The sequence below is a fragment of the Hevea brasiliensis genome, chromosome 4 (genome assembly GCF_030052815.1).
Source record: "Hevea brasiliensis isolate MT/VB/25A 57/8 chromosome 4, ASM3005281v1, whole genome shotgun sequence".
NCBI lineage: Eukaryota > Viridiplantae > Streptophyta > Magnoliopsida > Malpighiales > Euphorbiaceae > Hevea > Hevea brasiliensis.
This window is the reverse complement of record NC_079496.1, coordinates 115,631,806-115,753,642: the sequence shown is the minus strand read 5'-3', so window position 1 is coordinate 115,753,642 and position 121,837 is coordinate 115,631,806. Positions and strand designations below refer to the sequence as shown.

The following is a 121,837-nucleotide window of genomic DNA, read 5'->3' as shown; positions in this document are numbered from 1 at the left end:
AATATAAAAATTAATTTGCCACTTTCATCAAATTTCTAATTTTATTTGTAATAAAGTATAATCCATTTATTATAAAATTAGTATTGTTGTCATTTTATCATGTTTCATTATTTATTAAGTGTATTTATTTTTCTTGAAAATTTATTTTACTACTAAAAGTGTAGAATTTTTTTTTTCAATCTTATTTAAATATTTTAATATTTTATCTTACTTTTTTTTTTCTTTTTAATTAGTTGAATTTTTTGAAACTAAAAGAAATACTTGAGTCCTTTTGAAATTTTTATTTTAGGTGTTTTATTTTATTAATTGAATTTTAAAATTCTATTTATTTATTTTAGTTTTATAACCACTTTGTTTTCATATATGAATTCAAATTTTTTTTACTATTTTTATTTTTTGTTATTGTAATTTTAATTATTTTGAACTATTTAATTATTAAATTTGCCTTTATTGTTATTTTCTTTTTTAAATCAATTTTAAAATGATTTTATTTTATGATAAAATAAATTTTTAATTCATACATAATATTATATTAATGAAGTATCACATGTTTATTTCACTATAAGAGGAAGTATAATTAAAAAAATTATTCATCTATTTTAGCAATATATATATTTTTTTGCTATAAACGCTACTTTAAAATAGTAATATTTTGATTCATATTATTTTTTATTTTTTTATAATATTGTAACTATCAATATTATAATCAAAAAGTTTTTAAACAAATAATATTTATGGACTTTTTTTAGAATTATTAGTCTATTGAATGTGTAAATTTAATTTATAAGTAATAAATAATTAAATTTATTTTGCTTTTAAATTTTGTTGCAAATTTACAATATATTTAATAATTAAAAATATTTTAAAATAATGTGTGTATATATTATTTTTATATACTAAATCTATTAGTATAAAAATAGAGTTAGGTTTTTATTTTAGATTGATTAATTAATTTACTTTTTTTTTATTTGTTTTACTAATATCTTATTATTTTATAACTACACTCTACAATTAAATATTTTTCATTATCAAACTATATTTTACTCAATGTATTATAATAAACAAATAATAAATATTATATTATTAATATTAGTTTATTTTATTAAATGATTTTAATAATTATTGATAAGTAATAAGTTTAGTTATAAGATATAATTATAATAGTTTATATTAATATAAAACATAATTGAAAATATTTTTAATATAATTATTTATTTATTAATTATATTAATATGATAAATATAAGAAAAAACAATCGAGTACAAATATTTAATATCTTACAATCCGTAAGACGATTTAATATTATTTTACTAAAAATAATTGGTAAATCTTTTAAATATTTTAATTAATTTAAATTTTGATATACAGCACACATATAATATTTTTAAGAATAATTTACATAATAATTTTATTTATATTTTGTCTCTCAATTTTGTCTTATATTTTTATTGTAAAAAAATTCAATATTTAATATAAAAATCAAATTAATCATGCATCGTAGTACACGAGAGAGCATACTTTATTAGGAAATTGAAAAAAAAAATTAAAAAAAAATTAGCTTTCAACAAATTACACAAAATGCATAAATGGACATTCTCTCATAAATAGTACCAAATCATATGACCATTTTATTAAGATAATGTGTATAAATTATTACTTATTTAAAAAAAATGTATAAATTATTACTATATATAAAATTCTAATATAAATAAATTGAAATTGTAATTTTAGACAAAATTTAAATTATTAAAGAATATTTTAATGTCTAAGAATGATAAAAGGTCCTTTCTACTCTCTCATTTTAATTTATATTTTTAATAAATTCCTTTGACAATATTTATCAAAATAAATTATATATTTATAATTATTGTTAATTAGCAATATATACTTTAATGGAACAATTTAATAAATTGTATTTTATGATACTCAAATTATGATTTACTCATCCAATATGCATTTTAATTTTTTTTTTCATATTTAAAATCACTGATAAAAGAGAAAAAAAATAATATTGTGTTTTTATCGTTCAGAACCTATATTTTTTTTATTATATATATAAAAAAATTATTTTTTTATTTTAATTTTAAATGCTTTAAATTATTTTATTTATTATTTTATTTATAATCATGAGTTTTAATTTTATTATTAGACAATGTGAGATATTGGTTTAGAAATTATAAATGGTTTTATAATAGCTTAATTAATTTTCTGGAAAATAAATATTTACCATGTTCAACATAATATAATTAATGTTAAAGAAGAAAGCTTATATTGTTTATTAGTGGATAATAATTTAATGATTATGATGAAATTAGATAACATTAAAATTTAAAAATGAAAATGTATGAAAGAAAGGGGAAAAATTATAAATAAAAATTGAAAAATGGAGAAAAAAATATAAAAATAAATATTTAAAATGAAGTGAATAAAGAAAGGAAAAAAAAAAGGAATTTTAATTTAGTGTAAAATTTTAAAATTAAATAAATAAAATGAAATAAAATAGAAAAAGAGAGAAAAAAAAAAATTGCAGTCGAAATTAGATTGGGAGAAGGAAAAAGAAATAAAAGGAAAGAAAACCGGAAACAGAGATAAAGCGCGAAGAATCGAAGCAGCGAAGAATCGAAAACCCAAAGTGAGTTGGAGCCTGTAGATTTCTCTGCAATTGGTGAAGTTGGTGAAGGTCAGAGCTACATAAATCTCTAAACCTTAATCCCACACTCTTAAGAGTTTTGTTTTCACTCTTGAATTGCGCTTCTTTTCTCTAAAATTCCAATTTCACCTGCAATTGGTGTTCTGTTCTTTAACTCAATCTTCCAGCTCCACTGATCTCTTTTTTCTCAAACTTCAAATTTTCTAAATTTGAAGTTTCCACCTTTTAAGTTCCGTCTCAATATTTACAAGCCGGGTGGGGGGGGGGGGGGGGGGTAGGAGGGCGGGTTCAATCGTTCAAGTGCTATACTTTTTACGGTTCGTGCAGTTACGAGCCATCAACTTTGTTGATTCGAACTTAGGGTTTTGATTTATTATGTGTTTGAATCAATTTGGCTTGATTTCGGGGTTTTGGGTAAGCTTAACCACTGAGTTTGATCTCTAGGGTTTTGGCTTTTTTTCACGAAGATGAGATTTAGGTTTGCATTGTATGGTTTCTGGGCGGGTGAATTTTGGGTCGTTTGGAAACAGAAATGACCCTATTCTTGTAGGCAATTGAGGTTTTCATCACTCTGTGCATACTGTTTTGAGTCTGCTTGTTTTGAGATATACAGAGCTTGAGAATTTATCTGCATTGAAATGATATGCGGGTACGTGAATTTGTAGTTGTTTGGAAGCCACTATAACAGTATTTTGGGGGTGGGTCTTGTGATTCTGTTGGATGGTGTATAAATCTGTTTGTTGAGAAATGCAACCTCAACAGAGCTCCAGAATTGATTTGGTTGAATTGAAAACTCAGATAGTGAAGAAGGTTGGGGCTGAGAGGTTCAAGAAGTATTTTCACTACTTGAATAGGTTTTTAAGTCAGAAGCTGAGCAAGAGTGACTTTGATAGGTCATGTTTTCGCCTACTTGGAAGGGAGAATCTTCCCCTGCACAATCAGCTTATCCGTTCCATCTTGAAGAATGCATGTCAGGCCAAGATTCCACCACCAGTTTATGAAGCAGGTCCCACAAAATCGGCAATACAAATAGGAAAAGGTTCTCCTGGAAGAGAAGATGGGCATGACCAAAGTGGATCCCTTCTTCCAAATCAAAATGTTTCCATTTGGTCGAATGGGGTTTTGCAGCCAATGTCCCCACGGAAGATTAGGTCAGTGATGCGTGATCGTAAGCCCAGAGATAGACCTAGCCCACTTGGGCCAACTGGGAAAGTTGAATGTGGCTCACATCAACCAACTGGTGCAGATGATGTTGGCAGTAAAATTGTTTTGGATAATGGGGAATTGACTCCATTTGATTATCAAAGACCAGTAGGGCATCTTCAAGCAGTTGCTGAGCAACCTGCGAATGAAAGGGAAGGGTTGGTTCAATGGTCCTCTGAAAAACCAACTGCACATAGCAAAGATCAGACTGCTTTTGTGGAAGATGGGGAAGAGGTGGAGCAAGCAAACCACTCGAGTTTCTCTAGAAGTCCATTACTTGCGCCTCTTGGAATTCCATTTTGTTCGGCTAGTGTGGGTGGGGCTCGCAAAGCTATGCCAGCAGCAAGCTGTGGTGATTTTATCAACTGTAGTGACGGTGGTGTATTGTCAAGTACAGAGATGCTAAGGAAACGCATGGAGCATATCGCAGCTGTGCAGGGTGTTGGAGGGGTTTCAACGGAATGTGCAAATATGCTGAATAATATGTTGGATGTGTACCTGAAGAAGTTGATCAAATCTTCTGTTGAGTTGGTAGGAGCAAGGTCTCCACATAAGTCAAGAAAGCAAACCATCCATAAGCAGCAGGTTCAAGGCAAATTGATCAATGGACTGTGGCCGAGTAATCACTTACATTTGCAGAGCAATAGTGGACCGGTGGAAGTTATGCATGAACAGAGGCCTCGGTGTTCAATATCTTTGCTTGATTTCAAAGTTGCAATGGAGTTAAATCCACAGCAGCTTGGTGAAGATTGGCCATTGCTGCTGGAGAAAATCTGTATGCAAGCATTTGAGGGCTGAAACATCCCCATGAAGATTTTTTTGTGCTAAAGATGTAATTGGGTGTGGCTGTTCTGGTTCAAAGGCCTCAATAACTGTTGTTGGAAGTGTTGATGATCGTGTTCTGTTCTGATTGCCATGATGAACCAGTTGGCTCCCCCTTTATATGGAACTTGGCCCCTGCATGATGAAATTGTGGGTTTGAGCATCCAGATTTCTGTTTTTCCTCCTGCAGACCCTGTATGAATCAGGAAATTATTTAACAGCAACGAAGCAAGGGTAATTTTTAAATAGAATGCCCATGATTGGTTGCTCTGTTGTATGATAAGCATCAGTGTTGGCTGACTTGTGCCGTTGCTACAGATCTGAAGTTGTTCTGTGCAATGTACAGCCAATGAAGAGGAAATCTAAGACAGTTTTGCGGGGATGCTCTTATGTAGCTTGGGGAAAGGTAAAATCACTGGTGTAAGAGCTGTAGTGTTGCTCTTTATGTATTTTTAAATCCAAGAATTGATTGGAATTCCAATATTAATAACACATTAATATCCACTTACTTGTCGTTATGCTCTTAATTTGCATTTGCAACTAAATGACACCTAAATAATCCATCTGCTGAGGTGTTACTGTATCACTCTGTTGTTACGGAAACTTATCATTTAGCTCCTAATTATCATTTAAAAAGTTATAGTTGCAATTCCTTATCATTGGGTGTAGTAAAGATAATTGATCTAAAATCTTACTTATTAAAAGGAGATGTACAATTTTCACCTGGCCTGGAAGCATGAGTTGACCATAGATGTATTTGAATTGTGAATTCTGGCTAATCTTAAACAGGTTCTAGGCATAACTTAACATATTGGACTCATAGAGGGGTTTCGGAGAAACTTGAAGAATATTTTGAAATACATATTAAAAGGGAAAGTGTTAAAGATTGAAAGTAATTTGTGAAGAATTTAAATGGGACAAGCAATCAATAGTCTGGACAATACTGAATTTATGTTGTTACTGAGTCTACTGTTGATTTCTATCTTCTGTGATTCAGTTTATTTATGAGATATGTTTGGATACTCATAAATGCTCATGCAGATTATAGAGACCAGCTGCAATTCAGTATATTTATGGAAGATATTCTAGTATTCATGTCTGATTTAGCATCAGACTACTGGTTAATCCATCCGATTTCCTCCTTGGTGGCTGAAAATTAACTATCTGAACATCATGGGACGTGGGTCAACCCACAGACTGAGAGTTAAAAAAGACTGGCACACAAATTTCTCTTGCAGTCAAGACTAAATTAGAGTAGCTTTGCCAAAGATTGGGCAGTGTTGTTAAAACCTACCAATTGAGTTTAGTGGGAACATCTATTAGATTTCTGAACTTAAGTGGAGTTTGTAATCTTTATAGTGTGCCTATATGGAGAATTTATGGAGCGGATTGACCAGCACCGTTGAGGGGATATATAGCAGATGATGGTTGTTGTGCCTTTCTGGATTTTGATAAAATGGGCTAAAGATTAGATATGTAGTAAAGTTGCTTGATCAGATTAAACATCAACATGGTGGAGCAAATTTGCATGTGGGCCCAAAATGTAAGCAGTAAAGTCATGCAAACTTCTTAAATCTGAAAAACTAGTCAATTCATATGCATGTAGTAGTTGAAGATGTTATCATTGTTTGACTTAATTACCTTGGGATTTAATATCTCATAAATTGGAGCGAACTGGTCATACCATATTGTCCATATGCTAGGGGAATGAAAAAATTAGGGCATTCTTATAGAGAGTGAATAAAGATTTTAGCATTTATGCTTTCTTCTTTCTTTGTACTATTTTCACAGATCTTGAATATGTCATGTTATGTAAGAGGGATTAATGAAGAAACTAAAGAAAACATGGCAGGTAATTATGTAGCTTGTTACGTGTAATATTACTTTCTACATCTCATGCATTGTAAGTGCTCCATCCAGCAGATCATACAGCTAGAATGCATTGTGCCATTATTTCTTTTACTCTTTTGAAAGAATGCAGAATAAATTTTCTCTATTTTATACTGGTATATTCTGTCTTGTTGTTGCAATGAATATGCTGGAACTGCTGTTCTTTGCTGTGTGTTTTTGGTGCATCTGTGCCATTATTTTGTTACCTCTGAAAACCCCATAGGAGATAATTCTTTGATATGAGGCTGAACTTTAGGGGTTGGAGTGAATTTAGTTATTCTTAGTTATTAGGATATTTGCGTTGTTGGAATTAAAGGCAAAAATATGATATGTAAGAGATTTGTGAATAAATCTGGAAGGAAAAACCTGTCAGAATGGCTATTGGAGGAGGGGTCTTAATGATAGTGCCAATGGAACCCAAAAAGAAAGGAGGGTTATTACCCCAAAAGGAAAGGGGGTTTTGTATGTATAATGATTGAGAAAAATCACACCTCGTCTTTAGGAGATGGTGCAATATTATCTTGTTTCTTGATTTTATTTTTAAGCATAGATAAGATAGCTCAATGTTTGGCAAGTCATGAGGCTCCAATTTTATTACGTAGCAAATATTTTGAAATTAGCTTTTCTTGAAGACATATGAGAAGTAGTTCAGCCCAATAGATTTGAGGTTCATTGCTCTTGGCATTGGATTTTGCGCAAGTTTTTCCTGATGCATGCAGTAGTGAATTGAAGGAGTCATTTTACAGGTGAGGAATTGTTTTCCAGAAAACTGTTTGTAGCTTAGTGATGGGTGAAATAATTTTTTTGTTATCACTTGTACATTCACTGTGTTTTCCATAATCAGATGTTTCAGAAGATCCATTGGCTCAATTGATTGATAGCTGATTGCTCTTGTATACACACAAGGATTGGACATCTATTACTATTTTGTTTTGTTGCAGGTTATTATATTCACTTGCTACTTTCTTGGAATTTCACTTTAATTGGTGTTTACACTTTGTCCTTTGTATTTTAACTGTTCATCATGCCAAAAAAACTGGCTCTCTACTTTCTTGGATTGATGTTCTTGTTTCAGAAACTATTTTTCGTTGTTATTTAAGCATGTCTCTATAGCTAATAACCTTGGACAAAAAATGAAAATTTCCAGCTCCCACATCTCCAACATTTTGAATATGTAGAGATATGTATTTTACTTGCATGCTGAATGTGAATTTGAGAGTTTCATGCCTGATATAAGACTGAACAATCGACTGTTTCTGAAGGGAGCTATGGATTACCAGGAGCATTGTCATAGATGCTGAGGAATTCATTCTGTTAATAATTTCATTTATTTTTGCTCATACAGGTGTTAATGGGCTAATAAATTAATAAATAGTTATCAGCCTTGCTTTGCACCACTTTTCTTTATTTATTTACATTAAATTCCTTATCCAACTCTTCCTTCCTATGCTACATGTATATCCTTTCAAGGATACCTTCATATTTCATTAGGAAATATGCTGTAGCACGGACTGGATATATATTGGGTATATTTATTTAGTATACTCATTTTGGATATAGAACTGGAAAGACTAACTTGTGAGTTGCTTGATGGGAATGGATGTTACAATTTGGACCATCAAAAACGCGTCTATTTCTACAATATCCTTCTGTGGCTGGTCCATTTGAACCATTTATCTTGTTCTGACCCTCAACGCCTCTTTATCAGAGAAAAAGAATTTTCTTTTGCATCATTGTGTAATAACATGCCAGGGAGGAAGCACGGGAAAATCAATGAGAATGGTAGCTGAAGCTTTTGAACTTATTTTTACAGTCATGATTACATTTTTTACCATTTTCTTCAGTTAGAGACCTAAAATCTTTTGTATCACAGTACAAGGTGAGGTATTTCTGCAGTTTCCTTGGATTTCCCATCTGCAAATGGCAGGAAATGATCAGAGAGTGATTTCATTCTAATTGTTTTGATAATATGTTTCTTTCGCTGATGTGCACACAAAGTGGCAGGTTTGGATGTGCAAGTAGAAGTCTTGGGTTTCGGCTGCCCTCATTTATAGCAATTGGGAGGGCAGATCATTGTCCTATTGACCCAATGCTATTGCATCACAAGAAATCTAAGCAAGTTTTGCATGGACTTTTTCTTGGGGCTAATTAAAGTGAAGTTTTTTTTTATGTAAGAGTTACAATAATGAATGACTTACTGGCTACTGCCTTTTATTTATCTAGAGCCTTGAACTGATTTAAATGCATGATTTCGATGTTGCATCATCTTATATCTTACTCTCTTCAGAAAGTAACATTCTTGGATTGAGGCCTTTGCAAGTCGGTCAAGAATGTAATGTTTTAAAAATTCATATTTGCAGGAAAATAGCGGTTGTATTCGTTTTTTTCATTAGTCTTTGTATTATCTTGCTAAACGTCTTTAGCTGGCTGATGGTGTTGTGAAGTCTCTAATATACGTAGGTGAAATTGACTGCAAACTAGAAAAACAGACATAATTTCTTAGATAAAGATTAGAAAAACTGCGAGAATGATCTTTTATAATATAAGCAGATGGGCCTCTCGTGTCTCCCTTTCTGTCTACTTAGCCTTTCAGGGGCAAGGGAAAGGTGGTTCAGGGGCAGAATGTTAGTTTATTGAATCAGGACGTCTCTCTCTGCTGTCTACTTGTATTAGATGCGAGAGTAAAACATATTTTAAGGAATGAGGATTCCTCCTATCCATCCAGAGAATTCTGCACTAGGTAGCTGCTTTGTAAAGGTAGCTTTATTAGTGGCAACTCTTATTTCTTTCTATGGCCTACACCTGCCTTGTCGTGGGACATCATATTCCTTCCCAAATTGGGCTATGTTTTCATTTGCGCCCAACTGTATTATTATCATTACGGCTACCTTCTTGTCGGTTTAAGTACAGCACCTTGGTTTCATAGCTTTTTTTTTTTTTTTGTCTAAATTCAGTTCAAGACAAAAACATGTAAAAGTTTCAAAAAAATTATAATTTAAATTTCATAATGAACTAAAATTATGCAAAAATTTTGCTGATTTCATAAGCGGAAAAGTAGCAATTCCTACCTATCAGAGATTTAAGTCAAGTTGAACTTGCTTCACGCAAGCGAGTTCTTTTGCCGAGAGATTATCCCTTATCTCCCCAAGAAGGCTTCCAAAACGGCATGACCAAGAAGTAAATTGCATAATCCCAACCAATAGTGATGAAATAAGTTCAGAAAGAGTACATGCATAAAAAAAGGCGGCAGTAACATGCGAAGCAATTTCATTCACAGTTTCTGTTTTATAGATGAAAAGGAGTTATCATTGTAATGGCAATGTTGCCGAGTTTATTACTCTATTGACATGAAAGAGAATTGGTATGTACATTAAAGAAAATGATCTCCAATTTTCTTAAAAAAATATATGAAAAATAAAAAATGGATGCAGAAGACAGACTCGATTTGTACAAAATGAAAAATACTCAAACATCCAATTTATTCATTGACTGATGATGGTGATGGTAATGTTGGTGATGATGAGGGTGCCGCCGATGCCTTGCAAATGGGGCACCAGTTCTTCAGCCTCAACCATTGATGTATGCAGGCCACATGATACCTATGCTCGCATTGCAATCTCCCCACTTCATCTCCAACAGCATAATCTTCCTGCAATGAGAAAAATAAGGTACAAAATGGGTTAGTTCAGTGACGTTCACAACTCAAATGCAATCTGGGTAAGTTGCAGAATGAAATCTAATGAATAAAACCAACTCTTTCCTTCGGCTTTTCGCAAAAGCCATTTACAAATATCTGTCTACATTGAACCCAAACTTAATCGGACGTTAAACTAGTTCAAGTTAATCTGCGCAAATTTTGGTTAGAACCAGATTGGCTTTGGTTCAGCTAGAGATTTTGCTTCTACGTCTACATGATTTTATTTGCTTTGGCTAGATTGCTTCTGCATATACATAAATTCAACATTTTAATGCTTTTGAGTTTTAACTGTAAATAGACTTCGGCAAAACCTAATAAATAAAACAATTTATATATAAAAAAAATAAATAAATAACCTGGCAGATACTGCATTTGACATCAGCCTTTTCACCACAAAGGTCCATAGTAGCATCCTCCAGATATGCCGACTGATAGATGCTAGTCTTAAGGCATTCTGACAATGCTTCCTCCGTTAGTGCTGTGCTCACAGAGCCCATCCTTTCTTCCAGAGCTAATAATTCCTGTCAAAACAACAGTAAAATGCGGAAAGATTAGAACACCTAAGCAGAATTGAGTTCTTATGTAGCTTAGTTACTAGAATTTTGTTATTGGAGTATGCCGAGAATAGCTCGTGAACAAGAAATCATAATGAAATAGAAGGTTCTTTGGAAAAATTACGAGAACACAAAACAGTAAAAAAAAAAAATCTAAATATATTAACACAATCAGAACACAGTAACAGACCTCATATGACATATTATCAATATCCAATCTCATGTCTCTATGCTGATCATAGAAATTCAGCCCATTAAGGAACAAACTAGTCTCCAGAACAAGCAATTGCTGCCAGATAAGGAAGAAGAGTCAAATATAAATGTACAATCTGCTCAAAGTCTAAATGCCAAAAGATGGCCTACCTCATATGTCAGCTCTTCATCTTGTTCAATCCTTTCAAGTGCCAATAACACCTGTCCAAATATTATTTAATGACAATGTTACAATGAAGCACATTAATCCCCCACTCTCTCCCACCTCACTCTCTAAGTTTGGAAACAAAATTGAATTCATATTATCATGGAGAAGGGAAAAAAATGGTACAATACCACAAGGACTAAATACCTCAGCAATTCCATCCATATTGTGGCGCCAGAAGCTCTCCTGACTCATGGAAGAACGGATGTCACCAACTTCTGCAGGAGTAGATGGCCTAATGCCCCGAAAACTCTCATGGCTACTACCAGATAGACCATAAGAACGTGAGTGACTTAGGGAGGATTCCATAGAGAATTGATGTGAAGACGTAGGTGAATTTGAATCATTTCGTAAAATAGGCTGAGAAATTTGTGGGATTACATGGGGCCCATTTGGTGATAAATTATTCCCACTTCCGTGATTAGCAACCCTTGTCCTAGTGTAATTGAGTGATCTTCGAGTCCTAACTGACACAGGACCACTGTCCTGGCTGGGAGTCCCATTTCTGGTTCTTGAATTGGAAATAGAGACACCAGAGCTGGAACTAGAATTCTGCCCTTCCAATGATGAACCACTTATTTTCTTCCCTCTGGCAGAGGAACTACTTTCTCTATCACAAATTTTCTTCTTGACCCCGTCTTTTCGTCTAAGGAAATTTGGTTTTGATGTTGAAGATCCTGTAGGGACAACATCTGATAATGAACTGCATCTAAGGTTTCTTAAACCATACCTGTTCGCACTAGCATGCATCCCTTGGCTTGTGCTTTTAGATGTCAACAAAATGGGTGGGCCTATTATGGTATCTGGTTTTCCTACTCCTGATTTCTGCTGAAAACTCCTACGAGATCTTGTGCTTGGTATACTAGTGCTACCAACTTCCATTGAGTTGTTCTCACTAGGCCCAGCATCATCAGATTCGGAGCCAAGACCTTTTTGGACCTTTCTGAGAGTTACAAGGTCCGGCAGTTCAGGATCATCCTGCGAACTACCAGTTTCAGATGGATCCTTTTCTGGCTGAGAAGATGGCTTTTTCCGAGGCCCTGAAAAAGATTTCCTAGGATTGCTGGTTGCAGAGCAGGTCCTAGAAGAACTTCCAATTATTTCCTTGCCATTTGAGGGAGACCGGAATGATTGCCTTGATGATTTAGCTTTCTCCGAATAACTGATTTGAGTACCTTTTGCAGAGTTTAGTCTCCCACTACACCCAATTCGGTTGCAAAATTGAGCATTTCGATCTTTATTATTAGCAGTATCTCTCAAAACAAGGGCAGATCCCTTTCTAGAAACAACCACCCCATCAACAGCTTTTTTACCAGAATGCTCATCCATGAATAGTGATGTACAATCCCCTAAATCAGTGACAATAAAAGCAGTAGTTCAGAAATTTTTATTTAAAAAAAACCTTCTTGTGTGAATCTCTAAATTCTTTAAAATAGTAGAAGAAAGTTTCAAAGCTTAGTAGCCATGAAAACTAGCATACAAGCAAAGGCCAAACTTAGTGTTGAAATTTGCATAAAAAAAGACACCCAAATACCTTAGACCAAATTACAAATCATTAAAGTATCAAAAACTAAAATCTCTAACAAAACATCTAACAATTCCAAGTATATAATTAGAAAACCATATAAGCCATCCAAGCATTAGGAAAACATACAAACAACATCATTGGATCATTTTTCATGCAGTTCACCAAAGCATATAAACTATTAATCAAAGCAAATAAATTATTAACTGGAGAATACTGTCTCTCCCAAACTACTTTTAAATAACAACTTCTCAACCCCAGGACATACTTCCACAGTTACCATGTTCATCAAATTTCCTTCTAATCATTTTTATAGATATGTATTCCTACAACTTTCTGCATGAAGCATGGTGGATAGTACTATTTGCACAATTAAGTTATTCTGCATCTACATGTTGCAGAATTCTCCCAAGAAATCATTCAGCACTAACGGAAACATTATTTCTAAAAAAACAAGTAGTATCCAGGACATCAATATGGATCAAAGCCAGAAATGTATGATCAAGCAGTGGGTATCACAGATCAGTTTTAAAGGGAATCATTCTTACGTCAAGGCTCAAGTTATCAAAAGCCCAAGCAATCCTCCACACACTTGAATAAATCCAATGTTTTGAATGCTTTGGTTTATGGAAAGAAAATCATTATTTCAACAATAATTTTGAATTGTCCAGCAAATCTTAAACACAGACATAGAAGACAAGCGCCTAAAACTCGTCAGCAACCAAACAAATAAAAAAAAAATGTAGTAACTGAGGAAATCCTCTACCTAGCATTAAAAAATGGATGAAAACCAATCATGAGAAATTGAAATTGACTTCATGAATTATCAGAATGGGGAAAATCTTGATCAGCCAATTCAAACTCAGTTTCAGTTTGATGATGAGAAAGGAAAGGAACAAATCCAATTAAAAAGTGGGTCTCATCTTTTTATAGGAATCAAAGCTATCCTTGAATTATTATCCACACAATATTTTCCTTTTTTTTTTTTCTAAAAATAAGGACTCTTCCTCCGTGATTTCAGGGGTTCTAAAAGCTAAAGTCCTATAACAGAGAGTAATAATATTTTTTTTTTCAAAAAAATAAGAGAGCAAAATCCTCTACATCCACCAAGATAAAAAGCATCTCAACCTCTACAAATACAAAAGCAATCCACAAAACAAATTCGATTACCATCAAAATCAAAGTGAAAGAAAAAGGAAAGCAAAAGCAACAGCAGCAGAAACCATTGATTTTCCAAAGAAACAAACAGAAAATTCAAGGAACCAATGAAATGATTCATTAGAACAACGAATAACCAAAAAAACCCACCATCTAAACAAGCGAATTCAATCAAGTAAAACAAAATTCGAACACAGTGAAGCCATCAAATCGATTTCTTTTTATTTTACTCGAGAAAACAAATCCGATTAAAAAAAAAAACAAAAAACTACCTTTGCTTCTTCGCTTTGTTGTGTTTGTATACAGATGAGAGGAGAGGAGTGGAGAGAATGGAGAAGGAGGACGAGACGAGGAGTTCAAACGAACAAGAGGAAAGAACAAAACGTGTTTTATAAAGAATAGTTTTTTTTTTTTTTTTTTTTTTGAGATAAGGTGAAATTTGGAGCGTTGGATTTGGAGCGCGTGTTATTTCTTCAAAGATCGACGGCTATCGTTCATACTGACATCACCACCTTATTTTTGCTCTTTTTGTGGACTACAACCCCACAAGCCGCCTAACCTCTTACCTCTTATATATAACACACTACGCTGCTTTTTAATTTTCCTTATTATTATTATTAAATTTTTTTTTAAGTGCGCGATTAAGGCTTAATTATTTCTTTTTAAAGAATTAACATGTGTTGATCGCTTTTCTTTTTTCGAAATCAATAAATGATTTAAGTTAAACCAAAAATATGAGTATTGAGAGATTAGGGTTTAAAATTTATTTGATTTAATTATTAGATATAAATAATAATTAATTATTAATACCGTTTAATAAAATTATGTCTGTTAACTTATAAGATAACTAATTAAGATAATTATTATATTATTTATTTAATTATTAAATTAGATATATAATTATTATTTTTGTAATATAACATATATAAGGAATCAAAATAATTCTTTTATGTATATACGTATTTTTCATAATATTAAAAGAAATATTATATATATTTTAATTATTATTTATAATTTTTTATATTTATCTATTTTTTTATACTTATAATCAATTTATTGATGTAGAAAATTAATTTTGAGAGATAAAAAAATTATAATTAATAAATTTTAAAAGGATAATAATACTTAAATAAAAAAATAAAAATCATGTCAATTATCTGAGGAGGAAAATTTATATTTCATAACTAATATAAACTACAACGGGTTAAATTGATTATTAGCTATTAACTATATTTTTATAGGTTTATCAAATACGTTGATTAATTGTTTTGACGTTTGTTGATTAAATGTAATAACTAAATCAAATATCCTAAAACTATGTTTGGTAGAGTGTAATTTAATGTAATGTAATTAATTATGTAATAAAATATATTATATTATTATATTTATTTGCAAAATAAAAATATAAAAAAATAATGTAACGATAATTTTTGTTTTGATATTTAATTTATTTAGAGTATTAATAATAAGTAATAATGATTGTAGTAATTGATGGTTTAGTATTAGTGACAACTAAGTGATGGTGGCAATAACAATAATTAAGTGGTGGTAACAAAGTGAAAGTAACGTTGATGGTGGTGACTAGGCGGTGATGACAATTACAATAACTAAGAGGTGGTAGGGTGGTCAAGTGGTAATGGTAACAATAGCAATAGTATTAATAGCATGGTGATTATAGTGGCAAAGTAAATTAGTGGTGATAATAACAGTTATAGCAGAGTAGTGGTAATGGTGATAATATTGATAATGAATAAAAAATAATAAAGTAATTATTCTATGTGATGATCATTCACTTTATTTTTAAGTATAATTATTACATTATGTGATTATCATTTTATTATATTAAATTTTTTATTATTAAACAATGTAATCAAATATATGATATAATTATGATTACGTTATAACTTTCATTACATCATACCAAACATGACTTGAGTGTTCTTCTATTAATTATTAAATCGGATCAGACTAAATTAAAATTAGTTATTCAACTCCATGATTAGATTAATTTAAAAAAAAATTATTAAATCACATTAAATACAAAACCTAAATTAAAATTGAAATTATCTTTAGATCAAACCCAGAAAAAGAATTAAAATAGCTTATTCCTTAACCATCTTTCAGTTTAAAATCTTTTCAACCACGAATTCAAACCATAGGTTTTAACCCAAAACTAAAAATCAGCTCGTGGCAGAGACTAGGGATGGCAACGGGTGGAGCACTGTCACGACTCAACATATGGGCCGGACCGGCACTAGGACCTGGGTCGGCATAAAGTCCCTGAGGCCCGTAGTAAGTCTTACTGTTCTCAAACCAATCACCATGCCCACAATTTAGGCCTAATATGCATATAAAATAATTAAAATTAAACTGTTATAGTTTTATTTGGGGCCAACTTAACCCAGTAATTATCATAAACTAAAATTATGAAAGCCTAGCTCAATCCTGTTAAATCATTTACAAACTATTTAAAACTCATGTAAAATTTTCATTTGTTAATACAAAAACTTAAATTAATGCTGTCTCTGACAGGATTAATATTACTACTAGTACATGTGGAGTTCTAAATTATAAATTTAGATAATAATAATACAATTAAGTAATTTTTTCATAACTTATAAGGAAATGAACAGGTTATTCTGAAAAATGTCTCCTCCTGTAGTCTGAAAAAATATGCTGAACATGAATGAGCGTTCGACTCAGAGAGTAAAATAATAATTTTAAGTACAATTTCTATAGCTATCTAAAGCTAATGCATCTTAAAGAGTGGAATGCAACACTATCAAAAATTTTCATACACATCACATCATAACAATAAAAAGGCAATTTGAAGCACTCACATACCTAACACTGTTCAAACAGTACATATATAGGAGCTAATTCTCTATACAGCTCTCTTAATCCAACCTCTGCCAGCGAGTGTCTCTCAAGCCGAACTTTTGCTTAATAAACCAAATGCGGGGTCCCAGCGAGTGTCTCTCAAGCCGTATCTACCCGTCCTATCCATATCTAATACCATACCACACGTACGCCAACGTACGCACACTGCTCCAAATTACTACAAACAATATCCATGTCAATTCATTAGTTAAGAATGCAATATAAAACATGCATAGTATTTAACTACATAGATATTTATTTATAAGTGATGCATAGGCATGCCTAACATATAATTATATTGAAATTATAATTAAAATTAATATTTTACTCACAGTACACCGAGGGCTATTGTGGCTGCTAGATGGAGGAAAATAGTTGACCTCAATCACCTAATAATTATATTATAAATTTATTAGTACTAAATCAACATAAAACTCTAAAGAGACAATAGACACCCTAATTTATGTCGGAAATCAGGCAGAATTTTTCTTATACCTGGGACCTACCTAACCTGCAAAAATGGTTCAAATAACACTTCTAAAATCAACCTATATCTCATCATCATTATATAGCCCCTCCTGGGCCCTCCAAATCAGGCAATACTCACAATCTTAAAAATTATATTTTAGTCCCTATAATTGATATTTGTTGAAGATCCACTCAAACAAGCTATAAAAATTCTAAAATTTTCCTCTGCGGCCCTTAATAGGGTTATAAGATTATTGCAAAAAGAATTATAATTTTATAATCACCCACAAATATTTTATGAATTTTTATTCTAAATCAGTATTAGCCGAAAATGAGCAACTTGGAGTTAGGGTTTACCTATGCCAATTCTGACACTAGGAACGCGTTCAAAACGTCTGAAAATGTTAGGATTGACTATAATATTGACCACGTTATGAGATGGACTGCCGAGCAGCCAGATCTGGCAGAAATGTGGTCCCGACGCCTGTGAGCTATCATCGATCTGATTGCACCTAAATAAAGTCTAAATTGTATTAATAATTATCATAAAATTATTTTTAAATTTTGGGAATTGAAAAAGTGTGAAAATCTCACCAAGCGATCTGGACCGTTCGATTATTGCCTTTTTTCAAACGATGCCCGATCGGAGCGGGACTGATCCTATCTCGAAGATTTTGCTGTTCTAAGTCCATCGATGGTCTCGGATTTTTGATCCGACGGTTGGATCGCAGGGAAATGGCCAGAAAGCCACTGCACAATTTTTTTCTCTCCTCTTTCTCTGTCTTCGAAACTCACCGGAAACCTCCATGGAACAGAGCACCACAGTTTGGGATGGGAAGCCTATGGTCCCAGGAGTCGAGCGCCACCCTCCACTGGCTGGAATGCCACCGGAAACCGTCTGAATCGCGCCTGAAAGGACCCGATTGCTGCGCGTGTTGAGGCCTCCCTTTGCAGCCGTTCCCTGTCCATGGGGGTTGCCGGCGCCACTGGGGAACTGCTGGAAGCTTGTTGGACCTTTGTCGACCTTCACCCTCCACTGGGTCGGCCGGAGACGCAGTGAACAGAGAGGGAGAGAGAGAGAGAGGGGAGGAAGAGAGAGAGAGACGGGAGGGGCGGAAGAGAGAGAGAGAGACGGGAGGGGGGGCCTGTTTGCAAAAACTTTTTTTTTTAAACTCTGCTCTTTTTTTTTTTAACTTTTAATTTTATTGAAATTCCTAAATTTTTCTTGTTTGTTCACATAGGTCCCTAATCTTTCTTTAATACATTTAAATTGATAATAATAACAATGTTAATAATAATAATAATTATTATAATGTGTATAAAATTAATAATAATTTAATTAAACTATATTATGATAATTGATTTAATATTAATGTATAAAACTAATCATTTCAATTAAAATTGAACTATTTAGTAATTATAAATTAGGTAAATACCATTAAATTAATATTTTAATATTATATATAAAATTTTAAAACTTATATTTTAAAATTCAGGTCATTACAGGTACCCACAAAAATCACTATACTCAAACCTGAACCCTATTTACATTATCAAAACCTGAAACCATCCGAAACTCGTTTAAAATTTATTTTCAACTACCCGAATCCGTCTTAAACCTAATTATTATTACCCAAAAAAATTTAAACCCATTTAATTTTATATATTTTAATTAATATTTTATATAAAAAATTATTTTAATTAATAATTTATATTTTAAAATTTTAATAACTTTATAAAATATTTAAATTTTATTTTATAAAAATAAAATATATAAAAATTTATAAATATTATTATAAAAATATATATTTTATATTTAATTAAATATTTATATAAATAAATTTAAATAATAAATAGCTAATATATAAAACTTATATATGACATGAACCCATTATAAATAATATTTTTCAAATCTAAATTCATTCTAAATTAGTTATATAAGATTTAATCAAATTTGGTTTCAAAAAACTTTGATCATTATCATTCCGGGAGCCATCAGCCATACCTATGTACTTTAGGTGGCTGTTCAGACAATTAAATATGAACACGGAATTAGTCCGAACTCCACGCGCTTTAAAGCAATTGGTCCACCATCACTTTCTTTCTAGCCATCCACTATTTTTATAATTATTTATTTCGTTGTCAATTTTTCATTTTTTACATAATAAATAATGAAGAATTGATGCTACTTATACCAAAATTATAGTGTTGATTTGGACGTTTCACGCTAAACTTTGCACGTCTCTTGTCTTCTCCATTTTTTAAAAATATTTTTTCTTACGTGGAAAATAATAAAAAATATATTAATAAAAAAATAAAATAAAATAAAATAAAATTTCTTTTGTGACAATGGGTGATCCAAACCTAACATGAATAAGGATCACTCATTCTAATAATGAAGTGATAAGACCATCTCCACTTTAAAAGTAGATATTGGGATAATTTTGTTATTTCTTAAGTGTTCAATTTGAGTTTGATCAAAATCAACATAATTAAAATCACATCAAAATTGATTAAACTCAAATTTAATTAAAAATTAATTAAAATTAAATTATAATTAAATTGAATCAATTTTTAGTATGTTCCATTTAATTTTGAATGAGAATCAAAATTTTCATGTAAAAAAATTAAAATTTTAATCATTGAATTTATTTACAGGACTGTAAAATATTAAATTAGATTTTAATTAAAGCTAATTATATAAAAAATTATATATATATATATATATTTATAAATTTAAGTTTTTAAAATAAATGATTTTTTTTTTTTTTTGGGATTAGTGTTATGGTTGAAAGCATTAGTAAACTATATGTGAAAAAGCAAGCCATTATCAATAATTTTTGTTCTAATTATTAAAGCGTCACTTAATCTTATATTAGTAAAAAATTCAAATCAAAACATTATGGAACCAACCCCCTAAGCTAAAGTAGGTGCCCGTGGGGCTCGCCGGCTTAGACTCACCATTGCCTTGCAATTTATTTAATTATTTATCTTTAATAATATTGCAAATAAAATGATATTGTTTATTTAATTTTTTTTTTACGTACTATCACAATAAAATAACATGAGACGGACGACCTTAAAATAATAATAATAATAATAATAATTCCCATTAAAATAAAAGCAAAGATATAAAAATTATTCAGATTTTTGTAAAGGATTTCAGTATGGGAAGTAAAAGCAAGAAGTGGCAAGGAGCCAATTGGAACACAAAGAACAACTAATGTTAGTGATATAATAATTTGTTGGCATATTCTTGTTTGGTAGGTTGATTAAAGATAAGCATAAGGTTCAATTGACTAATAAATATGTAATTTCGTACAAGAGAAAACCTATGATGTGGCATAATTATATATATATATTAATTAATTAATTAGTCTAAAGAAAGGATCATGTCACAGGTTGGCTTAAGCCACTATGGATGGATTGCCATTTATTATGATGACCTAAGGTGTAGCTCTCTCTCTCTCTCTATATATATATATAAATAATAATTTAAGTATATGTTGATTTAAGGATATATGTTTTTATCTCAATTTTGGATTTATTAATTTATACATATATGTTCATTTTATAATTTATTAAAAAAATTAATATTTTTAGAGTTAGTAATTTTCCTTTTTAATAATAATTTTATTCAATAATATTAATTATTTTAATAACTCTTATTTATTTTTATAACTATCAACTATTTTATTATCTTTTCGTGATAATTAATTTTATATTATCAACCGGTATAAATAATAAAGGTAATATTTTAATTATATTAAAATATTAAATATTAACTTAAAAATTATTGTCCAATAAAATCAATGTCTTCTTTAAAATTTTAATTTTAATTTTCTCCTTAAAAATACATTAAATTTTATCACTACATCCAATACATTTATTGATATCTCAGTTATTATCCAAACTTTGGAAAAAGAGACATTTTAAGGAATTTCGAGGAATAAATTCCTTGCAAGGCATGTTTTGTTTGTGTAAAAAAAAAAGAAAAATGAAAAAAAATGAACTTTTTTTTGGAATTAAATTAAATATATAATTAATGAATAAAAAAAACATGGACGGTTCTTAAAAATTTAATGTTTTTATAATGAATCTGTACATTTGGATGAAAGAATCATTTGTTGGAAGATTTCTTGTCAAAGAAATTCACTGTATAGACATTCTTGTCAGGCTCTAATTTAAACATAGAATTATTATTATTATTATTATTGTGTTAAATTTTATCTAAAATTATATATATATATTTCAATTTATTTTAATTTTAATTAGATAATTTTTAAAAAATATTATAATATAAATTAAATTAGACAATCAAATGCAAGCTCTGATTCAAATTTATCATCAACTTCCATTTCCACTAATAATTACATATATCCCATAGACTAGTTGACCAAGTTGAGTGGCTATCACATCATCCATTTCATCCACATTTATATCCATTTTAAGTAGACTATTTAATTTCAATACTAAATCATTATGGGTAGATTATTTTCATAGTTTTAATGATAATCAATTTTTATTATTAATGTGTATTTTATTTAAAAAAATAAAATAAAATTAAAAGTGGAAATTAATAATTAATTTAGACCCGAGAAGACAATTGCATAAGAAATTTTGGATGACAATAACTGCTTGTGAAATATAATTTGGCTTCTTAATTGGCTTGATTGAATCGACATAATGTGCATACATTAATTGGGATATGATATCACAATTATATTGACATTTGCTGAAATTAATATCATATCTTCTGTGTGCTATGATTACTTTCCATATATAATTTATATAAATTATAGGATCCATGACCCTAGATTTGTATACTATTGATAGTGACCTACAATGTATGAAAGATAAAAGAAATTATCGATAGTGGTTAATTTATTTATAAATTTAAAATTATTAAATTAAAATTACTAATTAATTAATTTAGATGTTTTTAATTAATATATTTAAAAATTTATTTTTATTTTTGGGACTTTAAAAAAAGAGGTGTTAGGTGACTACCAAAGAAAAGAAATTGATAATATATTTAAATGGTCAATAGTCTTCCACATGTGGTTGCCGGATAAATTTTGAAAATTGTCTCTAAACTTATTTAGACGTAACATTACAATCTCTCAACTTAAAAATGTAACACAAAATTCTATCAACTTTTAAATTTTGCACAGTAAAATAGTTAATATCTCTCTTTTCTCTCTTAAGTCATGTGTAAATTGCATTATTTTTTTCTCTATAAATATAATAATTTTTCACACGTAAAGAGAATAATTTTATACTTTGCATAAGAGAGGAGAGAGAAATATTGACTAAGTGCCATGCAGGAGCTATTCACATCAGTTTCTAACTGAAAAATCAGTAATTGAAAGTTAAAGAAATTTTACTGCACAAAATTTAAAAATTTATGGAGTTTTATTTTACATTTTAAAATTAAAAAATTATAGTGTTATAACTATATAAGTTCAGAGACAGTTGTTGAAATTTATCTCTTTGTTACTCGATGCACATGACCGACCATTCTTGATCCATTTAATTTTCATTTCAACAAGGTACGTTACGTATATTTCAAGACATCCATCTTTCTCTCTTTGCTTAATTCTCATGCATTTCTCTCTATTGCTTTCTGCTTCTTTTCTTACGTTGTCTTAATAAAGATGGTAAGAGATTCTTTTCTTCTTGACTTGTTATTTGTTCTATAAGCAAACGAGATATTCAAGCTGCTATATTATTATATTCTGCTTAATGAGTTTGATTAATAGATCCTAGCTATGTATGTAGACTTGCTTATTTTATATATCTCCGTATAATGAAGATTATGTTATTTAATCTTTTGATTAATCAAGAATTTCAGCCAGTTAATTTGAAACCATTAATTAATTGTTCTTGAACCAGCCTTAGAGTTTAGTCAATGATATGAGAAGGATAAGGGCATTGGCATCGATGATAGCTTTTGAAATGCATAAAGCAAGCCATTTTCCTTGTTCTTTAAACTTTAATACGACTTTCTAAGTCTATATTATATGCAAGAATCGATGTTAGTTTCAGGATCAAAAACTAAGTGCTAAATCAAAAGCTAAAAGACAGAATCCATTCTTCTTATAGCAGTAGAAGTAGAAACAGCTCATGAATCTTGAGCATGAACTTTACCAGTTACATAGACAATACAGCAGCAATTTTACCAGTCATTCCTAATCTTATACAAGCTAAAATTGAAGGCATTATTGATTAATTTTGAGAATATTTAGATTTGAACCTCCCACATAGATTCTAATTTCTATCTCTAAGTTGCATTAATTTTCTCTCTCTCTTTTTTTTATTATTATTTTTTTTAATTTTTAACAATGCGGGGTCTTTTTTAGAGAATTTATTGTCCTACCCTAAGGGCAATATATGGCAACAAAAACTAAGGATGGTAATAGCGCCTCTGAAGAAGGAGAAGAAGGTCACATCCTCTTCAAATTCTCACAACATCCACAAACAAGCAAATAATCCCAAACCAGCCACCGGAAGCTCCACTGACAAAGATAAATCAACCCCATCAAGCAAACCAGTCCCAAACTATCTAAAACCTACATTTAGTTCAAGGTCAGAGTCATTAAATCTTGTCGGGAAAACTATCAATGAAGATGCAACCCCAAAGCTTCTTAGAGGAAGATCCTTCGATAGGCCTTCATCAGCGGCTCGTGCACAAAAGTCACTCATCTCTCCTGACCATAAAGAGAGATTGGCTTCTCGGGACAGACCAATGGCAATTCAATCTTCCTCTTTTTCAGCATCATCAAGAACTCGAACTTCAACTAAACCTGCTTTGGAAAGAAGTTTCAGGTCACTTAAGCCTATAAGGTCTCAGGCATCAGGTGCAGGGGTTATAAAGAGGAGCTCAAGCTTCTCGAGGGTCTCAAATCTATCCAAGAATGGGAGTAATCCTAATGCTCCTCATTCATCAAAAGTTCCAAATAGTCGACATAGCACTGAAGCTTTGAGTCTTGAAACTGGGCAAGAAAGATACGAAGAATTTATGGTTCAAGAGCCTCGAGATGGCAAATGTTGGAAGGAAGGAAGACGCAGATGCTGCAAGATAATCCGGTTAAAGATAGTGAAGATTAGAGAGTTAAGCCTTGTGAAATTTCCACATTTCTATCCCAGGAGGCAGCACAGGTTGAGAATAATAAAAGTGAATTACATGAAGATCATGAAAACGAAAATAAACATTGAGGGAGAAGAGAATCACAGAAGCAATAATCACTCTGAAGAGGGTAATGCAGATGATGCTAAAGTTGAAAGTGATGAAGACAAAGGAGAAGAAGAGAATGCAAAAGAAAAGGCAGCTTGTTCTGAAGAACCTGTAGATGAAAAAAAGAAGGAAGATATAGACCAAGGAAATGAAAATGAAAGAAGCAAGGAGCTCAAGTCCAAGTAAGGAGAAGATGTGGTGGAGGGTGTTGAAGAAGAAGGAAATCAGGAAGTAGGTAATGCAAAGCAAAAGCTGCAAGGGGAAGAAGAGAAGAAGGAAGCTCCAGCAACATACGATGATATGATTGAGCAGAGACAAAAAATAAGCTCATTGAGAAGAGGAAGAACAAGATTGAAAGCATTGGTTGGGGCATTTGAAACAGTCATAGATTATGAAACTGCAGGTTCTAATAATTGAAGACCCTAATTTTTCAACCAAATTGAAGCCTTCCAATGATATTGATCCTTTTCTGATACGACACTCTTGTACTAATTTACTGTTTAGCAACCAATGAGTTTTTAGCTCAATGGCATATCAATGTCTTTTCTAAGACAAGTAAGTTCAGTCCCAATCTGAGCCAAATGATTTAAAAAAGCTGTTAAGCAAAGCATGGCTTTGTGCTGCTGAACTGGATAAAGTATACAAAAACACACACACAAACTTCCTTTGTCTTTTATGTTCTTTTTGTTATGATTGAATCGATAGAGATGAACTATACTCTGAAAAGAACTTGAAATATGTGTTTTCTACCATTCCTTGTTGTCTTAAAATTTATTATTTGTAATTTTTTTTAAAAATTTTTATATAACAAATTAAAGTAGCCATTTCATGACTAAAGCTCAGCTGCATCCAAATGCAAAATAGACTGTAAATTAAGGCCGAGCATAAATTTAAATTTTTTTTATTTAATTGATTTATTTTTTGTTCTAATTGATTCAATTTGACTTGATTAGTTTATCTAAAAAAATAAAGTAATTAAAATATTTATTGATTTTATGAATTTTATGTGCTATATATTTTTTTTAATTTTATGAATTTAATGGACTTTATTAAATATTATGTGGATTTTGTTGACTTTATAACATGCCTAAATAATAAAAATTTAAATATTAAAAAAGTCAAATAAAATAAAGTTAAATTAAAAAATTGAACTAAATTAAATTTTTTTTAATTTGGATTAATTTAATTCAATTATATCTTCTATTATATTTTAACTTTCATAGTTAATAAATTTACTTTTTTAATTATTACTATTTAAATCGAAATCGAATTCATTATATATATATATATATATATATATATATATATATATATATATATATATATATATGTTAATTTTATAACAAATGGAGAATAAGCAAAAATTTTACAAACAAATGAAAAAAAAAAAAAAATCATCTCTCACAAAAAGGAAAGTTATAAAGGAAGTCGACCTCGTTGCCGCACTCTTCAATAGTCCCTGGTGAAACTATTCCATCGGTAGTATCGTAGCTGCAAAGAAACCTGTCTTTCTAGCAAGAGTTGCCGACGAAAGTTCTCTATGAAAATCTCCGCTCTCTGGTCAATGTCCTCCTCATAAGCGTAACTTTTGGTCCTTTGAAGGACTCGATCCCACTTGTTTTGATCTGATTCTACATCTTCAATACACCCATGCAACCCTAATCGATCGCTAAAACTCAAACGCCGCTGCCTTTTAGAGGCATTGTTGAGAATCGAAGCTAAGCGCCATCGCCTGAGATTAAAGCTTAATAGAAACTTCAGCTTCTTCACAGCCTTCTTCAGGTGGCCTAGCACCTTCCTATTTTGTCTGCCCATTTTGACGCTCAGGTGAGAGTTTGATGCTAAAAAGTGAATGTAAATGGGAGGATATTGGGCTATTTATAAGGAAGATGAGATTCAGGGACTGAGGATTTTCAGACAAGATACCTGGTTTAACAAAGAAGCGTGTTGGGAAGTAGTGAAGTACTTCATTATTTAAAACTAAATTAGATCATTTTAATTTAATTTCAATCTAATTCATTTACGATTTGAATTAAATACGAATTTAATTAGTTTTAATCCAATTTAAATCAATCCGAATTGGGCCGTAGCAAGGTGTATTCTCATTGGTTACCATTCCTATCTCAATTAACAATTTAATTGGACCCATGGAGGCATGAAACTCATTTGTAAGAATTTGGGCTTCCATTGGGCTCGTTAGACACTGCAAAGGGAACAAGAATTTTTTCTGTTTTTTAGTTTGGCCCTCTAATAAAGAAGTTATATGTTGAATGATGTGGAAGGCTTGACAGAAAAGACCAAAAAGGCGTGAAAATATTTCAACCAGGTCCTCCTCTTGGTGGCTCTTCCTTGCTAGCTTCGCTAATTAGCTTATAAGCACACAAGGGGTAGATTTTGGATCTGAGACTGAGAGCATTTCATTTCACTACACATGTCATTGCTTCCTATAAAATGAACTCTTTTTAGATTTCATTGATTCGAATGATCTCTTGCGCTTTCCTGCACCCAGACTCTGTTTATTCATTCAATTTCACTGGAATTCACTGCCTTCTCCTCAGATCTGATTGCTATAAGGTTCGTTTTCTCTCTATCTCCTTTCTGATTGTCGGGATCTGTTTGGATGCCCAGAAAATGGTTTGAGCGTTATTTTCTCTTCTCTCTTTTATCTAATTATTATGGCACCCAAACATGTGTTCTTTCAATGGCTATTAGGCGCAGAAGTTGCTGGATTTAGGTTTTGAATTTTGATTTGCTGGTGTGATTTTGAGTGAAACCAATTGTGTGTTTAATACCATTTGTATATCAATTCATTGGTTAAAAAATAGGGGTAGAAATCTTTTTCAGGTATCGCATTATGTTTCGTGATCTGAATTGAGGGAAATCTGATTTATTTTTTGAGGAAACCAAGTGAAGGTTATGCTCCTACTCTTTAATCACTCTCTAAGCAGATCTATGATGTTTTTTTTTTTTTTTGCATGGCTGTTGAGAAATGGAAAATTTAATTAATCTGAATATTAGATCTGATTGAAGTTTGTAGTGAGATATGCAATGGTATGTGAACGTTTGCTTTTTGTTGCCAATTATTGTTGCCCATATTTCTATTAAACTCGTGGTTTGGATCATTAATATGTCAATTGAAGCGGTAAGTGCAAGGGATTCACTCGAGATCTCTGGTGCAAGTAAATTTTTTTATAGGATTTTAGGGTAAAGCATACTGCAAAATTTTGGTTGGGTTTCTGTGAACCATCAAATGGAAATGTAAGCTATTTTTCAGTCGTTTTCTATTTCAAATTGTCACATGACTTGGAAATGGGTCATAATGGAGTGACAGTCATGGTGCAAGTGCATCTGGATGAGTGGAAATAGTAGGAAGCTGTTAAGAATTTTTACCTTGCTTGGTCATTCATAGGTTGTTGGATCAATGGAGTGTGTGTGTGGGTGTTTTTTTTTTTTTTTTTAAATCTTGTATTAAATTCATTTGTATCATTTGGAAATATATAAGACGGTGACTATAATTTTCTTACCCAGCATTTGAAAGTATTTCATTGCCTTTGTATTCTTCCTGTTGGCCAAATTGTTTATTTACTCTCCCGTTACTTTAATTTTATTAAATTAAGTTAATCTTGTTAATTTATTATTGATTTCAATTAGCACGAATTTGTTGTGTTACCAGGAAACAAACAAGAGATGGAGAAATCCTGTACTCTGCTTGTTCACTTCGACAAAGGAACACCAGCTATTGCCAATGAGATTAAAGAAGCACTTGAAGGAAATGATGTACCAGCAAAGGTAGATGCCATGAAGAAGGCAATCAGTCTTTTGCTGAATGGTGAAACACTTCCCCAGCTCTTCATTACAATTGTTAGATATGTTTTGCCCTCTGAGGACCACACAATCCAAAAACTGTTGCTTCTATACTTGGAGATTATTGAAAAAACCGATGCCAAGGGTCGGGTGTTGCCTGAAATGATTTTGATATGCCAAAACTTGAGGAACAACCTTCAGCACCCAAATGAATACATTCGTGGGGTGACATTGAGGTTTTTGTGTCGCTTGAATGAAACAGAAATAATTGAGCCATTGATCCCTTCGGTTCTGCAAAATCTGGAGCATCGGCATCCGTTTATCAGGAGGAATGCTATATTAGCTGTGATGGCTATATATAAGCTTCCCCAGGGTGAGCAACTTTTGGTTGATGCTCCTGAAATGATTGAAAAGGTTCTTTCAACTGAGCAGGACCAATCTACTAAGAGGAATGCATTTCTTATGCTTTTTACATGTGCACAGGATCGAGCCATTAATTATCTTTTGACCCATGTCGATAGGGTTTCTGAATGGGGTGAATTACTTCAGATGGTTGTGTTGGAGTTGATTCGGAAGGTGTGCCGAACAAATCGAGGAGAGAAGGGCAAGTACATTAAGATCATTATATCTTTGTTAAATGCCCCTTCTACTGCAGTTATTTATGAATGTGCTGGGACACTTGTTTCACTCTCATCTGCCCCTACTGCTATTAGAAGTGCTGCTGGCACCTATTGTCAGCTTCTTTTGTCTCAGAGTGATAACAATGTGAAGCTTATTGTGCTTGATCGGCTGAATGAGCTCAAGACATCTCATAGAGATATCATGGTTGATCTAATTATGGATGTGCTTAGGGCACTCTCCAGCCCAAATCTTGACATTCGGAGGAAGACGCTTGATATTGTCCTTGAGTTGATCACACCACGGAACATCAATGAGGTTGTTCTTATGTTGAAGAAGGAGGTTGTTAAGACTCAGAATGGAGAGCTTGAGAAGAATGGGGAGTACAGACAAATGCTTATTCAAGCTATTCATTCTTGTGCTATTAAGTTCCCAGAAGTTGCAAGCACAGTGGTTCATCTGTTGATGGATTTCCTTGGAGATAGCAATGTTGCTTCAGCTATTGATGTGGTTGTTTTTGTTCGTGAGATAATAGAAACCAATCCTAAACTAAGGGTTTCCATAATAACTAGGCTGTTGGACACTTTCTACCAAATCAGAGCGGCAAGGGTCTGCTCTTGTGCTCTTTGGATTATTGGAGAGTATTGCCTGTCTCTTTCTGAAGTTGAGAATGGCATTGCTACCATCAAGCAGTGCCTCGGGGAGTTGCCTTTTTATTCAGTTTCAGAAGAAGGTGAAGCACCTGATACTTCAAAGAAGCCTCCACAGGCAAATTCCATTACTGTTTCTTCAAGGAGACCAGCTATTCTTGCTGATGGGACATATGCAACACAGAGTGCTGCCTCTGAAACCTCATTTTCTCCTCCTACCATTGTCCAGGGGACCCCATCTTCAGGTAATTTGAGGTCCCTTCTCCTCACTGGTGATTTTTTCCTTGGATCAGTTGTCATGTGCACTCTGACAAAGCTCGTTCTGAGATTGGAAGAGGTGCAGCCTTCTAGAGTTGAGGTGAACAAGGCATCCACACAGGCGTTATTGATTATGGTTTCAATGCTACAATTAGGACAATCTTCAGTTTTGCCACACCCAATTGATAACGATTCTTATGATAGGATTCTACTCTGCATAAGATTACTGTGCAATACTGGTGATGACATCAGAAAGATATGGTTGCAGTCTTGCCGTCAGAGTTTTGTAAAAATGCTTTCAGAGAAACAATTGAGGGAAACTGAGGAATTAAAAGCAAAAGCTCAGGTTTCTCATGCACAACCAGATGACCTGATTGATTTCTACCATTTGAAGAGCAGGAAGGTAAGAAGACTTTTGCAATTTGAGGCATTAATTTGTATTAATTTCTTTTACAATATGTCATTCATTGATAGGTTCTTATGAAAAAGTGGCATTCTTTTCTTAAGTATGCTATGTCAATACCCCCCTACCCCTTAAACTTGTATGTGTATACATTATATATTTTATGGAATCTGGTGTGAACTGTTCATCCAAAGATTCTTCTTTTACTCTTACTCCTTGTGAGATTCATATTTATTTGACTATTTGAGAACTCATCATTTGATTCAAGAATGGTCGATGACTTATAGGGTATCAAATGATTAACTGCATTTTTCAGATTTATTTTACTTGTTTAATAATGAAATAATGCATTACTGACTTCATTTAAACTTCAGGGTATGAGTCAGCTGGAGTTAGAAGATGAAGTTCAAGATGATTTGAAACGTGCAACTGGAGAGTTTATCAAGGATGGGGATGACGCAAACAAGCTTAACCGCATCCTTCAACTCACTGGATTTAGTGACCCTGTCTATGCTGAGGCATATGTAACGGTTCATCACTATGATATTGTACTTGATGTTACAGTAATCAACCGGACAAAGGAAACTCTTCAGAATTTGTGCTTGGAGTTAGCAACTATGGGTGATCTTAAACTTGTTGAGCGTCCACAAAATTATACACTTGCTCCCGAATCAAGCAAGCAAATAAAGGCCAATATCAAGGTGTCCTCAACTGAAACCGGTGTAATTTTTGGGAACATTGTTTATGAGACATCAAATGTGCTTGAGCGGACGGTTGTTGTCCTTAATGACATCCACATCGATATTATGGACTATATCTCTCCTGCAGTTTGTACAGATGCTGCTTTTAGAACAATGTGGGCAGAGTTTGAATGGGAAAATAAGGTATCTTTTGCATTTCCTTCTTATTTCCAACATTCATTGCACTTTTTTCTTTTAACTTATATTGTTTGCAAATTCCACTGGTGGCACCTGGCCACCATCAAACTTGTGGTATATTAGTGAGAGTCATGTTGGTGATATGTTTACTCTGTTCACTTTGATACTGACCTTTGCTTGAATGCATAATATGCATGTTGTATAGAGTATTGTATATGTTTAATCCATCTCTGTCCCTTTGCTTGAACTTTGCTGTTGAATTATTCCTTATTTTGCTCTTTTTTTTGTGTTCCTAACATCGTCTCTTCTATGTTTGGTCTTTGATTTTTGTTTAAAAATTGTGTTTCAGGTTGCTGTTAATACAATTATTCAAGATGAGAAGGAATTCCTGGACCATATTATGAAGTCAACCAACATGAAGTGTCTCACTGCACCGTAAGTGTCTTACTGTACTGTAACTAGTCTCTGTGACTCATTGCTTGTGCAGCCTTTCAATTATATTCAGAGGAATATACTTTTTAATGCTTGTTAGTGTTGAAGGACATTGGAATTTGTATTTGACAAAAGTGTCGTTTTGGCTGGTTGAGTTCCAGGTCTGCACTAGATGGTGAATGCGGATTTCTAGCCGCTAACTTGTATGCGAAAAGTGTTTTTGGGGAGGATGCTCTGGTAAATGTAAGCATTGAAAAACAGGCAGATGGGAAGCTTAGTGGATACATCAGGATAAGGAGCAAGACCCAGGGAATTGCTCTGAGTCTGGGTGATAAGATCACTCTCAAGCAGAAGGGAGGCAGTTAATGTCAGACATCATCATTATCATTTCCAATCACAATGGTATTATTGATTTCAGTTATTGGCTTGCTTCCTGCAACATCAGTCATATTTTAGCTTGGAAGCTTTGTAAGTTAATAATAATGTTTTCCTGAATCTTATGAATTAATGCAGGTACTCAAGACTGGATCCAAAAGATTCTATATTTTTGTTCTCTTTGTACCTAGTGGAGTGGTAGTGCTATGCTGGAAGTGGCATTGTTGTATTTTGGAGCCATATTTCCACAGTTAAAGGTGCTGAACGATGTCTAAATTGCGGCTTTTTCAGTTGTTGAACAGGATTTCCCCTTCATTCTATTATTTTTATAGCATTAAATTTAAGCTCACTTTGTAGGTATATTACTGAAGAACAAACTATGTAATTTTTTTAGCATCGACTCTTTTTGTGGGTGATCCCTCTCCCTCGCTTGATGTGCTTTGTTAGATAAAATTTAGGTCTTATAAAAGGCTTTCAACATAACTAGACCTCAATTTAATAGATCTTTTAAGATTGTTCAACGACTAAAATTGATGATGCTCCTGTAATAGCTGCACAATTTTTCTTCTCTTCTAGCTCCCTCCACTGAAACTAAAATTAGATTGATCTAATTCAAAATTAAGAATGAATTAAAATTAATTAAATTAGATTAATTAAAATAAATTTTAAATCGGAGTAGAGTTGATCAGTTTAATTCAAGTTAAACTTGGTTTTTTATTTAAAGAAATAAAAATTGCAAGTATTTAATTTCATTTAGTCTAGATTCAATTAAATTAATGTTTCAAAATATTGAGTTAAATTAAAGTTAGAATATAATTTCCAAATTAAAAATATTTTTAAATTATCTAATTTAAATTATTCAAATTTCATTTAAATAAAATTTTTATTAATTAAATACATTAAAATTAACTTTTAATAAAATTTTAATATCCTTTAATTAGTATTCAGTGATTGCCAAACAAACTCCTATTATCCAATAATTCAAAATTTTACTTGCATGTATATATAATTTATAAAATTACAAAAATAAAATAAAATTTGGATATAATAAGTAGCATAATTTAATCTTAGAAATCAAGAACTCGATAGTCACAGTACAAAGAGCAGAAAGCAGCCAAAGCTGAAAATTTCATCACCTCTATTCGATTTCGAGGCTCACAATCGGTTCAACTAAAGAGAAAATCACTTGCAAAGTTTCAACTTCTTGAAAAACAATGCCACAATTGATTTGGGATAAGGCTTGGTTGCAAGGCAGGTAGGAATATTTTCGGGTTGTTCAATCCACAGCTTATGAGCAATGCCTCCAGCGCTGAGCTTCTCTGACAAGTTCAACAACTGTGCTTCTCCTTTCACTTCAAGAGTAACCTTTTTCATTCACAAAATTCTGATTCATCATTTAATTATACCATTCTCATTCTAAAAACCAAATTGGTAGTTCAAATTTCACAGATAAATGATCCAAAATCGTACCTTATGCATTGAATCGATGTTTTCAGGGCTACAATATTGAAGAGTGTCAGGATCTTCTTTGTTGGCCCAAACTGCACTAACAGAGGCATGGCATCCCTGAGTCACCACGCTCCCCAGCGGCCATGTTTCAATTACGTCTCGCCGCAACACCACGTACTGCACCACCACGTCCTCCGACTTTTCGCCTTTCAAATCAGCGGCATCATTCTGAGAATTGGCCGCCTCATCCGCCGCATCAGATGTGAGATGATTCATTGAGTTCGAGCAAAGTCTAGTCAGTGACCAATTCGGGAAACGTTGGGAAAGAGAGGCGAGATTGCCGCCAACCCTAATTTTATTTCGCCAAAGAGTGAAACGAGGGAAGCAGAGAATGAAACGACCCGGGCAGAGAACAGTCGTCATTGGGGTAATATAGTAATTTGGCCTGTCCTAAGCACGAAGACTTCTCTATATCATATTTTTAAGGCTCCCTTTGGGAAGAGATTTTATAAAATAATTAAAAATTTTATAAAAATTTAAAATTATAAATTTATAATGCCACTAAAAAAATATATAAATTTACATTTAAGAAAATTTGTGATTTTCAAAAATCTTAATTTTTTTAATTCATTAAATCAATAGAAGTTTTTTCTTCAAATAATTTCAAAAATTTTTACTTTTTCCAAATAATAAAAATTATAAAAATTTAAAAACTATTAAAAATTTTATTTTAATCAGTTTCATCCCAAACAGAATTTTAAGATAATGATGATTATGATTTATTATACTATATTTTAGTCCGGACACTTGATTATTTGATGGTACTGGCACTACATCGGCATATAGCAATAAGAAAATTTGTGACTTACCTCATATAAAGCAATTGAATAATTAATTATTAAAAATAATGAACTTAATTGAATATTTAATTTAAAATTATAATAATCAAATAAAAATAGGAGAAGAATTATGAGGCACTCTATTCTACAAAAATTAGGAAAAATAGATATAATCATAAAAAGTCAAGTAAGAAAGAAAAAAAAATCATCATATTTACTGGTGTAATGAGTTATTACAATGAATGATACAATAATAATTATGCAAAAAAATAGATGAATAAATATAAAAATAAATAAATTACAATAAAATATTAAAAAGTAGATAATAAAAATATAAAATAAATAAATAACTATATAAAAATTATGTAATTTATTAAGATATTATTTACAATAATAAGTCATTCTATCTAAAAATAATAAATTTCAATAACTGTCTTTAAACTTTAGGAGTTATAATATAATCATTTTTTATCTTAAAAATATAATAAAAAACTCTTTAAATTTTAAAATTTTGAGCAGTAAAATTATTTTAATTCTCAATAATCAGTTTATAAATAACACGCTAATATAGACAATTTAAAATAGAGATAATGTGAACTATTATTATCATTTTTTTAAAGTATAATATCTCTAATAAATTGTTATACATCTAGAATTTCATTATTTTACATGGTTGAAATTTTTTTATGATTAACCTGTGAAAAAAATTATAATTGATTTTACCACTTCTACATAAAGGAGAGGGAACTATTTATATTATTATTATTCTAAATTACATAAATTATATTGTGGATTAGAATGATTTTATTGAGCAAAATTTTAAAATTTAAGAAATTTTATATTACTTTTTAAATTTAAAAATAATTCTATTATAATATTTAAGATTCAGACTCTTAAAATTTATTTACCTAAAATTATATTAAAAAAGAAAACTTAGGACCATTTCAGAATATTGATCACCAAATAAATTTCATTCCAGATAGACCTCTAATTGCCATTAATATTGAAGATTTTGAATTAATTTCACTTACATTTCTCATGGCTACTGTCCACCTGGCAGAATGAAATTGCAGCGACCGCAGGCGGCACCAAAAAGAGTCGCTAATTTGCTGCACCAAGTCTTCCTTGAAACATTCAAACTTTCATAGTGGGAGTGATTGTCACTCTACCATTGACTTTCGAATATCAATATACATATATAGGTCTTTGGGTTTCTCTCATGATCCACTTCGACCCCAACTCTCAATCTTTTCAACAGATTCTTAAATTTTCATGGCGGTTTTCCTCCCAAGTTCAAAATTTTCCATTTATGCCGCCACTCTGTTTTTGTGCTTCGGCTCCATAGTTAGAGCAGGGGATGAAAATGATCAGCTAGCATTGCTTGATATCAAGGCCAAGATCACTAATGACCCTCTTGGCGTCCTTGGCTCCTGGAATTCTTCTTCTCATTTTTGCCAGTGGTATCGTGTGACATGCGGCAAAAGGCACAAAAGGGTCACCGCGTTGGATCTTAGGTCCCTGCTCCTCCAGGGTTCCATATCACCACACTTGGGAAACCTGAGCTTTCTACGTGTCTTGCACCTTCAAAACAACTCCCTCAGTCACGACATCCCCCAAGAAATTGGCCGTCTGCGGAGGCTACAGCTTCTTGATATAGGCTATAATATGCTCACTGGAGAAATTCCTGCTAATATATCTGGTTGCTCCGATCTTGTAGGCCTGCAACTTAGTTTTAACAGGTTGATTGGAAGAATTCCTGAGGATTTCAGTTCCTTATCGAAGCTCCGTTTCTTACTTATCGACAACAACAATCTAACTGGAGGGATCCCTCCATCTCTTGGAAACCTCTCATCTCTGGAGTGGCTCCAGACAACCATAAACAATTTCGGTGGACGTATCCCTGAAACCCTTGGCCAATTAAACAACTTGAATTACATTTCTATGGGAGGAAACATGTTGTCTGGAACTGTCCCTTCCTCAATATACAATCTTTCTTACATGAGTGTATTTTGTGTTCCTGTAAATCGACTTCAAGGAACCATACCCTCAAACTTGGGCAACATTTTTCCAAACCTCGTGGAGTTTAATATTGGTGATAACAAATTTACTGGATCCATTCCTGCTTCCTTATCCAATGCTTCAAACTTGGAAAGACTTACAACTGCAATAAATGGGCTTACTGGGAACGTTCCTTCCTTGGAGAAGTTGCATAAGCTATGGTGGCTGAGTATTTCCACCAACTATCTAGGAACTGGCCAAGAAGGTGACTTGAGCTTTTTCTCCTCTGTGAGCAATTCGACTAGCTTGGTGCTGTGTTCTATAAGCGCCAACAATTTTGGGGGGTTGCTGCCTGCTTCCATCACCAACTTTACCGGCCTCTCCATAATGACCCTGGATGCAAATCAAATTTCCGGAAGCATCCCAACTGGGTTAGGAAATTTGATCAACTTGGAGATGCTAGATATGGGAAACAATCAATTGGTAGGTGTCATTCCTGAAGAAATTGGAAAACTTCAAAAGCTGAACAAGTTGAATCTGCACGGAAATAAGTTATCTGGTAACATTCCACCCTCTTTGGGAAATTTAACGTTGCTGACCTATCTCAATTTGCACCAAAATAATTTGCTCGGCAGCATACCTCCAAGTCTTGGGAAATGCCAAAATTTACTGTCTTTCACTCTTAACCAAAACAATCTTAGTGGTCCAATCCCGAGAGAAGTTGTAAGCATCTCATCCTTGGCAATCTATATGAACCTATCTCAAAACTATTTGACTGGTTCTCTTCCAACTGAAGTAGGAATTTTGAAAAATCTAGGAATATTCGATGTTTCTTATAACATGTTGTCTGGAGAAATTCCTAGTACCCTCGGCAGTTGCACAAGTTTAGAATATCTGTATATGCAGGGCAACTTTTTCCAAGGTGTCATTCCTGCGTCTTTAAGTTCGTTGAAGGGCCTCCAAGTTTTAGATTTTTCTCTCAACAATCTGACTGGAACAATTCCAGGATTTTTTGAGGGGTTTCAGTTGTTGCAGATATTGAATTTATCTTTCAATGATCTGGAGGGTATGGTGCCAAAAGGAGGAGTCTTTAAGAATGCAAGTGCAATTTCTGTCGCAGGAAACAGTAAACTATGTGGCGGCATTGCTGAATTTCAGTTACCTCAATGCAACTTTGAAGAGACAAAAAAAGTAAAAATGGCCCTTTCCATGAAACTAATAATAGCTGCTTCTGGGGCTCTTTGTGTAGCACTAGCTTTGCTTTCTCTTTTTCTATTGGTGGCTAAGAGGAAAAGAGTAGAACCCACTTTAAGGTATTCAGAGGATTCACATTTTCAAATGCCTTATCAAAATCTTTCTAAAGCTACTGAAGGATTCTCGTCATCTAATTTGCTCGGAGTGGGTAGTTTCGGTTCAGTGTATAAAGGTATTCTACAGGATGGAAAACTAGTTGCTGTCAAGGTGTTAAACCTTGTGCACCCTGGAGCCTCCAAAAGTTTCAAGGCTGAATGCAAGGTGTCACGCAACGTTAGACATCGAAATCTTGTCAAGCTCGTGACTGTATGTTCTAGTGTAGATTATCAAGGAAATGATTTCAAGGCTCTAGTTTATGAACTCATGGTTAATGGAAATCTAAATGACTGGTTATATCCAATGTCTATAACCAATGGGGCAAAAGTGTCACCCAGGAACTTGAATTTTTGTCGGAGATCAAGTATTGCCATTGACGTTGCTAGTGCATTCGAGTACCTTCACCATGGTTACCAATCGCCTATAATTCATTGTGATCTGAAGCCCAGTAATGTTCTCCTCGATGATGAAATGGTGGGACATGTAGGAGATTTTGGCTTGGCAAGATTCTTCCCAGAACCCACCGATTCCACCAGTCAGTCAAGCACCATTGGAGTAAGAGGATCCATTGGTTACACTGCTCCAGGTATGCTCTATGCACGCCTTAAAAATTTCCAACTTATTCATTGTCTGAGATGTTGCTCTTTGAATTTATTTTTTTAAAATGCAGAATATGGTATGGGAAATGAGGTGTCAACATCTGGTGATGTCTACAGTTATGGCATCCTGTTGTTAGAGATGTTCACAGGAAAAAGACCGACTAATGAAATGTTCAATGACAGCTTCAACCTTCATAACTATACAGAAGCAGCCTTACCAGATAAAGTGGAGAAAATCTTGGATCCAAGTATTGTTCAGGAAATAAAAGAAGAGATGAGCAGTAAGGATTCCCATGTAGTTCAAGAGTGCCTGATTTTAATATTTGAAATAGGGGTAGCTTGCTCTGCTGAATTACCCAGTGAACGGATGAACATTACTGATGTCACTGCTAAGCTGCAGACGATCAAAAGGAGACTCTCTTTTAAGTGAAGACAATTTATACGTATAGAACAACCACATGGATCACCAATCATCCTCATTTTTAAATGAAATCACATTTCTATATATATTTATCTTCAAAATGAAAACCCTTCCTACCTTGTGGCCGATGAATGAAGCAATGGGCTGAATAATCAAGTTCATTGATTTGAGATTATCACTACCTATTCCATATGCGCATTCATCTTGTGAATTGCTCCAACTAATATGATTTCCAATTTCTCTATTACCATTTTATTCAATTATTAATGGGATTTGGCAATGATCGGTTGATAGTTAGAATTTTTAAAAAATTTGATACTCATATGAAACTCAAGCTTTCTTTATGTAGCCTTACCATTTATTTGAAGTCCAGTTTTCAAGGTACATTGCGATTTCTTGGGCAAACATGTTCTTTTTGGTGCATCCGGATCACCTTAAGAAAGCCAGATTACTAATCACGAAATTAGAAGACAGGATTAGTTGTTTGCTCTAATCTAAAAATCAAGCAGCAGCAGATAAGGCTTTCCATATCATTTGATAAGAAACTAGAGACTTGATGCAGTCATTGGCAATGAAATAATAAAAAGTAATCTTGGCAATGATTCAGAATACCATCGGTACCAGATGTCGACATGAGATACCCTTGCAAATTCTAAAAGACGATCATTGATGAGGGAGATAAAAAAAAAAGGGTACAGGATTACAGCCCAGCAATGATTCTAACGGGAGCATTTTGCTATACTAGGGATAAGAAAAAGTTAAAGGTCCTTGTATCTGGAATGATTCAATGGTAGGCTTCATAATTCAAAAGCTCTCTCTAAAGGGCCATTCCTCTAAATCCAGCCAACCAGTCACTAAAATGAACACCACAGATATTAATGTTTGATGCCCCCTGAACAGGGCCAGGAAGAAAGCCAAAAGCTTCATCCAGTGCAAATCTAAATCAATTAAAATCCATGCCTATACAAAGAACATTATCTCCTCCCTGCATACTGATACTACTCAGAGCTATAGCATCCTATTCTACACGAACAAAATAATAGATTCATGAAAAGCATAAAAACATATGCTGTGAAATAATTAAACATTGAAGAATTCTATTACATCAAACAAAGACTACATAAATGAGCCACCACTTTACTGCCTAACATGCTTTTTGCCTTTTAGTAGTCTATTCAAGGCTGTAAAACAATTGTAACATTGGCATACGACAATCATCCAAGGAACACCCCAAACTTATGACCATCTCAGAATTTTGATCAACAAATAAAATTTTATTCCCGCTAGACCTCTAATTTCTATTAATATTGAAGAATTGTACATGAAATCTAGCATACAAAGTTTTTACAGCCACCATCTATTAACTTAATCAATGAGTAAAAAAATGAAAGTAAATTTATTACCTATACCTCCAAGTATTATCTACGTCCCTAGGTAAGGCCAAAGTAAGCTATCACCTTAATGCACCAAGCTCCTCAATATCTCATTGATTTTGCAGAACAACAGTTCCAAAGCCCTCAAGGATGTCAATATGTACAAAACAAGAATTGACATGTAACTGCAGAAGGGGATGTTTGGATATGGTTCCCTTCCAGGCTTATCATCATAAGGCGGTAACAGCTGAACTATCACACAACCGCAGATGCTGTACGACGAAGATCTGCAACCCCATTGTTGAATTTCTCACTAGGCTGCCTGCCTTTGAAACTTCCATATCTTCCTGGCTTGGGTTGAAATAGAGAGGCAAGCATTTGCTCCAAGGCCTGCACGGAGTATTTTGCATATTTACTTGAACTTCCATCCTGCTCAACCAAGGGCCCATAGTTCTGCATATAACTTCGATAAACAGGAACAACCGCTTGCACTATCAATTGGCATGTCTTCTCCCTGAGGTCTCTCTCAGGCATAACCCAGTTTGACTGCTTCCTGTACATTTCATCAAAAGCTTCATTGAAAGTCTTCAGCCTTTTCTTGACAAGATCACGAGCAGTGGCACGCCCACCTGAGAAAAGAATAAGACCTTCCCGACTTAGATGACTGGGAAGCTTCCCCCAACTGTCTCTCAAGAAGATCGTGGCATAATAGTCCTTGTACTGCTCATGTTCTCTTAACCAAGAATCTCCCAAGAGATCTCCAAGTTTTGTTCCTTTTAAGTGCTTGTACAAATGATAGTGGTTGTTCATAGCAAAAAGGTTAGATAGGATGGTGTCTTCGTAAGCCTTTGTCCAAGTCTCCACATTGAGCTCAATGGCCTTTATTACATTCAGTACCTCAGTAACAAGGAGTCTCTCCTGAAACCTCTCGTGCTTCCAACTTCGATGAATGATCAGAACCTGGGTCAGAATGGGCTTATAGTCATCCCCAAGAAGCTTATTACAGTAATCAGTGATAAAGCTTACTAGTCTCGGCACACCCCCATCTGGAGGAGGAGGAATCTGCCTCTGCAACTCCACCTGAACCAAAAGTTCCCAGAAAATCTCGGATGCCCCATCAATCACCCTCTTAATGAGGTCCCTTGTAAGGTTTTGGATCTCAATACAGGCTGCTCCACCAAAGAGCCTGTTAAAATCCAGCCTTAACTTGTTTAGAGATGCGAATATATCCAGCAACTTCAAAAGCTTGATCGGGTCTTTTTTACTTTCTGCAACAGTCTTCCCAAATTGAAGAAATGCAAGAAAACCTGCTTGAGCAGCTATACTGGAAAAGCATCCCATCCACACATCCAATCCAATCCTCTCAAACACATCATTGCAAAGCTTGTACTCCGCTTCAAACAAATGTTTCACTGCAAACTCCAAATGCTTGCCCCACTGAGCTATATAGCCCTCTATGCTCTGCACATCATTGAATTCAGCTATGGAGATCTCAAGATAATCCAAATCAAGAGCCTGCAAACTGGCTCTAACATTTGAACCACGTACTTCAACATAGATTGATATGCACCTTTCAAGCCTATTATTAACAATCAACCGCCCAAGAATTGCTTGCAACTTCTGAATGACAGTTACAGGTAACGGTGATGGTGCAATTACTGCCTGTTGGCCCAGGGATGAAGGGGAAGACATTGGAAGTGGCACACTGTGTTCTGATAACAGCCGTCGAAACTCGCCTTCCAATTTATCCAAGGCAGCATCTAAAAGTCCACCGTCAAGGCGAGCCTTTTGATCATCACTTTGCAATTCCCTAAGATTCTTCAATGACTTCTTCAAATTGGTAAGAAACCGCGCATCCGCCACAGTATTATCCTCCAAATACTCAACTATATCCTCCAACCACTGAATTGCCAATCCACAATTATCTCCCAGAAACCTCAATGCCTCTTCAAGGCGCTTCAATACAGACAAATAACCAGGAAGATCATTTTTTGGATCTGATAAAAGCGACTTTTCTAGACCATGAACAGCATCAAAAACCTTAAGCACTGCCGCAGCAGGACCAACAGCACGGTTAATGTGGCCACCAACAGTAGCAAGGGCATCCTCATCAGCTAGAATGGGGCGTACAGCCGCCTCTAGAGAAGGCAATCTCTGCTTAATCTCATCCAATCTAGGTCCTGCTTTGTCAAGAGCAAACCCTAAGGCTTTTGATTTGTCTAAGCTAAGCTTCAATGACTTCCTTGCAGCTATCAAATTCTGAATTCTACCTTTATCATCGCCATTACCGCTAACGGAATCCCCCATTCCAATCCCCAAACACTGCAACTAAAACTCTTTAATCCAAAAAAACAAAAAAAAAAAATCACAGCTTCGGGCTACGAATATCCGTCAATTCAGACTATACTAAGCTCCAAAAATCGAGATTTGATTTATTCAGCCTCTTAATGATCTTATGATGTTGCCTTTGGACTTATCGAAGAATGTTTTCAAATCAAGCTGGACTCATATAAGAACATATCTTCATTTCTACACTCTTCACAAAAAAAAAAAAAAAAAAAAAATCACCAAATCAAACCAAACCCAGTAAGAAAATACAAACTGATACTAAAATTCACAGCAAGAGAGATATAGTTTCGTTGAGGTAGGTAGGAAAATGAGAGAGAAGTGAGAGAAAACTCACTCGAAAATGACGGTCAAAGTTATAGGTTTGAACTATAGAGCTTGAAGGAGCGTGTTCGACCCGGCGAGAGCGAGCTGGAAAAGAAGAAGAATAACAGTGTAAGAATCTGAATCGGTGAGTTTTAGATTCAGAAAGATAATGAAATTACAGAAAGAAAAACCCTAAAATCTTTTAGAGAGAAAAAAGAGAGAGAGAGAATTTTACAGCTGTTTTTTTATTATTTTTATTATTATTATTATTTTTTTATTTTTATTTTTTGCAATTTTCTGACGTAGAAATGCTTAAGAGCTTAAGCTGTTTTTGTTTTCCACTAATTGTACTTAAGGCATTGTAAGAAAGAGAGATTAGAGAACGTTAAAAAGGTTTTAAGAGTTTATAATATAGGTAAGAAAATTTATTGGGTGATAAGCGTGTAGGTATAATCGGGTCTTGCTCTATACGTGGCTCTCAGGCAGAGCATTTGCTTCGCTGGTGGCTCTATACGTGGCTTCCATGCAGTGCATTTATATGGAAACGAAAAGAAGAAATACAGTTGCCCTTGCTGTCCACAGTGGTTTTAGTGTTGTTGAGACCAACCCACGCTGCCTCTCACTTTCCTTTCAAATTTCTCATCCTTCTTACTATTTTCTCCGTTCAAAGTCTGAAACCTTTATTTGACCCTTTCCAAACTCACATGCAATTGATGCAATGATTGACAAAATGGGTTTCAATGGCTAAGATTATACTGCCACAATACAAGCAGACAATGTCACTAGAAACTTCTGGAATCAACATTTCTGCACTACAAACAATAAAGGTGGTCAAAGGTGGATTGGTGCGTCAGATGGGGTGTAGCCAACATAATTGGGAATGGCTCAAGTTTACCAGTGCATATCAATCTGGTCACAAATCTTTGACCTTAAGCCCGTAGTTACTTATCTCCAGGCCCAAAAACAAGTTTTTATGGTAGCAAGCAAATCTAGATGATCCACTACAAAGCATAACCCAATAACTCTTCACAATATTTTACCCATGTATAAGAAAATAATTGCCATTTATACATATAAAAAAAATTAAAGATTAATAATGCTACTGTTAAATGTATTAAAAGTTTTTATACACTTATGATATTTTATAATTTTTCCACCCAGCGACAATGCTTGGGCCATCTAAATTAGTCTCTATTAGAGGCGTTCGGTTCCAGTTCAGTTTTTGTTTGGTTCTTCATTGTTTCGATTTCAGTTCTGTATAGTTCTTTATTCTTTAGTTCTAGCTCGATTTAGATCCTTAAAATAATTTTATGTAATTATTTATTTAAAAAGTTAAACTTTAATTAACATTTAAGTTTTGAATTGAGTTATTAATATGTAATATATCATATAATATATTTTTTAAGTATATCTAAATTATATAATCTTTAATTATAAGGTACATATATAACTTATGATTAAATATATTATATAATATAATAGTATATCATATAATATATATTTTAACTATTTATTAATCATATAATATTTAACTATAAAATACAAATATAATTAAGAATTAATATATTTTTATATATAAGATAATAGTATATTTATAATTAATAATGATAAGGTAATTTAATGTATTTATAACTAAAATTATTAAAAAAATATAAAAAAATAAAATATGATATTAAGTTATATTTAGTTCATAATTATATATACTTATACAAGTATATATAATTATATTGAAAATATATAATATATCTTAAAAAAAATATAAAAAAGCATATATATAAATTCGATTCTCAATTCGATATGATTTTGATTCGACTTCGATATGATTCTGATTCAATTTTTAATAAAAATTAAAATCGAGTTAAAATATCAAAATAAATTTGAATCAATATAATCTCTATATATTTGATATAATTCTTCGATTTGATTTGATTCTAAAAAAAACCGTGCACATAATCGGTCATCCACACTTTTGGATGTGGAGATTTTTCTTAGAAGAAGTTAGCCACGGACGCAATTACCGCCATCTCTCCATACACACTCTCATACGTGGCTGTATCTAAAGTCCACACGGCCAAACGATGCCTAACGACCAAGAAAGAAGTCGATGTTTCCATATCCATCATGGCATCTTTATTTCGAATTTTTCTTATTTAAATACATCCTATATAATTTAAGACATAAAATTTATTATAAATTTTAAATATAAAATATATATTAAATATATAAATTAAATATATTTATATTTATATTAATTAATAAAATCTAAATAAAAATTTTATTTTATTTGACTTTCATTCATGTAATAATTAATTTTTTCAATTGATTTTAGTACTAACTATTTAATGCTTTAATTATATCAAAATTTTAAATAAATCATCTAAAAAATATATCAAAGAAGACCATCAACAACAAAGTAATAAGAGACAGGCAAACTAATCCAAACAAATAACAAGGTTACAAATAATTAGAATTTATATGCATATATATCAATTTGCTTTGAGCACCGCTTTGGCAGATTGCGATTCTTGCTGGCTGCGGCCAATCAATCTCTTCCAATTACGAAAATTTACATTCTAATTCCCACCATCTCCGACTACTATTTGTATTTTTATATAAGTAACTCTGTTTAAGACTAATTTCAAAATCTCATCATTCTAAAATGCTCCAATTTAACTCACCCATAACTCATTGGTTCTACTACTATTTGTCTATTACTCCTCTCTCTCTCTCACGTTGACTCGAACACTAACCCTGTACCACCGCTCAAGATCTCCTGCAACGCGGGTTGAGCGTGACGGTGTTCCTCCTCATATGTCACGATCAGCATCTTCGGATCATCGTTGGCCCTTTCTACATGCTTCCTCGCTGGGCACCCTCTAACAGTACTACACCTGTAATATCCCCTAAACAAACAAATCAAAGAGTCAACTTTCTGCCCGATTTAGACAAATGGCAATGTCAATGGTTATAAATGATTGATCATGATAGTTACCGGGGGTATGGTGACCCCTTGATTGGCTTTTGACCATACTTTCTCCACGAGTACTCGTCCTGTGGGATGTCGGCGATTTTCGAACTAATCGCTGGGACTCTAATTGTTTTTTTCACCCGATTTTTCCTGGAAAAAAAATATAATTATTATTTTTATACTAATTATTTTTTACTATATTATTGCTATTTCACGATCATGCGCATATCTTGCTATCGTGAGCCGACTTGTCTACCAAGTAACCACAAGTAAAGAAAGGGCCTCATCTTCTCAAGTCACTATCACGCGTGCTTGACTGCTTGTCCATTCAAATAGCCACACAGTTCAACGATCCAACTCGTTGACCCGACCCCATAGTTACACTATTGCAAATCAGAGTTAACTGAATAACTCGCATCAAACTCGACCGAGCCTCTATTGAGTTAAGTCGATTTATACTAGACAATGTACGTTTGTTACCAGTACACGAGTTAGGCGAGTTAACACGCTCAAGTCAAACCAACTAGCGCCGGTCAAAAGCTAAAACACAAAAAGCACTCTTGAGGGTTCACCACATACCTTCTCTTGGAGCAATGGCACTTGCTGCTGGCGGATCCCGAGAACTTTCCAGACATTTCATCGGAATAATCATGCTCGTGGCATCTCTTCTTGTTGTACGGCCCCGATGAGAGCGGAGGCTTGCCGTCGGAGACCGCAGGCGCCAAGAAAATCGAGGATCCTTGCTTACCATTCGAAACGCTACCGTCTCCGGTTATAGCGGAGGACATGAAAGATGAGCTAGACGATACGCTAAAGCTTTCTTTTGTGAACCCAAGCTCCGCGCTTTTACCATTAGAGCTAAATATGCTAGGTTTTGTGAAGTCAAGAGTCAAACTTTGGGGCTGTGTCTGAACAAAGCTCGCCGGAGTCGCGATCGGAACCTGAGGAGCTATCACCGTATGGATAACAGCAGGCTGATGTACAGTAGCCGGAGCTGCGACGTGATTCGGAGTTTGGTTTAAAGTTTGGGAGCGAGAGGCAGAACCAAAACCAGTTGGTGGCGATGACAAGGGAAGTGAGGAAGAAGAGGAAGGTTGAACCGGTCCGCGTCTGAACCGTGCATGACCGGTCCGATTGAGAAGAGAGATGAGTTTTTTGAACTTGAAGACGGTGAGGTCAGTGAGGTCTGTGCAATCCACGTGGTGGCTAGATTGGTGAGACATGAGGCGGATCAGGTGCTCCATACTCTTCAAGCCTTGTGATGCAGTCTCTTGTATAGCCTGATCTTCCATTTCTGTAAAGCTCACAAGCTCAACTGCCATTTTTATTGAGAAGTTGAAGAATAAAACAAAAAGCAAAATCCAGAGAAATAAGCTGCAACCTCAACACTCCCTGAAAGCCCCTGAAGCAGAAGGTTAAGGCAAGCGAGGAGGAGGAAAGCGAGAGAGAAAAGAGAACAAGAGAGGGTATATAAAGGAAGAGAGTCAAAGAGCGTATATAATCCGACGGCTGAGATAAGTTTGAAAATTTAGATGGACAATAAATGAGTTAATTTCACATATAATCTATTATTCTTAGTTTTAATTTTTATCACAAAAATTTTAGTGTTTAAATTTAAATATTATTAAAATTTTTTTTATTAAAATTTTTATAATTGACTATAAATTTTCAACTTAATTTATGTCAAAATTTCATTAATAATCTCTTAATTTAAATATGTGAATTAAGTCATACTTTTATAAATAATATAATATTTTTATAAATATTTACAATTAATTATTTAATTTATCTTATAAAAAAATTATCATGTATTATTTTTTAATTTGATTTTAAATTAATATCTAAAAGATTAATATCAAATTTATCTTAATTCATATAAGAAAAAAATTAATAATATATAATTTTAATTTATTTTAATAATATTCAAATTTTAATTAAGAATGAATGATTTTTTTATATAGTTGTATTATATAGTTTTTATCTTTATTTCTTACATTAGTAAAATAATATATTCAATATTAATTATTATTTAGCATATTTTATATTATAATTATTAATATATTAAGAAAAATTATGATTTTTAAAAATAAATTTAATTTGAATGATGCATGTAATACATTTATCAAAATTGAACCACGATCAGTGAAATTTCATCTGAAAACAAGTGATGAATATTTTAATAATATTTAAATTAAAATTTATGAATTTTTAAGATAAAAATTAAATTTATTTAAATGATTTATTTTATTGTCTGATAATTATTGAATAAGTTACTGTGACTTGATTTATTATTGAATATTTTATTATGAATACTTTATTTCATATTTAATTTTAAAATAAAATGTAAATATATATTGATTAGAAAGAAAAAAATGAAAAGTCAACTCAAAAGAAAATGTTCAAAGAGGATAAAAATTTGTTTGGGGTATTATTATTGATAAAATTATCCTTTTAAATATATTAATTATAATTAAATAAAATAAAATAAAATTAAATTCATTTTGATATAAAATTTAACTTATATTAAATTCACCCTTCTATTAAATGGACCCTTCTAGAAAGTCAATTGATAGGATTTTGATATGAATTGACCAATAAAATTTGACTTTTCTTTTATTAATAAAAAGAATATCAAAGCATAGCAAAGACAACAAATATTTAATTATATTTATATTTATATAAAACAAACATTGGAGAGGTTTTTTTTGCTGATTTGATGCTCTCTCTACAATTATTTTATTACAAACTAAACAACAAATATTAAAAAAAATTATAAAAAAAATCATTGCATGGGCATATAGTGTTAGCTGTCCCATTAAAAAAATTAAATAAGATTAAAGAAACAAGATTATGAAATCTCCATTGGTTATATTTTAAAAATAATAAAAAAAAAAGTTGACATTAATCTTTGGATTATGCGAATGAAATCAGTAGCAGATCTCTATATTCTTATATAAATATTAAAATTTTATTTAAAATTTAAATTTAATTTTAAATAAATTTTTAGTATTTTTAATTAATATAATTTATAAAAATTATTTTATCATAATCTGATTTAAGATAAATTTTTTGTCAAACTGATTCAGACAGATTTCGGTTGCGGACTGGAACCGTGGCGAGGCTTAGCTGTAGCTTGATCAAGGTCAGGTCCGGGGCTAGAAATTTTGGGCTGGTCACATGCAGAGAGTGTTGTTAGTCTCTGAGCCCACATACCTAGCCTGTAGTCCACCCACTGCAAAGCCCATTTTCAATGATCACTTGGATAATGGGAGCAGCCCGAGGGGCAGTGAGGTCCATGCGTATATTTTCAGTGGTTGTGGTCCATGTGGATCCGAGGATCCATCTTGGATCCTAACCGTTAGTTGACCCATTTATGCTCCGACTAGGGGCGGGGATTTGAAATCCTGACAATAAAACGCAACCGTTTTTGTGTAATTTGTATTAAACCTATCCGTAATTTCGTATTGCTCGTACCTCATTACACTTTCACCAGCAGAGGGGGGAAAACGAAGTTTGCGTTAGATCTAAGAGAAAAACCATACACACAGAGAAAACGTTCTTTATAAACTAAGCAATTCTCACCAAACGTCTCCTAATCACCATCGAGAGTTGGAGACAACGACGAATAGATCCAAGCCCAATCAAGGTACTCTTCATTTCTTCAATCCATTTCTTTATACTGTTCCCCGAATTGATCCGTTTCGTTTGATTCCTAAATGAGTATGCTATTTCGTTTTTTTTTTTTTTTTTTTTTATTCAGTTTTAAATTAGGATTGCTTGCTTTTATTTTAGATTTAAGAAAAATTCTAATTCGGAAGTTATGGTTTGTTTGGTTGCTGAAAAAAAAGTTGGAAAATGCAAGAGTTTGATTGCCGACTGTTAATATAAATTGTCACCTATTAAGTTCTATAATAACAGTTGTATAACTTGCCAAGCTGAATGGCCATGGAATGGAAAAGACATGAATAGGTGATTTATTTTTCTTTTATTTATTTTTTTTATCTTATCAAGCTTCTTAGTAGCGGGATGGAGATTATGGAATTAGGGTTTTTTTTTGTGCCTATTTCATGCTATTTATTTTGTGTTTATCGATTTTGTTCTGCTGGGATATGGCTAGGAGGGAGGATTTAATGGTGATTGAGACTTCCAGGAGGAGGTGGTGATTGTCTGATTGACCAGGAGTCATTGTGGGATCATAAAACGGAGTGGATTGGATGGACAAGAATAAGAGCCGTACCGATCTGCTGGCTGCTGGTCGTAAAAAGGTATTCCATTCATTATTTCATTTACTATGCATATTGATTTAATAGGAGTTTACTTGTTTTAGACTTATTGGACTTTTTAGGCTCTTGATAGTTCACTGACTAAACGAGAAGCACTGGGGTCAAATTTGAAGTGAAATACTTAGGTTTTTTTTGCTCTTAGATTTTTTTTTTTGCTGCATTATTAGAATGTAATACGTGACTGGCAGTACTTTGTTTTTTTTTTTTTTTTTTCCTAGTGTTACTTTTGTGAATTTGCAAAAAAACATGGCATAATTTTAATAGTAATAGTTCCTCTTTCCTATTAGTTTCTTCTTTAACAGTTGAATAGAGTGTTGGGGTTTCTACTTGTTGACAGTCTTGTGAGGTTAGATATAGGTTGAATGATTTATGGAACCAAAGAGAAAGAAAATGAATTATTCCATTATAATTTTGTACTTTAATGGGAAATCAAGCTCGGATAAGCTAACTTTATATGCTAGGTTTGCTTCAACCACAACTTATGTTCTCTCCCTTGGATTCAGAAATGTTGCTTTTTTTGTTTTTCTTCTCCTTCACTAACTCATCAATCAAACAAAGATTGAATATGATTTGTTGGGATCTAAACTTTTTTTCTCCTGTCATCAGCTTCAACAATTTCGTCAGAAGAAGGATGGTAAAGGTAATAGCAGTCATGGAAAATCCTCCAAAAAATCTGGCAAATCTGAGCAGCAAGAATCTTGTACTGATGCAGTATTAAATACAGCCAACTCAACAGCATTGCCAGAGGTTCTTGAAGGGGAAATTGTGTCTAACATCGATTCCAATTTGGGAGTTGAAGATTCTTCATTTTCTCATTCAATAGAGAATTCTGTGGTTTCTGGTGTCGATATTGCGGCTGTTGATCCATTGTCAATTCCCATGATAACTGACACATCATCGATTGATGACACCAATATGGATAAGCAGGCAGTGGGAGTTCATGAGAATGATATCGACTCATCAAACTCTAGTAATGTGGAAAGGATTGATGTGTTGGCCCCTTCTGTTATAGTTGAGACTATGGATGATACTTCTGTCACATTTGAATTGGAGAGCAGAAGTAGGGAAAAGGAGGAGTTATTGCCATCAAAAGAAGATACTCCTGATGCAAGGGGAGATCAGGTACTGGATGTAGGTTGTGCTCTTCTTCTCTCATTACTATTTTCAATCTTTTTTTTTTCCTCTTATTGGGAAAATCAGTTGGGAAGATTGGGGCAAGTAATGTGTGGATTTGATGTATAATTAAATTCTCATTTGTTGCTGGGTAGGGGCAATGCAGGAAGCTGATGGTTTGGGTTTGAAGCAATTTGGCAGAAGCAGTGTCATAGGACTTGAAGGAAATGGGAAACTGGCTTTGTCTGAGCATGGTGATAATGCTGAAACTGGAGAAAGGGTAGCTTCTGAACAGACTGGTATGGCTGATGTGGCATATTGGTTGAACCAAAATGATGGCGCATGTGGTGAATCTGCTCCTGCCAGTGCTACAGACAAGATGGATGAGCCTCTGGCATCTACTTTGTCTCTTTCGGTGGCAGATGGAACCTTGGGTGGTGTTAACGAAGTGGCAAATCAACAAGGGGAAGTCATTCATGTGGGTCCATCAAATATAGAAGATGCTGAGATGCTGTCTGGGGCTGGTTATTGTGGAAAAAATGAGGAAGGCATTCAAGCTGATGGGATTGCAGAGGCATGTAAGCAGCAATATATGCCTGAGGATTCTTTTATATTTGTGGTTAAAAGCCATGAAGAGCCTCTGTTGACTAAATTGACGAATTCATTTGATGGCTTTCCTGCATCTCCTCCGGGTCAAGCAAGCCCAATCAATCTTTCGCAGCTCATTGATGTGATAAAAGGGCTCAGTGAAGATGACTATAGATTGCTGCTTAGGTCAAGAGGATCGATTGATATTTTGATCTCACTGGAACATGGATTTCCTTGTTTAATGGAGCGACTCAGGGAAGAATTATTCCTTACAAGCTGTACGAAGGATATACTGCAATTGCAACTTACTGAACAGTCATATATGCAAATGGAGTATGATCACCTGTTTCAACAATTGGATGATGAACTGTCTGTGCTTCGTGCTTCACTCAATGAAGCTCATGAAAGGTGTGAATCCCTTGCTGAAGAGCTTGTGGAATGCAGGTCTGAACTCATTGCTGTTGTTAGTGGGAGGGAGGAGCTCCAACTTCAATTCCATGCGGCAAAGGCAGAGGTTGAGGAAGTTTCTGCCAGAGCAAACGAGTTGCAGAACAGTCTGGAAATGTCACAATCGGATGTATCAAACTTATTGAAGGAGTCAGCTGACTCTAAGGGATTGGTGGGGGCATTACATGCTGAAAATAAGAACTTAAATCAGACTATTGCTTTACTGACTGAGGAGAGAAAGAAACTTGTGGAGGAAAAGCTTGTTTGTCTGTGTGAGAATGAGAAGTTGTTGAAGGAGTTAGCTGACTGCAGGAATTCAGTGGCAGCCTTACAGGTGGAAAGTTCCAACTTAAGTGGAACTCTTGCTTCAGTGACAGAGAAGAACAAGAAGCTTGAAGAGGACAAGGAGTGTCTTGCTAACGTGAATGAGAAGCTATCCATGGATTTGTCTAATTGTAAAGGCTTGGTGGAAGCCCTACGGGTGGAAAATGCCAACTTAAGGGGAGACCTTGTTGTGGTCTTGAAGGACAGAAAGAAACTTGAAGAGGACAAGGAGTATTCTGATCGTGAAATGGAGAGACTTACATCTGAGCTTCTTGTTCTTCATGAGAGGATATCTAAGGATCATGGGGAACGCAGACAGTTAGAGGTTGAGCTAAAAGAAGTAAGAATGCATCTTGAACAGCTATCTGAGGAAAACATATTTCTTCAAAGCAGTTTAGAACTACATAGAGCTAAGTTTAGAGAAATTGATGACAAGCAAGCCCTAAGAACTTGTCAAGGTGGGGAATTTCCAAATCAAGAAGGAGGTGTGGAAGTACAGATCACAAGCTGTGAGAAAGAAGCTGTTGATGAGCGGTCTCACCAAATGCTTGGAAATCAAAATGGTGAACTGTCTGATGGCCTTTCTGGTGGGTTGCTACCTGTGCCATTTGAGCCAGAAGTCTTCGATGATTCTTTGGGTTTTGTAGTCTTGAAAGGACACCTGGAGGAAGGAGAAAGAATTTTGCAAAAACTTGAGGAGGCAATTGAAGGTATGCATTTACAGGTGGGATCCTTGAGTGGAGCTACTGGTAAAGTAGCAGCTCCAGCTGTATCAAAACTAATTCAGGCTTTTGAGTCAAAGGTGCATCACGACGAGCAAGAGGCAGAGGAAAGGGCAATGATAGATGATCCATCAGCTGTAGGTGATCCATTTTTGTCAACAAAAGAGCATATAAGAGATTTGAAGGCAGTACTTAAGCAGTTAGCCTTGGATGCTGTGAATGCGAGGTTATTATTCGAGACAGAGAGAGATGGGAGAAGTGCTGCTAATCTCACAATCAAAGAGCTTAAGTTTCAGTCTGTATCCATTAAGGAACACACTGATGATTTAGAAGCAACCAACATTGAGCTTGTGGTTCTTTATGAAGCTGTAAAGCAACATGTTTCTGATGTTAAAGAAAAGAACCAAGAGCTAGAGGTTCTTTGTGAAACTTTGAAGAAACAAGACAGTAGTCTTAAAGCTGAAAACAGTGAGCTTGGTGAAAAATTGTCCGAGTGTGAATCAAGGATTAATGAATTGCATAGTCAATTGCATGATTTACAGCGAAGTTCAGATGAGCTGGCTTCTGTACTTCGTGGTCAATTGGAAACTTTCCAGAAGGAAGCGGCTGATAGGGCACTGACAGCTGAGCTAGAATGGAATTCTACTGTTTCTCAGATTATTGAAGCAGTTGAGAGGCTTGATGACTCTACTGGATTTCTGATCACCTCCTTCATTGCAACTGGCAGTAATGTTTACATGGATATAAGTAGCCATGCTACTGCTTCTGTTAATGCAGCTATTAAAACCATTGAGGACCTGAAGAAGAAACTTGAAGTGGCTTTCTCAGACCATGAAGCAACCTTTAATTTATTCAAAGAAGTGAATGAGAAGTGGAATGATTTATTAGCAAAGAATGAATTAGCCTGTGGTACATTGCGTAGGTTGTATTGTGAGCTTAGGAAACTTGTGGCAGATTCATGTGGCTTCCTGGGAGAATCTGATATTGACATACAAGATGAGGAGTTGCCTGGTCCTGTGGATTACAATGTGTACAAAACCCTGATGGCACAATTGGAGAATTTTCTGGCTGAGAGGCTGCATCTACAGTCTGTTAACAACCAAATTAGTTTGGACTTGATGAGTAAAACAAAAGCTGCTGAGGAACTGAACAGAAGATGTATTGATCTAAGTTCCATTGAAAAGTTAATTGAACATGTTGAGGGTCTAGTTAAACCAGAAGACAGTGAGGTGGACTTGGATGGAATTCCTATTTCGCGTTTGGAGTCATTGGTGTCTTTCCTTGTTCATAAATGCAAGGAGGCTGATAAGCAAGTTAGCTCTTGTAGGGAAGAGTTTGGATCGAAGGAGGAGGAATTGACAGAATTACAGGAAAAGATGCATCAGTTAACTGCCTTGAAAGTTCAGCATGAAACAGAAATCCTTCTCCTCAAAGAAAAATTAAACCAAGTTGAGGAAGCTCTTTCCAGTATGCAATCCGAATTACAGGAGAAAGTGCGTGAACTTGAACAGTCGGAGCATAGGGTATCTTCAATTAGAGAGAAGCTTAGCATTGCCGTTAACAAGGGGAAAGGATTGGTCGTGCAGCGTGACAGTCTCAAGCAGTCCCTGTCAGAAACATCCAATGAATTGGAAAGATGTTCACAGGAGTTACAGCTGAAAGATACCAGACTGCGTGAGTTAGAAACAAAATTGAAGACTTATTCAGAGGCGGGAGAACGTGTGGAGTCTCTTGAATCTGAGCTTTCGTACATTCGCAACTCTGCTACTGCATTAAGAGAATCATTCCTTCTCAAAGACTCGGTGCTTCAAAGGATAGAAGAGATTTTAGAAGATCTAGATCTACCGGAGAATTTTCATTCAAGAGATATAATTGAAAAGGTTGATTGGTTAGCCAGATCAGCCACTGGAAACTCTTTGCCACCAGCTGACTTGGACCAGAAGTGTTCTGCAGCTGGTTCTTATTCTGATGCTGGTTTTGTTGTGATGGATGCCTGGAAGGAGGATATACAGCCAAGTTCAAATTCAGGGGATGATTTGAGAAGAAAATATGATGACCTTCAAGGTAAGTTTTTTGGGTTGGCTGAACAAAATGAAATGCTGGAACAGTCATTAATGGAGAGGAACCAGTTGGTGCAGAGGTGGGAGGAACTTTTGGACAGGATTAATATGCCTGCACACTTACAATCTATGGAACCAGAAGATAGGATTCAGTGGTTAGGAAATGCACTTTGTGAGGCTTATAATGATAGGAACTCTCTGCTGCAGAACATTGATAAACTCCAAAACTATTGTGGATCCCTAACTGCCGATTTGGAACAGTCTCAAGAGAGAATATCGTGCCTAAATGTTGAATTGGAGGAGACACAGAGGAGATTATCTACTTGTCAGATGGATATTCAAGAAGTGATCCGTGAGAGAGACAACCTCTTTGAAAGATTGGAGATTCAGAGCTTTGATCATGAGAAACTTTCAGCAAAGGCAGTCCAGCTTGGACTTGACAATGAAAAACTGCAGACCGAAGTCACTGCTTTGCAGGAGAAATTGCTTCAGAAGCTTGGGAATGAAGAGCATATTCAGCAAATGAATGGCGAGATATGCAGACTGCAGGATTTGGTTTGTGATGCATTGAAGGATCCTGGTGCAAAAGATTTGATTTCTGGTGGGAATAGTATTGAGTGCTTGGAAGGACTACTGAGGAAGCTTATAGAAAACTACGCACCTCTTTCTTTGATGAAACCTGTGCTTAAAGATGCAGTTGAGGAGCAACATGCTAAAGAAGCTGATACAAATCTTGGTGAAGAGAGAATTAGAGATATCCTGGATAATTTGGAATCTGATGTAGCTCTTCTGAAGAGAGATGCGGAGGATAGTACTGAACCAAATGTGGGTGTTCTGAAGAAAGAGCTGGAGGAGAAGTTGAGTGAACTGGTACTTGTGAAGGAGGAAAGGGATAGATATGTGGAGAAGCAACAATCTTTGATTTGTGAGATTGAAGCACTTGAAAGACAAAAGATGGAGTTGCAAGAGCTACTTAGTCAGGAGGAGCAGAAGTCTACTTCTGTAAGAGATAAGTTGAATGTTGCAGTTAGAAAAGGAAAGTCTTTGATTCAACAACGTGATAGTCTGAAACAAAGTATTAAAGAGATGAGTACCGAGTTGGAACACTTGAAATCTGAGATCAAGCACCGGGAAAATTCTCTTGCAGAATATGAATTGAAAATGAGAGACTTAACTACTTTCTCTGATAAGGTGGAAGCCCTTGAATCTGAGAGTTTGTTCTTGAGGAATCGTTTGGCTGAAAGTGAGCGCATTTTGCAGGAGAAAGAACATAACTTAACCATGGTTTTGAATACTTTAGGAGACATTGACCTTAGTGGTGAAATTTATAACAGTGACCCCATTAAGAAGTTGGAACAAGTTGTTAACTTCTGCCGTGATCTGCATGCTGCTGTGGCTTCTTCAGAGGAAGAGTCTAGAAAATCTAGAAGAGCAGCAGAACTATTGCTTGCAGAACTGAATGAAGTTCAGGACAGGAATGATAGCCTCCAAGAGGAGCTGGCCAAAGTCAGTATTGAACTTGCACAGCTTTCCAATGATAGAGAGGTAGCAGAGGTTGCAAAATATGAAGCCCTTTCACGTCTTGAAAAGTTATCCTTGGATCACATTGAGGAGAAAAAGAAACAATATTCTGGGCTTGCTTTGTTAAAATCTGCTGCAGATCAACTCAGGAAGAGCTTCTCTGATATCAATAATTTACTAGCTGGTTTTTTCTCCAAGGACTTGGAATTTCTGCAAAATCTGGAGTCTGGTATGAAGTCATGCCTTAATAGAGCAGAAGCTGACCTTGTGGTTCGCGTACCTCTTTTTAGTGCATATGATGACATCACTGCCAGCAATTTAGGAAACAAGGTATCGTTGGGTATTACTTTATTCTGAGTGAAACTCTTTTTCTTTTCTCCTCCTTTTTCAATTTTGAAGTTACTCCTTTGTGACCAAAATGTCATGCATTTGAGCTGTGGAAACAGACTCTCTGCAAAAATTGCTGGGTAGGCTGCATATGATTGATGATCTTCCTGTAGCCCTTATAAAGCAAAGAGCCTTGCCTTGTGCATTTAGGTCACCCCTTCTATATTGGAACATGTTTCTTTATTCATGGCTTACTTGTTTTGAGTATGACTTTGATCGCAAGCATTAGATACTTGTGGGCCATGGCATTTTAATCTCTCACATTTCAAGTAAAATAACTTTTTAGTCCTTCACTGACAAAACAACATTTTAGTCGTTCACCTTATAACTTTTTAAGTGTTATGAAGTAGTTTTGTTTAAATTGAAGGACTTAAATGTTATTCGAAGTTATAACTTGGGGACTAAGATATATAATATTTTGATGGAGGAACTAAAGTACAGGGAAACTAAAAAATTGAGGATCTTTTAATTCATTTTTTGAAAAAGAAAAAATTGAAGTGCAAATTTTGTCAAATGTAAGGGGTTTTTTTAAGTTACTCTTTTTTTTTAACATTTTTGTTTTGTTGAGTATACTGGTCATTTTATCTCTCTAATCTGAGCTTTGCTTCTCAGGGGAACTTCATGTTTGTGGATTTTTCATCAGAAACCAACATGCTGGAGCATTTGGATGATGATTTTATTTCTGAAGTTTGTATTTCTTTGCAAGAATTCATTAAAGAAATTGCCGCTGTTAATAAAATGTTACATGAACACACTGCTGCATTTCACAAACAAGCTAGCAGTCTATCCAAATTAATGGGTTCCACTTGTAGAGACATGAGTTCCCAAAAAGAGTCATTTGAGGCCATGAAGCAAGACGTTAAGCTTATAGAATCAAATGGAAAAGAAAAGGACATGCAGATTGTTACATTGCGCCGGAATATTGCCTTGCTTCATGAAGCCTGCACCAGATCACTCACGGAAATTGAAAATAGAAAAGCTGAAGTTGTCGCAAATAGTTTGGCTGCTCGAAATCTGGGGATAAATTTGAAACCAGCAACTTATGGTGATGGTGGACTTCCCTTTGGTGGAGAGAGTTATTTTTCATCCGAGGAACATGTCAAGACTACGGCAGAAAAATTGTTATTGGCCGTGAAAGATCTTGCTAGCTTAAAAGGTGAGATTATAGAGGGTAACGAGAAGGAAATGAAAATTACCATATCAAATTTGCAGAAGGAGCTTCAGGAGAAGGATATTCAAAGAGAGAGAATTTGCAAGGATCTTGTCAGTCAAATCAAGCAAGCAGAAGCTGCTGCAACTAGCTACTCCCGAGATCTTCAATCTTCAAAATCTCAGGTGCATGATTTAGAGAAAAAGGTAGACATGATTGAAGTTGAGCGGAATAGCTTGGAGCAGAGAGTAAAGGAACTTCAAGATCAGCAAACCATCTCAACAGAGTTACAGGAGAAAGTTAGATCTCTGACTGATACGCTTAATGCCAAAGACCAAGGTGAGATCGTTTGACTTTGAAAATAGCTATTTTAGTTGTTATAATTTAACATTTAGGTTAGCTTTTCCAGAATAATGAATTCCATTTGTTGGTTACAGAAATTGAAGCCCTAATGCAAGCTCTTGATGAGGAGGAAATTCAGATGGACGATTTAACAAAAAAAGTAGGGGAATTGGAAAAGATTGTCCAGCAAAAGAAGTTAGATATCGAAAACCTTGAAGCCTCTCGTGGGAAGGTTGTGAAAAAGCTTTCCACTACTGTCAGCAAGTTTGATGAGCTTCATCTTTTTTCTGAAAGTCTCCTTGCTGAGGTTGAAAAGCTTCAATCACAGTTGCAAGATCGTGATGCTGAGATCTCTTTCTTAAGGCAAGAGTTAACTAGATGCACAAATGATGCTCTTGTTGCATCTCAGATAAGCAACAAGAGAAATTCAGATGAGCTTTATGAGTTATTGACATGGATAGCCACAGTGTTTTCTCTAGATGTCAATCTTGATGATAGCAGTCAGGTTCACGAGCAGAGAGAAATAATTCAGAAAAAGATTACTTCTGTTTTGTCTGAATTGGAGAGCAGGGATGCATTATTGCAAATAAAGAGAAGTAAAGTAGATGATTTAACACGCAGAGTAGAAATTCTTGAGAAATCTTTGCGTGAGAAGGAATCTCAATTAAATGTGCTTGAAGTTGGTGATATGGGGCAGCCAACCAGTACAAGCTCTGAAATTTTGGAAGTTGAACCTGTGGTAAGGTTTTTCATCTGTCAATGCATGCAATAAACATATATGCAGTTCTGTTATGCCTTTTCAAAATAGCAAAAACATGAAGATTTTGTGTTTGATGCCGAATATTATTGAGGTATTTCAAATAGTAAGTTATGAATAACAGGATCACTAGATGTTTGAATTGCAATTTTATTGCCTGATTCTGTGTCATTTTGACTTAAATGCGGTGGAATTTTGTTCTATAATTCAAATGACTTGTCTATGCATGTGCCTGCGCTAGTGCATTGAGAATCAGTCTCTCTCTCACACAAACTAAAGGAAGAAGACTACTTGAACTTTCCATTCTGTTAGGAACAATCTTAGTTTTATTTGTGTATCACCCTGTAACCAGAAATGCATATTGGTGATCACAAATGTGCATGTGAGTTGGTACTTCTGACTGGAGACTGTGTGGTCCTGGTATGTCCTGCAATATTTGCTGGTTATCTGTTTGTATTATGCGAATGCTTTGCTATGATGTTAGACATTATAGACTGTTTAAGCTTATTAACTAATTTTAATAATTGTCATTCCAAAAGAGAATTTTATTAGTTGCAGTGTCCAATTTGATGAATAGTATTATTGTTGTAAAAATTTCTTAATTTTGGTGTACTTTCATGCAGATAAATAAATGGACAGTGCCTGGGCCCTCCACTGCTTCTCAAGTTCGCAGTTTGCGTAAAGTCAATAATGATCAAGTTGCTATTGCTATAGACATGGATCCTGGTGGCACTAGTAGACTAGAAGATGAAGATGATGAAAAAGGTTAGTTCTATACGAGGAATTTTTGTTGTCCTTTTTCCCTGCTCCAGCAAGTTGGCTTATAATTTAACACGACATTTTTGTGATTCTTCCTCTCCCCCCTCCTCCACTACAGTTCATGGTTTCAAGTCACTCACTTCATCAAGAATTGTCCCAAAATTTACTCGACCTGTAACTGACATGATTGATGGTCTATGGTATGCATTTTCTATTTTTGTTCTTTGGTCTGTATTAATCCAAAGCTTACCTAGATTATTGAATTAATCTTACATGTGTGTATACCAGGGTTTCTTGTGATCGGGCACTAATGCGACAGCCTGCCTTGAGACTTAGTATTATGATCTATTGGGCTGTACTGCATGCATTACTTGCAGCTTTTGTGGTTTGACAAGCCAAACTGGTTAGTGATTCTTTCTTCTCATTTAGTTTTGTTATGTTGTTGCCATTGTTCAATTGAAGAATATGATTTGCTTGGTCTGCAAGCTTGTTTCTTCCTTATCAGTACATTGAACCCATTTCAAAAAAAAAAAAAAAAAAAATCATGTTTGCGGTCGATAATTCTGGTTGAAAGTTGTTTGGTATGATATTGGCATTGTAGATATACTCTTGACTGACTTGCATTGTTCCTATCTTCTAATCATTTTGCTTTTCCATTTATCTAATTTTATGTGTTGATTTGCATCTGGAACATGATGCGTAGCGAATTGTGCTGTATGTTACACCAGTTTAGCAGTTAGGTTATGTCTTCTAACTTGCTGCATAGTTTCATTTGGCCAAGCAATGAATTATTTATTTATTCTATTTTTCTCATCATTACTTTTTTGGTGGTGGGGGTTAATCAATAGTTGTCAACTAGTTACTGTTATTTGCTTATTCTTAGTGAAGCAATTCTATGTTGATGCTGTATGTGTAATGTGGGCCGATATGATGGCCAAAACATCCTGGTTTAGCACAGGATTGTTGACCTGTAAGATTTATGGTTTCCCTGATCTGCAGGTTCCCATGTATTTTGAAGGCCAGGTGAGCACAAACTCCTGTCCAGTATCATGCGTCTGATGTGTTTTGAGCCTGTGTATATAATGATTTTGTTTTCCTTTCAAATATGACCAGATTGATTTATTGTTTAGGCTCAACCAGGCAAACTGCGATTGCAATTTTAGTTTTACAAATCTCGGATTGCTTGGTTGTATCCAATAAGAGGGGGGCAAAAAAAAAAAAAAAAAACCTTGTTTACCATTACAGAGGGCATGGCATTAGAATTTGTTTACTTGAACCAACCAAAGGTTGTATCTTACTACTTTCATCATCACATTATTTCTTTATAAGCTTAGAGGGTTTTTCTCTTGAAATTGAACTTCGCCGGCACTTTGAATGGTATTTGTACGCGGTAAGTTTTTGGTTAGCAGATTGTATTCATGTCCAAAGTCCAACAACAACAAATTTTGGGTATGGATTGGTGTTATAGTTTTGCTCAATCGAAACTTAGATAAGTTGTAATTCTGAATAACCAATAGCAGAAATTAGTAGTTGAGATCATTTGAATTTATGTCTCCTAATCTCTCACCGGTTGATTCATGGGAATTTCATGTGTATTAAATTATAAAATCTACATATATTAATAGTCAAGATGCGCAATTGTCAGCTGCAATTGAAGATAACACTCTTTCCGCTGTTGCCGGCATACCTGTATATTGAACTGGCAATTTTGGTTTCAGGGCAAGGAAGACCTTAATCGGACTAAAGGTTCTTTCGGTTTCGATCTCGATTATAATTTTGGTTTTGAGTTAAATTTAGTTTGATTTGATTAAATTTAATAATTTAATCGTTTAAAAAGCATTTGATTTTAAGTTGAAATTGAAACGGCAGATTCAAGTTTAATTTTAATCTGGTTCCAATCAATTTAGATTCGGTTTTTATTCTGAGTTGCATCTTTCAAACTGTGGTCACCGATAGACTATAGTTGCCTAATGTGCAACGCATCATGTACGGTTGAAAGGTTGGAGATTCACCCAATGCACTAGTATAGTGCAGTAACCTTACAAATTTTGAACTCCTTTGAAATAAAAGAATTAAATTCTTTTTAATTTTTAAAAAAATATTTTTAAAAAAATAAAAAAAATAATATAATTACACAAGAAATAATAAAAATAAATTATTTATTTTATTACAAATGATTTATTTCATAGCTAAAATCCGGATGGGATAGAGGACATGGACCATAGGTACCAATGGCAATAGAAGTCCTATTTTGCTACATTACTTGTGATTGGAAGAAAAGCCAATTCGATGTTCAGAAGTCCTTGACATTCCCTTTAGGATTCTCTTGAAATCTTCGTATCCTGAAGTGCTTGAGATTCACTCCTTTAGCCTCCCCACAAAGAGCCATGTCCGCTAAAATCCTTCCCACCAATGGAGCCATCTTGAACCCATGACCTGAAAAGCCAGCGCCGATAACCACATCGTTCCCAAACTCCCCACCCAGAAAATCTATCACATAGTCTTCATCTGGGGTCATGGAGTACAAGCACGATTGACTAGCAACTGGCCTTTCATGATCAACAAGCCCTGAAAATATCTTCTCAATCCATTCTTTCAAATAACTCAACGACTTGGCAGGTCCCCATGGTCTTTTGTCAGGATCACAAGGGTAGCCATCGTGCGAGGCAACCTTAATTAAACCGGGGAACTCCAAGGACGGCGTGCCGTATACATGTTGTTTGCCGCAGCTAGAAAAACTTGGAAAATCACTTCCTATAGCAAACTCAGATTCATGGCCTTCCTTGATTCTCCAATAACACAATGTAGTCTCCAATGCTTGTATCGGCAATTCAAGGCCGCTGACGCTTTTAACAAGCTTTCTCGCCCAAGCCCCTGCTGTAATGATGCATTTTTTAGCCCAAAACTTTTCACCATTAGCAGCAGAAACCCATATCCCTCCTTTCTCCCCATCCTTAGTTATGCTATTCACTTCTACGTTGTCCCTTAAAATTGCACCCTTTCGACTTGCCAGAACTTGGAACATTGACACTGCCTTTGTGGGTTTTATTACCCCACCAAGCTCAGTAAATACCCCAATCCAGTTCTCCGGCAAGTTAATCCTGCGGGAAAATTTCTCTGCCGTTTGTTGGCGGTCCAGAATCTGATAGGGAACAGAGTTTTTCTGGAAGCTGGAGAGAATGGAGAGGAGTTCCTTGTCATCTGATGGCCCCATATTGAATTGCTGTGTTTTGAAATAAACCTTGAAGCCGATTTCTGATTGGGCTTCCTCCCAAAGGGTGTAGGATTCCATCGCCATAGCACAGTAGTAGTCTTGTGGGTAGGCTGCTCGTATAGTGCGCGACTCTCCATGTGATGATCCACGGTGGTGCAGGAAGTCGAATTGCTCCAACAGAAGAGTTTTTTCACCCCTTTTTGCTAGTTCATAGGCAGTGCAGCTGCCCATGATGCCTGCACCGATAACCACCACATCATATCCATCGCCAGAGTACTCCATCTCTCTCTCCCCACCCTCTCTCTCTCTCTCTCTCTCTCTCTCTCTCTCTCTCGAAGAAGAAGAAGAAGAAGATGATATTCAGAGGATGGACCTGAGCTGGAGTGAGGGCGTGAGTGGGAGAGATATAGGCCTCGTAAAGAGCCGCCTGTTAGGCTCAATATTTCACGTCTGCCACTTGCCTTGTTAATGTTGTCGTTTGCGAAACAAATTCTGAAATTTTCTTTTAATATTATTTTTTAAATGGAAAAAGAATAATATCATTAATAAGGTTATCATGTCTCACATCATATGTATATATATACTTATTACTAGTGCTCATTCGTCATTGAATTTATAAAGTTTAAATTATTTTTTTAAATAAAAATATTATTTTAAATATTATTAAAAAATTATTTTAATATTTTAATTATTAAAATTTATTAAATTTAATTTTAAATTATTTTTTAATATTTTCTAATTAAAATATTTAAAATAATAATATTTTCAATAATAATTCTAACACGATGTTAAAATAGGCTTTAACTTTAACGTATTTGTTGTTAGTTTGCATTACTAAATCATTGAATTTTATAATAGTCTTTTATATGTGAAATCGCTAAATTCACATCCTCTTTGAAAACAATTATATTAAAAAAATAATAAAAATAAAAATATCAGTAATTTAATTTCACTATTATCTAAAATTTTTTTAGAGAATCAATATTATAAAAATTTATTATATATAATAATAATAAATATATATTTTAATATTTTACATTATCTCTAACAAGTATAGTTTTCACGGCGTGTGTATTGTATCTTTCTTAAAAAAAAAGTTAAAAACCTTAGGGGACACCGGCTGTGCGAAGGTGAAAAAATTGAGGTAGACTCGTTTGTCAATGAGTTGGTCCTTCAAGATTTCATATCAATTATGAAAGTGTGTGTGAATGTGAATTATATAAGAATAAAAATTTTATTAAAATTTTTATAGTTTTAACGTGGATCCATTTTCATTACTAATCTCGTGTGTACATGTATTTTATCTTTAATAAAAAAATATATAATAAAAAATATAAATTATTTTTAAAGGGGGCTAACAATTAAAATAAAATTAATTTTTTTCTTCATAAAAGCTCTCTCTCTATATATATAATAATTTTCTTCATAAAAGGCTACCCCTTGTCCCCCCTCTACCCCTCTACTTTAAAAATAATTTATATTTTAAAAAATTTAGTAATTCATTCGTAAGAATCACAATTTAAGTATAATATAATTTTCTTCTAAGAGAAAAAATTATAAATATAAACAATTAAAAATTTTTGTTCAGATATGATCTGGGTATGAGAGAAAAATTTTTTGAATAATAATTTATCATTTTTCATTTTAAACAGTAAAATAAACATTATGCAATACTTTCCTTTAAGAATTTGCTATTTTTGTGGCTCGTAAAAGAGATCAAATCACTAAATTTCAATGAAAAAACATGTCACTCTATTGATGAAAAATCATTACGTGTATTAAAAAATTTAAAGTCTCCAATCAAAGAAATCAATATTTCACATTGTATTTGGAATTGACTAAAAGCACAGCAAAACTCTAATACCGGAGAGAGAACTTTAGATTCATTAATAATGGATATAAATTTAAAGAGATAAATCTATATTTGTTAAAAATAGACCAATATGAGAGTAGCCAATGGAAGAAACTCACCGGTAATCGCCTAAATAGGATATTAAAAGTAGGAAATGAAGAAAGAGATAAAAATTTGATGAAAGAAGACAAAAAAATGAGAAGAGTTTCTAGAAAGCAATTGACCAAATTATTCTTTAAATTTGTTAAACTTATAAAATTAATTATTTTTATAATAAGAAAAAGAAGAAAATTAAAACTTATTTAATGCATTCTACTAGTATGGGAAATTACAGTTTTAATGATGAATATATCTATCTAAATAATACGAAAAAAGATGATTCAAATATTAAAATTGTAACTTTTCATATTAATAAATCTATTAAATGAATTTTAATGAATATAAAAAATATATTAAATAAATATTAATGAGTAATTTTTTTTTTTAAGGAAGATACGCAGTAATTTCAAAGCACACGGAATTTGACTTATTGATCAACTGGTGATGTTTTAATGGGAATAAATAAATAATTTAATTTAATTTAATTATGAGTGAAAAAGGCGTGCACGGCTTTGCAAAAATATTTTAATTACCTTCTTTTTTTATTGTATTTTTTTAATAATTTTTAATTTATATTCTTTTAAAATAAATTTATGTTTGTCCTTTAAAAAATTTGTTGTATAACGCATTGTAAGGATTTATTATTTTATAAAATTATTAAATATTTTAATTTATTATTTAAATAGGAACACAAGTGGCAGGAATTATAATAAAAAGAAAAATACAAAAGGCATGGACCTTCGTGCTGTCCACTTTTGTAGTTTAGTGAGAGAGAGGTTGGTGGTGGGGAAGTCAAGTCTGATCAACAACTTTAAGAATTAAACTTGGTCTTCCTTTTCTGAATTTTAAATTGAAATGGGCAATTCAATCTACTTCAGTCGATAAAGTAATTAACTTATATTTTTAATTAATTAATATTAAAAAAATAAACTTATGTACTCTTTCTATAATGGAGGGACTAATTAGAATTTAAATAAAAATATTTAGATAAATTGAATTAAAAACTTAAAAATGAACAAAAATAAACTTTTATCCTATTAAATTGAAATTAAAATAAAAATCATTTTTAAATTGAAATGAAAAGGGTGTGTTTAGAAAGTTTAAAGAAGAAAGAATATAATTGAGTTGAAATTTTTTTTATTTTCATATTTAAAAAATAAATAAATATTAAATATTAAAAACATCTTTTCTTAAATTATATATTTTTTATATCCAACTTGCATGCTGGAATAGCTCAGTTGGCTAGAGCGTGTGGCTGTTAACCACAAGGTCGGAGGTTCAAGCCCTCCTTCTAGCGAGTGTGCCTAACATAGGCTATGTTTTTTTTTAAGGTCTCATTTTATGATTTTTATATATAATTAATTTGCTCATCACATTGATGGATATCGACTAAATATGCAAATTGGTTGATTGAAATGATAACATTTATAACGATTCTATGGTTCTTAACATTTGTGGATCATTTGAAAATTGATAGTCACAAGATTAGAGATTTTCATTTATCTCTTTTATGGTTATTTTAAAAAAGATTTTATTTATAATTTTTATATGGAAAATTTTTATTTAAATTCAGTTTATTATATATTTAAAATATCAAAATATATAATCCATTTATTTAATAAGTGAATCTCATCATATATTATATGTGTTGATCCATGATGGATCAAGTTTAGGTAAAAAAAATCATTTATATATACATTAAACTTGGTAATTTCGTCGGTAAGAGACAATTTGATTACTTTTCTTTTATTTTTAAAGTATTAATAATGAAAAGGATTTTAAATTCGAGTATCTCTCTGTCTATTATTTATGATGTTAAAAATCATATTTATCTTTTGCTGTACAACTTTTAATTATTCTCCCATTCTATTAAATTTTCTTGTATAACTTCAACTACTAATGGACTAATCCTATTCTATTAAACTTTCTCGTGTAACTTCAACTACTAATGGACTAATCCTATCAAGCATCGTCCATCCATCTCATGGATCACTCCCCTACTCACCAGTGTAAAATGGAATGTTGATGGTTCACCATTGGGAAAGCCTGGTAAGTGTGTTGTGGGAGGCATTTTGCGTGACTCTAAAGGTAGTTTCCTTTGTGTGTTTTCGTGTCCAGTTGGAATTTTGGATTCAAATGTAGCTGAATTATGTGCTATTTGGAAAGCATGGGAATTTTGTACCTTGGGTCTTGGCTCCTGACTCTGCCCCATGGAAATTTTCCTTAGTTATTAATGAGATTATTGAATTTATAAAGCTCTTACCCCATGTTCTAGTCTCTCATACCCTTCGTGAAGCAAATCCAATTATAGATTCACTAGCCAAACAAGGGTTAAGTGGCTAAGTGGATTTTGTTCCATCCCTCTAAGCTTGAACCATGTTGTTTGATCTATTTTTCTTTAATGGATTTGTTGTTTTTTGTTTATCAGATTATTATTTTTTTTATGTGTTTTGGCTTTAGATGTCTTGTACCCTTTTCAGTGTTTTCCTCATTCAGATTTTTTCACTTTGCATACGCTAAGGGAGAGCATTTGGTTGGTTCGGTTCTGAACCGAACCGAATACCAAAAATCGAAAAATTGAATCGCTTAAAAATATAAACCGAACTGAACCGATCACCTAAGAATAATAGAATTGAACTAAATTGAAAAATAACGGTTCGATTCAATTCCATTACATTAAACCGAAAATATTAAAATTTTTATTTTTTGAGCCGGGCTTATGTATCTTGGGCTGAAAAATTATTTGGGCCATTTTACTATTTGGTTTAATCGGTTTTTTCTGTTTTAACTGATAAAAAATTGAACCGAATCAAAAACCAAACATATTAAAAGTTTCAAATCAAATCGAACTGATAAAACTAAAAAACTGAACCGATTGACCCAAAATGGTTCGGTTCGGTTCGATTTTTCAGTTCACACCGAAAACTGCACATGCCTATCATACGCTTCATAGGTTGTGTGTACATGATAAATCTGTTAGCCTGAGTTTAGTTAGAAGCGCACATGCTAAGTTTTTCTTGGCATCTAACTCAACTCAACTCAACTAAACCTTTATCCCAAAAATTTGGGATCGGCTATATAGATTCGCTTTTTCCACTCTGAACGATTTTGGGTTAAATCCTCATAAATGTGTAATACTTCTAAGTCATGTTGTACTACTCTCCTTCAAGTCAATTTAGGTCTACCCCTTTTTTTATTTCTATCCTCTAACCTAATGTGCTCTACTTGTCTAACTGGAGCCTCCGTATGTCTATTTCTTGGCATTTAAATTAATAAAATTTTTTGCTTATAAAAAAAAAACTTCTACTATTAATGAACTTTTTTTTTTCATAATACACTAATTAATTACCTCAAATTTATATCAAATTAATCCATTAACACAATGCACAGATTTTAAAATGGAGTTATTTAGATATTTCTTAAATGATTAATTAAGATATGAAAATAACCTTTATAGTTATAAAAGAAACTAGAACCACAAAGAACAAAAGAAATTAAGAAAAGAAAATATATAAGCCCTTGTGCAAAATATCTCACCCTCTTCTTGTGAAAGTGTAGATGCAGAGTTTTCTCTCCATAAAAAGAAACTACAAAAGCTGCAAATTATGTCCTCTTGTTGGCCTGGAAAACATACTTAATGATGGAATCTTTAATTGACAACATATTTGGAAACTCCTTCTTCAACTTTGAAGCATCCAACTCATTATTACTCCTTGGTGCTATTATCACCTTGGCCTGCTCTTCCAAATTGAAGTTCACCCATTTGAATTCAGGGTCTATCTATTGTTTCTACAGTTCTAATATCTCATTAAGGCTTATCACCCTTGGATTGGTGAAGTTCCATATTCCTCTGCAATTTCTTTTTGCCATCTCGATTGAGATTGGCAAGAGCTCATCCAACACTGTCATACTATTGGGTATGTTCACAACCTTATTGTAACGACTGATCTTTGTGATGAAATTTCTGGGATTGCTGAGATCAGATGAAATTGGCATTCGAACCCTCAAAGTGCATACATTCTCATATTCTTTTAATAGATCTTCCACCTGCATCACCATTGATAATCACTGTACATACATATGAAAGACTATATAAGGTAAGAAGTTTAGGTTAGTAGTTGTTACCATGGCCTTAGTCTTGGAGTAGAAGGAACCTATAAAATTAGGCTTGTCCTTCTCCTTGAACCCAATGCTTGAGCCTTGTGGATGCTCCTTATCATACTCGAATATGCAACCAGTTGCAAAGTTTATCATCAATAGATTATTCTCTTTGCAAACATCTGCTAAAGTTAGGGTTCCTACCACATTAGTCCTAATTGTTTCCACCTTGTGTGATTCACACCAATCAACATTAGGTCTTCCAGTAACACCAGCAGCATTAAACACATGAGTAGGCCTTACTCTCATTATATCCTCCATGATTGACCTCCTGTCTTGTAATCTTCCTGTGCCATATTCAAAATTAATGCCCCTTTTAGTACAAAGCTTCCCCAGTAACCCCCCTATCCAACCAGTCCTTCCATATATCAAGAACTTCAGTCCTGAACTCCAACTTTTCTCACCCTCACTCATACATCCATTCTCCGATAACCATGCATCTTCATTAAAATGAACTATCAACGAAATACGAGGATGTGGATGAAGAGCAGCAGATACATCACCCCACCAATTACCACTCCTTTGTCATCTTTAGCCCTTCTTCCCAAGGAGTCCTTTCTTGCCACCCAAGCTTCTTGAGCTTCTGATCATCCAAGCAATATCTCTGATTATTGAAAGGTCTATCTTGAATGAATTTTATAGCCTTTTTAGCATCTAATCCAAAAAGCTTACAAATGTCCCCTGCAACATCTAGGACTCGTCTCTCCTTCTTGGTACCAATATTATACACATGTCCAATCACCCCTTTATGAAGTATCACATCCAATGCCTCTGCAACATCCTGACAATGTAGATAGCTTCTCACATTTGACCCATTACCATGGATGGGCAATTGCTAGCCTTTCATAGCAAGGAGAATGAATTTTGGGATAAGCTTTTCTGGGCATTGGTTAGGGCCATTCACATTATTGCCTCTTTTAGTAATTGTAGGAAGGCCATAAGATCAATGATAAGCCATGATAAGCATTTCTGCCCCAGCTTTTGTTGCAGAGTAAGGGTTCGTAGGCAGCAGTTGAGAAGCCTCAGGATTGCCGATGTCAGTCTCCATATCAGTTTCACCATAAACTTCATCAGTACTAACATGAATGAACCTCCTGATTCGCTTGGTGACTTTGCAGGCTTCAACAAGTACATGAGTACCATAAATGTTGTTGGTGGTGAATTCAAAGGAGTTTTCAAAGGAATTATCGACATGGGTTTGGGCAGCAAAGTGCATAATAGTATCTATATCTTCAGCTATCAATAGGTGATTCACAGGATTTGCACTTGCAATATCACCCTTCACAATTTTGAAGTTTGGAGAGGATCTACATGGAGTGAGGTTCTTGAGATTAGAGCAGCAATCTAGCTTGTCCAGTGCGACAATCTTGTATCCAGGATAGTTCTTGATCAACCTATTAGTCACATGAGATGCTATAAAACCAGCTGCTCCAGTTATGAGGATCTTTTTTGGTTCATATGGAGTAGGATCAGAAGACATGCTTTCTTTGTTTATTGTGGACACTGCATACAAATTAATATTAGAAATCTTGGATTTAGGAAACCCATCCTCTGCATATATATATTTCTCAAGTAATGTAAATTATAATAAATGAATTGAATAACGCTTGATACATGAACAATTAAATCATTATACCTAGTCTTACAATTCTCAACTCTCTTTTACATCAAAAGAACACAGGCACGTAAAAATCAAACTGGAAATTTTAATTTTTCTACAGTATAATCAAGTAGAAAATTTTCACTTATATCGGATTTGCCATAAATGAGACGCATATAAAATAAGTGAAATTCACATGTTTTTATATTAAGTTCATGTTAAATCAAATTTAAATAAAAAAAATCTATGATCAAACATCCTCTTACTCATCTGATGCTAATGCATAACAAAGTGAAAGGAAAAACATAGAAAACTATCATACTAATACGTAGAAGAGAGAGCAAACTTACAAGTGGTGCAGAAAGAGATATGAAGGGAGTGTTCATGGAAGCTAAATAAAAAGAAAATTGATCTAAAATGAATTATGTAGTTTAGGATTAGTCATTACTCATTAGAGAAAAAAAAGAAGAAATTAACAAGGGGATAGATAGTAGGCTGTTACTTGTTACAGATTGAGTAGGTCTCTGACTCTCCATTAGCCTCATAAACATGTACAACGTGTTCTATTTCCCTTTTTGTTTGCAATTAGTAGTTGGATCTCTAATTTTTGCTTCTAAGTTTTTTCCTAAACACATGATTTTTTTTTTTGTTTGGCTCAGAGTCTTAGATAAAAATGAAACTCAAAATCTTATATCTTCAAAGACAATTCAAATACCTTTAAGTTAAAGCTTATCTAATATATATGTGTGTGTGAAACCTAAATACTCAAAATGGTTAACACTTGGGCTCATAATTGATTGACATATGCCATAATTAAAAATAATAATTTTATTTTAAAAAATAAGATATTGAAAATCTATAAATTTTAAAATATTGATATGTCATGTGATAAAAGATATTGAATAATTGATATATAAATAAGGATATAGAGATAATGATTATTTAAAATTTACTTTGAGTTATTTTATTCTTTTAAATTTTAAAATTCATATTAAAGAAAGATATTGAATATTGATTTTATTTTATTTTTATCCGATAATATGTATAAATGAAACAATTAAAAAAATACAAATAATCTATTATTTATTAAATTTTAAATTTTAAAATTTAATAAAATTTATTAAATCCTTTTCTTACCTTTGTTGGATATTGAATATCTATTGCTTATAAAAATTTCTCTCATTTAAGTGATTTTGGTAATTTAATTGTTCTTTATATAATTATATTTTTAATTTTTTTTTTCAAAATCTTGATATTTAAGTTTGATAAATTGTTTATCAAATCTCATCTATTTGTGTGCATAAGTATATATTATGATTCAAAAAATAGATGTTACTATAAAAAATTTAGAATTTGAAATCATTTAATGTCTATAAAGTATAAAAATCATAGCTAGCATTTGTTCACAATTTAAAAATAATATATTAATTAACTTATTTATTTATCCACATTTAAAATAAAATTATAATTAAGTAAAAATACAATTATAAAAATATAAAATACAAAAATACATATAAATTTATATAATTAAAGTAATAAATAATTCGTGTAATGCATGAATAAAATGACTAATTTTGTTATTGGTATTAGACAATACTTAATAATTTTATCTTAAAAAATATAATAAATTTAATATAAATATATTTTTAATATATATATATATATAATTAATAATTTATTTTATAGATAGTACATACAGGATATAGTTAATATGAATAAAAATTATATTTATTACATATTTCAAAAATTTTTGAATTATGACATTTTTTTAATATATATATAAGGACATATAAAATATGTGTTAATATAATATTAAATAAATATTATATAAAAAGTAAATATCTGTTGATAATTGATATTAATATAAAAAAATATAAATATATAATTAATAATTAATAATATTAAAAAGATGAACCATCTAAGTGTGTCTATATATATATATTAAAAATATGAATTTAAAATATAAAATATATAATAAAATTTATATGTAATTAAAATAAATAAAATAAATATATTTATATTTTAAATTTATGAGAATATTAAATTTAATTAGAAAAAAGAAAAAGTTAGGAAAACGCAAAAAATGGGTAAAAATTAAAATAACTTATTTGTGCTTTGCCGTCTTGCCTCGGTTTGGACAATTGAAGGTTGGGTCTAGTATTAAAGTAACCTTTTCTTTGTTTTTTTTTTGTGAGAAAAGTATTAAAGTAACTTGACTTAATTATTGAAGGCCAAAGTCATATGTAGTCAATGCAATGAGTAATCTATCCACACACTGAATTAAGTGGCTTGCCCGCCACATTTGACTATTACTTTTCCTTGGCGGAAATCAGAATGAGATACTTTTGCTGCAAATCCCTATATTTCAATCAAATTATTTTTAATGATTTAATTTTTTTTGCTAATTTGCTAAGTCCCTTTTCTTTTAATCATCTTATTATCATTTTTGGTCACAGGTTAATTTCATCTGCTGACCATTAATTTAAGTAATTATATTAGTAATATTTTTCTACTTTGATCTATGTCACAAAAATTTATAAATTTTCAATTTGAATATCATTAAAATTTTATGACATGTAATTATTAATTTACAGGTTAATTTATAGCTAAATTTTATTTATTATCCCTCAACTTAAATTAATGTATTACAAATATCTTTTAATTTTAATTTGTATTATAAAAATTTTTATATTTTAATTTAACATGTAAATAATTTTCAATATGGAATGTGCTAAATAATAATTTAAGAGTGAATATAATGTTATTTTGCTAATATAAGAGTGAAGGACAAAAACTATATATAATATCTACCTATATAAAAAAAAAAAAGAAAATCATTCATACCCAATTCATCCCTTTTGCTCTTTAAAAAAAAAAATAAAATTACAGTTTGAATATCATTAAAATAAAGTAAAATAATAAATATTATTAAATTTCTCTCGCATTAAAATAAAATTAAAGGAATTAAGATAAATGAGATATCTTCCTTTAGATATCAACCTAAAATCGAATTAAAAAGTAATACAAGAAAAAATAATATTATTTATTTTTCTTTAAAAAAGTATTTACATAAATTTTAATAAAATAAATTAAATAATTAATTAATTATAAATATTCATAAAAATATTATACTTTTTCTAACTATGAGTTTTATTTCAAATATGTTGAAAATAAATTAAAATTTTAAATTTTAAACTAAAAGAAAAATTATATAATTATATATTATTATTTATTATGAATATTTTTTATTAAAAAAATTTTAAAAAATATTAAAAAAATATTAAATTGAAGTTTAAAAATGTTTATCATACAAATTAAAATTAAGGAGATGATCATTATATATCAAGTTGAGATATGATAAGTAAAATTTAATAAAAAAAAATTAACTGATAAACTAATGATAACTGATGATAATAATTTTAATAATATTAAAATTAAAATTTAATAATTTTTATAATATAAAAATTAAAAAATATATATTAATACAATCATTTAAGTTCCGAAACCATTGATAAAATTAAATTCAATTTTACGAGTCAAATTAACCCTTGAATAAATAATGTGCATCCTTAATATACATTCCATAACATGCCTCAAAGCCATGAGCTAATGATATTTAAACTTGCATTATGTATTAATATAATTAATGCGCCGACAATAATATAATCAAGCCTGTCATTTCTTCGATACATGATGTTACGTTGTAATCAGATAATTAAGTTCATATTTAGTATTGCTATCGCGAGCCTGCGAGACACTAAATATTTTTTTTTATTTGATAAATAATTAATTGCTATTTATCATGAATATAGAATATTCAAATTCAATATTTGGACCGACTTTTAGCCAATCTATTTGGAAAAACAATATTTCATTTATTTATTAATTAAGTGTGGAACATTCAACGATACATGATAACTATTTATTCGTTTTATGCAATGACTCGATTGCAACAAGACAAGTGGTTTCCACAATTTATCATTCCCTTGTACAAAGTCCAATAAGAAACGCGTATGTCTCTAGCTTATGAGAAATTATTAAGTGAATTTAATGTATATGTATTATCTTTTATAATTATGTGTGATTCACTATTTATATTATAGAAATAGTTTTCTTTTCTTATGTGAAATAATGAATTTTATTCTTCTCTCACATGTATGTATATATAAGCCACCTATTGTCCATGAACGAGATCACGTACCACACATTCAGAAGAAAACAATATTGCCCTCTGAATCTTGACAAGAGAGAGCTATGGAGAAGGAAATGGCCTCACCATTCAAAAACCATGTAGTTATCTTTCCTTTCATGGCTCAAGGCCATATTCTCCCCTTGCTGGACCTCTCAAAAGCTCTTTCTCGCCAACACATCAAAGTAAGCATCATTACTACTCCAGGAAATGCTAAGTCGATCTTAAACTACATTTCTTCTTACCCTCATGTATATCTTATTGAAATCCCATTTCCCACCATTGATGGCCTCCCTAAAGGTTGTGAGAACACCTCTCAACTTCCCTCCATGGAATTCCACCTTCCTTTTGTCAACGTCACCAAACAACTTCGAAAGCCCTTCCAAAATATCCTTGAAACCATGCTGGAATCCCAGACCCCTCCTCTATGTGTTATTTCAGATTTCTTTCTAGGATGGACGCTTGCTGTTTGCCGAGAACTTGGTGTCCCAAGGCTGGTCTTTCACGGCATGGGTGTTTTATCTATGGCCATTATCAAATCTGTCTGGGTACATCAACCACACTTAAAAGCCAAGTCAGTTTTTGATCCTTTAAATTTGCCTGGTATGAAGCTTCCGTTCACTTTGACAAGTGCAGATTTGCCTGAGACAATTAACATACAAAATCATGATGATCCATTTTCTCAACTCATTGAAGAGGTGGGTGAAGCCGACGCTAATAGCTGGGGTGTTGTTGTTAATAGTTTTGAAGAGCTAGAAAGAAGTCACATCCCATGTTTCGAATCTTTCTATAATGGAGCTAAAGCTTGGTGCGTCGGACCTCTGTATTTGCATGAAAAAATGGAAGATCTTGACAAAAGCAATTCCTCAATGTTGATGCAGTGGCTAGTTGAGCAAACTCCAGATTCTGTGATATATGTCTCCTTTGGTACACAAGCTGATATATCAGATACTCAACTAAATGAGGTGGCCTTTGGGTTAAAGGATTCAGGGTTTCCTTTTGTTTGGGTGGTCCGTTCAAAGGCATGGACTTTGCCTGTGGGCATGGAGGAGAAGATAAAAGGCAAAGGTTTGATCATTAAAGAATGGGTTGATCAACCAAAGATATTATCTCAGCGTGCAATAGGAGGGTTCTTGAGTCATTGTGGTTGGAATTCAGTGCTAGAAAGTGTCTCAACTGGAGTGCCAATTTTAGCTTGGCCTATGATCGCTGAACAATCTTTGAATGCGAAGCTCATAGTAGATGGACTAGGAGCGGGGGTTAGTGTGAAAAGGGAGAAGAAGTGTGGTTCTTCTGAGCTGGTTATTGTTTCGCGGGAAGCGATATGTGAGGGAGTGAGGGAGTTGATGGGAGGAGAAAAGGGAAGGAATGCAAGGGAGAGAGCACAAGCCCTTGGACGAGTGGCTAGGGGAGCAGTGCAGGAAGGTGGCTCCTCCGACGCTACTCTAAGCAAGATGATAGACCAACTGCGTGCATGCCAAGTGGCATTTAAGGCCCCATTCTGAAAACTTTTAAAGATATTTTTCTAAATATTCTACCAAAATATCAATAAAGGTTAGTTTAATGATATAAATGTCTAAATTCGAATTAATATCTCTACATTTTCGCTGTTCTAATGGCTTTACCACTGGGCCAAATTGTGACATTGACCACAAAGCCGTCAGCCTTTCCTTGTTTCGTGGGTGACTTCTGCTGACCAGACCAAGCAACTAGCAACTATTCCATGCCTCTTACATGGACCTGCCACATTTATTTCTTAACTTTACTGATTAGTTTAAGACATTTTTCACGTAATCAGCTTATAAGTCTTTTAAATATAAGGAGATTAGTATTTGACTTGATTTATAAATTAAAAAAAATTATTTAAAATAAATTAAAAAATTATAAATAAGGTATTTTCATTTTTAATTTATCTACTTATTTTAAAATTATTCTTTATCAAGTAAAAAATTATATTATCTAAATAATTTTTTAAAATATTAACTTTATCCTCATCTTAACAATCACACTATTTAATTATATATTCATTTTAGTTATTTTAATAAATTAAGTTCTTTTTAAGTATACTTTAACCAAACACTAAATATTTAATAGTTAATTTTAAAAAGTTAATTTTACATAATTTTATCATATAAATAATTATTTATTTTTAAATTAACTTATAAATTAAAAAATATATTTTAAATTAAAAATTAAAAATAAATAATCAAATCAAACACTTCTATAAAGAAGCTAAAACTTAAAAAAAAAAAAGTTTATATTAATATAGCTTAGACTTGAATAACTTACTTTAGTTGGCTAGCTAAAGTCAATAGAATAAATGTGAATTTTAAATAATAAAGTATTTAGATTTAATATTATAGTAAAATTTATGCCTTTTACGTAAAATTTACATATAGTCATATTTATTCTAAATATAGACCTACCCTTGCACGTAAATAATTAAAACTTATAACCAATTAGAGCTATTATAATTAACTTTAATTATAGAGATTACAAATATTTAAAATATTTAAATTAATTTTTAAATTCTACAATAAATATATTTAAGAAAGTTCTTTCTCAATAACACTAAAAAAAAATAATGCCAAAAAAAAAAAACTGTAATTGGGATCAATGCCAGAGATAGTTTGATGGGATCCATCTGGAGTTCGGGTGCTTTGGGACCTCATAGGCTCAAAGGATCCTTTAATCGGGCTCTCAAGTTGGGTTTATGGTCAACAGCACCATAATTGGACTTAAAGCATGGCAGATGAAGCCTCAAAATCCATTAATTGGGCCACTGGGACCCAAAACCCATTTAATTGGGCTCCCAAGCTGGGCCTTAACAGCCTATAGAGCACCTTCTGTGTTCTATAAAATTTCAAATGCCCTAAGACAGCAAAGGCGCAAATTCGTTAAACAAGACGTAGGAAAAAGGCCAAAAAGGAGAAGCAGCGCGATAACTGCTAGGGTTTCTCTCGTCTGCAAACTTCCCCCGGTACAGATCTCCCTCTGGATTTCTCTTTTCATGTCTCTATTTGTATTCTATACATATCGGATTTGTTGATGCAATTTTCTTATATCGGTCAAAAGCATTAATGGAACCATGTAAAGCATCTTCATACAACAAGATTTGGATATTTTCCACGATCTTTTTTAGTGGAAGCAAGGGAGAGAATTCTATGTGACTTTTTTGTGAAGATTGTGTTTTGTGATAGTTGTTTTCCACTAAATACAATTTTTTTTTATAGTTCTTTTCATTGATTGCGTATTTTCTTTGTTACGACATAATAGTTGCTGAAGCAGCTGTTGTTATATTGTCATCACTTTTTGTGGCTATTTGGGGAATTTTTATGTGAAGGGATGTAGAAAGTTCATCAATAAAATCATTTAACAAGCAATTATTTGGTATTTGGAGAAAATACATTTAAGGGTCAAGGAAATCAAAGCTTATGTAACTAATTCTGGCGCACTCTTTCTCTGAAACTAATTTGGCAGGTATCATTGACAACATGTCTCGTGTGTATGTGGGTAACTTGGACCCTCGAGTTTCTGAGCGTGATCTTGAAGATGAATTTCGCAGATTTGGAGTTATAAGAAGGTTTTTTTTTAAGCTTTTTTTTTTCTGTACTAGTTGCAGGAGACTGTGTGCTTAGGAGGGAGTACTAAATTTGGTTCTATCAAATTCTGCTTACACTATCTTATTCATAAAATATTGATTGTTAGGCAAAGCTAAACTTGTTTTGTGAAATCTCCAACATACATGGTTGATGAACCTCTGTTTTCTCTTTGGTGGTTGGTAATTGATTTGATCACTGATTTATGCGTAGTGTATGGGTTGCACGGAGGCCTCCAGGTTATGCATTTATTGACTTTGATGATAAAAGGGATGCGGAGGATGCAATTCATGAATTAGATGGTATGTCTTTAATTGTCTACCACTACATGGAATTTATAAAAATCTGTGGTTGATTGTAATGCTATTCTTCTTTGTTGGTTGAAGGTTGTATTTGTGTACCACAATGTCTTGATGGACATCATCTTTCCATTGCAGATGCATTTATCTTTTAGAAGTTTTTATGATTTATATTGCTTGAATATCCATTTTAACAATGATCAATTGTTTTGGGAAAGGTAAAAATGGTTGGAGAGTTGAGCTTTCTCACAACTCTAGAGGTGGTGGTGGTGGCCGTGGAGGGGGTCGTGGTCGATCTGGTGGTTCTGATTTGAAGTGTTATGAATGTGGTGAACCTGGTCATTTTGCACGCGAATGCCGTTTGCGTGTTGGTGGTGGAAGACGACGTAGCCGCAGCCCTAGATATCGTAGGAGTCCAAGCTATGGTCGAAGGTAAAGTCTTGCTTGTTATACCTTCTTTGTTTCTTTCTTCTTATTCTTCTTCTAATGTTTTGTTTAAAGTTTTAGTGCTCTTGCTATCAAATTGAATATTTCTTTGATATTCACGATTTTGGAGCAGGAGCTACAGTCCCCGTGGACGATCCCCCAAACGCCGCAGCATTTCACCTCGTGGCCACAGCTATAGCAAGTCTCCACCATACCGTGGTCGTGAGGAGCTGCCTTATGCCAATGGGTGAGGTCTACTTGCTTTATTTTCTATTATTTATAAGTCATTGGTTGATCAGTACATAATTACCTTGAAGTCCATGCGACTTGGCTAGATATCGGGTGTATAGGGGATAGGCTTAGTTGGTACACTAATTCAGAATGCTGTACGTGAATCATTTCAATTTGGTCTGTGATATGTGATTATAGGTAACTAATATTATCCCAAATCTAAAAACACCAAATCAAATAAAATTTTCCTTTTATTATTTTATATTTTGTGATGGATACATTTACGAAATTAATATTGGTAAAAAGTCTAAAAAATCTATTATTTTTCTTCTATATACTATTAGATTTTTTTATCAATTAAATTTATAAACACAACTATATTAGGCTCATTCTTATGTAAGGTTGAGCATATATTTTAAAACCAGTTGTATCTTTGATATTAAACAGCTTGTGCCCCTCTTCTTTTCTGATTTTCTGTGTTGACTCTTCTTCTTCTTCTTGGCTTCCTTTATTTCTCCTCCTGCTACTGAATTGCTGCCCTCTTTTTGTGCAATTTACCCTCAAACGTCCTGTGAATGGGGACAGATGAACCAGATCATAGAACCCAGGTGGTCCAGCGAATCTGGCAACTATGGGTCGGTAGTTTGGTGGAAGGGTGACTAATGTTGAATTATGGATTTAACTTGATTCTATTAAATATTGATATCAGTAATCTGAATTCTTGCTTCTGTGTTTGATGCAGAAATGGTACAAGGGATAGACGCCGAAGCAGGAGCTGAGATTTGCAACCTACATATAAATAGCTTTGCTGGATGCTAAGATTAAGTGTGTTTATTATGTTTGGACTTCAGTACGACTATGTTTTAAATGGGCAACGCCCTCAGCCTCTTGGATTTGGATAAGTTTCTTATACTTATTACTATTTGGTTACTTTTCTTAAGGTATGCAGAATAGGTTTAGGACTTTTGCTGGCTAAACTTTCAATAGGTATTTTTTATGAGTTTATTGAGACAAATTGTCCCTAAGACTGGTGCTAAAAAATTTATGCTTTTCTTTTTGTGTTGAGGTGTCTTCTGGGTCTGCTTCGTTGGTTTTGTGCTACTTCACTTGAGGTTTCATTCTTGGCTGCTCTGCGTTGGGATCTTCAATTTTGAATGTTTGGGATCCTAGCTAACTGCATGTCTCTGCATCTGTTTGATTGCACTCTCCAGCTGTGATACGCCTCTCTCAAACTATTGTGGGATTTCTTTTATTTAAGTTTAAAGGATAGAGAGCTGCTTCAAACGCTTCTGGCAGGTACTTATATCTGTTGCACAGAAGTTGGGGTTTTAGGAATCTTATTATAATGGGTTCTCTGTTCTTGGGAGAAAAGGGAGGAAAAAAAAAAAAAAGATTCTGATGGCTCAACTTTGGAAATACACTTTTTTTAAAAAAGAACTAAACTAAAATTGCATTTTCTTTTTGCTTAGAAATAGAAAGATTTAAACCATTGTTTCATGTAGCAATAGTTAATGTATTTAGTTTTTTAAGATTGTGTTTAGTTCCAACGTTTGGGGTTGGGGATGGTGAGGAAAATTTTTTTTTTTTGAAATTAGATGGTTTAGTTTTCAGAGTGCATGTGAATTCAAGCTCTCACAAGTGACTCCCCAGTTCTGATTAAAATTGAATTTCCTTTCTGCTTAAAAAGGATTTTACACTCTTGTTATTTTAATGCGCTTTTTACCTGTATTTGGATCTTAATTTAATGGTTTGAACAAATTTGAATTCAAATTTCAAAATTTGTTTTAATTCAAATTTGTTTATGCTTTGCTTGTTGATTTCAAGTTGCACTTCTTTCCTTTTAAAAATTGCTTGTCTCCTCATCTGGCTGTTGTGGGCTATTAATATGTTGTGGTCTTGTCGAATTGGAGTTTGCGAATATATTTTTTAGCTGCTGCAAGAGCTCTTGTCGTCAACATTTGTGCTTTACAAACCTTTAGCTGAAGACCTTGCTTGATGGCCTATCCATGAGTCTTTGACCTTTGTTCCCAAAGAGTTGATACTGATTTCCTACCCTTTGGTAACTATGGCTTTTATGGAAATGGCGTGGTTCTGTTTTGATATTCAGCTGGAGGATTTGACCAGTAGAATTCTATGGCCTTTATCCATCTATGACTCGTCTGCTGTGTCTACTGATCATCATGGACTGGGGTCTATTGACAGTGGGTGAGGTCATTAAAATAGTTGTGATTCCACAACTAGAAAGGTAATTCGCGCAACTTCTATTCTAAGTCTGCAAAAGATCTGCATCAAGGACTTTAGGATGAAGTCTCTTGATAAGGGATGCTTTTCTTTATTTGGACGAGCTTTCCGAGCGCAGCTGCTTAGCAGGTGTTTTTCAAGTTCTTACAGATTGTATGTGTCATTTTCCACTAGTTTTATTTGATGGTCTCACGTAGTTCTAATTGAATTGACTGTTGATATATTAGTAATATTTTATTTGCGAATTTTGAAGCATCCGATATGCATCAATGAATAGCAAATCATCTAATTGGTGTTTTGTGTTTTTACCATTAGATCTTATCTTTGATTAAAAAAAAAAAAAAAATCAAAGGCAAAGATTGAAAACTATAATGACATGCATGTATTGATACCATAGAAATCACCTGACTACCACTGTTGCTGTTGGGGTCCCCCGGTATTTTGATGAAAGGGGTGGGGAGGACCTGGTAGTGTCGTGTCAACTAAATAGTCCATAAACATAACTAATTCGGGCTGTGCGTTAGAGTCCATCGAACGGCAGTCTCCACTGTCGTCCTTAGGTTTATAATTCTAGTGACAAATGGCGTATGCCCATTTCCTTCTGCATGAGGCTTACGCTCTTTCCGTTCTGCAAGTGTCGAAACTTGAAACAGAGGTTGTTTGTCCCTCTTTGACTGTTCATGTAAATGGGTATCGGAACTTGATTATTGGGATCGTTGAGTGTTGAGGTAGGGCCCACCTTCAATGATTTTGGGCTCTTGGCATTCTTTTCCTTTGATTGGTCACGCGTGCCTTGTATGAGCCCCTCCTGGCTATCACGGCACCGCAATCCGTCCTTTCTACATGTGAATCATTGTAAAATTGAAATTAAAATTAAACAATAATAATAATAATAATAATAATAATAATAATAATAACAATAATCTTGTAACTAAGATTGTAATCAAAGTGATGCAATAATATAGGAGTAAATGAACCTATAATTTTGTACATTATATTAAAATTTTATTTTCCTATTTACTCAAATTTACTCTGACAGTTAAATCAACTAATTACTCATGCTTTGCTTAAAAGGAAAGGCACAATATAATATGCAATAATTTAGCTTTTTTCCAAAAAAGCAATAATTTAGCTATTTTTTAATTCATATAAATAAATTAATATATTCTTTAAAATGAAATCTTTCACTTGAAAACAAATCTCTTAAAAGCGAGGTTTGTAGAATCAATTCGAAATATTTAAGATTTAATGAAAATTAAATTACAACCAAAAAAAAAAGTTAACATACTATTCGAATACTATTTAATAAATTTTAAGATTTATAGTGTGATTGATAATTTTTTATACATTGATAATAATATATTAAAATTTTTAATATTATTATATCAAATAAGTAAATATAATTCTTTATAAATTAAATTTAGTATGTTTACTTGTACAACAGAAATATATCATTTTAATATTTATTGAACCTATTTAATTTACTCTTAAACTTTAATTATTATTTTTTTACTTTTTAATGGACATTTATTTTTTACTATTAAAAATTAATTGTAATAAAATTGCACTATCTATAATAGAGATTTAGAGTTACTTTTGAGTTTGAATTTCAAAACTATACTTAAAGTAAATATAAATTTTGCTTTATTTGTTTTTTTTTTTAACAAAAAGAAAGGCGTAATTAAAGAAAAAGAGTGTATACATTAATAATTGACATATTATTGAAAAGTGTAATAAATCTTATTTAAAATAAAAATATGTTAAATTTTTTTTTTATTACTTATGACTACATTGTATTGAGCGGACCGAATCTATAGCTTTGAAAACGTCAAAAGTTTGGTTTGGTAGGCAACTTATGGCCGGTTTGACATTAAGCTTTGAAGGCTGAAACTACTTTTAGAATAAAAGTATTATTTTAAATATTATTAAAAAAATAATTTAAAAAAATAATTTTATTATTTTAATATTTTTATGATTAAAATTGATCAAATTTAATTTTTAAATATTTTTTAATATTTTTTAATTAATATATTTAAAAAAATAATTTTTTTAATAATAATGCCAAACAAATTTTTACTCTTCTACCATTTTTTTTTCTACGTAAATGTTAAATACACAAAACAATTTAATAATAAAAATAAATATTTATTAAAATTATGATTAATTTAAATAGAGTATTTATTCATAATTAAAATCGTAATGGGCCAAATAAATAAAAGGAAAAGAAAGAGCCGAAAGAAGGGATAGGTCAGGTCCAAGTTTGCAGGAATCCCATCTTCCTGTCAGGAAGTATTGAATGAATAATGCCAGAAGGCGAAAGAAAGCGATGGGCTTACTAAAAGAAGCTCCCTACCAAATAATAAAAGAAAAAGGAACAAAAACTAGAAAACAAGAGGCAAGTTGGAAAATTAAATATTTAACATGTTCCATTCTTCTTGTTCTTTTGAGTCTGTTTCTTTTTATGTTGATTCATGGCTTTCACGTCCTCTCAAACTCAGCTCTCTGCCTTAGAAGCAACTAAAACTGAATATCCCAGGCTTTCTTTCTTTCTTTTCTTTTACATAAAACCCATTGGGACCCCCTCATAAGTTCTTCAACTGTTTCTTTTCTTTTTTCTCTCTCAGAAATCTCCATTCTTTTCCTTTCAGGAGCTAGAAGTCTTATTCTTAAAAGCATGCAGTTGTAGCACTCGAAATTGGGTTTTCCTACTAGGAGCTTTAAGTTAAGCTCCATTTCTTGAAGATGCTATTCCGTTTCAGAAATTGGAAATTCATTGATTTCTTGCTTCAGCAAAACTTAGCTCTCTGCTTGGATGTCATCGTTCTTTTTTAGTTTCCTCTTGCAATGCATGTAAGCGGATGATATTTGTAGATTGCAGTCATGGAGTTCAAGAAAGAGAAGCTAGTGAGGTAAGCAGATGAAGTATCATTTACTTTCTGTTTCTCATTTGCTCTCTTTGGTGATTCGATGAATGGGTTTTCAAATTTTCAGGTTTAATGAAACTCAGCACCTGCAGATGCCATTGCCTGTATATAAAGTTTCTGGCCCATTATTGAAATCTGAAGGTGGTGTAAGTGATTCACACAAAGGCCATAAGATTCCTAAATTTGGTCAGTTTAAGGTATTCCCAGAGAATCATGCAGCATGGAGGAAGCCAATTCTTGATCCAGGAAGTGATGTTTTCCTACAATGGAACAGGGTTTTCCTCTTCTTTTCCTTGGTGGCACTTTTTGTCGATCCATTGTTCTTTTACCTTCCTTCAGTGATAAACAATAGCGTTACTTCCTGTATGGATACTGATTTGAATTTAGGGATTACTGTGACCTGTTTTCGAACTTTTGCCGATATATTCTACGCATTGCATATTGTGGTTAAGTTCAGGACAGCTTATGTAGCACCTAGTTCAAGAGTTTTTGGAAGGGGTGAACTCGTTATGGATCCCAAGAACATTGCCAGGCGCTATTTGAAATCAGATTTCTTCACAGATCTTATTGCATCCTTACCTCTTCCACAGGTACATTTTTTTACCTGGTTGTGTATTAATTGATATCTTGGATTTCAAAGTATGGAGTTTTATATTTGCCTAACTGCATCTGCAGATTATAGACTGAGGATTGAAGCCAATCATTTTGTTTAAGGATAATTTATTAGTGATTTAAGTCTTCCGATTGATGGCATATGTAGTGTTCTGCTTGTTTGTGGAAAAATTGGAAGGAATATCCGATAAAAAAGTGGAAATTTTCATATGGTGAGATGGGGTTGAAGTGGTTTTTATGGTTGCTTTTTTTTTGTTTGTTTCTTTAATTTCCTATACATTCCCTTCACTTCTCAAGGCTTGATGCAATTTTGAAGTTGGGAACATCTGATAATTATGCCTACTCCTTAGATTAAACATAGAAGTGGCATGAGTTTTGGCTTGTATGCATTCTTTACTTGCCTGTGGAGTTATTTCATTTCTTCAGATTGTTCTTTTTGGCAGATTGTAATATGGTTCATCATTCCAATAATTAGAAGCTCTCATTCTGATCATACCAACAGTGCCCTTGTATTGATTGTTCTGCTCCAGTATGTTCCAAGTTTATATCTGATTTTTCCTTTGAGTTCTCAGATCATCAAAGCCACTGGAGTAGTTACAAAAACTGCTTGGGCTGGGGCTGCTTACAATCTCCTACCATACATGTTGGCTAGTCATGTATGTATTTCTACTCAAATTTTGCATAACATTATTTATCAATACACGGAGCCATTGCATGTTGCAATGGTAAAAATCTTGGACTTGCAACCACAAGGTTATAGGTTCAATTCTTAAGAGCAGCAGCCACTTCATGCAAAAATGCTGAAGTAGGATCATAATTCAATATTGGAATTTTATATGACTTATTTCTGTTTAACCACTTCTATATGAACGTGCTTTTGGTTTACATGCTGCTGTATCTAAATATTGTTTGTACTATCAGTCATTTTAATGCAGTTATGCACTGCCTTCTGATCTTGTAGGTCTTAGGGGCGTCGTGGTATTTGTTGTCAATTGAGCGTCATGCAACATGCTGGAAATCTGTTTGCACACATGAATTTAGTCCTGTAAAGTGCAAACTTCCTTTGTTGCATTGTAGTAGTTTGACCAAAGATGAATGCAAACTGTGGCAAAACAGCACTCAGGTCTTTAGCAGCTGTGATCCAGAAAACAGTACTGTTTTTTATTATGGGATATTTGCAAATGCTGTGACACAGAATGTTGTTTCCTTTGAATTTCTAGAGAAGTATTTCTATTGTCTCTGGTGGGGCTTACAGAACCTGAGGTACAAATTCATGAAAATGTGCCTCAATGTTTATTTCTTTTCCAATAATAATAAACGACACAATATTGTTATGTTTAACTGAATGCTTGGAAATTATCTGAAGTGTTTGCTCCCTTAGTGCTAATGCTATACGTATAATATGAATATTTTCACATTCATCATTCTGCCCTTAAATTTCACAAGTGATATTCCAATTAAAGCAAGAATTTTCTCTGTCTTCGCATACAGAGGGATGGAAGGAAGATATATATTTTTGATATCATTAACTTAAGTTTAGTGGCTAGTGTGAAAAGGTGCCATGTAAAAGCCTTGATTACCATATTTTAACATACCTTTTTTGCACGTTATTTTTTTCAGTTCCTATGCCAGATTTTGGCTACAAGCACATTTATTGGGGAAACTGCATTTGCTATACTCATTGCCATCTTGGGTCTGGTTTTGTTTGCCCATTTGATTGGAAATATGCAGGTGATGTGGAAGTATTAAAACCTTTATACTTCTTTTAGATGATGTAAGGCTATATATGTTGTTAAAATTTCAGTTTTCCTCTGCACAATTGATATCCGTTACTTAATGGTAATAAAGTTGATGATTTTGCGTTGATCTCATTTTCTGGTGATCCTGCTTTGGCTTTGTTTTTTATTTCATTCAATTCAAATGCATTGTGGATTTTATGTAGTTGGATATCACTTGGCATTTTGGGAAAAGTATTGACTTTTGCATATAGTTTTGCCTTGATCGTCATAGCATTTGGGAAAAGATGTTGGCTTTATTCTCCATTCAGGTCCTTGCTATCTCTTAGCTGCCTGGAAATGGCAGTCATGGACTTATAATGTGACCTATACTGATCATAAATTTGAATAACAAAGGATATTGAGATACAAAATTAAATAAATATGGTAATCAAATAGAAGTGTACAATCACTTACATCTAGCAGAATGCAAGGAAGCTTGTACTTCTTCCTTTTGGTTTATACTTTACAGTATACCTCAGCATGTTTATTATGTAACTGTTGCAAATCACATTGCAAATCATTTAATTGTGTACTCTTATTATCTACGGAACATCTTTTTTTTTAAAACATTCAGTAGCTCATACTTTTAACATGCTTTCTACGGTTTAGACCTACTTGCAATCTATCACTGTCAGACTTGAAGAGTGGAGGCTCAAGCGACGAACACTGAAGAATGGATGAGACATCGCCAACTTCCCCAAAACCTGCGAGAACAAGTTAGAAGATTTGTTAAGTACAAGTGGCTAGCAACTCGAGGGGTTGATGAAGAATCCATCTTGCATGCATTACCTAAAGATCTCCGTCGAGACATCCAACGCCACCTTTGCTTGGATATTGTTCGTCGAGTAAGTCACCCTGGTGTTACCATTAAGCATTTCAAAAAATTTGTTTCTCTATGGTGCTCCATGATCTGCTAAGCTGCAATCCATTTCTCATCCTATGTGATGGGGTGCATATATGAGTTGCACATACTAATTTGGGGTTACCTTGATTTCCCTTTTAAAGCTATCCTGGAATGGATTTTGTGGAACTGGAATTTATAGAAGTCTCTCTCTCTCTCTCTCTCTCTCTCCAACTGTCAAATTTAATTTTCATATTCCAGTGGTGGCTTTGCTTATGTTTTCCCCTATTTCTAGGTTCCTTTTTTCTCACAGATGGATGATCAACTACTTGATGCTATATGTGAGCGCTTAGTGTCTTCCTTGAGTACCCAAGGCACTTACATAGTTCGTGAAGGTGATCCTGTCATAGAGATGCTTTTCGTTATCAGGGGGAGGCTAGAGAGCTCTACTACCAATGGAGGCCGGACAGGGTTCTTCAATTCAATTACTTTGAGACCTGGTGATTTCTGCGGTGAAGAGCTGCTTGCATGGGCATTGCTTCCAAAATCTGTTCTCAACTTGCCTTCCACTAGAGGAAGTGGAAGCATTTGCATTACGAGCAGAAGATCTCAAGTTTGTGGCCAATCAGTTTAGACGTCTCCATAGCAAAAAACTACAACATACGTTCCATTTCTACTCTTACCACTGAAGGACATGGGCTGCCTGCTTTATTCAGGCTGCTTGGTATCGACACAAGAAGACGATGATGGCAAAGACCCTGAGCATGAGTGAGTCATTCGCACTTTCTGTTGATGAAAAAGTAGCTCATGAAACAGCACAAGAGGAGGAAGAGGATAGTATGGTGTCTTCAGCTTCTTCTCAAGCGAAACAAAACCTTGGTGTTACAATACTCGCTTCAAGATTTGCTGCAAACACCAGGAGAGGAGCTGAGAAAATCAAGGATGTTGAAATGCCCAAGTTGCAAAAGCCAGAAGAGCCAGACTTTTCTACAGAGACAGATGATGAATAGTTTGACCCTGATTGATAATATAATAGCATCAGTTCTCACCCCTAATGGCAGAATCTTTCATGGAAGTTCAATGATTAATCTTGACAAAGTATTTAGTTCTAGTCAACATAAACGGTGCATGCTGCTTGTAATTTCTATAATATTGATTATTCTATAGGTGTACATTGTAGCATGTGGTATTCAAAAAAATGTTTTGCTGTAGATAAATCACACATTGAGAAAGCTATGATCTACTCACAAAGTGACTGTTATATCAGATGATTATAGCAGTTCGATACATTTTCACCAACTACTCAAGATTTCATTCACTTATCACTAATTTTTTATTATCGCTTTGTAAAAACTTAATAAACCTGCAATTTCAAGTCTCCCTCGAACTAACCAGCTTTAAAATGGTTCTGCCATTGAGCTGAGGATAGACTGATTATAATTGAAGTTAATGAGCAAAAATGAAGGACAACCTTTTATCATTAATTCAAGAAATTCTTTTTCTTACATATTCCAATTAAAAAAAAAACTTTTTTTTTGTTTTGCTGAATGAATTGTCATTACTATTTAATTACTTTACCTGATCTAAATCCACTGCGCTAATGCTATAAAATTACTAATGAAGGATAAGCTTTGATTTGTGTGTACTTAATATGTGTCAAAGAACATAGGGAAAAAAAAGGTTTTAGCTTGAAAACTAGAAACTCCTTTTCAAGAGAAAACATGTCATTATTCTGGCTGAGATAAGTCAATAGTTGTAGCACGATATATTCTATTTCCAGAATTTGTCCACAAGCACACAATAGCAAAATAAGTGGGAAAAAAAAAGAGATAAATACTGGCAGCTTGTACTGCATGTATTGCTGTGTATCGGGCCTTTCATTCTCTTGCAGACCTTCCTGAAGGAATTAAATTGTCTTGAATTTTTTGTCAAAAAAAAGGATTGGATGTTTACAGATTCTTTTGTAGTCTTCTCAGTTCAAAGAACCAAGAACCAAAATATGTTTAACACAAGTGAATAATACTCTCGCCATTTGCCAATCCCACTTGTTTACAATGCACTTCCAGCTATAGGCATATGTGAAAATTGATTGTGAAATGCCCTGCAACAGGTAGCTTGTCAACATGAGATTCTTTTATCTTCGGCTTTCTGAGGACAAAAATTTTAAATGAAGTGGACCAGAGAGGAGTCAGCTTGTCCTCTGATTCATACCTCCCACCGTAAGGACCTTACACAATCCAGAATCAGCATATGCCCACAAAAGATCTGTTGGCCCCTTGTTCCTGTAGACAACTGTGAATGGGGGAACAGTGATGGATGCATGGAACTAAAATCTCAGTCACTACAAAACTGCTTAGCCACCTTGTTTAGCCACTTTTCCTGCCGACACTTTTTCTTCTCTTCTAAAAGACAAGATTACTTAACACATCCACATGCTTAAAAAGACGACGCATCACAAAGCATAAGCTGGTACCAGAAGAAACAAAAAAGAATACATATTGGCAGGGGGAAGGATTATTTTGTTACATAGATAAAACAGAAAAAGTGCGAATGTACATATAGTGATTTTACACCGTCTCACACACTAAGAAGATGGAATCTGAAAACCAGAAAGCATGAAGCAAGCTCATCCTTCGACCTCACTCGAAGTTACACCTTTTTTTTTTTTTTTTTTTAACTTTACAACTACAATTTGGCTTGAATCTTAAATGCTAAATAACACCCAAGCAAGAATACATGTCAACAGTAAAAAAAAAAAGATACGTAATACCCTTCCAATAACAACCAGCAACAATTCAATGCTTGAGGAGAGCTACAATGACTGGTACCCTATGTGAAAAAAAAAAAATATAAGAGAGTGTGACTATAGTGTGGGGGGTGATTGACGAATAGAGAAGATCCTGTAGTCTTAAAATCAAATGTAGAAAATGAAAAATCATTTTATTGAACTAGAGGATACCCCTTCACCACTGTTTTCCAGAGAAAGAAAGGACTGAGCTTACTCAGTTGCAACAGTGATGGGAATTGGTTTTGAAGCAGATTAGCAGAATCCAAGTAGACGAGTGTGTTTCCATTTCTTTGTCTCGCTCTTATCTGTGCTTAGCTCATTTGCTCACCAATTAGATCAAGACCCACAACAAGGAAGGTTACACCTTGGAAGAGAAGGAAGTAGAAGTGGACTCCTTGGGCAGATAACAGGCTCCTGACAGCAGCTGTGAGTAGGAGGAATGCCAGAGCTAGCTCTTTCCTGTATATCTTGTTCACTTTCTTAACAGCTTTAGGAGCTGTTTCTTTCTGTTCCTTCAATCGGTTCAACTCTCCAAGCTCGCTCTCAGAAACTACTCCCTGTATCTGTGGTTGGTTTGTTGCCTTCAAATCCCTCTCGGCAGCAGCCAATAAGTCAGATTCTGATGACCTACCAGCTTTCTTGGTGACAACCCACTCATAAGAGCTACCCAACTGGAATAATCCAGATATCATAGCATTGAATTTGGTAACTGACATTGTGTTTTCAAAGAGGAGGTATGGGACAATGAAAGGGAAGGATTTTGGGGCTGGAAGAATGTTGAGGAATGACATTGAAACAGGCACATAACAGATAACCCACATAGGAAGTTCAGCCTCTGGGACAAACATGGTTAGAGGAAGAATTATGCAGAACAATGTAAAGGAATAGAAGGGAAGGATGAGTTTTCTCAGTAGGAAGAACAGTAAGATTAAGTTTGCTTTCTTCCATATTGCTATCTGCAAGAATGGAGCATTAAAGGCCCTTTCGTAAAAAGGTGAGTAGATTATATCACAGAAAACATAAATTGGGCAAAAAAGATACCTTAGAAGTTATAATTGCTGGAAGACACAAGCGAAAAAGTTGCATAGGGCCAGAATGCCAGCGATGTTGCTGCTTCCTATAAGCTTCATATGACTCGGGAACTTCACAAAGAACCTAGAGGGTTACACACATATTTGCATTGTCAGAATGTATTCCAAAGTGCAAACTTTTAAGGAAAAATTATCATGGATCTGTTTTCTTTTCAACAAGATTATGTAATAAAATTTTAGCATCCGCAAAAATGATATTAACCTTGAAAAACTGTTAGAACTTTGAACTTCATTATAAACATAGTTCTTGAACTAGTTCCACATTTATTTTACTTGTTCTATCTGACAATTTATGAAACCAAATTCTGAACTTGTAAATGTCATGGCATAGTCAAAATAAAGCAAGGATCAATGAATTTCCATTGGAGGAAACGTAGGAGTACCTTTACATCATTAAGGAAAATGAATTTCCAACCATTGAGATGCGCACGAACAGCTATGTCCATGTCCTCTACAGTTGTCCTTTCAAGCCATCCACCAGACTCCTCTAGGGCTTTAATTCTCCAAACACCAGCAGTTCCATTAAAACCAAAGAAATTTAGGAATACACTATTAACTTGCTGTTCAACCTCAAAATGAAAACACAAATTGATGTTCTGCAGACGAGTCAACAAATTTTCATCCTTGTTCACAAATGCCCATCTTGCCTGAACTAACCCTAGCTCAGGATTGTCCTGCAAGACGAGGTATAAAAGAGTTATATGGAGTCATTCCAAAAACAATTTTGACAGAAGCATTAATTCTTTGAACATCAGAGTTCTTTATTTTTACCCACATTGAAATGAGGCACAGTTAACTTAAGGAAGTCTGGATTAGGTTGGAAATCTGCGTCAAATATTGCAACAAACTCATAATCCTTCACATAATCACAGCTCATTGCAGACTTGAGATTTCCAGCTTTATAACCAGTTCTAACCACACGATGCCGATAAATTATGTTGATACCCTTTTGGCTCCATTTAGAAACCTCTGCTTTAATCAAACATTGGATGCTCTCCTCATCAGAATCATCAAGAACTTGAATCAGTAATCGATCCTTTGGCCAATCAAGTTGGCAGACTGCAGAGATAGATTGCTCATATACCTGCATGAAGCCAGGGCAGAAAGCTTGTCAAAATCAAGGACACTGTAATAATGCTGCCACTTTAGACCTTAAGCTAATTTTGGAAGTCATTGCTAAGTGAGATCTATACTGGAGACTTCTTTTCAGTGGTGAGATAAAATAAAAGATGGAGTATAACAAAAATTCTCATTCTTTACACAAGTGCTAACTGAACCTATTTGTTGAATAGTAATCAGAACAAAAAAAAAGTCTTGTAAAAATCTCTGTTCTCTGAACACATTAATCTTCCACTTGTCATTTCTCAAATATGTGCAAAACTTAGCGTATCTTTGTCAATCCAACTGCTTAAAATGACTCCCAAATCCGTAGTTTGTCACTAGTTGGTAGCAATATATAGCAATTTAAACAAGGATAAAAGTAGAGAAAGAAGAAAAAAGAGAAGTTTCAGTATTTTACCTCCCTCTCATTACACATTGGGATTTGAACAAGAACCATAGGATACTCGTAGCCTGGGGCCTCGGCATCATCTGACTTGAAAGGATCCCCATTGATCCTCGGTTTAATCTTCTTATACTTAATCCAAAAGCAACCTAAGGAAAGCATCATACGATCTGCAGATTGGATAAGGAACAAAACAACACAGAATTTTGAAAGAGCTTGAATTGGAGGCGCAACGTAATCGGCCCGAAAATTTAACCAAGAAACATAAACCACGTGAAGCAAGCTTTGCAAATCCGGAGTACTTGGAATGCGTAGATTAGCATTCTCAAAATAATGCCAACCTTTCAAATAAGCAACCACTTCAAAAGCCAAGATTGCCAGAGAAGTCACTAGAAAGACTCTAATAATTCTAAGTACCAATTTCCCTTTACCTAACTTCTCACTAGCCACTGTAACTCCTTGTCTAAAGATCAACCTCTTCTTGATGGCGCCAAGCAATGCCCAGAAGAAAGTAGCTAGCCAAGCAAAACAACCGACAGCTCGGTGAGCCTTGAGGAGCAAGACCCACCTCACCTGCTTGGCATTCTTGCCTCTGCTCTTCTCAACTGGCTGGAATGCAGCATCTGGACCGTTGATTTCTACAACAGAGTAGTTGGGGTTCTCCATTTTCACTACCACTGGAGTTCCCCTTTTGCTATCTTTTGTCCACCAGTATGAAAAATCCAATCTTGGAGCCATTTTCTCTATCTTCTCACAGACACGGAAAAAAAAAAAAAAAAAAAAAAAAACAATCTATAACCCAAGAACCAAAAGCGTAAAAAAGCAACACTACATTCAACAATCTTCAAAACCCAGATCCCAAAACCAAGAAATAAGACATACCCATTTCAGGACCAAATATAAAGAACTAGACCCCTCAAATCAAGAACCCAAACAGCTCACTTTGAGGTACTCATGCTACAGGGAGACAATGCAGCAAGAAGAAGCGCAGGAAGGGGTGTGAGAGAAGTTCTCTGCCTTCCCAAAGAAACTTTCCCTAGTCTCTACAACAGATCCAACATGGCAAGGCAAATATTATGAGGAAAGGTATCTGCAGCTGTAAGACCCTAACACCATGTGTATTTGTCCAGTAATACAAACAAAACACAGCCATTCCCTTTAACTTGCCAAAATTTACCAAATGGTGGAAATCTTAGCTGATATGGAATCTTGCTAAATAATTAAAAATAAGTACACTAAGGACAAGGCATAAATTACACACTAACAAGAACTAAATCATCCCAAGAGGAGACATCAGTTGACCAGCAAGTGAAAACTAGATAGAAAGTCTCTCTTTCACTCTCAGGTGTTGACCAAATTCTGAAGCTAAACTTGCTTTATTATCTACAATAAATATATTAGTAATAAACTAAAACTACTAGTAATCCAATCCTAATTGTTTACTGGCATTCATTATTTTGCATTAAGAAAGTATTAATTCAATGATTTGTTTTCCTGAAGACCCAATTCTTGCAAGAATTCAAACCATTATTGACCCTAACCAACCATAACAACTAAACAATAACCATAAAAATTTCACTCTAAACATGTCGGTTATGGTGTGAAAAATGTGAGAAGAATATTCTTGGGTGCACCCTTTATTTTTTTTTTCATAATTTTATCTACATTAACATTTTTAAATTGAATAATAAAATCAAAAGGAAAGATACAGAGGAATGGATAGAGCCCCTCTTGAAATACCATGATTACCCTTCCTCTATGCAATATAAACGCCACTCCTATAGAGATAGGAATGTCTTTCACTTGTATTGATGTCATCCCTTTACTGTTCAATCTCCTTTCTTTCTTAAGAAAAGCAAATGGGAATGATATTATAGGATGGTGCTAATGCCAATTAAAGTAGATACTTTACTATTCATTTTGGTTTCAATTTGATGGACTAATAATCCAATAAAATGCAAAACACTATCATTAATGAAAAGCAATCAAATAAATGTAAAGCATCTAAAGAAGTTTTTTCCCCAAATTCATCTTATTTTATTTATCGCATGAATGGTGAAGTTTGCTTTTATTTTGTATATGTAAATGTTTCTTCCTCAAGATAGAAGGGGAAAGACAGAAACTTACTGCTTATATGATAGACATATATTCCTTTATTTATGTTTTCTTGGGGAGGAAAATAAATCAACTTTACTTATAGAGAAAGTTATGGATTTATGCTCAATTTTTGACATTTCTGCATCTTTCTTCATTTCCTTTAACACTTATTCCATCACTTTTGGTGCTCATTAGCTAGCTAAAGCCGCCCAAATATACCAATCCTTTTGGGTGCCTTGTATGCCAGCACAAGAATACAATTCCTTATGTACTGTCGTTTCATAATTTCAGAATCTTGTTATAATTAGAGATACTATTATTTTTACGTAGTAAAAGAAAAAATATTTTTATCATGTCTAAGCTATTTAAATATGATCAAATCAATTTTTCATTAGAATATTTAATTTTAAGTGGTATTAAATTAAAATTTAAATATTTTTATAATAAAAATTAAATTTGAAAAATAATTGACGAATGATTAAGCAGTAAAAAGTGCCATTAATTGTGTTAATCATTTATTTATTTGATTAGAAATTACTAATTAAGTATTATAAGGACAGACTGATAATCAAGAATTTTATCTCTAAATTCAAACCTTATTTTTTGTATCCATTTTATAAAAAATAGTAATGTAATATAATTTTGATTTTCCCCTTTATTTATATTTTCAAATATATAATATTTATATTTATGTTGGGTTTGTGTTTAGGTGGGGTGATGTTGTCAATTATTTGTTGATCTGTGTTGCTTTCATTGCATGTGATTGTTAGATTGTTGAAGCGGGCTGTGGAATCATCTGAACATCAGCAGCCATGAGCTGGAGAAGTAAGGGTGCTCTGGCCTTTTTACACCTACTCGTGTCTCTCTCTACAATTCTCCTTGTTTGGCATTAAATTTGGACGTTCAAATTTTTTTCTTTTTTAAAATATTATTTTAAATATTGATAAAAAATAATTTTTTAAATAATTATTTTATCATTTTAAATTTTTTTATAATTAAAATGTATTAAATTTAATTTAAAATATTATTTAATACTTTATAATTAATATATTTAAAAAATTATTTTTTTAATAATAATTTTAACAATAATATCAAATAAACCCTTACACACTACACTAAACTCATTTATAATAAGTTTAATTGCTACATGGGTCTATTATAAACTTTATGCAATTATTATAAGCTATCTATATATAAAAATATATTTAATAATTATTAAATTAAATATTTTTATTTAAATTTTTATATTCATTATATATATTTTAATTAATTAAATATAAATATAAATATTTAATTTAATAATTATTCAACTCATGTTCATATAAAATCATTTTAAAATATTTTTCATATTTTTTAGTGTTTATAATATTCAAGAAATCAATTAAATGAAAATATTTTCATAATAAAAAAAATTAAATTATTTTTAAAAAAAATAATTTATTTTTTAAAATATAAAACATTTACATATGCATGACTAACTTAACATTATAACTAAATTAAATAATAAATAATATTTTCTATTTCATTTATAAGTAATTTTCATGCAACAAGCGAAATTTTATTATTTTAATTATATATTTTAATATAAATAGTTAATTTAAATTTATTAAATTATTTAATATAAAATTAAATTTATATTAAATGCACCCATTACAATGAAGTGGATAATGACTCCAAAATAATGTACAATTTAATTAATATACCAACAATCTCTCATGTTCTTTCCAACATTTGCCACAAAAATTAGCTACTTGTCTCTCCACTTAGAAATCCATAGCTAGCAACTAATTATTATAGATTTAGTGTTTCATTAATGACAAAATTCTAACTTTAATATAATAAATTACTTTTTGATTATGCATTTTATTTTAATATTTCATTTTTTTTTTCATAATCATTATAATATTATTCACCATAATAACTCATTACATAAAAAGCATATATATTTTTTAATTTTATTCTATCAATGTAATAATATATAAGCAAAATCTTTAAATTAATTTGGTAGTTGGATTTTTTTTTTTTATATAATGATATATGGGATTAATAAAATATACAGATATTGACAAAGACAAATGGGATTAATTATGTGGGGTTGGATTTTGGTTCATAATTGAGTGATTTGTTTAGGATTTAGAAATAGAAAATAATTTTGCTCATATATATTTAAAAATAAATAATAGTTTAGATTTTAAATATATTAAATTAACAATTTTCTTTAAAAAAAATATAAAATATAAATATAAAGAAAGAAAATAAATAAAACTAATTATTAGTGATTAATGATTATTTGTTTTTTTCTTTATTAAGATGTTAAAAACACAAGATAAATTTTAATTATGAAAAGCTAATTAGGCAACATTTAAAAGGGTTTCATTTAAATAATGAGCATTAAATTAATATTAATTATTTTTAAAATTATAAATTTAAATTTAAATCTTAATCAAAATCAAATCAACTATAGACAAACGTACATGAAATATTGAGTGTTTTTTTTTTAATTACAGAATTATTAATATTGAGTTATTATTGTAGCTTTCATACTTAGACACGAGTAAAAAAATGCATAAATAAAATAATTGAAAATTATATTAAATATAAAATTATTATATTATATCACTAATTAAAAATAATAAAGACATTATAAATATTTATTGACATCATTGAATTAGGTTTGTTTTGGGGTAAATGACCAAGGAAAAGGGCTATAGCCTTATGATTGGGTTATCAAATCCTAAATGTTGTCATGTAAATTGAGCATCATCTCCTACTAGAGTTCTGGAATCCCAGAGGACAGCCCCACGCACAGTCACAGCCACAGCCACAGCCACAGCTACGGGAAGCAATGCCCTACTTCGCCTGCCCACCACTAAAGCCTCATGCTAAGCTAACCAATTTTTGTCGGCGAGGATCTTATGATAGTCATGAGCTTAAGCCTGCACTAAACAACCCAATGCTGAGGTCTACTCAAGAAGTTTAATTCACTAGAAATTTGTGTACATGTCCCACAAAATTTAATATTTAATAAAAAAGCATGGATTTTAGAAATAAAAGGTAGCAACTATGCAAAGTTCCAAAATGGTTCAAGCATAATAATATACAGTAGGTCCACATGCAAGTTTCAAAACATGATTCATGAATAATCACGTCCATGGCCAGCTTTCCTTTTCAACATAACTACAAAGCCAACATTTAAGCAAAATAATTAAAGCAAAACCATATCTGTCCTTCAACTTGAACCGTTGATAGCCATTATGCCCCACACCTACTTTCCAATTTCCATTTCAGGTTTCTACATGCTTGGCTTGTTATCCAGTAATTACTATCAAATATATAAACCACAAAAATCCCCATTAATACCCAAGAGAATTTCTATCTGGTCCCTAACTGGTGTGGTCTTGCCAAACAAACAAAAGCCATGTCTATGTTATTGGATCATTTTCAAGTCCATGAGAACTGTGTGGGTTATGGATCGAGCAAATAAAATACATCGCTACCAGGAGGCATAAATAGCCTGAAAAACTCCTATAAGAATGGTACGTTTAAGTTTAATTGTCTTTTAATTTCTATGACAAGTTGGTTTATCTTGCTTCTTCTAGGACATAAATCTCAAACCTCAAGCCCTGAAAATAATTTCATCACAGGGTTTAAGAGTGACCACGAAATCGAAATTGACAATTCTGATTTACAATTTCGGAGACTGAAATAGAAACACAACGTTCCCCAAATATGATTTAGTTCCAATTTCGATTTCACTTAAAACTAGACCAAAACTAGGCTCTGAATTTAATCAGTTTGGTTTCAAACCATAGCCAGGTCTAACGAGGCTAAAGCTCATCGGTTCCAAGCTAAGAGCTAGAAGAATGATCAAACTTTCATACATTAAGTTACCACCATTCATTGTCTCCAAGTTCATGAAACTACAATTCAAATATGTTCTACTCATTCAAAATTTACTGAAAAAAACTATAGAGCCGTAGTTATATGAAGAAAAGAAAAGACAACAATTTGCTTATCGCTTCATTCAATTTCCCCCTCTTTTTGATTGCTACTATCATCATAGTAAATGATACAAAATAGCAGAATCAACTAGTTATAACAGAAAACAACATGAAGATGAGTTCATCACAGCTAGGAACCCCCCAACACGAATTCATTTACGATGAGCCTCGACATCTGAGGTTAATCTTGGTGGCTTGCTTTTCTTTTGCTGATATTTGGCATATGAATACCACAATCCACCAGCTGTGTTGATGACCAATCCAGTCACATTCAAAGCATGTACTTGTACACCACCCAGTAACACAAAACCAAGGGTCTGAACAGCAACGAATGAAACAAACTTCAATCTTTATGCATTAACAATTAATTTGATCAGAACTATACGGCACAGTTCCATTAAAATGTAGGGAAGATTTTTTCAAAAAATATGATGAGAAAAAATTTTAAAATTCCATTACAAATTGGTTTAGAAATTTTAGAATTGAAGTTCTTCTATGCAACAATAGAACCTTAAGGAAACTCCATACATACCGTGGACCCAACACCTTTGAGGACTCCCACTATGGTTGTTGTTAGAGCAGAATTGACTATAGTACACAAGAACATGGTGTAGTTGAGAACTATTCCCATCACCAATGAAAGAATAAGAATCAACAAAAATGATAAAGAATTGCTCTGCAATTTCGAACAGTTTGCCAGTTAGATATCAGTTCTATATATTACTAAATCCTAACAAGAAAGAAATGGCACTTTAAAATGCATTTACTGAGACTATCAAACCAAAAGCAGGCTATGCAAATACTCAAGAAGACAGGTGCCAAGTACCATACAAATAATACTTGAGACTTCAACCAGAGGACAAACATATAAAGACCTCAATTTCATGAACATACCAGAGAACAGCACCTTGAAGCTATGATAAAAAGCTAGAGTTTTTCCCCCTAATGAAAAAGCTAGTGATAAAACTGATACCATCACATTTCCATTTATTCTGTTAATTTTCTTCTGCATTTGATTTTATTTTTAAAGTTGAATATGTGTGCTAGATATAACAACCAAACCACAAAAGTGAAGCATCCCATCAACAGTAAAATTACCACAGCACATTTTCCACACTATTAGAAAATCTCCAAGTATTACACCATCCTCAGCAAGGAATAGCATTATCGCGTCAACCCACATCCCCAAAAATAAACAAAAACTAAATGATTCAAGTAACTACATCAGCACCAATCTGATTTGACCTGACAATTACGAAGTACCTTCTATATGGGATACAAGCTAATAAAAAAATCAACTATTAATCAGCACAATATAAATCTTAAATGATTCATGTTGGTTAACAAGGTCATATGGCTAATACTAGAATAAGATAGATGTTAAATTGGAAAATAAAGACTTTTCAAGCATCTGAAATTTCCTACTTCAACTTAAATAATGTCAAGTTCCTATCCAGATACTTTTGAATTGTACCTCATAGCAAAGGTTTAGAATATAAATAAAAAAAAAAATTCAGCTGGATTTTTATAGGCTGTTGCGTACGCTAGTGCACAAGAATCTTTTGAGAAGTCTAGCATTCAGTGCATGGACTTCATAATGTAAGCAGAGTTACCGTAACTTATAATGCAATAAAAAACAATTCAAATCTAAAGAATAAGGGTTTGAGATTCTAACCTTTGCAAATAGCAACGACAAAGAGTTTGGAAATTCTCCTGTAGCTATGATCAGAAACATCAAAAATGGGAGAGACAAAAAGCTGTTATAGAACATTATCTCATCTGAAGAAAGCCCATCCTCTGCACCAGACCTCTCAACAAGGACAAGGTACATCGTCTACATTTTCAAAGCAGCACTACTATTAATAAGCAAAAACAACGAATGGATACTACCCAAACCATGAACAATGAAGAGTTTATTGATCAACCTGGAAAAAAACAGAAGTAAGGGCCAAACTGTATCCAAATAGGTCAAAGGAAAAATCTCCAAATGCTGCTATAAGAACCCCAGCAGCAGTCAATAGTACAGAAAGTGCCACCTGAAATAGAACAGAGACATATCATAGTTTAAAGCAATACAACATATTTAAGATCAACATTGAAGAACATGCTTCTTCAAGGATTTAATGGAATGATTACAGGACCAAGCATGATACAATATCAAATTTGCACTTTACCAACAGAATTCTGTTCATTCAACCCTTTCACACTTTTATCGGTTATGTAGTTTTAGGGTCCAGGTAGTACTGATGTTATAGAGAACAAGAATAAGTGGCACGGGCCAAACTCAATGCGAATCGTCAAAAAGCAAATGAATGAAAAAATTGAATTATCGACCAATTTAATTAAAACAATACCCATTAAAATATTAAAATTCCGTTGAAATCAAATTCATAGCATAAAAACATATGATACAGCAACAGTAGAGCAGAGTTCTATTAGTATAAACAGACTACAAACAGTGTAATTATGAACTAATTCCAAAAAGTGTACCACAAACCTGCGCTGTAGGTTTTCCCTTTCCTGAAGAGAAGCCAGCAATAAGTACAGCCAGTGGTGTAAGCCTCTTAATTGCAATATACATAGGAATGTTAACTCCTTTCAAGCTTGCCAAAGCAAATGCCACATTAGCATTGTAAAATAGTGACACTGGAAGAAGCCTTTTTGCTGTTTGCATGTCTAATGCTCTGGCTTTTGTGTATCCCATTTGCCGGCCAAAGTGTATTAGCAAAGCAGTCGCCAATTGCTAAAACAACCAAACCACATAACCATTAACAATGTTATAGACGAAAAGTAAACACATTAGAATAAAACTACAGGCTCCAAATATAAAAATTAATACCTGCAGAGTGAGAAGAGTCATTGAGTGAGAATACTGCATGAGAATTGCCTTATTGATAAAGACCATAGCCATCGAAGCAATCCCATATGACAAGGCCGCAAACAAACTACGTTCCCATATTATCATCAAGTTACAACAGCTACAAATATAAAAGTCCAAACTTCCAAATTTTGAACAAAGAAAATTAAACAGCAACAAATCAATGAAAAACGAAAAGAACCTCCAAAAAGGACTAGTTTCTGTATCGCTGCGATTGTCCATGGCCAATAATAGATGTCAATTTCGATAAAAGAACTCTAACTCAACTCAACACTATCTGTCTCCCAATGGAACAATCTCACTCTTGCAGCCACTCGATCCAGTCACATAATCAAATTAAAGGAAATTCCAATTAATTTCAGAAAATACACACTAAAAACCCTGCAAAACCAATGAACCACCGGAAATGGGAATTGAAAACCGAACTCCAATAAAGAAACACGCCGAAATGGAATCAACCCATCATCAAAAACAATTCAGAAAAAGTACCTGAAACACTGATTGGCAATTTTTATTACATTGCAAAGTAAAAGATTTCCCCTTTTTCTTCTGAAAATAGGATTTCTTGGATCAAGCGATGGAGATACTAGATTTACAGGTGGTTTTGCGAGAGCTAGTGCGTGTACTGTGCGAAGAGCGTGGACTTTAGAGATGGGCGAAGAATATGATAATGAAAATCGATACAAAACAACAATAAAAAAAAAAAAAAAAAAGATAAGGAAAGTGTGGACAAATCGCTGGCACCAGCGTGGAAGTTGCATAAGCCATAGGTGCTTCGTTTTCTTGCTCAGCCTCAGCCCGCAGATTGAGACTTTCCGTGGGGCAATGAAACGCTCCTTTTTTAGGTTCAAAATTTGTTGTTAAACAGACAAAATGGGGCCTCCACCCCCATTAATCAAATGATTACTAGTGCTGCTATGAATGAACCCATCACCTTCCTGGGTTAAGTTCGAGATTTAATGGGTCTAATTACCCTGCATTGCTGGTAAATCGGGATTATACGCTTGGCGGTAAAACTTGAAACTGTTGGGCGTTGGGCTGAGACCGGCATCTTGTTGCAATGCTAGACAAGTTCATAAAAGGCCCAACTTGTGGGATTCCCGATTCGAAAGTTTTCAGATTCCAATAAGACTCACCCAACAAGGTTTTTTCTTTTTTCTTTTTTTTTTTTTTTAATGGGTTTTCGTACGTGGAATGGAGAGCGAGACAGCAACAGAGACGTGCAAAAGGCAAAGGTCACTGGCTCACTTCCGTCGTGTTTCCGTGCCAACGCCATTCGCCAGTAAAAAGTAAACTGGTCAAAAGTAATAACAGTACAACATTGCCAGGAAAACAACAAAGAAAACGTCGTTGGGCGTTGGTTTTGGAGTTAAATATGAAGCAAAGAAAGATCAAAATATGAGGCGCAAATCAAAGAATGATCACAACGCCGGCTAACTCCGTTTCTTCTTTTATGGCAACAGAAACAATGCTTCCCAGTAAACCACACTTCTTGCAGCCAGTTCTTCCAGGTTTTGATCATCATCCACTTGTAAGACTCTCTCTCTCTCTCTCTCTCTCTCTCCCCCCCTGTCATATACACACTAACTAAGATCGAAATCGATGTTTTGCAGTCAATTCCTGTTTCATTTTTCAAGTACTTGAAGGGACAAAATTGTGAGAGAGCTATATTGAGAGGGCGTGCTGGGAAGATTTGGCCTGTGAAGATCAACGGTAGGAGTTTTGAAGATGGTTGGAAAGAGTTTGTTCAAGACCATGACTTGCATGTTGGTGATTTCTTGGTGTTTAGACATGAAGGGGATATGGTTTTTGATGTCATGGTGTTTGAACCAAGTGCCTGTTTGAGAGAATATCCTTCCTTTCCTACAGAAGAATTTGATATAAAAGAGGAGAAAATAGAATTTCAGGAACAATTTGCTAAAAAATCCAGTCCTGGTAAGTTCATTGCTTACTTTTCTGTATTCCCTGTTAGTTTTAGACTAGGCTATAGCTTCCAACTCTGCACATTTTTCTTTTTCCCATTTCAAGATAAATTTCATAATTCATATGCCATTGCCATTGATAGGCACTGGTGGGATCTGGGGGGCTATTAGCCCGGAAAATTTTACAAGGATCTTCTTAGATCATATGGTTTTTCATTTTAATTCCACACATAAAAGTTGTTAGTTTATCCTCTAAGCACATGATCTCTCCAACTCTCTCATTCTCTGTACAGATTTTCCTATCCCTAAAAAGTAAACACACCCTCATTTTTTTCAGTTTGGTAACGTTAGGAGAATTCTTTAGTATTTTAAAGAATTGATTTGTGATATTGGAAGCTCTGTAGGTAATACTTTCTTGTCAAAATAGAGAAACACTAGCAAAGCCCAATTTTTTATAATAATTTGAAAATATAATGGTATTAGAGAATAATATCATAAATCATGTGACTTGATTTTTTTTTTTTTATTTCAATAGGTGCATATAGTTTCAGGAGGGTTATATGAATATTGAATAGGTTGAGAAGTTCATGTACAAATTAAGTCCTAAAAGAGTTAAAATTTAAAATCATTAGCAACATGACTTCACCTATTTATCTAATTCTTTGAATGAAATAAAGACCAACCGATTTATAGTAGATGGAATGCTTGTGGTGATAGATTCAACATGTTTTCTTCATTATTGACTATTATATTATAGAATGCTATGTCCTAATTGTGTTGTATTTCAATGATTCAGAGAAGTCCAACAGGAAGAAGCATGCCAGGACTACCTTAGAAGGAAAAGCTACTTCTTCTGTTCATGAAGAGCGTTACTTTGTGGTAAAACTGACATCTTACAGCGCTGGGCGAAGTAGATTGGTTGGTACTCAATACCTGTGTTATAGAAAATATGTATGGGTTAAATTGTTTTTTACATACCCTCTAAAATTTATACTTCCGAGCAGCATATTCCAATTAAATTTGCAAGGACGCACAATCTATGCAATAGACGTTGCAAGATGATTCTTATGAATCAAAAGGGAAGGTCTTGGCCAGCAATGTTATGGTGCAAGAAATCAGATGGTCAAATTTATATTGGACGCGGTTGGACTTCCTTCCGTGCTGCAAATAATCTTAAGGCAGGAGATTCTTTAATTTTTGAACACATTGAAAAGCAGAAGATACCTACATTGAAATTATGTGGTGAGTTGTCCTCGTCTTTGAAATTTGTATATTTTTTCTTTTTTTTTAATAACAGTTTTTCTCTTCTCTTTTTTGTATGATTACTGATGATTTATGTAGTTGTTTAACAAACACTAAAGTAGAGATTACAACTTAGAAATATCAATAGCTAGTTAGCAACAGCCTCATTTGTATCAGTGCCTGAAAGATCAATATGATATGGAAGTTTGGTCATGAAATTAGGAATAATAATAATAATAATAATAATAACAATAATGTTCTAGCTATCTACAAAGCAGAAGTTGGAGATATCACTGCTTATGTTTACTCTTGAAAAATAATGTTTGATGAAGATGTGGATACTGTCTTTGTTTGTTGATTATGCTTGATTTTTCGGAAAGTATAAACACTTCTCATTAACTCAGTTGACTTGCACAGTGACTTTGTCTTGGTGAAGATAATTCTTTTTCTTATTCTTAATGGTTGAACACTTCATGTTTTTCTGATCAATGATGCTGTGAAGGGCTGCAAACAAATACTGAGGCTAAAGAGGAGTTGATTTATCACGATGTGCAAGCTGGATCCTCATCAATCAAACATCACCATTTTAGTGTCACTAAGAAGTCATCTTACATTGAAAAATCTCAGAGGGTGAGTACTAACCCAAAACATAATATTTTCATTGATAATCATGAATTACTACTCACATGTGGAGTTCAATTGCAGAAAATTCCAGAAGAAGAACTAGCAAAAGAATGTGGTACCAGTAAGTTCATTGCTGTGTGTCATAGTATGCCTGTTCAAGTTAATTGCCAGTTTTGTATATGCTGAACGTAAGGCTTGTTGCTTCACTTAGTTGGCCATTAGTTTAGGCATGATTTGTATTTTCAACAATGTTTTCTCCAATTTTGAGATCAATTGCACACTTCAAATGTCAAGAAAAACAATATTCCTTAAAACTCTGGAGATGATAAAATATTAAAAAACATAGCCTAAAAAATGCTTCATGTTTTTGAATCAGAACAAATCAAATGCCATCTGATTCTTGGTAGATGGAATGCTTATCCTATGCTAATGGTGATAGACTCAACAATGTTTTCTTCTATGGTTAGTGAATGTTGTTTCTCAAATGTTATTCAATGATTCAGGGAAGCCCAAAAAGAAGAAGCAAGCTATGACTAACTTTGAAGTGAAAGCTAGTTCTTCTGCTCTTGAACATCCTTACTTTGTTGCAAAAGTGACATCTCGCAGTGCCTGTCGGTCAAGATTGGTTGGTATTTAGTACCTTTGCTTCCAAAAATATGCATGGCTTAAAAATTTATTCCCTTGTATTTTATTTTCAAACAGTATATTCCGGCAAAATTTGCAAGGCTGAACAATCTGAGCAATAGATGTTGTAAGATGATTCTTATGGATCTAAAGGGACGGTCTTGGCCAGCAAAGTTATGGAACAAAAAGCCAGATGGTCCAGCTTATATTCACGGTTGGCAGGCGTTCCGCGATGCAAATGACCTTCGTCCAGGAGATTCTTTCATTTTTGAGCTCATTGAAAAGGAGAAGAAGCCTGTATTGAAAATGTGTAGTAAGTTCTATTTAGCTTCTTTTTTTTTCCTGATGCAGGACAAAGTGATAAAGTCTCATCTTTTTTTGGTTTCTTGCTGTCCCTTTTTTTCGGGTAGAAGAACATGAATCTAATAAGGCAACAGAACTATGTTTGTCATACACGAGCCATGTTAATTAACATGATTTAGCTTTCTGATTTGTCGGAATTGCATAAATCCATGAAGTTTCACCTATAATTTACAGTAACTTCTTGATTTATTGTTTGGAAATCACTGAAGTAGGAAAAAAATTTGTCAAACATTACCTCATATACTTGGAAGATTACATCATTGCATTTGTAATAGTGATAGCAAAAAATTAACATGGAATGGAAGTTTGGGGCCGGGGCTGGGGAAGATGAAAACGGAATGGTACTAACTAAAAAAAGTTTTAGTTATCTGTAAGGGGAAGGTAGATGCATAAGCTCTTGACACATTATATAGGTGATGGATGCAACATTTAGACTTAAGAAGGGCTAATGACAGACTTAATATTTAAATATAAGTGTCTTTTATTGTGCTTTACACACAATTTTGGTCTTTTTAAAATTTCTTTTTTATTACTTAGAAAGAAATTTAAAAAAATATGGACAGCTAATTTTTAATTTAGTTGGCTAATAAAAAAATAATTTGAATATAGACTTGTTAAATTTTTTTATTTAATTGGGCCAATAAAAGAATCAACATTCAAATTTTTTGCTAGGAATTATTTTTTCATTCTAGGAGAATACACACTTCTCAGCAACACTTTGGACTTGCAAAGGAATTATCTTGTTCTTATTGATTAGAGACTTGATATTTTTCTAGCCAATGATGTTTGCAGGGTTGAAAGTAAATCCTAAGGCCAATAGATGTCAAGATGGAGAAGCTAGTTCTTCATCAGTCAGGCTTCCCCATTTTTATGTCACTATGAAGGCATCTCACATTCAAAACTCTCGCCTAGTGAGTACTACTAACCCCATGCATCTTTCTTTCACCAATAATCGCAAATTATTGCTCATATAAGGAGTTTGAATGCAGCAAATTCCAATACATTTTGCAAGGAGGAATGATCTAATTGGCAAATGTTCTGAGATGATCCTTACAAATGAAAGGGGAAGTTCATGGTTAGTATCGTTAGGGACAGATAACAATGGCAAAGTTTATATAGGATGTGGCTGGAACGAGTTTGCCAAAGCAAATGACCTAAGAGAGGGAAACATCTTCATGTTGGAACTTGTGAAGGGAGGGAAGAATCCTGCTATGAAATTTTATGGTAATTTCAATTCTTCATCCCTGCTTTATCTAAAATGCAAGACTGGCTTCACCTTTTTTTTACTTTTGGCTTAAATCTACAATAATAGTCTTGAGTTGAGAAGAAAAGCATTCTTAAATTTCTAGTTATCGGATATATTAGATGCATTAGCCAATATATTTTTAAGCCCATTCATTCCCAAGTTTAGGCAAATTGTCTCAAACCTCCAAATTCATATTGTCTAGTTTCTGTAGTAAGTCTTCCTCCAACTGGATTTTATTTCTAGCTCAATTATAAACTCGGAAAGTAAATTGGAGCAAAGCTAGAAAATTATATTGTTGTAACTCTGCAAGAAGTTACCATATTTTGCAATGATGCCCTATTATGCTATTACTTTGTTGCCATAGTGAGAATGAATTCATTTGATTGATCTAGAGAAGCAAGAACAACATGGTGTAGTGATTGTTAATTATTATGGAGAAGGTGCATCTAACCATCCCTTTCTAATCATATATGATCAGCAAACTGTAATATGTTGTGAGGGTAGAAAGAACTACTGTTAAATATCCTGCTTGAATTGCCATTTTTATTTGCAAGTTCTGAGGTTCTTGTTGCCGAGTTTTTCAGTTTTCATGGTCTTTTTATTTATGTTGCAGTAAATAACTATATCCTTATTGTTGGTTTGGAAGGTGTAAACCAGGGGACAACATGGAACCAAATGTCCTACAAGGACAGTGCTCAAAGGATAAAATTTGAGAATTGTGAAGATGTTAAGCCAATTATATAACGTCCAGGGTAGACTTTTTTTGTAGTTCTTCTCAGCACTCTTATTTACTGTGTATACTAATTCCAAGTACTGACTCCTGCGTGTATCTACATTTTTTCTTTAAGAAAAATGAAATAGTAGCAAGTCCAGAGACCTAAGTGAAGGTCTTGTAGTTTAATTTGGGAACAACCAATTGATAACCCTGGCTAATTACATCCAGAAACGCTGCTTCCCGAAAGAAACCGCATAAAAGGGCCCCTAACCCATGTTAATTTGGGTTTGGGTTTGTTTTCTTTATGGGCTTCTAAGGGTCTTGTACACATGAATGCAATATTATTTTCTTGTTAAAAAAAAAAAGAATGCAATTTATTCAAAATAAAAAAAAAATTCAGCCTATTAACTGAAAAAGGCCACCTTGGCAATTATATCAGACTAAAAAATTTAAATCCTTATTATGTTAAGAAAAGGTTGATGAATATCATAATATTGATTTGTCATAAACAAATTAATAAAGTTAAAAATTGAGACTGATAAAAATTAAATAAAATTTTAACAATTCTTAAAAATTTATTTATTTTTAACAAAGATTAAATTTTTGAATTAGATTATCATAACACGAAAAGGCTTGATTTTTTTTTTTTTGGTAATTACGCTATTTTTTTTTTTAGTATGACAAGAATTCAGTGATTTGCAAATCAACCAGTATTGAGAAAGTGAGGAACATACGTTGGATTTCAGATATTAATGCAGACAAGCACCTGTCCTTTGATGAAAACGACATGCCATTCAGAAGTCCTCACCTCTACGCTTCCCTTTGAGATTGTGATTAAGAGACTAAAAGGCTGCTTTTTACAGAAAAGACATCATTTTAGATGTGAAACTCTTATCAGATGTTTCTCTCAACAGCAATGTCATACAGAGCTAAGTATTGTAGTGACATCCTCGTAGCTTGGGTTGACTTCATCTACAATTGTTACCAATGACATCCAATATTTCAGAAAATAATGGAACCCCGTACAAAAATTCCCTAATCAACTCCTTTGCTGATGGGATAAAAAAAAAAAATCTATGAACCAATAATTAGTGAGAAAATGTTCCACACTTATCAACAACTCTCTGTTGTTTCTGCTCTCTTGGCTCCGCTGTTCCTATAATCATCGTCTGAACCACTCAAGGGTAATTCACGTTTCAAATTGTGAGGTTTGGTTGCTGCCATGCCTGAAAAGGAATAGAGAGTGCCGTTAACTTTGATGTCCTTCACAATACCAGAACTTGATTCACCGTTAACTTGATCTGTATTGACTGAATCTTCTATCACCACAGCTTTGGAGTTGGTTGCAGAAGATGAAACCTTCTCACAGTCAGAAATCTCTGTTGGAGCACGCATATTCGAATAAGAATCAATTGCATTCATAAGCTCTGAATCTTCACCTGCAGCTTCAGAATTAAATGCAATTGTTGCATCCTTATCACAGTTTGAGACCTCCACTGTACCACATGAATGCAAAGGCTTGAACTTATTCATATCCATATCTTTGGAGTCAACTCTAGAAGATGACTCATTTCCACACAAGGAAATATCCATCGAAACAGCTGAACTTGATGCAGCATCACATTCATTTACAAATTCTGAATTCCTTTCAGATACTAGAGACCCAGAAGTGCTTGTGGCATGAACAGATTCCAGAACTGGGAAGCAACTGACTTTTTGGTTCGTGAATTCAATTTTCTTGTTTGTGCAGCTACCTAATTCCACTTTTGTTGGCGGATGCTGCTCTTTTGCAGGTTCCATGATTCTAAGACATGATGGTCTAACAGAAACCCTGCCCCACCACAGGCAAAATAAAATCATAAGAGAACCATCAAAAGAAATTTTCAATTAATAATTTTCATGCATTTTAACAGGACTATGTTGATCAGACAAACAATGATCAAACAGTAACTAAATATTTCAACCTCTCTTTACTAAGTGTCTATGCAAATGCAAAAAATGCCAAGGACAAGGGTTAAAGGGCCTGGCAAATTGAAGGAAACAGGAGATCTCAAATCATTGCCACCAAGTCAAGCCACTTAACCCCTTCTGGATCCATTGACAATTGGCTCTGAAGTACCACGCAGTCCAGAAATGCAACATTGCTTGAGCCAAACGTAATAACACAACATCAATCTTCCATGCCATATTTTTATTGGCTCCATTCTTTTCCGGAAGTTTGAATATTTGTGAACATTCATGCATCTAGTCAGCCAACTGCATGATTATACCAAGCAACCATATTGTAGATGCACAAAATTCATAGATATATGCAAAACTCAAATATGCAATTGAGATTGGATGTTAACCAGTAGATGCTAGGTATTAGCTCGATACCTGCTATATAAAAGCATATATGCTCCCTGAGAAAGAACTTCCTCCAATTCAACATTTTGAACCTGAGAAAAGTCATGCCAAGAGAGGAAAATGAAAAATCTGTACATCATACAGAAAACTCCAAGAACAGCACAATTGTGTGCTTTTTCATGCTAAAGCCCCACAACCCCAAAACTACTCCTCCTTACTACATGAGCTAAAGTCGACCATCCCATCTCCTTCTATCATGGGACACATATTTCATCCTAGCCACCTACATGTTGAATATGAACCTTAGCTGAAATTAATAGAGATAACTAGACATCCATCTTTTTCATTAAGATCCTACTAGTGTCCAACTAAAGCGTCAGATCAATAGAATTGGTGAGGCCCAATATGCATGGAATCCCACACAAAAACTTTTCATGCTATAAGGACAGACACTAAAATTAGGTTCCACCATTAGCAATGATGATAAATAGATTGAGGCGCAACCATTTTTTTTTAAAGCAGAAAATTTTTTTTATGCTATCTGCAAAATAGCAAGCAAGCAATTTTATGTTATAATTTTAGAAATACGAGGAAACCTCATAATGTACAAATGGGCAAATGGGGGTAGATAGGTTTTGAAAATATGAGTATAACTAAATCTGCACAAATGGGTAGATAGGGTTAGATATGTAGAAAAATGAGTGAATGTACATATGAAGAGAATAGGGGGTTAGAAGGGAGGGGAGAGAGTTTCTACCTTACAGTCATCAACTCTGTACCAGTTTCCATGGAAATCCTTAATATAGCAGATGTAATGACCAAAAAATGAAGCATTCAGCATATCCACATGGACCACAACAGCATAAAGCTTGTATAAATCTGTACCATCACCGTCACTCGTATAGGGGCTCAGATCTAATGTCTCAGGAAAGGTTACTCTTTTGTTAAGTTTTCCGAACCTCCCACTCTGTAAAATTTTTGTTAACAGATAAAATTAGAAGACATGCAAAAGTTTAGCAAATCTTAAAGATTCTGACACAACAAAGCAATTGAGGCTTAGAAGGGTTTTTAAAAAACTTGAAACATCCATACAAGTATGTGCAGCTGAGACCTGAAATCTTTTTAAGGCAATTGTGAGAATATTTGGAGCCCGATGAATGGTTAGACGCTTCCATGCCTTGACATAGTCATTGCACCTGCAAACAAGAGTAAATTGCCTCTGATAACACAAAAAAGAAGAAGACATAAAAACATAGAAATTAGTTGCAGTTTGTAAACCACTTTAGTTGATAATTACGTCACTGCTAACTTCTACTGGGTTTGATATATTATAGGATCAATATGTAAAGGAAAAAAAAAAAAAAAAGAATCCTTGCGCAAGGCATATTGAACTCAGAACTCTAACTCAACTCAATTAAATTTTCACCAAAAACTAATAGGAGTTGGCTGCCAAGAGAGAGAACTAAGGGTTGGCTACATAAATTATTTTCCTCATCTCCATATAATGCTTCTATGGTGGGTAAATCTCAAGCAATTGATGAGATTTAGGGTCATGATTTAAAGAAGGATACTAGGGTAAGGAGTTTGAACTAAAGCTGTGAGTATAGTAGAAATTGGAGGCAGTTTTCAAGCCGTGAACAGCAGCCCAAATACTGTAGCAGCAGAGGAAAAGAATGAGAAGAGGGGAAAAGAGAGTAGAGACTCCAATCTAAATCAAAATACTGAAATTTCCATTGTCAAAAACCTAAACCTAAGAGAAAAAACCAAGTTAAACAGGTACAGAGATTTAATGATTACTAATCATATTGGAGCAAGTAATCCCAGATTAGGAAAATTATAAACCAATAATAAATAGGAAGCAAATTTTCTAAAATAAGACACAACATTCCAAATGTTAAATGGGTAGGGCTTAAGTAGCAGGGTTACGCAAAATGTCCAAATACAGCATCTCTATCAATCCACATGCCCAATCACAGCTGTAACTAAATGAAAATATAAATTTCTGACTGAAACAACCTCAACAATTACCTTTTTAAAAAAGTTAGCTGTCACACAAATCTAAGGTACAAATTCAAATATCAAACCCAGTCAAATCCCATTACCGTTTGAAATTATTGTAAAGCCACAGCTATGGCTCAACTAGAGGATTAAAAAAGATAAAAGGCCCCATCAGTTGCTTAAAAGCAAACATGATCGTCAAAGATTGTGTACATAAAGTGCAGTGCTCAATGTTCACACTATACATTGAACAAATGCTAAAAAGAACATTCAAAGTAAACAATCTAATGTTGCAAGACAAATAGGACAGGGCAAGGGAATACCCATCACATTTGTACATATTTTCTCCATGAAGCCACTCTTTGACCGTGAATTGATCAAGACATTCCTCCAAGGATGCAGCATCGCCGTGTATTTCAACAGTTAAATCCATCATATTTTCAAACTGATTTGAAATCTTGTCACATTTTGTACATATCACCTGAGAAAGTTATTCAATAAAAACATAAAGGCTGTCAGAACCACTACAGAAACAAGAGACTGGATCAGTTTAAATACAAAGGTACAAGCAAGGTTATCAAAAACACTTTTTTAACCAAGACCAATGGAGGGTGCATAAAATCAAACCCTAAAATCATAAGATTTTATAAACAAGAAAAATAGCATTGAATAAAAATATATACACATATTTATGCATATTAAGCATTCTAGAAAAGAATTAACATATAATCCAACAATATCTCATCAGTATTATCCAGATCATGTCATCTAATTGAGCAAAGAACCATTTTTATTTTTTATTTTTTTTTTTGGTTATATTGCTTGTTGAACAAAGGGAGCTGCATAAGAATTGAAAATTTGAAACTATATTCCCATGGCTTGAGTCGCAGATGAGATGAGAGAGTGATTAAGAGAGTCTCGCAGAGATGAGGCAAAGAATGGAGGAAGCTGCTGCATTAGTTTTTCTTTTTTTTTTTTTTTTTTTTCCAATTAGATCCCTAATTTACATTAAATCCACTGTTTTTGTGTTAAAATTGGGGCTGGCTGATTAGCTGTCTACATGGGCTCTTTCATTTGTGTAAAAAGTCCATTTATATTGTCTTCAAACCAGCCCATTTAATCTTTTTTATTGAATCACTGTAAAAGAAATGATTTTAGCAATTTTAACATTGCAACAAGTGAGTTTGAAATGTTTTAATCAATTTTCAATTCTAAGTAAGTTTGGGAACATTTTCCATATGTGGAGTGGTAAACTCTTGATTTTACAAGTTGAAACAAAATTTTTATAAGGCTGGATAAAAGCACATGGAAACCATAAAGCTTGCCTAGACCACTGCCAAACATAGAGCTTGGACTAGTTTAATGTAAAAAAAATACAAGTAAATCAAGACCATAACACATGAATATGTCAAACTGCAACAACATCTTGAAATCACTTGCAAATAAAATCTTAGGCAGGCCGGAATAATTTCAAATGAAAGCCCACAAACAACAAGAAACCTTTCTCCATAGGATTTTTTCGATTAATATAAGCAACAGAAAGTTCAGGCAGACCGACGATCTCCCCTTCCCCCACTCCAGAGTTGATTTCACGAAGTTATATTCTATTGATAGGCCTTTCAACCAATCAAGACAGTTGGCATCACTCCTCTTTTTAGTCTTTTACTTGCAAAAGTTCTTTTATTTTCTTCATTTCATTTCAATGTAAGCAGCCAAAGGTGGAAAAACGAGAGAAACAAATCATTACTGATTCCATTCTAATGCATTCACTATTTCTCCTTGTATGTAATTTCTACAAATTAAGCAGGGCAAAAAAGGAAAGTCATTCTAAAAAGGTGTCCGTCCACCCTCTCATATCAGATCTTTCGGGGAAGAGCTGAGTTCAAAAGCAAATCAACTGTTCTTGTTTAACCAAGAGAGAAAAAAAAAAAGAAGAAAGTTCCGAGCAATGGTATGCCATCAGAATAATACTTCACTCTATGCAGACAATAAAAAGAATGCTTCACATAAAAGAACTAAATTGTCTGGTCTCAGTAAAATATGAAGCATGACCTGAGATTGTAGGTGACCACCAAATACATGTTGAATAAAAGTTGTTTCTTGAAAGGCAGGATAGACAGCTTTTTCTCCACCAAATTCATCAAGGCACACTGATTGCATCGTATCAATGGCAAACCTAAACCAATGGAATGTTGAACATACAAAAGAAACAGGTAAACTGGATCCAAGGCGACTAGGCAAGTAATACTCACCTCATAAACTCGTGAGCGTCCTCTTGTCTTCCATAACCAAGATTACCACCAATGTTGGGCAAGCGAGACAGGATACTCATAGGTGAAAAGGAATGCGAATTTTTGCTTACTCTTTCAACATGTTCTTGAAATTCACAAAGAAAGCACCAATCATTGTGCCCACCTGAGAAGCAAATTTGACAGTAAAGTATCTGTTTGAATTCTTCCCAGAAAAGAGGGAAAAAAAAGGGCCATAAATAGATCTACTTTCCAAACTCACATTCTCTTTGATGACCTTTCTCCAACAAGTAGCCAACAAGTGGCCGTGTGAATGTGAGGCATTGCAGAACCACATTGGCAAAGCAACTGTGCATAGAATGCAGAATTGAACAAAATAAGCCAAAAAGATAGCATACTGAACATGTTCCCTAAACCAAAAGGAATGGAGGAAAAAGTTAAACTATATTGGAATTAAGGCTTAGTTGACTTTAGTAACATGCTTATATCTGCAGGGGAGCCATGGAAATGCATGATTTATTTAAAAGTGAACATAAATAGCTCGCAAGTATGGTAAATCTGACCTGTTTCCACAATTTAAGAGCCCACAAGGAGGGAATGCTGCCTTGTCCCAGTAGTAAAGTTTAATGAAGTCATCATAGGAGAAAAGAACCTGAAAGTTACAAGTGTAAATTAATGATTTCTCTTTATAGAACACTAATCAGTTAGCCAACCCTAGTGGCACCCTAGAAAACAACAGAACCAAAAGATTTATGTCACTAAATATACCTTTCTTGGCTTCTTTATAAGCTTAGTGGTCCCATTAGCAGGAACCGGCGCAATGCCAGAAAAAGCTCCACCCTCAATACCTGAAGCTTTTAATCCAAAGCTGGATTTTGAATTTTGTGTTGAATTTACCCTGACAAAATCCTTGCATTTTGACTTATGCCCAGATTTCCAGTGGGCTTCTTGGCATTTTACTGAGCTGGAATGAACACAAAGAGTAAACGTTAAAACGTCCATGTAATTTGAAACAATGACCCAAAATGATCCTTTGAAATAACATCTACCAACTGCCATTAGCAACTATGAAAATAAAGAAACACAAACATAAACCTTTAAAGTTAAAAATGCAGAAAGAGGAGAAAACATATAACAAGCATAAACACTATAAACAGGAAACAAATAAACAGTTATTATTTTTGTAGAAGCATTAGAAACTATTTGCACAGTATATCAAAGTACATTATTTAACATTATACATTTATAGAAAGGAGAAACAGGCATATTTTTAAAAACAAATAATTTGTTCCAAGCTAGCAAGAGCTTGTGCTTGATAAAATTATGTAGTTGGCCAAATTAGATTAGGGTTCTCTTTGAGTAATTCAATCTAGGGAAGGTAATAGAAACGGCATTTACAAAACTGCGACACTCTTCTGGTGCTCCTTCTTGAACTAACAAAAAATCCCATATTTCATTGTAAAGAACTTGATACCAGCATTAAAGTTTCGAAAAGATAAAAGCAAGAACTTTTAGACAACTAATCTCTTTAAGAACTCCCCCATCCCCAAAACAAATTGCTATCATTAAAGATTACCAACAGTATAAGCCAATGTTTCAAGCAACTCCCAGATAACAATCATCATCAAAATAATAAAGCATGTAACTAATTACAACCACAACCATAATTAACAAACTGGAAAAGAAATGTACCAGTATCTAACGGATTTACAACGTGAGCACCTCTTAGTCCCATTATTGCCGCAATTAGCACAAGAAGAGTCCTCCATTTCCATATGAATGGTCGGAACCGCACGATCCCGATTAGTGGTGCCACCTCCACCGCCCCCACCTTCGAAATTGGTGCCGACCTCGAAGTACTTCGACGCCGTATTCTTGACCAGGTAAAGCAATCCTAAAGCTATGATAAATAGCGTGAATATAAATTGAAGGAACCAATTCAGATCCCCCGTTATTCCACCGACATGCATCTACACGTTTGATCATATACATACAACATACACACATATATATAAGCTTTCCCTGTTTGATTATCAAGCTTTTTACTTTAACCTTTTTTTCAAAATAAAAATAAAAAATTGAAAGAAAAATGCTTTTGAAGTTGAAGAAAAGGGAGATAGAGAGAGAGAGATAGAGAGAGAGGGCCGTGTATTGTTTAGGGTTTTGGCCAATGATTTGGGAATGCTTTGGTGCGTAAAGGAGAGCAAAACGGTGTGAGTATGAAATTAGGGATTGTGAGTTGCAAGGAAAACATTTAGGAAGAAGAAAGGGCAAGTGGGCCTTTGTTTCAGCTTTTCTGTGTACTTTCTCCAGTTCTTTCTCACTGATTTTTTTTTCTTATTATTAAAAAAAATTATTTTATAAAAAGTAAAATTATTATTTCTCAAAGATAGATGTTAATATCATTAAAAGGAGGCGCTTGAAGTCCATAATGGAGACAAGCCCTTGACCATAATACAACCAAACCATTAAAACAAGAGATGGTCTAAAAAGGATTAATTATTAAAAAAAGTGTTAAAAAAATATTTATAATTATAGTGTGAATTTAAAATTATTTATAAAAATAATATTTACTTAAAAAGAGTCATTGAAAAGAAAAGTTTTAAAGAAATGTTTATAATAAAACTAAAGTCACTCCTAAAAGAATTTTTAAGTGTATTAAATTGTAAAAAATATTTTTTATTTTTAAAAATGTCACTCTAAATAGTTTTTTTTTTACAAATTAAATCATTAACTTTTTAATAAAATGTAAGGTTAATAATCTTAAAAATATCACTGAGAATAATATTTTCAGAGTCATATCATATTACTCTTTATAATTTCTACATCCTTAATGCAACACAATAGTAACTTATGAAAATGCTATTAAGAGTAGTATTTTTATAAACATATGAAATTATTATGGCTTTTAATGATTTTTTTCATATGAAAAAATATTAAATTAATTGAACAATATAAGGTCTCATTTGAATCCTAATTAAAATCAAGTTAATTGAAAAATAATAGTTTTTAAAATTCTTTAAAAGACAACAATAAAGGGCGGTGTTGAAACTTGAAGGGAAGGGGGTGGGGATCAAATTTGGGCCAACCATTACCTAAAACTCACCGGTCAGAGCACTAACCTTGGCTTAGGTTTACACCGAGAGGTCAAATTCCCAGAACCACCGCGCGCCCTCTCCTCTCTCCAACCTCACCCTATTATATGCCTGTAGTGCAGGAAGCAGGGAAAAAGGCCAATCTTCATAGATTTTATTGCAGTACCATTAAAGTTGGCTCCATGATTAAGCAATCGTTTGTCGCGAGCTTCCAATCCTGGAAAGAAACAAAATTGCCATTGGAATTCCAAGTGATGTGACATTCAACTTAATTGTTTGTCTCGCAATTATCATAACTTAAGTGATGATTAGGATGCCAATTAAGCAAGAAAATCCGGAGTGGTGTTGCCCACTAATGATGACCTCAATAACTTATAATTAAAATATAATTATTTTATTTAATAATATAAAAAGTTTGAATATAATAAAATAATAATTATACAATATAATAAATTATATTTTAAATAATGTAATAAATATCAAGCTGTCTTAAAAGTTTAGAATTGAGGAGACGAGCACAGGTAAGGGTGTATAACGATCAGTTCAATTTTAAATCGAATTAGAGTGATAAAATTAAAAATTAAAAATTTAAAAATTAAATTAAATTAATTAATAAAAAAAAATTAAATTGAATCGAATTGATAAATATTAGTTTGATTTGATTTTAAATTGATTAAATTAAAATTTATAAATTAAGTATTTGATTTCTAATTGGGTTTTGTTTAGTTTTAAACTGATTAAACCTAAATCTTATGATTCGGTTCGGTTTTCTTTGATTTCCTTAATATATATATATATATATATATATATATATATATATATTAATAATTTTGATTCGATTCAATTTTTTTATTTTTTATGAAAATAACCGAACCGAACTGATTAACTGAAATTATCAAAATTATAAACTAAACCGAATCAATTAAGTTTTAAAATCAAACTGATCGAATCGAATTTACTTGATTCGATTCATTTTTTCAATTTAAACTGAAAAATGCTCTCCCCTAAGTGCGTGCACGTCATGTGATGCCTCCCCAACGAAAGGGGAAATATGGTTGGGCAATTCAAAAATTTGAATTGCGATGATTGGGCAATTTGTTAACCATAAAAACCTACTTAAAATTTGTAAAAAAATATAATTAATATTTTTTATTATTTAATTGTAATTATAGATTTTAATAAGTTAAAATTAAATTACCGTTCACTACCCAATAAAATTAATTTAGTCAGTAATATAGAAGCCTTGTTTCTTATCAACTAAGATTTTCCTTGAAAATACTTTAAAATTAAGTCAATAGGTGAAAAAAACACTAAATTTTTTTTTATCAATTTATAATTTTATCTTATTATTTTAATTTTAATTATGATATCCTAAAGTTTGAAATTGAGTGTAATTATATTCAATTTCTAAAATTAAATTTATAATTAATCATAAAAGAAAAAATATTTATTGTAATTTACAATTGTATCAAAACTTTTCAATTTAGGATTATAAATCCAAATCTTTGAAAATTATAGCCAAATTTATAATTATGGTAGCCAAATGCCCTCTACTTTAAATGATATTACCCAAATTTATAGAAATACTTTATATATATTTTAAATAAGTTAATTTATTTATTTTTATTGATATGATTATAATTTTTAAAATAATCAATTAACTTAATTACTAAAATATAATTTTTTTAGAGTATTTAGTTACCACAATTATAAATTTAGAGCATTTAATTACTATAATTATAAGTTTAATAAATAAAATTTAAATTTCTCTAAATTAATTTTAAATTTTAACTATAATTACATTCAATATCAAAAATTGAGATTAATTTTATCTAAAATTAAAAGATTTGTTTATAATTATAAATTACTGTAAACATTTAATTTTTACGTTTAATTATAAATTTAATTTTAAAAATAAAATATAATTACACTTAATATTAAAATATCAAAATTAAAATTGAAATATTTAGGTAAATTTACAAATTGATAAGCCCAACTGCCCTTAAAATTATTTTAAAATTCTATATATTATTTTTTTTTTTTATTATATGTAGCATTTTAATTAATTGTTGGGCAGTGTCAGACGAGTCGCGTGGGAAGTTGCTATATACAAAGCCGAAATGCCGGAAAGGGGAACAAAGATAACATTAATTAATTAATTAATTTAAAAATAAATTCTTAATATACTGCACCATTGTCAATATCTTTCCTCGAACTCTTATATTTGCTTTTGCTGCCGTTGTTGATGTTCGCACTGCTTACATTTTTGACCTAGCCAAGCTAGAGAAAACAAAAGATGAAAGGTCACATTGGTGATGTAAATGAGTTTTCAATTGTCGTTTTGTGAGCAAAAATGAGTACGGATTCTTTATTTTAAATAATGGGTTTCAATTGTTGTCTATTATTCTATTTTTCTAGATGATAAAATCTATAATTTAAATTGGCTATAGTTTGGAAAACTCCATTCAATCTAACGTTATCTACATTCCTCTTATCTTATAAGTATTAAACTCGTAATGCATAATTCTCTCTTAAAAACTCACTCTCAATAGTCGTCCTCTACAATTACAGCTTTTAATTAATTTTTTCATCGATTTCATCCACTAATATACCATCATTTACAAATAACATGCATCATTGATATCATCTTGAATGGATTAGTTAATTCATCCATAATTAGGGCAAAATTTATGGACTTAAAGTTTATTCTTGATATAATGTCACGACCCAAAATTCTAAACAGTGACCGGCGCATAATTTAAGTATTTTTAAATCATGTAAGTCTTATTAGAGTATCTTGAATAAATATATTGTTACTTACTAATCCCAAAAATAGACAAAATTCAAATAAATAAAATACTGAATAAACATCATAAATATCCAATAGATAAACTGCGGAGTCTCTACAGATTTCAATAAAAACTTAAACTGTTCAATAAACTAAACTAATTATTAGCCTGAGAAAACAT

The 121,837-nt window shown here is 33.2% G+C and overlaps 17 protein-coding genes, 1 long non-coding RNA gene, 1 other non-coding gene and 2 pseudogenes across 29 annotated transcripts; 10 read left to right on the top strand and 11 right to left on the bottom strand.

Annotated features, from left to right (window-relative positions):
• The first annotated feature begins 2,506 nt into the window (after positions 1–2,506).
• Positions 2,507–5,202, top strand: LOC110657331 (uncharacterized). The gene is made up of 2 exons (XM_021814498.2): positions 2,507–4,909; positions 4,994–5,202. Exon 1 carries the CDS (start codon positions 3,398–3,400, stop codon positions 4,649–4,651), a length of 1,254 nt encoding a protein of 417 aa, XP_021670190.2. The 5' UTR covers positions 2,507–3,397; the 3' UTR covers positions 4,652–4,909; positions 4,994–5,202.
• Positions 5,203–9,830: 4,628 nt separating this feature from the next.
• LOC110657332 (E3 ubiquitin-protein ligase MBR2) lies at positions 9,831–14,342 on the bottom strand. Of its 3 annotated transcripts, none has more exons than XM_021814499.2 (6): positions 14,190–14,341; positions 11,382–12,583; positions 11,180–11,230; positions 11,007–11,105; positions 10,619–10,783; positions 9,831–10,214 (listed from the first exon to the last, which is right to left on the bottom strand). In XM_021814499.2, the coding sequence occupies exons 2-6, from the start codon at positions 12,561–12,563 to the stop codon at positions 10,044–10,046; spliced, it is 1,668 nt and encodes a 555-aa protein (XP_021670191.2). In that variant the 5' UTR covers positions 12,564–12,583; positions 14,190–14,341; the 3' UTR covers positions 9,831–10,043. The 3 variants fall into 3 exon arrangements, with proteins under 3 accessions (XP_021670191.2, XP_021670192.2, XP_058002142.1); XM_058146159.1 differs by lacking the exon at positions 9,831–10,214 and adding an exon at positions 10,221–10,506 and having other exon boundaries at positions 14,190–14,342; XM_021814500.2 differs by lacking the exon at positions 11,007–11,105 and having other exon boundaries at positions 14,190–14,342.
• A 9,316-nt stretch (positions 14,343–23,658) lies between these two features.
• LOC110657275 (uncharacterized) lies at positions 23,659–25,062 on the top strand. Its single transcript, XM_058144788.1, is given in 2 exon segments — positions 23,659–23,691; positions 23,693–25,062. Coding segments are annotated over 2 exon segments (1,029 nt in total). The 3' UTR covers positions 24,689–25,062.
• An 889-nt stretch (positions 25,063–25,951) lies between these two features.
• On the bottom strand, positions 25,952–26,317 carry LOC110657276 (uncharacterized). The gene has a single exon (XM_021814439.2). It carries the CDS (start codon positions 26,315–26,317, stop codon positions 25,952–25,954), a length of 366 nt encoding a protein of 121 aa, XP_021670131.2.
• Positions 26,318–26,779: 462 nt separating this feature from the next.
• Positions 26,780–32,336, top strand: LOC110657333 (coatomer subunit beta-1). The gene is made up of 6 exons (XM_021814501.2): positions 26,780–27,076; positions 28,176–30,235; positions 30,610–31,119; positions 31,463–31,548; positions 31,707–31,947; positions 32,059–32,336. Exons 2-5 carry the CDS (start codon positions 28,190–28,192, stop codon positions 31,909–31,911), a joined length of 2,847 nt encoding a protein of 948 aa, XP_021670193.2. The 5' UTR covers positions 26,780–27,076; positions 28,176–28,189; the 3' UTR covers positions 31,912–31,947; positions 32,059–32,336.
• Positions 32,337–32,957: 621 nt separating this feature from the next.
• On the bottom strand, positions 32,958–34,243 carry LOC110657334 (uncharacterized). The gene is made up of 3 exons (XM_021814502.2): positions 34,239–34,243; positions 33,391–33,814; positions 32,958–33,285 (listed from the first exon to the last, which is right to left on the bottom strand). Exons 1-3 carry the CDS (start codon positions 34,241–34,243, stop codon positions 33,103–33,105), a joined length of 612 nt encoding a protein of 203 aa, XP_021670194.2. The 3' UTR covers positions 32,958–33,102.
• A 1,043-nt stretch (positions 34,244–35,286) lies between these two features.
• On the top strand, positions 35,287–39,230 carry LOC110657292 (probable LRR receptor-like serine/threonine-protein kinase At3g47570). The gene is made up of 2 exons (XM_058146157.1): positions 35,287–38,142; positions 38,227–39,230. Exons 1-2 carry the CDS (start codon positions 35,481–35,483, stop codon positions 38,583–38,585), a joined length of 3,021 nt encoding a protein of 1,006 aa, XP_058002140.1. The 5' UTR covers positions 35,287–35,480; the 3' UTR covers positions 38,586–39,230.
• A 413-nt stretch (positions 39,231–39,643) lies between these two features.
• Positions 39,644–42,834, bottom strand: LOC110657336 (exocyst complex component EXO70A1). Its single transcript, XM_058146158.1, has 2 exons — positions 42,633–42,834; positions 39,644–42,485 (listed from the first exon to the last, which is right to left on the bottom strand). The coding sequence occupies exon 2, from the start codon at positions 42,254–42,256 to the stop codon at positions 40,205–40,207; it is 2,052 nt and encodes a 683-aa protein (XP_058002141.1). The 5' UTR covers positions 42,257–42,485; positions 42,633–42,834; the 3' UTR covers positions 39,644–40,204.
• A 2,181-nt stretch (positions 42,835–45,015) lies between these two features.
• On the bottom strand, positions 45,016–47,020 carry LOC110657337 (probable WRKY transcription factor 17). Its single transcript, XM_021814506.2, has 3 exons — positions 46,149–47,020; positions 45,594–45,719; positions 45,016–45,504 (listed from the first exon to the last, which is right to left on the bottom strand). Exons 1-3 carry the CDS (start codon positions 46,889–46,891, stop codon positions 45,330–45,332), a joined length of 1,044 nt encoding a protein of 347 aa, XP_021670198.2. The 5' UTR covers positions 46,892–47,020; the 3' UTR covers positions 45,016–45,329.
• Positions 47,021–49,044: 2,024 nt separating this feature from the next.
• LOC110657277 (trans-Golgi network-localized SYP41-interacting protein 1-like) lies at positions 49,045–61,567 on the top strand. 5 transcript variants are annotated; one of them, XM_058146154.1, is made up of 10 exons: positions 49,045–49,215; positions 49,687–49,834; positions 50,459–50,974; positions 51,132–56,957; positions 57,627–58,503; positions 58,602–59,245; positions 59,887–60,028; positions 60,141–60,222; positions 60,311–60,425; positions 61,022–61,567. In XM_058146154.1, exons 2-9 carry the CDS (start codon positions 49,784–49,786, stop codon positions 60,411–60,413), a joined length of 8,241 nt encoding a protein of 2,746 aa, XP_058002137.1. In that variant the 5' UTR covers positions 49,045–49,215; positions 49,687–49,783; the 3' UTR covers positions 60,414–60,425; positions 61,022–61,567. The 5 variants fall into 5 exon arrangements, with proteins under 5 accessions (XP_058002137.1, XP_058002136.1, XP_058002135.1 ...); XM_058146153.1 differs by having other exon boundaries at positions 50,459–50,983; XM_058146152.1 differs by having other exon boundaries at positions 50,459–50,987; positions 51,121–56,957.
• A 597-nt stretch (positions 61,568–62,164) lies between these two features.
• LOC110657339 (probable sarcosine oxidase) lies at positions 62,165–63,565 on the bottom strand. The gene has a single exon (XM_021814508.2). The coding sequence runs from the start codon at positions 63,516–63,518 to the stop codon at positions 62,316–62,318; it is 1,203 nt and encodes a 400-aa protein (XP_021670200.2). The 5' UTR covers positions 63,519–63,565; the 3' UTR covers positions 62,165–62,315.
• A 2,845-nt stretch (positions 63,566–66,410) lies between these two features.
• Positions 66,411–66,484, top strand: TRNAN-GUU (transfer RNA asparagine (anticodon GUU)). Its single transcript has one exon. It is a non-coding gene; the product is annotated as a tRNA-Asn (tRNA).
• Positions 66,485–68,789: 2,305 nt separating this feature from the next.
• Positions 68,790–70,896, bottom strand: LOC110657293 (trifunctional UDP-glucose 4,6-dehydratase/UDP-4-keto-6-deoxy-D-glucose 3,5-epimerase/UDP-4-keto-L-rhamnose-reductase RHM1-like; annotated as a pseudogene).
• A 4,167-nt stretch (positions 70,897–75,063) lies between these two features.
• On the top strand, positions 75,064–76,665 carry LOC110657295 (UDP-glycosyltransferase 73B4-like). Its single transcript, XM_058144787.1, has one exon. It carries the CDS (start codon positions 75,200–75,202, stop codon positions 76,637–76,639), a length of 1,440 nt encoding a protein of 479 aa, XP_058000770.1. The 5' UTR covers positions 75,064–75,199; the 3' UTR covers positions 76,640–76,665.
• Positions 76,666–77,998: 1,333 nt separating this feature from the next.
• LOC110657341 (serine/arginine-rich splicing factor RSZ22A) lies at positions 77,999–80,746 on the top strand. 3 transcript variants are annotated; one of them, XR_002495299.2, is made up of 7 exons: positions 77,999–78,114; positions 78,615–78,717; positions 78,947–79,035; positions 79,251–79,464; positions 79,592–79,705; positions 80,275–80,344; positions 80,432–80,746. XR_002495299.2 is itself a non-coding variant. In XM_021814510.2 (7 exons), exons 2-6 carry the CDS (start codon positions 78,629–78,631, stop codon positions 80,276–80,278), a joined length of 510 nt encoding a protein of 169 aa, XP_021670202.1. In that variant the 5' UTR covers positions 77,999–78,114; positions 78,615–78,628; the 3' UTR covers positions 80,279–80,324; positions 80,432–80,746. The 3 variants fall into 3 exon arrangements, 2 of the variants coding, with proteins under 2 accessions (XP_021670202.1, XP_021670201.1); XM_021814510.2 differs by having other exon boundaries at positions 80,275–80,324; XM_021814509.2 differs by lacking the exon at positions 80,275–80,344.
• Positions 80,747–84,172: 3,426 nt separating this feature from the next.
• LOC110657340 (probable cyclic nucleotide-gated ion channel 14) lies at positions 84,173–89,387 on the top strand (annotated as a pseudogene).
• Positions 87,603–88,382, bottom strand: LOC131179357 (uncharacterized). Its single transcript, XR_009148403.1, has 2 exons — positions 88,034–88,382; positions 87,603–87,948 (listed from the first exon to the last, which is right to left on the bottom strand). It is a non-coding gene; the product is annotated as an uncharacterized LOC131179357 (long non-coding RNA).
• Positions 89,388–90,583: 1,196 nt separating the features above from the next.
• LOC110657342 (probable xyloglucan glycosyltransferase 5) lies at positions 90,584–95,031 on the bottom strand. The gene is made up of 5 exons (XM_021814511.2): positions 93,484–95,031; positions 92,740–93,048; positions 92,348–92,638; positions 91,915–92,028; positions 90,584–91,829 (listed from the first exon to the last, which is right to left on the bottom strand). Exons 1-5 carry the CDS (start codon positions 94,204–94,206, stop codon positions 91,185–91,187), a joined length of 2,082 nt encoding a protein of 693 aa, XP_021670203.2. The 5' UTR covers positions 94,207–95,031; the 3' UTR covers positions 90,584–91,184.
• Positions 95,032–99,421: 4,390 nt separating this feature from the next.
• On the bottom strand, positions 99,422–103,479 carry LOC110657345 (UDP-galactose/UDP-glucose transporter 7). Its single transcript, XM_021814514.2, has 8 exons — positions 102,934–103,479; positions 102,626–102,825; positions 102,406–102,511; positions 102,064–102,309; positions 101,492–101,602; positions 101,242–101,400; positions 100,099–100,242; positions 99,422–99,883 (listed from the first exon to the last, which is right to left on the bottom strand). Exons 2-8 carry the CDS (start codon positions 102,664–102,666, stop codon positions 99,719–99,721), a joined length of 972 nt encoding a protein of 323 aa, XP_021670206.2. The 5' UTR covers positions 102,667–102,825; positions 102,934–103,479; the 3' UTR covers positions 99,422–99,718.
• A 192-nt stretch (positions 103,480–103,671) lies between these two features.
• LOC110657343 (B3 domain-containing protein REM17) lies at positions 103,672–109,366 on the top strand. 3 transcript variants are annotated; one of them, XM_021814513.2, is made up of 11 exons: positions 103,672–103,955; positions 104,058–104,379; positions 105,163–105,284; positions 105,371–105,608; positions 106,111–106,238; positions 106,314–106,353; positions 106,736–106,857; positions 106,935–107,169; positions 108,012–108,130; positions 108,209–108,443; positions 109,112–109,366. In XM_021814513.2, the coding sequence occupies exons 2-11, from the start codon at positions 104,247–104,249 to the stop codon at positions 109,207–109,209; spliced, it is 1,470 nt and encodes a 489-aa protein (XP_021670205.2). In that variant the 5' UTR covers positions 103,672–103,955; positions 104,058–104,246; the 3' UTR covers positions 109,210–109,366. The 3 variants fall into 3 exon arrangements, with proteins under 3 accessions (XP_021670205.2, XP_021670204.2, XP_058002134.1); XM_021814512.2 differs by having other exon boundaries at positions 103,672–103,975; XM_058146151.1 differs by lacking the exon at positions 109,112–109,366 and having other exon boundaries at positions 103,672–103,975; positions 108,232–108,380.
• Positions 109,367–109,991: 625 nt separating this feature from the next.
• Positions 109,992–118,100, bottom strand: LOC110657346 (ubiquitin carboxyl-terminal hydrolase 18). The gene is made up of 11 exons (XM_021814516.2): positions 117,466–118,100; positions 116,542–116,737; positions 116,337–116,425; positions 116,036–116,121; positions 115,777–115,939; positions 115,577–115,700; positions 113,848–114,005; positions 112,638–112,722; positions 112,284–112,493; positions 111,557–111,618; positions 109,992–111,011 (listed from the first exon to the last, which is right to left on the bottom strand). The coding sequence occupies exons 1-11, from the start codon at positions 117,741–117,743 to the stop codon at positions 110,294–110,296; spliced, it is 2,169 nt and encodes a 722-aa protein (XP_021670208.2). The 5' UTR covers positions 117,744–118,100; the 3' UTR covers positions 109,992–110,293.
• Positions 118,101–121,837: the final 3,737 nt, after the last annotated feature.

What these genes read in the sequence shown, in the direction of transcription:
- LOC110657331 (XM_021814498.2), top strand. Translation starts at nt 3,398, where the DNA reads ATGCAACCTCAACAGAGCTCCAGAATTGATTTGGTTGAATTGAAAACT.
- LOC110657332 (XM_021814499.2), bottom strand. Translation starts at nt 12,563, where the DNA reads ATGGATGAGCATTCTGGTAAAAAAGCTGTTGATGGGGTGGTTGTTTCT. An exon ending in ATATGGATGGAATTGCTGAG is followed by an intron (nt 11,231 to 11,381) that starts GTATTTAGTCCT and finishes ATATTTGGACAG; the next exon opens with GTGTTATTGGCACTTGAAAG. An exon ending in TCAAATGCAGTATCTGCCAG is followed by an intron (nt 10,215 to 10,618) that starts GTTATTTATTTA and finishes TTCTCATTGCAG; the next exon opens with GAAGATTATGCTGTTGGAGA.
- LOC110657276 (XM_021814439.2), bottom strand. Translation starts at nt 26,317, where the DNA reads ATGGGCAGACAAAATAGGAAGGTGCTAGGCCACCTGAAGAAGGCTGTG.
- LOC110657333 (XM_021814501.2), top strand. Translation starts at nt 28,190, where the DNA reads ATGGAGAAATCCTGTACTCTGCTTGTTCACTTCGACAAAGGAACACCA. An exon ending in ACCATTTGAAGAGCAGGAAG is followed by an intron (nt 30,236 to 30,609) that starts GTAAGAAGACTT and finishes TTTAAACTTCAG; the next exon opens with GGTATGAGTCAGCTGGAGTT. An exon ending in AGTTTGAATGGGAAAATAAG is followed by an intron (nt 31,120 to 31,462) that starts GTATCTTTTGCA and finishes ATTGTGTTTCAG; the next exon opens with GTTGCTGTTAATACAATTAT.
- LOC110657334 (XM_021814502.2), bottom strand. An exon ending in ACATCGATTCAATGCATAAG is followed by an intron (nt 33,286 to 33,390) that starts GTACGATTTTGG and finishes TGAATGAAAAAG; the next exon opens with GTTACTCTTGAAGTGAAAGG.
- LOC110657292 (XM_058146157.1), top strand. Translation starts at nt 35,481, where the DNA reads ATGGCGGTTTTCCTCCCAAGTTCAAAATTTTCCATTTATGCCGCCACT. An exon ending in CATTGGTTACACTGCTCCAG is followed by an intron (nt 38,143 to 38,226) that starts GTATGCTCTATG and finishes TTTAAAATGCAG; the next exon opens with AATATGGTATGGGAAATGAG.
- LOC110657336 (XM_058146158.1), bottom strand. Translation starts at nt 42,256, where the DNA reads ATGGGGGATTCCGTTAGCGGTAATGGCGATGATAAAGGTAGAATTCAG.
- LOC110657337 (XM_021814506.2), bottom strand. Translation starts at nt 46,891, where the DNA reads ATGGCAGTTGAGCTTGTGAGCTTTACAGAAATGGAAGATCAGGCTATA. An exon ending in TGCCATTGCTCCAAGAGAAG is followed by an intron (nt 45,720 to 46,148) that starts GTATGTGGTGAA and finishes TTTTTTTTCCAG; the next exon opens with GAAAAATCGGGTGAAAAAAA. An exon ending in AAGGGGTCACCATACCCCCG is followed by an intron (nt 45,505 to 45,593) that starts GTAACTATCATG and finishes TTGTTTGTTTAG; the next exon opens with GGGATATTACAGGTGTAGTA.
- LOC110657277 (XM_058146152.1), top strand. Translation starts at nt 49,784, where the DNA reads ATGGACAAGAATAAGAGCCGTACCGATCTGCTGGCTGCTGGTCGTAAA. An exon ending in TGGCTGCTGGTCGTAAAAAG is followed by an intron (nt 49,835 to 50,458) that starts GTATTCCATTCA and finishes TCCTGTCATCAG; the next exon opens with CTTCAACAATTTCGTCAGAA. An exon ending in AGATGAAGATGATGAAAAAG is followed by an intron (nt 60,029 to 60,140) that starts GTTAGTTCTATA and finishes CCTCCACTACAG; the next exon opens with TTCATGGTTTCAAGTCACTC.
- LOC110657339 (XM_021814508.2), bottom strand. Translation starts at nt 63,518, where the DNA reads ATGGAGTACTCTGGCGATGGATATGATGTGGTGGTTATCGGTGCAGGC.
- LOC110657295 (XM_058144787.1), top strand. Translation starts at nt 75,200, where the DNA reads ATGGAGAAGGAAATGGCCTCACCATTCAAAAACCATGTAGTTATCTTT.
- LOC110657341 (XM_021814509.2), top strand. Translation starts at nt 78,629, where the DNA reads ATGTCTCGTGTGTATGTGGGTAACTTGGACCCTCGAGTTTCTGAGCGT. An exon ending in TGCAATTCATGAATTAGATG is followed by an intron (nt 79,036 to 79,250) that starts GTATGTCTTTAA and finishes GTTTTGGGAAAG; the next exon opens with GTAAAAATGGTTGGAGAGTT. An exon ending in AGTCCAAGCTATGGTCGAAG is followed by an intron (nt 79,465 to 79,591) that starts GTAAAGTCTTGC and finishes ATTTTGGAGCAG; the next exon opens with GAGCTACAGTCCCCGTGGAC.
- LOC110657342 (XM_021814511.2), bottom strand. Translation starts at nt 94,206, where the DNA reads ATGGCTCCAAGATTGGATTTTTCATACTGGTGGACAAAAGATAGCAAA. An exon ending in TTTTCCTTAATGATGTAAAG is followed by an intron (nt 92,029 to 92,347) that starts GTACTCCTACGT and finishes GTAACCCTCTAG; the next exon opens with GTTCTTTGTGAAGTTCCCGA. An exon ending in CAGCAATTATAACTTCTAAG is followed by an intron (nt 91,830 to 91,914) that starts GTATCTTTTTTG and finishes CCATTCTTGCAG; the next exon opens with ATAGCAATATGGAAGAAAGC.
- LOC110657345 (XM_021814514.2), bottom strand. Translation starts at nt 102,666, where the DNA reads ATGGACAATCGCAGCGATACAGAAACTAGTCCTTTTTGGAG. An exon ending in TGACTCTTCTCACTCTGCAG is followed by an intron (nt 102,310 to 102,405) that starts GTATTAATTTTT and finishes TGGTTGTTTTAG; the next exon opens with CAATTGGCGACTGCTTTGCT. An exon ending in TCAAAGGTGTTGGGTCCACG is followed by an intron (nt 99,884 to 100,098) that starts GTATGTATGGAG and finishes GTTGCTGTTCAG; the next exon opens with ACCCTTGGTTTTGTGTTACT.
- LOC110657343 (XM_021814512.2), top strand. Translation starts at nt 103,862, where the DNA reads ATGATCACAACGCCGGCTAACTCCGTTTCTTCTTTTATGGCAACAGAA. An exon ending in GTTTTGATCATCATCCACTT is followed by an intron (nt 103,976 to 104,057) that starts GTAAGACTCTCT and finishes GATGTTTTGCAG; the next exon opens with TCAATTCCTGTTTCATTTTT. An exon ending in AGCAAAAGAATGTGGTACCA is followed by an intron (nt 106,354 to 106,735) that starts GTAAGTTCATTG and finishes TCAATGATTCAG; the next exon opens with GGAAGCCCAAAAAGAAGAAG.
- LOC110657346 (XM_021814516.2), bottom strand. Translation starts at nt 117,743, where the DNA reads ATGCATGTCGGTGGAATAACGGGGGATCTGAATTGGTTCCTTCAATTT. An exon ending in TTATAAAGAAGCCAAGAAAG is followed by an intron (nt 116,426 to 116,541) that starts GTATATTTAGTG and finishes TGTAACTTTCAG; the next exon opens with GTTCTTTTCTCCTATGATGA. An exon ending in ACAGAGTTGATGACTGTAAG is followed by an intron (nt 111,619 to 112,283) that starts GTAGAAACTCTC and finishes GACTTTTCTCAG; the next exon opens with GTTCAAAATGTTGAATTGGA.